The 118,332-nt window shown below is 49.5% G+C and overlaps 3 protein-coding genes across 3 annotated transcripts in view; all 3 read left to right on the top strand.

Moving 5' to 3' along the window:
* Positions 1 to 12,225: 12,225 nt before the first annotated feature.
* LOC144952870 (ceramide glucosyltransferase-like) lies at positions 12,226 to 59,794 on the top strand. Its single transcript, XM_078883343.1, has 9 exons — positions 12,226 to 12,416; positions 39,873 to 40,026; positions 41,857 to 41,959; positions 43,628 to 43,729; positions 46,648 to 46,760; positions 48,388 to 48,566; positions 49,675 to 49,761; positions 56,439 to 56,628; positions 57,630 to 59,794. Exons 1-9 carry the CDS (start codon positions 12,289 to 12,291, stop codon positions 57,798 to 57,800), a joined length of 1,227 nt encoding a protein of 408 aa, XP_078739469.1. The 5' UTR covers positions 12,226 to 12,288; the 3' UTR covers positions 57,801 to 59,794.
* A 13,479-nt stretch (positions 59,795 to 73,273) lies between these two features.
* On the top strand, positions 73,274 to 98,720 carry LOC144953013 (thioredoxin domain-containing protein 12-like). Its single transcript, XM_078883523.1, has 7 exons — positions 73,274 to 73,418; positions 78,707 to 78,767; positions 81,108 to 81,160; positions 85,359 to 85,432; positions 86,576 to 86,645; positions 89,688 to 89,771; positions 94,459 to 98,720. The coding sequence occupies exons 1-7, from the start codon at positions 73,328 to 73,330 to the stop codon at positions 94,524 to 94,526; spliced, it is 501 nt and encodes a 166-aa protein (XP_078739649.1). The 5' UTR covers positions 73,274 to 73,327; the 3' UTR covers positions 94,527 to 98,720.
* Positions 98,721 to 114,505: 15,785 nt separating this feature from the next.
* LOC144948358 (ras-related protein Rab-3B-like) overlaps positions 114,506 to 118,332 on the top strand; it is a 47,208-nt gene continuing 43,381 nt past the window's right edge. Inside the window, exon 1 of the mRNA XM_078877789.1 lies at positions 114,506 to 114,575. The gene's annotated coding sequence lies outside the window, so the exon portion shown is untranslated. The remainder of the gene's footprint in view (positions 114,576 to 118,332) is intronic.

Genomic DNA, 118,332 nt, shown 5'->3' with positions numbered 1-118,332 from the left:
ACTATAACAAAGCCGTATCAAGTCAACTATTTTTTTTTGCGGAAAAATACAAATTGTTAGGAGTTGTTGTTAATGTCTGACCGTAGATACAAATTGTGTGTTTCTTTTAAACACATCAGGTTAATGATTATATTTATTGGCAACTTTTGCCTGGCGAAGACAGACTTTACAAACGAGTTGAATGACAATAAGTAAGTGGTAGATTTAAAGGTTTTTTCGTGACTGCCGGGATTCATATTCTTGGTTCTTTCGGTAAAGTCACGTAGAAGGGAAATAAGAAAATAAGAAAAATATAAAACAATAAAAATTCTCACGACGTTTCGACTGCAACACAAGCAATCATCATCACCTGATGATCATCACCTGATGATGATTGCTTGTGTTGTGTGTCTCTCTCTCATCATCACGGTGGCTAGGAGATGTTAACTACCTCGCCTGGTATACAGGAGGCAGAGGTGGGACAAAGTCATTGTTATGCAAGTCACAAGTAAGTCTCAAGTCTTTGCTCTCGAGTCCCGAGTCAAGTCGAGTCAAAGATGAGGCAAGTCCAAGTCGAGTCTGAAGTCATCAAAATCATGACTCGAGTCTGACTCGAGTCCAAGTCGCATGACTCGAGTCCACACCTCTGACAGGAGGTCGTGGGTTCGATCCCGACCCTGACGCCTGCTGCTGCTGTATATTTGGAGTTTGCGTGTCTCTCTCATCATCATCACGGTGGCTAGGAGATGTTAACTACCTCGCCTGGTGTGCAGGAGGTCCTGGGTTTGATCCCGACCCTGACGCCTGTTACTAACCTCAACGTTTTATTATGATGATGAAAGACACACAAACTCCAAATATACAGCAGCAGGCGTCAGGGTCGGGATCAAACCCAGGACCTCCTGCATACCAGGCGAGGTAGTCAACATCTCGCAAGTGTGATGATGATGATGAGAGACACACAAACTCCAAATATACAGCAGCAGGCGTCAGGGTCGGGATCAAACCCAGGACCTCCTGCATACCAGGCGAGGTAGTTAACATCTCCTAGCCACCGTGGCGCCTGTATATTTGAATTCATCCACGTTCTCTCTCTCTTTATCTCTCCCGTTCATGTTTTCGTTCTCTTACGAATGCAATTTAAAGATACAAAAACAGATAGCTACATTCTTTGACAATGACGATATCATTCCATTAAAACAAACACAAAGATCCCCCGTATAGCCTTCAACAGGCTGTAGGGGCAAGTGCTGTTAGCGAGCAGCACCTATGAAGGCCGGCACGGCACACGATGGGGTCAGTAACCACCACGCCTGGCCGCCTTTGTCTCCCCAGTGGCGACGTTTTACACACCGCACCAGGTACTCATTTGACGGCTGAGCCGATCTAGGGGAGAGGCCCAGGACCGGTTCAGATAATCGTCACCGGTGTTGGCCGTGAGCGGGAATCGAACCCGTGTCGCCGGGTTCGTAGCGCAGCGCGCTAACCGCTGCGCCACCGCTCCCCACATTCTTTGACAATGACGACATCATTCCACTAAAACAAAGACAAAGATCCTCCGGATAGCCTTCGACAGACTGTAGGGGCAAGTGCTGTTAGCGAGTAGCACTGTGGCACACGAGGGGGTGGGTGGGGTGGTCAACAACCACCACGCCCGGCCGCCTTTGTCTCCCTACAGTGGCGATGCTGACTCCGCACCGCACCAGGCAACTCATTTGAGGCTGAGTCGACCTAGGCCCAGCGCTAACCGCTACGCCACCGCTCCCCGCATTCTTTGACAATGACGTCAGCATTACACTAAAAAAACAACACGAAGATTCCCCGCATCGCCCTGAACACCTCCAACCCCCCCCCCACTCCTTCGGATTAATTTGCCCCTTAAACTGCAAAGGGTGCCGTCCATAAATGACGTCACGCGATTTTGGACGAGTTTTGACCCCCCCCCCCTTCGTCACACGGCGTCACAAAAAGTCAGACCCCCTCCCCCCTCAAATATGACGTCACAAAGCTCTGCCCCCCCTCCCCCCCCAAAAAAAAACATGCTTCAAATCGCTTTCAACTATTGTCATTGTAGTGCGTATTTAATGTGGCGCTGCACTCTGATGTTGTAGGAGGAAACATTTATTACAAAGTCTATTTAATTAAGTAGAACGTGTTGTCTGTAGTTATTTAAAGTTGCGCATCTTGATGTGACGTCACATTTCTCAAACCCCACCCCCTCTCGTCACACATCGTCACAAATGTCTGACCCCCCCCCCACCCCAGGTGCGTGACGTCATTTATGGACGGCCCCAAGCTAGTGATTTCCCCTCTCTCCCCCTTCAGAATCAGACTCTTTCATTATCATCATCACGTTTTAATTTTGCGTCCCGATTAGGGGGCCGTCCATAAATGACGTCACGCACCTATGGGAGGGGGGGGGGGTCAGACATTTGTGACGATGTGTGACGAGGGGGGGGGGGAGGGAGGGGGTCAAAAATCGTCCAAAATCGCGTGACGTCATTTATGGACGCCCCCCTTATCTGACGAGACAACGCGAGAACGATTTGCCAGCCCCTTGGCTTTCATAGCCGACGGTTAACAACCCGGGATCTTGTGTTCATTTATCGCGGAGAATCCGATAATCTGTGAAGCTCTTCATGTCCAGTTCACCAGCATTAAGTCAAGCGCTCCTGATGATGATGATCATCATCATTATCATTGCTACCGTCGCTACGATATCACAGTCCTACGGTACAGTGTGAAACAAAACAGCAACGCGACACCCTTGAACACGAAACATCAGAGGACACGCGGTCAGATCCGGACCAGCAATTGCCTCTCCACCACTTATCTCTTCTGTGATCTCAATCCCTTCAGCCTGGCTGTTGTGTGATGCGGGTGGTGGTCGCGGTGGTGGCGGTGGTGGTGGTGGTGGTGCTCAACCCTGCCAAGGTCAAACGGAACAAAACCAAGGTCAAACGGAACACCACCAAGGTCAAACAGAACACCGCCGAGGTCAAACAGAACACCGCCGAGGTCAAACGGAACACCGCCGAGGTCAAACGGAACAAAACCAAGGTCAAACGGAACACTGCCAAGGTCAAACGGAACCCCGCCGAGGTCAAACGGAACACCACCAAGGTGAAACGGAACACCACCAAGGTCAAACGAACACCGCCGAGGTGAAACGGAAGCCCGACAAGGTCAAACGGAACACCACCAAGGTCAAACGAACACCGCCGAGGTGAAACGGAAGCCCGCCAAGGTCAAACGGAACACCACCAAGGTCAAACGAACCCTGCCAAGGTCAAACGGAACACCACCGAGGTCAAAAGGAACACCGCCGAGGTCAAACGGAACACCACCGAGGTCAAACGGAACACCGCCGAGGTCAAACGGAACACCGCCGAGGTCAAACGGAACACCACCAAGGTGAAACGGAACACCACCGAGGTCAAACGGAACACCACCAAGGTGAAACGGAACACCACCAAGGTCAAACGAACACCGCCGAGGTGAAACGGAAGCCCGACAAGGTCAAACGGAACACCACCAAGGTCAAACGAACATCGCCGAGGTGAAACGGAAGCCCGCCAAGGTCAAACGGAACACCACCAAGGTCAATCGAACCCTGCCAAGGTCAAACGGAACACCACCGAGGTCAAAAGGAACACCGCCGAGGTCAAACGGAACACCACTGAGGTCAAACGGAACACCGCCGAGGTCAAACGGAACACCGCCGAGGTCAAACGGAACACCACCAAGGTGAAACGGAACACCACCGAGGTCAAACGGAACACCACCGAGGTCAAACGGAACACCGCCGAGGTCAAACGGAACACCGCCGAGGTCAAACGGATCACCACCGAGGTCAAACGGAACACCGCCGAGGTCAAACGGAACACCGCCGAGGTCAAACGGAACACCGCCAAGGTCAAACGAAACCCTGGCAAGGTCAAACGGAACACCGCCAAGGTCAAACGGAACACCACCAAGGTCAAATGGAACACCGCCAAGGTCAAACGGAACACCGCCAAGGTCAAACGGAACACCACCAAGGTCAAACGAACCCCAACAAGGTCAAATGGAACCCCCCCAAGGTCAAACGGAACAAAACCAAGGTCAAACGGAACCCCGCCAAGGTCAAACAGAACACCACCGAGGTCAAACGGAACACCGCCAAGGTCAAACGGAACCCCGCCAAGGTCAAACGGAACACCACCAAGGTGAAACTGAACACCACCAAGGTCAAACGGAACACCACCAAGGTCAACCAGAACACCACCGAGGTCAAATGGAACCCCGCCAAGGTCAAACAGAACACCACCAAGGTCAAACGGAACCCCGCCGAGGTCAAACGGAACACCGCCAAGGTCAAAAGGAACACCACCAAGGTCAAACGGAACCCCCCCAAGGTCAAACGGAACAAAACCAAGGTCAAACGGAACCCCGCCAAGGTCAAACAGAACACTACCGAGGTCAAACGGAACACCACCAAGGTCAAACGAACACCGCCAAGGTCAAACAGAACCCCGGCAAGGTCAAACAGAACACCGCCGAGGTCAAACGGAACCCCGCCAAGGTCAAACGGAACACCACCAAGGTCAAACAACACCGCCAAGGTCAAACGGAATACCGCCGAGGCCTCGCCAAGGTCAAACGAAACACCGCCAAGGTCAAACGCAACACCGCCAAGGTCAAACGGAACACCGCCAAGGTCAAACGCAACACCGCCAAGGTCAAACGGAACACCGCCAAGGTCAAACGGAACACCGCCAAGGTCAAACAGAACACCGCCATGGCCGATGTCAAGATCTCCCGGTCATCCGAGCAGCAGCAGCAGCAGAAGTAGCAGCGGTGGTGACGGCTTTTGGCTCCCCATCGGACAAAGACTGCGATTGGACCCCCCAGGTTTTAGATGGGGGGGGGGGGGGCTGCTACAGCGGGCCGTCTGGAACGCTCTCTTCCTGACGACATCAGGGAGCCACTGGGTGCTGTGCACTGTTACATCCACACTGAGCGTTCGTTTCTTTAGAAGAGAGAGTGTGTATGTGTGCGTGTGTGTGTATGTGTGTGGTCGTATAGCGAGTAGGGGGCCGTCCATAAATGACGTCACGCACCTGGGGGGGGGGAGGAGTCAGGCATTTGTGACGATGTGTGACGAGGGGGGGGGGGTTTGAGAAATGTGACGTCACATCATAATGGGCAACTTTAAATAAATATAGAATTGATATAACAACACTTCTACAAAATCAGAGTGCAGCGCCACATTAAATACGCACTACAATGACAATAGTTTAAAGCGATTTGAAGTATGTTTTATATTTTTTTTGGGGGGGGGGGCAGAGCTTGGTGACGTCATATTTTTTTTTGGGGGGGGGTCTGACTTTTTGTGACGCCGTGTGATGAAGGGGGGGGTCAAAAATCGTCCAAAATCGCGTGACGTCATTTATGGACGGTCCCAAGCGCGCTGCGCTACGAACCCGGCGACCCGAGTTCGATTCCCCCTCACGGTCAACACCACCGGTGACGATCATCTGAACCGGTCCCGGGCCTCCCCTAGGTCGACTCAGTCTCAAATGAGTACCTGGTGCGGTGTGTAGTAAACATCGCCACTGGGGGAGACAAAGGCGGTCGGGCGTGGTGCTGGCCACCCACCCCCTCGTGTGCCGTGCCGGCCTTTATAGGTTCTTCTCGCTAACAGCACTTGCCCCGACAGTCTGTGAAGGCTACACGGGGGAGGGGGATCTTTGTCTCTGTGTCCTGTTAGCTTGAATCTAAATCGTCTTATGGTTTCGATTTAAAGTTTTCGTGACTGCAGGGATTCATCTTCTTGGTTCTTTCCGTAAAGTCACGTAGAAGGAAAATAATAAAATAATACAAATAAAACATAATAATTCTCACGACGTTTCGGCAACAACGCAAGCAGCCGTCCTCAGGTGGAGAGCAGGTCTGTCGAGAAGACATTCAGACTCTACGTGACTCTGTCACGTGGGGCTTTGTAAGGGAGCCAAACCGTGTTGATCGTAGAAAAGACAGCGACGAATTGAACGCAACTCTTTAAAACAATAAAACAAAACCCACTGTTCTAAAGAAATCAGTTTCCAATCGTCTACCCCTCTGGTGTTTGGGGCGTTCTCTTTGCGCGGCCGAACTCCGGTGAGTTTCTTGCGCGGCGTTGCGTAACCGGCGCAAAGATAACAACACTACGTAACGCGATTTTTTAAAATCCTTTATATTAAGTTCGCTTGCTTGCTTAGGACCGTGCAAATCTTTCGGTCGTTTTTTAACCCACTTCCCGTGATCCAATCGAGCTGACATTTTTGCACACAGACTCGTTGTGCGTGACAATTAATGTTCGTGAAATTTTTTTTCAAAAATTTTACACTGTTTAGGAAAAACAAATTAAATATTTAATTACCAATTGCTTAATACTGGCAGACAATCATCTGACCCATAGGTGGCAGCCATCTCAAGCCAGAGGACGAGAAGACTCTAGCCGCCACGCATATAAAGGATTTATAGTGAAAAACTTTGTTTTTACGGGTTTACTTGTTTAAATCCTTTATATTAAGTTCGCTTGCTTGCTTAGGACCGTGCAAATCTTTCGGTCGTTTTTTAACCCACTTCCCGTGATCCAATCGAGCTGACATTTTGCACACAGACTCGTTGTGCGTGACAATTAATGTTCGTGAAAAATTTTTTCAAAAATTTTACACTTTTTAGGACAAAAATATTATATTTAATTACCAATTGCTTAATGGTGCAATGCAATCATCTGACACATAGGTGGCAGCCATCTCAAGCCAGAGGACGAGAGGACTCTAGCCGCCACGCATATAAATGATTTATAGTGAAAAACGTTGTTTTTACGGGTTATACTTGTTTGTTCCCTGGGTAGTAAGCGTTAATTGCTCATTTGCTTATGCCTCGAAAGTATAGAAAATGGGACTCATTTGAGCCTGAGTCTACCTACGCGTGGCCCAGGACCGGTTCACCGCTAACCCAAGTACCCCCCGCCCCGCCCTTCCCCAGGGAGTCTGCGATGGCACAACATCCTCTTGCTGTCAGGGAACATTTCAACACAGCCGTCAAGCACACATACCATAACACTCGGCCGTAATTAATATATTTAAACATGCTAAAAATGTCCCCCCCCGCAATATATTGTTATTAAAAAATCATTGCTATGCTGTGTAAATAAAAACAACAATTTGCTCAACCTTGGCCACGATATCTGGACTTGCATTTCATATAAATCAACGCGTACATTTCTGTTTATATGATTGTGGTTATGGTTGTACTTTATCAATCCCTAATCTCTGCCATCACATACAATGAAACAATAAATGGTAAAAAAGAAAGTTAAAACAGGGCAATGTAATACAAAACACTATTCTACATTATTGTAAAAAAATAAATAAAAAGCCCATCCCATGCGTTAGTGAATTTTTAAATATTTTATGCAGGAAATTCGTTTTCAAATTTTGATTTTTTTTTTCTGGGGGGACGGACGGACCCCCAGACCCCCTGGAAAATGTGGTACCCCCCCCAATGTTGACTCCATGGCTACGGCTTTGCCATGCCATGCACAACAACTTCCCGAGGCTGAATCGCTGTAGGGTTTGCTCGCAGTGACGAATTGAAGAGCCCATTCACAAATACGGAGTGGGGGGGTGGGTGGGGCAGGTTGTCATCGTCACAGGAGCGACTGACTCAACGCCACGCCACTCCGGACGCAAATAATCTCCGGCTCATCGGTTGCTATCAACATCAGCCGAACACTGATACCCGTAGGCACACGCAGAGACACATAGAGTCACACACAGAACCATAGACTCACATAGAGACCCATAGACTCACAAAGAGACCCATAGAGTCACACAGAGAACCATAGACTCACATAGAGACCCATAGACTCACAGAGACCCATAGAGTCACATACAGAACCATCGACTCACATAGAGACCCATAGACTCACAGAGACCCATAGAGTCACACAGAGAACCATAGACTCACATAGAGACCCATAGACTCACACGGAGATCTAGAGAGTCACACACAGAACCGTAGACTCACGCAGAGACCCATAGACTCACAACGAGACCCACAGAGTCACACAGAGACCCATAGAGTCACATACAGAACCATAGACTCACACTGATACCCATAGACTCGCATGGAGATCTATCGAGTCACACACAGAACCATAGACTCACATAAAGACACATAGAGTCACAAAGAGACCCATAGAGTCACACAGAGAACCATAGACTCACATAGAGACCCATAGACTCGAATGGAGATCTAGAGTCACACACAGAACCGTAGACTCACATAGAGACCCATAGACTCACAAAGAGACCCATAGAGTCACACAGAGAACCATAGACTCACATAGAGACCCAAAGACTCACGCAGATACCCATAGAGTCACACAGAGAACCATAGACTCACATGGAGATCTAGAGAGTCACACACAGAACCGTAGACTCACGCAGAGACACATAGAGTCACACAAAGAACCATAGACTCACACAGAGACCCATAGACTCACACAGAGAGACATAGATTCACAAAGAGACCCATAGACTCACACAGAGAGATAAAGACTCACATAGAGACCCATAGACTCACACAGAGAGACATAGACTCCCAAAGAGACCCATAGACTCACACAGAGAGATAAAGACTCACATAGAGACCCATAGACTCACACAGAGAGACATAGACTCACAAAGAGACCCATAGACTCAATACAGAGAGACATAGACTCACACAGAGACCCATAGACTCACACAGAGAGACATAGACTCACAAAGAGACCCATAGACTCACACAGAGAGACATAGACTCACATAGAGACCCATAGACTCACACAGAGAGACATAGACTCACGTAGAGACCAATAGACTCACAAAGAGACCCATAGACTCAATACAGAGAGACATAGACTCACACAGAGACCCATAGACTCACACAGAGAGACATAGACTCACAAAGAGACCCATAGACTCAATACAGAGAGACATAGACTCACACAGAGACCCATAGACTCAATACAGAGAGACATATACTCACACAGAGACCTAAAGACTCGCATGGAGAGACATAGACTCACATAGAGACCCATAGACTCACACAGAGACTCATAGACTCACATAGAGACCCATAGACTCGCATGGAGATCTAGAGAGTCACAGAGACCCATAGACTCACACAGAGAGACATAGACTCCCACAGAGACCCATAGACTCACACAGAGAGACATAGACTCACACAGAGACCCATAGACTCACACAGAGACCCATAGACTCACACAGAGACCCATATAGTCACACAGAAAACCATAGACTCACAAAGAGACCCATAGACTCACACAGAGAGACATAGACTCACGTAGAGACCAATAGACTCACAAAGAGACCCATAGACTCACATAGAGACCCATAGACTCGCATGGAGATCTAGAGAGTCACACAGAGACCCATAGACTCACACAGAGAGACATAGACTCCCACAGAGACCCATAGACTCACACAGAGAGACATAGACTCACACAGAGACCCATAGACTCACACAGAGACCCATAGACTCACACAGAGACCCATAGACTCACATAGAGACCCATAGACTCACACAGAGACCCATAGACTCACACAGAGACCCATAGACTCACATAGAGACCCATAGACTCGCAATACAGCTGCTAAGATAAATAAAATAGTTTAGTTTAGTTCATGAAAAGAGCTACTTAGATCAGTGGGCCCTAACCGGTAAAAGAAAAAAAAGTAAATAAAATTTTAAAATTACGACGTTTCGATCACAACACACGATCGCTTGTGTTGTGATTTTATTTACTTTTATTTTCTTTAATATGTTTCTATCTACGCGAATTTACCGAAAGAACCAAGAAGATGAATCCCTGCAGTCACGAAAGAAGCTTTAAATCGAAACAATAAAAAAAGAGTTGAATATTTTGAGCATCATAAATCACGCGGTGAAGCGATGACGTCTCCGACAGCCAATCAGATCATTCCCCGTCGTTGCATCACGATGGGGGGGGGGGGGGTGCGAGGGTGGGGGTGATGAGAGTGTGGGGGGTCAGAGGGTGGGGGCTGTGATGAGAGGAGGGTGAGAGGGTGGGGGTGATGAGAGGGTGAGGGGGGTGAGAGTGTGGGGAGGGGGGTGAGAGGGTGGGGGCTGTGATGAGAGGGGGGTGAAGAGGGTGGGTGGGGGGTGGGTGGGTGAAGAGGGTGGATGGGTGGGGGTGAGCAAAGAGGGTGGGGGGGGTGAGCAAAGAGGGTGGGGGGGGGGATAGGTGAAGAGGGTGGGGGGGGGGGTGAAGAGGGTGGGGAGGATAGGTGAAGAGGGTGGGGGGAATAGGTGAAGAGGGTGGGGGGGGGGCAAAGAGGGTGGGGGAGGATAGGTGAAGAGGGTGGGGGTGGGTGAAGAGGGTGGGGGGGGGCAAAGAGGGTGGGGGGATAGGTGAAGAGGGTGGGGGGGGGGCAAAGAGGGTGGGGGGGGGGATAGGTGAAGAGGGTGGGGGGGGGCAAAGAGGGTGGGGGGGATAGGTGAAAAGGGTGGGGGGGGGGCAAAGAGGGTGGGGGGAGATAGGTGAAGAGGGTGGGGGGGGCAAAGAGGGTGGGGGGGGAATAGGTGAAGAGGGTGGGGGGGGGGCAAAGAGGGTGGGGGGATAGGTGAAAAGGGTGGGGGGGGGCAAAGAGGGTGGGGGGAGATAGGTGAAGAGGGTGGGGGGAGTGGGCAAAGAGGGTGGGGGGGGGATAGGTGAAGAGGGTGGGGGGGGGATAGGTGAAGAGGGTGGGTGGGGGGGGGGCAAAGAGGGTGGGGGGGGGGATAGGTGAAGAGGGTGGGGGGGGTGGGCAAAGAGGGTGGGGGGGGGATAGGTGAAGAGGGTGGGGGGGGGGTGGGCAAAGAGGGTGGGGGGGGGATAGGTGAAGAGGGTGGGGGGGGGATAGGTGAAGAGGGTGGGTGGGGGGGGGGCAAAGAGGGTGGGGGGGGGATAGGTGAAGAAGGTGGGTGGGGGGGGGGCAAAGAGGGTGGGGGGGGGATAGGTGAAGAGGGTGGGGGGGGGTGGGCAAAGAGGGTGGGGGGGGGATAGGTGAAGAGGGTGGGGGGGGTGAGCAAAGAGGGTGGGGGGGGGGATAGGTGAAGAGGGTGGGGGGGGGGGTGAAGAGGGTGGGGAGGATAGGTGAAGAGGGTGGGGGGAATAGGTGAAGAGGGTGGGGGGGGGCAAAGAGGGTGGGGGAGGATAGGTGAAGAGGGTGGGGGGGGGCAAAGAGGGTGGGGGGGGGGATAGGTGAAGAGGGTGGGGGGGGGCAAAGAGGGTGGGGGGGATAGGTGAAAAGGGTGGGGGGGGGGCAAAGAGGGTGGGGGGAGATAGGTGAAGAGGGTGGGGGGGGCAAAGAGGGTGGGGGGGGAATAGGTGAAGAGGGTGGGGGGGGGGCAAAGAGGGTGGGGGGGATAGGTGAAAAGGGTGGGGGGGGCAAAGAGGGTGGGGGGAGATAGGTGAAGAGGGTGGGGGGAGTGGGCAAAGAGGGTGGGGGGGGGGATAGGTGAAGAGGGTGGGGGGGGGATAGGTGAAGAGGGTGGGTGGGGGGGGGGGCAAAGAGGGTGGGGGGGGGGATAGGTGAAGAGGGTGGGGGGGGGGTGGGCAAAGAGGGTGGGGGGGGGGGGCAAAGAGGGTGGGGTGGGCAAAGAGGGTGGGGGGGGCATAGGTGAAGAGGGTGGATGGGTGGATAGGTGAGCGAAGAGAGGGTGGGGGGTAAAGAGTGTGGGGTTGGTGGTGGGTGGGTGGGGGGTGAAGAGGGTGGGGGGAGATAGGTGAAGAGGGTGGGGGGAGTGGGCAAAGAGGGTGGGGGGGGGATAGGTGAAGAGGGTGGGGGGGGGATAGGTGAAGAGGGTGGGTGGGGGGGGGGGCAAAGAGGGTGGGGGGGGGATAGGTGAAGAGGGTGGGGGGGGGTGGGCAAAGAGGGTGGGGGGGGGGCAAAGAGGGTGGGGTGGGCAAAGAGGGTGGGGGGGGGCATAGGTGAAGAGGGTGGATGGGTGGATAGGTGAGCGAAGAGAGGGTGGGGGGTAAAGAGTGTGGGGTTGGTGGTGGGTGGGTTGGTGGTGGGTGGGTGGGTGGGGGGTGAAGAGGGTGGGGCGGGCGAAGGGGGTGGGGGGTGAAGGGGGCGAGGGGGGAGGGTGGGGGGCGAGTGACGTCACGCGGCAGTGACTTATCAAAGTGTGGGCGACCTTTATAGAGGAGGAGGAGGTGGTGGTGGTTGTTGTTGCTGCTGCTGTAACTTGGCGCTTCCCGGACAGATGCACGCAGCGACGATGACGATGACCACCGTGCACATGGCAGCCCTCGTCAGGGCGGCCTTCATCGCCTTCGGAGGCGTACTCTTCACGGCGCTGTGGTTCATGCATCTCGTCTCCATAGGGTACCTGTAAGTAGTACGGCGTGCTTGACGACTCAGTGTGGCGGTGGTTGGTGGTTGGTGGTGGTGGTGGTAGTTGTGGTGGTGGTGGTAGTTGTGGTGGTGGTGGTGGTGTTGTTGGTGGTGGTGGTGGTGGTTGGTGATGGTGGTTGGTGGTTGGTGGTGGTGGTGGTAGTTGTGGTGGTGGTGGTGGTAGTTGTGGTGGTGGTGGTGTTGTTGGTGGTGTTGTTGGTGGTGGTGGTGGTGTTGTTGGTGGTGGTGATGGTGGTGATGGTGGTGTTGTTGGTGGTGGTGTTGTTGGTGGTGTTGTTGGTGGTGGTGATGGTGGTGGTGATGGTGGTGGTGTTGTTGGTGGTGGTGGTGATGGTGGTGGTGATGGTGGTGGTGTTGTTGGTGGTGGTGGTGTTGTTGTTGGTGGTGGTGGTGTTGGTGGTGGTGTTGTTGGTGGTGGTGTTGTTGGTGGTGTTGTTGGTGGTGGTGTTGTTGGTGGTGGTGTTGGTGTTGTTGGTGGTGATGGTGGTGGTGGTGGTGATGGTGGTGATGGTGATAGTGGTGGTGTTGTTGGTGGTGTTGTTGGTGGTGGTGGTGTTGTTGGTGGTGGTGTTGTTGGTGGTGGTTGTGGTGTTGTTGGTTGTGGTGTTGGTGGTGGTGATAGTGGTGGTGGTGATGGTGGTGGTGGTGGTGATGGTGGTTGTGGTGTTTTAAACTCGCTGCAAGGAGAGGAAGTGGAGACGACTTCCTAGAGCTCGCGGAGAAACGCCGCGAGAGTGGGGGGGGGTAGCAACAGCGGGCGACCATTAGCTGTGTCTGTGTGTGTCTCTGTGTGTGTGTCTCTCTGTGTCTCTCGGTGTGTGTGTGTCTCTGTGTGTCTGTGTGTCTGTGTGTGTGTCTCTGTGTGTCTGTGTGTGTGTCTCTCTGTGTCTCTGTGTGTGTGTGTCTCTGTGTGTCTCTGTGTGTGTCTGTGTGTGTCTCTCTGTGTGTGTCTCTGCGTGTCTCTCTGTGTGTGTCTGTGTCTCTGTGTCTCTGCGTGTCTCTCTGTGTGTGTGTCTCTCTGTGTGTGTGTCTCTGCGTGTCTCTCTGCGTGTATCTCTGCGTGTGTCTCTGTGTGTGTCTCTGTGTGTGTGTCTGCGTGTCTCTGTGTGTGTGTCTGCGTGTCTCGGTGTGTGTGTCTGTGTGTGTGTGTCTCTGTGTGTCTGCGTGTCTCTGTGTCTCTCTCTGTGTCTCTCTGTGTGTGTCTCTGTGTGTGTCTCTCTGTGTGTCTCTGTGTGTCTGCGTGTCTCTCTGCGTGTCTCTGCGTGTCTCTGTGTGTGTGTCTGTGTGTCTCTGTGCGTGTCTCTGTGCGTGTCTCTCTGTGTGTCTCTCTGCGTGTGTCTCTGTGTGTCTCTCTGCGTGTCTCTCTGCGTGTCTCTCTGCGTGTCTCTGCGTGTCTCTGTGTGTGTGTGTCTCTGTGTGTCTCTGTGCGTGTCTCTCTGTGTGTCTCTCTGTGCGTGTCTCTCTGTGTGTCTCTCTGCGTGTGTCTCTGTGTGTCTCTCTGCGTGTCTCTGTGTGTCTGTGTGTGTGTGTGTCTCTGTGTGTCTCTGTGTGTGTCTCTGTGTGTCTCTGTGCGTGTCTCTGTGTGTGTCTCTCTGCGTGTGTCTCTGTGTGTGTCTCTCTGCGTGTGTCTCTGTGTGTCTCTCTGCGTGTCTGCGTGTCTCTGTGTGTCTGCGTGTCTCTCTGTTTGTCTCTGTGTGTCTCTGTGTGTCTCTCTGTGTGTCTCTCTGTTTGTCTCTGTGCGTGTCTCTGTGTGTGTCTCTCTGTGTGTCTCTCTGTCTCTGTGTGTGTCTCTCTGTGTGTCTCTCTGCGTGTCTCTGTCTCTGTGCGTGTCTCTGTGTCTATGTGTGCGTGTCTCTCTGTGTGTCTCTGTGTGTGTCTCTCTGTGTGTCAGCGTGGCGGCGAGCGGTGGCGTGGTGCTTGGCGCTCTGCGCGTGGGCCACCCCTATGTCGACTCGGCCTTAAAACGGCCACGATTACTGCACAATGGGTCCACCTCGCACACGAGCCTTGTGCAAGGTGTTTGCTGAGAGACACAATAAGCATTTGTTGAGAGATAATATAAGTTCACGCGTACGGTTGCCATTGCGAAGTGGACCACCACCCCCCCCACTCCCCGTTGATGTTTCGTGAACGGCGTTGATCATCCGTCCACATCATCGCCTTCGAGATGGTGAACACGTTGAGAATGATAATTTTTATACTGGTAGGAACGAAGTGAACCAGCCTACAATAGATTATATCGTCCGTCCGTCCGATGTCCGATTAGGTGTAGCAAGATCGCCCCCTACTGCAAACACTTGGCAGGACCCTACAAAAACCTTTAGACTCAGTGAGGCTTTCCTGGCTAAACAAGTGTAACATTCCCTTATAATTCCCTGAGATAGTTTTTAATTAAAACATTTAAATTCAAAATTCACTCACAGCGGCCTAAAGCCTACAGCTAGGCCTAAAGCCTAGAACTAGGCCTCAAACTCTCCCTTCGTATCGTACCCCCGCGTGTGTGAAAGGGAGTTAATGTTTCACAATGTTACATTCCCTGATGTTTTTAAATAGAAACATTTAAATTTTAAGCTTTTACATGAATAATTAAAACATTTAAATTAAAAAGTAACTCACAGCGGCCTAAAGCCTACAGCTAGGCCTAAAGCCTAGAACTAGGCCTCAAACTCTCCCTTCGTATCGTACCCCCGCGTGTGTGAAAGGGAGTTAATGTTTCACAATGTTACATTCCCTGATGTTTTTAAATAGAAACATTTAAATTTTAAGCTTTTACATGAATAATTGAAACATTTAAATTAAAAAGTAACTCACAGCGGCCTAAAGCCTACAGCTAGGCCTAAAGCCTAGAACTAGGCCTCAAACTCTCCCTTCGTATCGTACCCCCGCCATTTCATTTTATTATAGCCATTCATTTGTTCGTTCCTACCAGCCCACCCCGCAGGGACCTGTTTCGAGAAAAATCCGATGAACTATGAAGCTCACCCTCCCACCCCTCCCCTCCTCCACACAGTTCCTGGTATTCCCGTACAGGGAAATTGAGTTTGCAGGGCCGCACGGCGTACAGCCGATCCAATGCGGTGTTTCTTTCTCCCTTGTGATGGGAACTTTGTCGGATGAACGTTGAGATGTGTAAGAGGCCACGGGGGGTGACCAGCAAAGATCTGAATTGGTCTGTAATAATTTCAAATTAAAGCTTCTTTCGTGACTGCAGGGATTCATCTTCTTGGTTCTTTCGGTAAAGTCACGTAGAAGGGAAATAATAAAATAATAAAAATTTAACATAATAATTCAATTCTCACGACGTTTCGGCCACAACGCAAGCAGCCGTCCTCAGGTGGAGAACAGGTCTGTCGAGAAGACAGTGTCTGAATGACACAGACCTGTTCTCCACCTGAGGACGGCTGCTTGCGTTGTGGCCGAAACGTCGTGACAATTATTTTATTATGTTTTATTTTTATTATCTGTCGAGAAGACAGTCTGAATGACAGACCTGTTCTCCACCTGAGGGCGAAACGTCGTGAGAATTGTATTTTATTATGTTTGATTTTTATTATTTTATTATGTCCCTTCTACGTGACTTTACCGAAAGAACCAAGAAGATGGTCTGTAATAAGTTAGAGGCACTGTGAAGGGGTTGACATAGATGCAACCGGTCCTTTAGGTCGACTCAGCCTTAAATGAGTCTTGCCCGGTGCCTGTGCGTGAAACATCGTCGCGAAGAGACGCTTTCACGAGAAGTCGTTGAAGGCTACAATGAGGATCTTTCTAATTCTGGGCATCTCCTAGGGGCCTAGTGGCTGCCAATGCTTTCATGGCTTTATTTTGGTGATTTCGAAAAGTTTTTTGGTTTGACCATGTTTGTTTGTTGTAGTACAGAGTTAGACTGATGGCCTTAATCTAAGTTGTCTTGTGGTTGTTGTTATTGTTTGACTTGCATCCCACTGGGATTTTTGCACACAGCGTTGGTGTGAAACGGTGCTTTTTCTGCAAGGTTTTGCCGTCTTTTCTTGGATTTTCTGTTTGCGCTCAGTCACATAGTCACTTGAAGATGTTTCATGTTTTTGTTTTTTTGTTTGTTGCGGTTGCACCCGATTCAAGAGCCGAATGGCTCACAGGGCTACACCGAATCAATGAACTTTGAACTTGAGCGAGACAAAGACGGCCGGCCTTCACGGGTGCTGCTCCTTCACAGCACTTGCCCCAACAGTTCGTGAAGGCTATACGGGGGGTCTTTGCTTTTGGTGCCAAGCGGGAGTTTCGCTGGTGTACAACTCTTTGGGGAAGTCGGTGGCGACCGGACAACCTCATCATGAGGCAGAGGTCGCAACCGGATACCCGTACCCTACCCGATACCCGTACCCTACGCGATACCCGGCTACCCGTACCCGGCCGGGTACGGGTACCCGTTTGCGACCCTGGTGCGGCCGGGTACGGGTATCGGGTAGACCGTGTGAGTCACTGGTGAGTCACCGTTTGTCACTCATTTCCCAACGTCTTGTCTCTTCTCACAATTCAAGTTCCTAGAATCAACCCACCCGCGCCTGCAACATGGCTTCATCCCAAAGAGGTCGCAATCAGGTACCCGTACCCGGCCGGGTACGTGTAGGGTACGGGTACGGCCGGGTACGGGTACGGGTACCTGTTTGCGACCCTGGTGCGGCCGGGTACGGGTACGGGTAAGGAATCAAAACCCGTTTGCGACCTCTGCTTAAGAGCACCCAGCAAATCGCTGGCTCGGGCGGCGGCCCGTGTACTCGTGGAAATGTGATCCTCCTCTTAAGCTTTGAATTGTCGCCTAGCGACCGGTGATCCCTTCTGTTTGGACTGTGGCGGTTGCCAGGGGAGACTGTGGCGGTCGGTGGTGGTGGTGGGGGGGCAGCAGGTGACGATGGCCGCCGTTCACCTGATACCTCCCGGGGAGCTTCGCGATCGCCCGGCCTCGGCTTTTCGCGCCAATCTCGGTGACCCCTTTCCTTCCCCACCCGTCCCGCGACCCCCGGCTGTGTGCGGTGCGAACGACGAAGTTTCACCATAGACCATTGCCGTACGTCATCGTCATCGTCAGCCGGTGATTGTTACCACCAATGCCGCCGCAGCCACAATCATCGTCGTTAATGTCGTCGTCGTTGCCCGTCGCATCTGAAAGCGACGATCCTGAAAACGTGGAGGGGAAAGACCGGAGGACCCGGAGAAAAATCCACACGGCCACGAGGAGAGAGAGAGAGAGAGACACGCAAACTCCGTGTACCAGGCGAGGTAGTTGACGACTTTCTGGGTCTCGCCATCAGAGTCGGGGCCTTCCAAAGAAATTCCAAATATTCAGCAGCAGCAGCAGGCGTCAGGATCGGTATCGAACCCACAACCTCCTGTGTTCTAGATTTGAAGCTTTCGTGACTGCAAGGATTCATACTCTTTGGTTTTTTCGGTAAAGTCACGTCGGTAAAAAATTAAAATAAAATAAATGAAAACAACTAAATTAAATCACGACGTTTCGGGCGCAAGACAAGCGGAGCGAAAGCGCATTTCTTGGACGCACTTAAGCGGTTGAACCTCCTGTAGACCGGGCGAGGTAGTCAACGTCTCAAAAAGTTACAGCGACAAACGATACACAAAGAGATGGGAATGCAAAGCACAGGAAAGGTGAGAATGTATCTAAAAACAAAAAAAATAAACAAAGCATAGATAAATACAAATTGCATAAGTGTGTACGTACATTCCTGCAGATTTTTAGAACACTAAATGCCAGCCTGGGCAATGCAGCAAAACAACAACAGCAACAACAGCAACTGTGCCAGACCACACCAAGACAACGCCACGAAGCAGGTCCCTCCAATAAAATGGCACGTTAATATTTCGATTTAAAGCTTTCGTGACTGCAGGGATTCATCTTGTTGGTTCTTTCGGTAAAGTCACGTAGAATGGAAAATAATAAAATAATAAAAATAAAACATAATACAATACAATTCTCATGACGTTTCGGCCACAACGCAAGCAGCCGTCTTCAGGTGGAGAACAGGTCTGTCGAGAAGGCAGAGTCTGACAGACCTGTTCTCCACCTGAAGACGGCTGCTTGCGTATGTGGCCGAAACGTCGTGAGAATTATTTTATTATGTTTTATTTTTATTATTTTATTATTTTCCTTCTACATGACTTTACCGAAAAAACCAAGAAGACGTTAATATTTGGCGAGTCTCAGAGTTACAAATCTCATTTGCCAATGTGGCTTTGCCGTGTCCAGCACCGCCAATCGTTTCGCTGCAGGATGTCCATTGCGACGTGGGGCGTTGTTGGTGGCACGGTTCGTCTGCTGGTGCTAGTGGGGGTAAAAAACACAAAACACAAACCACACAAACTCCCTAGAAAACGAGACTCCCTGAACCCGCGTATGGGCCGGCGTCGGCACGGCCTGCGTTCTCGGCTCGGGCGTGCCGCTGGAAGAGCGGCTTCGCCAAGACGCACCTCCCGACTTGCCGCGTGCAGTGTGTGAAAGAGAAGTTCAGCGAACGTGACACACACGGTGACCCCGGTGACCCCGGTGTGTCACGCTCACGGTTCGCAGTGGCGAATGGCAGAGGTCGCAAACGGGTTTTGATTCTTTACCCGTACCCGTACCCGGCCGCACAAGGGTCGCAAATGGGTACCCGTACCCGTACCCGGCCGGGTACAGGTAGCCGTATCCTACCCGTACCCGTACCCTACCTGAAATGAGTGACAAACGGTGACTCACCAGTGACTCACGGTCTACCCGTACCCGTACCCGGCCGCACCAGGGTCGCAAACGGGTACCCGTACCCGGCCGGGTACGGGTACGGCCGTCTGGAACGCTCTCCCGCTCCGATGTTGGGAAGCCACCGGAGCTTTGTGCTTTTAAATCATCGTCTAAATTAAAAACTCGCTCCTTTCGAACCGCTTCTTGGGTTTAGTTTCTTGTCCTTGCGCCGCGCCTCCGAGTAGCACGGTTGGCTTCGTACGGTGCGAAATAAGTTCGGCGTACGTGCGTGCGCTCAATGTAGGGCAGCGCTTTCCGACCCGCTCTGCCATGTGGGAGCGGCGGTTGTCGCGTGATGTTTTTTCGCGTTGTCCGTTCCCGCGCCTCCTCTCGTGAGCGTGGCTGTCAACGTCTGGTGGCGAAGGAGGTTAGGCGCGCGTGCGCACGCAGAATGTGGATGGACTCGAGCCTCGGACGACTCTTGAGAAGGGGGAGAAAGATTTGGCCACCGCGCAGGATAAGAGAGGGTTTGTTGACGAGGAAAGATGGGGCCGGAGGAAGAGCCATAGGCGCGGGCGACCAGGCGGAATTGGAAAGTGGCCTTCCAGAGAGCGAGGGCAAGCGGAGGAGAAGCGGCCTGCTGATGAGACGCTGAAATGTCGAAGCCGGTCCTACGTCTCCCCACGACAACGGATGGAGGGTGACATCTAGTAGTGATGTGTGGACAAGGAGGCTATGGCAGTGGTTCTTTCTTCACCTCGGGGGGGTGGTGGGGGGGTGCGAGACACGGCCAGATTTCACTTCTTTCAAAGGTTAATCGCCGAAAACACAAATCGAGTGAGTGACGACGACCGCTTTGTTTTCGTCAAACCCTCCGCACTCGTTAACTTTGCGAACAAAAAAAACAATGTTTAACGGCCGAGAGAGCGAGGCTGCGGTAAAGGTTAAGCAACTACTGGGCCTAGAGAGAGAGGGTTAAACATTACCCGGAGGGAGGTCTCGTTAACGAGACAGACAATTTCGTTATTCGGTTTCTAGCCGTCGCCTTCGCTGCCAAGCTTCAGCGGGCTCCAGTGGCGCCTGAGGGCTTAATGAATGCAAGGTTTTAATGCCTTGGCCTGCGGAGCGTGGAGAATAACGCGGCATTACGCAAGCGTGAATGCGCTCACTCCCCCCCCCCCCCTCCTTTTCGGCGGCGGATGAAATTGAGCCACAAGGAGCGTGGCTCGGGCAGCCTCTTGCCATGGGAGCAGAGGTCGCAACCGGGTACCCGATACCCGTACCCTACCCGATACTCGGCTACCCGTACCCGTTTGCGACCCTGGTGCGGCCGGGTACGGGTAGGCGTGAGTCACTGGTGAGTAACCGTTTGTCACTCATTTCCCAACGTCTTGTCTCTTCTCACAATTCAAGTTCCTAGAATCAACCCACCCGCGCCTGCAACATGGCTTCATCCCAGAGGTCACAATCAGGTACCCGATACCCGTACCCTACCCGTACCCGGCCGGGTACGGGTAGGATACGGGTAGGGTACGGGTACGGGTACCCGTTTGCGACCCTGGTGCGGCCGGGTACGGGTACGGGTAGGGAATCAAATCCCGTTTGCGACCTCTGCATGGGCGCGTGGAATTTCTGACCCCCCCCGTTTGGTTCGCAGCCACGAGAGCGATGGGGAGAACGACGGCACGTGGAGCAATGAACACTTTTTTTTCAAACGACTTTTTTTCCTGTCGTGTAAAGCCTGGCGAACGCAAATGATGGCTCAACGAAGAATTATAGCAGTGGCCAAATACTGTAAACGGCGTGACGTTGGTTGCAAATAAAATAAAATGAAGTAAAATAGTTCGATTTATCTTGTTGGTTCTTTCGGTAAAGTCGCGTAGAAGGGAAATGATAAAATAATAAAAAATAAAACATTATAAAATACAATTCTCACGACGTTACGGCCACAACGCAAGCAGCCGTCCTCAGGTGAAGAACAGGTCTGTCGGAAAGACAGCGTCTGAATGTCTTTCCGACAGACCTGTTCTCCACCTGAGGACGGCTGCTTGCGTTGTGGCCGAAACGTCGTGAGAATTGTATTTTATTACGTTTTATATTTCTTATTTTATTATTTCCCTTCTACGCGACTTTTCCGAAAGACCCAAGAAGATGAATCCCTGCAGTCACGAAAGCTTTAAATCGAAATGTAGTTCGATTTAGTCCACGGGTATTCATGCATCCCGATGCATTCAGAGTATTTGGCTGCTGTGATTTTCCCCCCTCCTCCTCTGATCTCTGCACCTGATGGGTTAACGGTGATGAAGTCATCCGGCTCGATTTAAAACCAGAAGCAAGTGGATTGCTTCACTATTCTGCCAAATCGCCGCGATGATGCTGGTTGTAATTATCAGCGAAACGTCATGGGACTCAAATTGTAAATGTTGTGGATTTACTCTCCAACATACGGGTGGGCTGAAGAAGTACACTACACTATACACTACACTATACACTACACTATACACTACACTATACACTACACTCTACACTACACTATACACTACACACTACACTATACACTACTATACACTACACTGTACACTAACTACACTATGCACTACACTATGCACTACACTATACACTACACTATACACTAACTACACTATACACTACACTATACACTACACTATGCACTACACTATGCACTACACTATGCACTAACTACACTATACACTACACTATACACTAACTACACTATACACTACACTATGCACTACACTATGCACTACACTATGCACTACACTATACACTACACTATACACTAACTACACTATACACTACACTATACACTAACTACACTATACACTACACTATACACTAACTACACTATACACTACACTATACACTACACTATATACTAACTACACTATGCACTACACTATACACTACACTATATACTAACTACACTATGCACTACACTAAACACTACACTAAACACTACACTACACACTACTATACACTACACTATGCACTACACTATGCACTACACTATACACTACACTATACACTACACTATATACTAACTACACTAAACACTACACTACACACTACACTACACACTACTATACACTACACTATGCACTACACTATGCACTACACTATACACTACACTATACACTACACTATACACTATACTATACACTACACTACACACTACACTAGTAAACACTACACTAGTAAACACTACACTATACACTAACTACACTATGCAATACACTATACACTACACTACACACTACACTATACACTACACTCTACACTACACTATATACTACACTATACACTACACCACTACACACTACACTCTACACTACACTACACACTACACTACACTACTATACACTACACTATATACTACACTATACACGACACTAAACACTACACTACACTACTATACACTACACTACTATACACTACACTACTATACACTACACTATACACTACACTATACACTACACTAAACACTACACTACTATACACTACACTACACTACTAAACACTACACTACTATACACTACACTACTATACACTACACTATACACTACACTACACTACTACACACTACACTACTAAACACTACACTACTAAACACTACACTACTAAACACTACACTACTAAACACTACACCACTAAACACTACTAAACACTACACTAGTAACTAATTGTCGCGTTGTTTACGCGACGAAGCTTCCTGGCCGTGCCGGCTGGTTGGAGGGTTTCGACACATTTATACTCGCGCGATCTTCGGCGTTCATTCGGTTTCATCTTCATCTTTTTCCTTTTTGCCGCCGGTTAAAACCCGCCGCGCGTTTCGCCCCCCGCCGGATCTGGCCTCCGCCTTGGAGACCAGATCGGCGCAAACCAACGAACGAACGACAAGAAAGCCAACTTCTTGGTTCTTTCGGTAAAGTCACGTAGAAGGGAAGTAATAAAATAATAAAAATAAAACATAATAAAATAACACTACGCTATACACTACATGTTTTTATTTTTTATTATTTTATTACTTCCCTTCTACGTGATGACTTTACCGAAAGAACCAAGAAGATGAATCCCTGCAGTCATGAAAGCTTTAAATCGGAGCTTAGATTAGTTTACTTTTATATTGGATATATTTTAAAAGTGATTAGTTTATCTTCTTGGTTCTTTCGGTAAAAATAATAAAACATAATAAAATAATCCAATTCTCACAATAGTGAGAATTGTAATTTTTTTATGATGTTTTATTTTTATTATTTTATTACTTCCCTTCTACGTGACTTTACCGAAGAACCAAGAAGATGAATCCCTGCAGTCGCGAAAGCTTTACATCGAAAAGAAAGCCAACGTGATGCGCACCGATCGGGGGGGGGGGGGAGGAAACGGAGCGAGCGGTCAAGGGTCGTCTTGGCGACACGTTCGGCCGCATCGGGGACGCTGCTCCCGGACGCGGCGTCTTATTATTTAATGCGAAAGAGAGAAAGAGAGAGAGACGCCGTCTGAACACTTAGAGATCCGTTGGATCGTATAAATACCCGCGGCCGACTCGCGTAGAAACCACACAGACTCACAAAGAGACCCTTAAAAAATAACAAAAAACCCGCGTCCGCGTGACCGAGCCGTTGGGGAAACGTGACCACCGTGGACCCGTATCGAGAGATGCACGTTTCCTACTCGAACGAACGTTTCCGTTCCGTGCGCACGATGCGCGGCGCACGCATTGCGTGGAGGGCCGTACGTAGGCGGTGAAAGGACAACAAACTTAACACGAAAAGCATCTAAATTTCGATTTAAAGCTTTCGTGACTGCAGGGATTCATCTTCTTGGTTCTTTCGGTAAAAGAATGTGCATATATGCACATTCTTTTGTTAAGGCGCTCTTCTTCCACCTCCAACCCAGCTTATATATAAGCTCCAAGCTTGGCAGTGTCTCATTCTTCACCTGAAGACGGCTGCTTGCGTTGTAGCCGAAACGTCGTGAGAATTATTTTATTATGTTTTATTTTTATTATTTTATTACTTCCCTTCTACGTGACTTTACCGAAAGAACCAAGAAGACGAAAAGCAGCTCTCGCGAGAAATGAGTTCGTCAAGCTCGATGATTTAAAAGTGCCGTGTCTCCCGGTGGCTTCCACGTATCGGAAGGGAAGAACGTTCCAGACGGGCCGCAGAAGCGCATCTGAAAGCGCCGCGATGCAATGACCGTCTTTGTTTGATGGTAGCGATAGGGGGCGGTGTGTGTGTATCGACTGCAAACGTGGTATACTTATGTCATACTGGTGACAATACTATATTCTATCATTAAAAATAAAAAATATAAATTTTTCAACATAATTTTTTACATGTTATATTTCGGCTTGGGTCTAATTGTCCACGCTCAACTGACATTGGCTGTAAATCACCAACAGTCCCTTACGTTATGGCAAGCTTCGGGGCCACTTCCTGGAGTCGTGGAGTTCTGCCTTACTAGTAGGGTACATTTCATTAAAGCGTGTTTTTAAAAAAGTTTTAAAAAATATTCATTATTTTATGGGTGCCTCAGTGCATAGATGTTAACTACCTCGCCCGGTATACAGGAGGTCGTGGGTTCGATCCCGACGCCTGCTGCTGTATATTTGGAGTTTGCGTGTCTCTCTCTTATCATCATCATCACGGTGGCTAGGAGATGTTAACTACCTCGCCCGGTATACAGGAGGTCGTGGGTTCGATCCCGACGCCTGCTGCTGTAGATTTGGAGTTTGCGTGTCTCTCTCCCCATGGTTGCGTGGATTTTTCTCCAGGGCCCCCCCCGATTATTCCCTCATTTAGAAACTCGTGTTCAGAGTGTTTGGCTACTGCTCTAAATCTCCACGTGACCGGACCAGACGGACAGATCGGACGGACCGACAGACGGTCAACTCTTTATTATTCACGTAATTTTTTTGGTTTGTTTTACCACGTGCTGGGCCCGCCGATCTAAGTAGCTCTTTTTCAGAATCGACCTGGCCGACAACGAATGACGGCTGAACGAAAGCGGCTCTCATCGTCGCCACGTGGACGGTTTTCCCCGGCAGCGGCCAAACACTCTGAACGCGCGACCTCGATTTGTAAAAAGTGCTCGCGCGATGATAATATGACGCGTTACCGAGGTGACGTGTGCACCGGTAAAGGCTGAAGTCTGATTTTGTTTTGCATCATCTTCACGCTGGCAGACAAAGTGGTCCCACAGATGCAACTGGTCAACCCGAGATAATTTTGCCATTTTGCATCGCTTTTGCGCCCTTCCGCCTTTTGGCGTTTCTCGGGGAGAGGGGGCGGGGGGGGCGGTGAGATAAGGCCATCGTGGAGATTGTAGGCCATTCGGTACCAGGGACAATGCGTGCGTTATCAACGCGTGTTTATTTGCATGTTTTTCCACAAACATGATGTCCTTGACAATGAGTGGGGTGCCGCCGTCACGAGGCATTATCTCTATCGCCTGGTCTGCAGGAGGTCGTGGGTTCGATCCCGACCCTGACGATGCCTGCTGTTGTATATTTGGAGTTTGTGTGCGTGTCTCTCTCTCATCATCATCACAGTTGCGAGATGTTAACTACCTCGCCTGGTCTGCAGGAGGTCGTGGGTTCGATCCCGACCCTGACGATGCCTGCTGTTGTATATTTGGAGTTTGTGTGCGTGTCTCTCTCTCATCATCATCACAGTTGCGAGATGTTAACTACCTCGCCTGGTCTGCAGGAGGTCGTGGGTTCGATCCCGACCCTGACGATGCCTGCTGTTGTATATTTGGAGTTTGTGTGCGTGTCTCTCTCTCATCATCATCACAGTTGCGAGATGTTAACTACCTCGCCTGGTCTGCAGGAGGTCGTGGGTTCGATCCCGACCCTGATGATGCCTTTTGTATATATGGAGTTTGCGTGTCTCTCCCTCTCATCATGATCACGGTGGCTAGGAGATGTTAACTACCTCGCTTGGTGTGCAGGAGGTCGTGGGTTCGATCTCGACCCTGACGATGCCTGCTGTATATTTGGAGTTTGCGTGTCTCTCTCTCTCCCCATGCTCAAGTGGATTTTTCTCCGCATCCTCCGGTTTTTCCCCTCCCCATTTTAGAATCGACGTCGCGCGTTTTAGATACATTTCCAAGCGGCGATAAGCCGCTTCGTTGAGCTATCGTTCGTGATGACCGGGTCGCTCCTGAAAAAATAGCCGTACAGCTCCGTGCGGTCTTCCCCGGTAAAATAAAAAAAAAAGAGCGATCGCTTCCAATGGTCAAAGCGCGTAAATTTTACGTGTTTTTTTTATATCCCACGAGCAGCTCATGGGGACATCCTCGACTTGGCGTCGGGAACATCTTCACGCGCGCGCCCGCCGTGATGTTGCCGAAAGGGTCGAAGTCCCGTTGGTCTTTCGTTATCCGAAATGAGAGGGAGGTGAGCGGCGACTGCGTGCCTGCCACGTGGGTTCATTTAAGTGCCGGAGCGCACGCGGGTCCCCGCGGGATGTCAGGTGACGCGCGTTAGCGTGTGGGCGTCAGCTGATCGACTCGTGTGCCTCTCGGAGGTCGAGGGTTCGGAAACTCGCGATAGCGCAGGGAAAACTCTTTTGAGCGGCGAATCTTGTCTCGAGGTCAGAGGTCGCAATCGGGTACGGTGATTTTTTTCCGCAATATTTTGCTGTCTTTTCTTGGATTTTCTGTTTGCACTCGGTCACATATTCACTTTAAGATGTTTTTTGTTTGTTCATGTTTTTGTTTGTTGTGGTTGCACCCGATTCAAGAGCCGGATGGCTCACAGGGCTATACCTAATAAATTAACTTGAACTTGAACCCTACCCGATACCCGGCTACCCGTACCCGTTTGCGACCCAGGCACGGCCGGGTACGGGTAGCCGGGTAGACCGTGAGTCACTGGTGAGTAACCGTTTGTCACTTATTTCTCAACGTCTTGTCTCTTCTCACAATTCAAGTTCCTAGAATCAACCCACCCACGCCTGCAACATGGCTTCATCCCAGAGGTCGCAATCGGGTACTCGTACCCGTACCCTACCCGATACCCGGCCGGGTATGGGTAGCTAGCCGGGTATCGGGTAGGGTACGGGTACCCGTTTGCGACCCTGGTGCGGCCGGGTACGGGTACGGGTAAGCGTTTCGAGCGTTTGGATGATAAGGTCCAGATTTCCATGTGGTGACGATGATGATGATGAGCCCACTTGGTTGAGTTATCGTTTGTGATCGCCTGGTCGCTTCTGAAGAAGAGCTCTACGTAGCTCGGTGGGACTTGCCGGGGAAAATAAAAAATAGTTTAGTTTTGTTTCATCTCCCACTGCATCGCCATTGCATCCCCACGTGTATCTCCTACTGCATCTCCCACTGAATCTCCCACTTAATCTCCCACTTAATATTCACTTAATCTCCCACTTAATCTCCCACTGCATCTCCCACTGAATATTCACTTAATCTCCCACTGCATCTACACTGAATATTCACTTAATCTCCCACTGCATCTCCCACTGAATATTCACTGCATCTCCACTGAACATTCACTGAGTCTCCCACTGCATCTCCCACTTAATCTCCCACTGCATCTCCCACTGAATATTCACTTAATCTCCCACTGCATCTCCCACTGAATGTTCACTTAATCTCCCACTGCATCTCCCACTGAATATTCACTTAATCTCCCACTGCATCTCCCACTGAATATTCACTTAATCTCCCACTGCATCTCCCACTGAATATTCACTTAATCTCCCACTGAATATCCCACTGAACACTCGCTTAATCTCCCACTGCATCTCCACTGCATCTCCCACTGAATATTCATTGCATCTCCCACTGAATATTCACTGCATCTCCCACTGAATATCCCACTGAACACTCACTTAATCTCCTACTGCATCTCCACTGCATCTCCCACTGAATATTCACTGCATCTCCCACTGAATATTCACTGCATCTCCCACTGAATATCCCACTGAACACTCACTTAATCTCCCACTGCATCTCCACTGCATCTCCCACTGAATATTCACTGCATCTCCCACTGAATATTCACTGCATCTCCCACTGAATATCCCACTGAACACTCACTTAATCTCCCACTGCATCTCCACTGCATCTCCCACTGAATATTCACTGCATCTCCCACTGAATATTCACTGCATCTACGCTGCATCCCCCACTAAACACGTCAGATTTTTTTTTCGTCACCCACAATTCTTCCGGACTATGTTGATCGTCGGTGGTGTGGTGGTGGTGTAGGGGAGCGGTAGTGTAGCGGGTAGCGCTACGCTGCGCTACGAACCCGTCGACCCGGGCCCGATTCCCGCTCACGGCCAACACCAAGTGACGATTATCTGAACCGGTCCCGGGCCCTCCTCTAGGTCGGCTCGGCCTCAAATGAGTATCCTGGTGCGGTGTCGCCACTGGGGGAGACAAAGGCGGCCGGGCGTGGCGCTGTCCACCCACCCCCTCGTGTGCCGTTCCGGCCTTCACAGGTGCCGCTCGCTAACAGCACTTGCCCCTACAGTCTGCTAAGGCTACACGAGGGGGGGGGATCTTCGCCTTTGGTGGGATGGTGGCATGCAAATATGTACACGGGGGCAGGGCGTAACGATTCAGTCAATGTTCAACTTGACGCGAATGTTTAATCCTAAACGGAACGATTCGCCATACATCTTGCGTCGGTCTGGCGCGCATTCTGTTCTAGTTCCGTCAACTCCCGTTCCCACCCCCGGAGTGAGATGGGGCGATCGCTCAATGCGGCCCTCTCCCCGACTCCGTTTTTTGTTGACAGGCGATTTCGTTTTTCGACGTCGGCTTCACTTTACCCGGCGAAGTAAAATAGTTGAACTTTAGTCCGTGGCTCTGTATGGATGATCTCTGTGCTGCGATCCATTGCCACGCGATAAGCCACTTCGTTCGGCCATTATTACTTGTGATGGCGAGGTCACTGCTGAGCCATAGAGACAGCCTCGTGGGCTTTACCCGCGGAAATAAAATCGCGTTAATTTCGTCTGTTGGTGTTTGGGGGGGCCGTCCATAAATGACGTCACGCGATTTTGGACGATTTTTGACATCCCTCCCCTCCTCCCCTCGTCACACGGCGTCACAAAAAGTCAGACCCCCCCCCCCCCCCAAAACCATATTTACATTTTGTAACTCGAAAACGACCTGTATATAAACGAGCCCGGTTCGTTCCTAGTACAGCAGCAACGCCGTACTTTTAGTTTTTTTGAATCCTTTATATTAAGTTCACTTGCTTGCTTGCTTGCGCGCTTACGACCGTGCAAATCTTTCAGTCGTTTTTTAACCCACTTCCCGTGATCCAATCGAGCTGACATTTTGCACACAGACTCGTTGTGCGTGACAATTTATTTTCCTGAAATTTTTTTTCCATAACTTTACACTTAGGTAAAAAATAAATTATATTTAATTACCAATTGCTTAATGGTGGCAGACAATCATCTGACCCAAGCCAGAGGACGAGAGGACTCTAGCCGCCACGCACATAAAGGATTTATAGTGAAAAACTTTGTTTTTACGGGTTAATTTTTTGTCGGTAAAGTCACGTAGGTAAAAAAAATCAAATCAATTAAAATGAAAACCACTAATTTAAATCACGACGTTTCTGAAGCAACACAAGCCTCCGTCTTCAGGTGGAGCTGTTTAGAGACACATGATTATATAGCGTAAGAGGGCGGAGGGTGGAGGAGCCAAGGAGTTGTGGGGCGTGGGATTAGCTGATTAATAGTTAAGATAAGGGTAAGTGTACTCTTTAGTTCTTTCGGTAAAGTCACGTAGGTAAAAAATGAAATTAATAAAAATAAAACAATAAAAATCACGACGTTTCGGAGGCAACACGAGTCTCCGTCATCAGGTGGGACCGTCACAGCCAGATTTGCTGCATCAAGTGAGGCAGGGATTCAAGATGTAAGTTCTTAAATGCAAGTTGAGGGGGGAGGAGAGGGCGGGGGGGGAGCTCATCAGAATGTGGTAGCCAATGAATGGAACGTATCGGGAGGGGGAGGGGGGCGGGTCAAAAGAAGGCACGAAGCGGTACACGAGAGTCGGCGACGTGGACGTGTTTGTGCGCAAGTAACTATTGTTGCACACGCCAACGTATTGGACGGAGAGTCACGAAAACTTCAAATCTAGAGATAAGGGTAAGTGTAAGAGACGCGCGAGGTAGCCTGGGTGTGTCGGAGAGCAAAGCCGCAACATTTACACTCCGAGTACGGCGTTTCGCCACTAATTGCAACCGGCATCATCAGGCGATCCGTCATCGCATCTACCCCCTCTCCACTTAAGCAGTGAAACGGGTGGATTGCTCCACAAATCTGCCGGCTGAGTGTCACGCGCGGCGCGGCATTGTGGGAGCGGCATTGTAGGAGCGGCATCGTAGGAGCGGCATCGTAGGAGCGGCATCGTAGGAGCGGCATCGTAGGAGCGGCTTCGTAGGAGCGGCTTCGTCGGAGCGGCTTCGTAGGAGCGGCTTCGTAGGAGCGGCTTCGTAGGAGCGGCTTCGTAGGAGCGGCTTCGTCGGAGCGGCTTCGTAGGAGCGGCTTCGTAGGAGCGGCTTCGTAGGAGCGGCTTCGTAGGAGCGGCTTCGTAGGAGCGGCTTCGTAGGAGCGGCTTCGTAGGAGCGGCTTCGTAGGAGCGGCTTCGTAGGAGCGGCTTCGTAGGAGCGGCTTCGTAGGAGCGGCTTCGTAGGAGCGGCTTCGTAGGAGCGGCTTCGTAGGAGCGGCTTCGTAGGAGCGGCTTCGTAGGAGCGGCTTCGTAGGAGCGGCTTCGTAGGAGCGGCTTCGTAGGAGCGGCTTCGTAGGAGCGGCTTCGTAGGAGCGGCTTCGTAGGAGCGGCTTCGTAGGAGCGGCTTCGTAGGAGCGGCTTCGTAGGAGCGGCTTCGTAGGAGCGGCTTCGTCGGAGCGGCTTCGTAGGAGCGGCTTCGTAGGAGCGGCTTCGTCGGAGCGGCTTCGTAGGAGCGGCTTCGTAGGAGCGGCTTCGTAGGAGCGGCTTCGTAGGAGCGGCATCGTAGGAGCGGCATCGTAGGAGCGACGTGCAAGTCGCACGTGGAGATCGTGACGGTGCGGTGTAGTGGTGCATCGTCCAATCCACTCCCCCTCCCCTCCCCTTCCGCCAAACCGAAGCCGACCATCTCTTTTGCGCAATCCAAACCATTTGCTGCCATTCTATCGATGTCGGCGTATTAAATGGGCATAATAGAGGCGGGCGGGCAGGCGGGCGGGTGGCGTTTGAGGGTTGGATCGCGTGATTATGCGTCGTTAAAATCCGACGCACGGCCAATCGGCAATGGTTGCGTCAACGCAACGCCGGCCAATTCGTTAACCGGTTTGTCACCGAGCGGTTGCGTGTTGGGAGAGTGAGCCCACAACAACAACGACGACGACGACGACAGTTCGAGTGACGCGCGTGACGTCCTGCCGGTATTTTACACCCGCCCCAGGATTGTGGATGATATTGGGGCGCGAAAGCCTCACTCCGTGTTGAGCCGACTCCACGGGCCTCCGCCCTGCTGATGAGGCTCGTTCAATTACACGCGGAGTTTGTTCGTCTGCTTGCTCCGTGTTAACGGAACAACGGCACCAACGCAACCGTACGCCAGATTCGTGGAGAGACGCTCCCGTTTCGTCACGTAAAAACCTGTATTTTGGACGATATCGGTTCGCGAAAGCCGACCGCGTTAAACTCGCATCAACCACCGTCACGCAATCTCCGGTCATCCTCGCAGCGACGGCCTTCGGACAAAGACGGTGGCCATCGCATCGCCGCGCGGCGCTTTCAGATGCGCTTCTGCGGCCATCCGGCAGAGTTCTTCCTCCCGACGTCGGGAAGCCGCTGGGAGGCTACGAACTTTTCAACCGTCGAGGATGAAAATGTTTCTGTCGAGAACGGCTTTTTGCGTTTAGTTTATCGTCATTACCCCCCCACCCACCCACCCCCCATCCGCCCGCCGCACCTCCGTCTAGCACGGTCGGCTAAGTACACGCGACTAAACTGGTGGAACGTATCCGACGCGACCACGGCACAAATGGCTGAATTTGAGTCCGATCCGCGCACGGGGGGGGGGGGGGGACACATTATTTTCTGGTACCCGCTGGCTCGCGAGCGAGCCGGGGAGCCCGGGTGAGAGCTGCCCGTCACGGAGACACCCACCTGCTCTCATCGTCAGCACCTGAGCGTGACCGGTCTTGAGCAACTCAACTGGCTGAGCTGCATTTTTAAGAGCCGTTTACCCCCGCCCGCCCTCCCGCCACCACCACTACCACCACCACTACCACCACCACTACCACCACCACTACCACCACCACTACCACCACCACCACTACCACCACCACCACTACCACCACCACCACTACCACCACCACTACCATCACCACTAACATCACCACTACCACCACCACCACTACCACCACCCACACCACCACTACCACCACCACCACTACCACCACCACCACTACCACCACCACCACTACCACCACCACTACCATCACCACTAACATCACCACTACCACCACCACCACTACCACCACCCACACCACCACTACCACCACTACCACCACTACCACCACCACCACCACTACCACCACCACTACTACTACCACTACCACCACCACTACCACCACCACTACCACCACCACTACCACCACCACCACGCGCTCACTGCCCCCAGAACCACCCACCCGACCCCTCATGCTCAAAGACAAAGATACCCCCCCTATAGTCTTGGCAGGCTAATAGGGTTTTTCCCCTTTTTTCTGGCAACAAAACTGACACCTTTTGAAAGGAATCATGCTTACATTAACCACAATACCTGCAGTCAAATGCAAACAAAAAACAATACTCTGATAACTTATGCATTGTCTTTGAAACTGATTGGTCCACAAAAAAGCTCTCCACCCTGTTCTCGGGGTTTTCTCCAATCACTTGAGGGGGTTGGGGGTGGGGGCCTTCGTGGTTTCTCTCTCTCTTCTCTCTTCCCGCTGGGAGAAACCTTTCGCGACGACGACGACGACTTTGTCCTCTTTGTCGGCGAAACGAGGAGGGGGGGCGGCCGTGGGAGGGAGGCCTTTCGAGCGCGGTGGTTCTCAAAAAAGTGGTCCCCCACGTGCTATATATTTATTTATTTATTTCCCCGGGGGGGGGGAGCCATCGAACGAAGGCTTGGCCACCGCACCGCGCTGATCGGACGCGCCCCCCGCGGGGTCTTCTGGAACGCGCTCTCCTCCTTCGCCACGTCGCGCGTCCGCTGGGGTGGTTTTGTAGCGATGGGAGGAGGGAACGAAACCGGAGAACCGTGGAGGACGACAACAACAAACAACAACAAAAACCACGAGCAGAACAATTGGGAAGGGAACGTGCAGGACCCATAGCGGCGGCATCTACAACAAACCTCGTTGGCACGTGTCGCGAAGGCTGCTGCAACATCCCGACCCCCATGTCCATCCAGCGCTTTGCCGAGCTGCAATCGGCTTCTGGAAGACGATTGCAGCTCACGACACACAAAGTGCACAAACCATCGTCACGCGAACTCCGCTCATCACAGCAGCAGCAGCAGCAGCTTTTGGCTAAGCCATCGAGCAAACACGGTGGTCTTCATCACCAGACGGTCGTCTTCATCGTCGCGCGCTTTCAGATTCACTTCCGCGGCCGTCTGGAACCCACCTGCGCTGTGCACTTTTCGATCGTCCCGATTTGAAAGCTCGTTTCTTCTTGAGCGCTTTTTGTGTTTGGTTTGTTGTTCTTCCTCCGGCATCTCAGCACCGTCTCATCCAGGTACGTTGCACAAATAAGTTAAACTTATTTGCGCGCACTGCCCATAGGCGAACACTGGCCATAGACTCGACGCTGCACCTCTGATTAGCGTGGTTTGCTGGAAGCGCGCGGTGCAAACGATGAAGTTCAACGTACGAACATAGATACGAGTGGTCCGTGGGGCTGATCCGAGTTCGGGTTGAGCCCGAAATGACGACAGTGTTTCATGCCTGTTCTTTCGCACGTGATATTTACGATATTTAAACTACCCCGGATGAAACTACCATGAATGCCCCCTAACCCCACCCCACCCCCCTTCACCTCCGAAACAAAACAAAGAAACGTAAAGCCGCGTCACTTTTAGTTGAATGTGACGTGAATCATTTTGTATTTCGAGAGCGAGAGAGAGAGAAGCGATCGCGTTTCGTCACCGTGGGTGGCGGCGAGTGGTGGGGGGGGATCTTGGGTTGGTCCCAGAGGTCGCAAACGGGTTTTGATTCCTTACCCGTACCCGGCCGCACCAGGGTCGCAAACGGGTACCCGTACCCGGCCGTACCCGTACCCTACCCGTACCCTTGTATAAAGGTGTCAGTTTTGTACCAGTTGAAAGGGTAAAAACCTATTGCTCTCGCAAGTGGTTTTTGCTTCGCTGGCCGTGTTGAATCGTTCGGGGCGCGGCGGCGGTGAGATGTTATCTCCCTGGCCCGGTATGCAGGGAGGTCGTGGGTCCGATCCCGACGACGCCTGCTGCTGTATATTTGGCGTCTGCGGTGTCTCTCTCTCTCGTCATCACAGTTGCGAGATGTTAACTCCCTGGCCTGGCATGCAGGAGGGTCGTGGGTCCGATCCCGACGACGCCTGCTGCTGTATATTTGGAGTCTGCGGTGTCTCTCTCTCTCTCATGATCATCACAGTTGCGAGATGTTATCTCCCTGGCCTGGCATGCAGGAGGGTCGTGGGTCCGATCCCGACGACGCCTGCTGCTGTATATTCGAAGTCTGCGGTGTCTCTCTCATGATCATCACAATTGCGAGATGTTAACTACCTCGCCTGGTATGCAGGAGGGTCGTGGGTCCGATCCCGACGACGCATGCTGCTGTATATTTGGAGTCTGCGGTGTCTCTCTCTCTCTCTCTCATGATCATCACAGTTGCGAGATGTTAACTACCTCGCCCGGCATGCAGGAGGGTCGTGGGTCCGATCCCGACGACGCCTGCTGTTGTATATTTGGAGTCTGCGGTGTCTCTCTCTCTCTCTCATGATCATCACAGTTGCGAGATGTTAACTACCTCGCCCGGTATGCAGGAAGCCGTTTGTGACGTAGTGTGACGAGGGGGGGGGGGGGTCAAAAATCGTCCAAAATCGCGTGACGTCATTTATGGACGGCCCGGTGTGTACCACCGGACCCCGAATCTCTGGCACGATGTCCGTGATGCGGTCATCTTTAGTCTGCGGTGATGGTCGGCGATGCGGCAATCGACTCGTCTCCACGATCTGCGCACAATGCACTCTTCAGAGTTGATTTATTCGAGAGCGGATTTTTTTTTCAAGCTAATGTTTGGCGTCTCTACATCACGGAGTGTGTATTCTGAGGGTTTTTTTTGGTAAAGTCACGTAGGTAAAAAAATTTAAACTAATAAAAGTGACGTTCTTCACCTGAGGACGGCTGCTTGCGTTGTGGCCGAAACGTCGTGAGAATTATTTTATTATGTTTCATTTTTATTATTTTATTACTTCCCTTCTACGTGACTTTACCGAAAGAACCAAGGAGATGAATCCCTGCAGTCACGAAAGCTCTAAATCGAAAAATAATAAAAGTGACTTTACCGAAAAAAAACCAAGAATATGAATCCTTGCAGTCACGAAAGCTTCAAATCTGGAGTCGCGGAGTGTGGCACCGATTTCGGATTGATCGGTGCCCCAGTTGTGCTGGGTTAGGTAACACCCCTGGGAAAAAAATGTTGCGTTGTGGCCGAAACGTCGTGAGAATTATTTTATTATGTTTTATTTTTATTATTTTATTACTTCCCTTCTACGTGACTTTACCGAAAGAACCAAGAAGATAAAACAATATTGTCTCATAAATAAAACATTTAATTGCCTCGCCCATTTTTGTACGATTTAGTACCCCGGGGAACCGCCATGAGGATGAAATATCCAACAGCAGGCGTCGTCAGGGTCGGGGATCGAACCCACGGACCTCCCGTGTACCAGGGGAGGTAGTTAACATCTCCTAGCCACCGTGCTGTTAATGTTGTGCAGCAAAGGGGTTGGTTGGTGGGGGGTCAATTAATTTTTCTACGGGGAGTGGTGGCGCGCCGGTCGGCTAGCTCGGCGACCCCGCGTCCGGTTACCGCCCCGCGACCACCTCCCCCTAGGTCGACTCAGCCTTAAACAACGAGTACCCAGTGCGAGGGGGGGGGGTCGGCTGTGTGCGAGCATCGGCCGTGACCTTCTTCGTATCACTTTGACCCCGGCGGGCCTGTGAATGTCTCCACTGGGTTTATTTTTGTCTTCGCTCACGTTGACGAGATTAGTTATTTGAACTTAACCCACTTCGATTTAAAGCTTTCGTGACTGCAGGGATTCATCCTCTAAAAATAAAACATAATAAAATAAGAATTATTTTATTATGTTTTATATTTTTAGTATTTTATTATTTCCCTTCTACGTGACTTTACCGAAAGAACCAAGAAGATTAACCCACTTCATCACGCGCTGCTTTGGCGTGTGTGGTGGTGTGTGTGTGTGGGGGCGAATCGTAGCTCAGATAGAAGTGTTGGGTTGGGGGGAGGGAGTCGATTTATATAAATTAGTATTTATTTCCGCGACTCGCTCACTCGTTTCTTTATTTCACACTCTTATCGGGGTTGTTGTTTTTTTTGCACGTGTTTTTTTTTTTGCATTGTCACTTGCTGAGCTTCACACAGCTCTTTGGATTCCTCCGGGATGAGCACGGATGGCTACGCACGGCGCGAAAGAAGTTGGCCGTACAGGTGTACGTACTTTTTCGATTTAAAGCTTTCGTGACTGCAGCGATTCAGACGCTGTCTTCCCGACAGACCTGTTCTTCACCTGAGGACGGCTGCTTGCGTTGTGGCCGAAACGTCGTGAGAATTGTATTTTATAATGTTTTATTTTTATTATTTTATTATTTCCCTTCTACGTGACTTTACCGAAAGAACCAAGAAGGCGTTTGTACGTTTCCGTTCCCCGTTCCGCTGTAATGTGTTTCAGAAGCGACCTGGCCACACATGAAAGCTCAACGAAGTGGCTTATCGCGTGGAGCGAGAAGTGGCTTTTCGTGACGCCTGCTGCTGCTGTGTATTTGGAGTTTGCGGTGTCTCCCGCTCTCTCTCTCTCTCCCCGTGGTCGCGTGGATTTTTCTCCGGGTCTCCCCCTCCGCATTTAAAATCGACATCCACGCGTTTCCAGATTATTTGGCTGCTGCCGCCGCCATTAATGTCCACGCGACGGAAAAGCCGCTTCCGTTGAGCGATCGTTTGTGATCGCGAAGGTCGCTTCTTAATAGGTCGGTTGGGGCCTTGCCTGTTAAAGTGAAAAAAAAAAAATGGGAAAAAAAAACCGGTTTCATTGGTTTGTAAATTTAAACCACCACTCCCCATGGGGCGGCAGTGGGAACACCCCCCCACCACCCCCCCGCATACAAATCGTGGTGCTCGTAACCCTCGATTCTGCCTCGACAACAAAAGCATCGGGACAAAGACTCAACCGACGAATCTCAACAGGTCCCCGCACGCCCCGTGTCCTCACTCGGGGGGTGGAAGGTGCGGCACAGACAACGCTCTCAATCGTTAATTGTTCCCACCGCCCCCCCCCCGCCACCCCCTCTGCCCCCCCCCCCCACCACAGCTTAGGACCTGTCGGTGAGGTTTCAGGTCACACGATGTTAACGACCTCGCCTGGTACACAGGAGGTCGTGGGTTCCGATTCCCGACCCTAACGACGCCTGCTGCTGTATATTTGGAGTTTGCGTGTCTTTCTCATCATCGTCATCATGATGGCTAGGAGATGTTAACGACCTCGCCTGGTATACAGGAGGTCGTGGGTTTGATCCCGACTCTAACGATGTCTGCTGTATATTTGGAGTTTGCGTGTCTCTTTCATCATCATCATCATCATGATGGCTAGGAGACGTTAACTACCTCACCTGGTATACAGGAGGGCGTGGGTTTGATCCCGACCCTAACGATGCCTGCTGCTGTATATTTGGAGTTTGCGTGTCTCTCTTTCATCATCATCACGGTGGCTAGGAGATGTTAACTACCTCGCCTGGTATACAGGAGGTCGTGGGTTCCGATTCCCGACCCTGACGATGCCTGCTGCTGTATATCTGGAGTTTGTGTGTCTCTCTCATCATCATCGTCATCACGGTGGCTAGGAGCCATTAACTACCTCGCCTGGTGCGCAGGAGGTCGTGGGTTCCGATTCCCGACCCTGACGATGCCCGCCGCTGTATGTTTGGAGTGTGCGTGTCTCTCTTATCATCGTCATCACGGTGGCTAGGAGCCATTAACTACCTCGCCTGGTGTGCAGGAGGTCGTGGGTTCCGATTCCCGACCCTGACGACGCCTGCCGCTGTATGTTTGGAGTTTGCGGTGTTTCTCTTCGACCGCGTCGTGGTCGCGCGGATTTTTCTCCTGTGCCTCCCGCCGTTTTGTCCCTCCACATTTCGAAACGACGTCACGCCTCTACGGAGGAACGCGGCGACGGTAAAGCCGCCTTACTGAGCTATAATTTGGTCGCGTGTGATAAAAAACAAACATCTACGTAGCTCAGTTGGGGGGGGCCTTGCACGGTAAAATGAAATAATTGTTTTTATTAGTTTTAGTTCCATCCTGGTCAGCGCAGGCGATGAGGAGCGTGGGTGAAGGGTGCGGTGCGCGAGTGTTTTCCGGTCGGTCAACCAGCGGCGCGTGGGGTCTGTCCCGTCAACTCTTCCTGGCCAGTGCACCTAGCCTGGCACAAGCACCGTGGTTGGTGTCACCGCCACTTAGTGGCGAATGTTGTTGTTGTTGTTGGTGTTGTTGGTGCAATGTGTGTGTGGGTGGGAGTCGGGGATTGTGTGAATTAATCCCACGTCGATGGCACCGACTACTTTTATTCTTGGGTTTTTTCGGTGAAGTCGCGTAGGTAAAAAAATTTAAATTTAAATTAATAAAAGTAAAATAAAATAAAAATCACGACGTTTCGGAGGCCAACACAAGCTCCCGAAACGTCGTGATTTTTATTTTATTTTTATTTTACTTTTATTAATTAAAATTTTTTACCTACGTGACTTTACCGAAAAAACCCAAAAATTAAAATTAATAAAAGTAAAATAAAAATAAAATAAAAATCACGACGTTTTGGAGGCTTGTGTTGCCTCCGAAACGTCGTGATTTTTATTTTATTTTTATTTTATTAATTTTAATTTTTTACCTACGTGACTTTACCGAACAAAACCCAAGAATATGAATCCTTGCAGTCACGAAAGCTTCAAAATCTAGAACGACTACTTCTATTTACTTTTCATTTCAACGGCAAAAGCCCACCGGGCTGTTATAGAGCTTTTTATTTCAGAAAGCGACCTGGCCAAAAGTGATGGCTCAACAAAGTGGCTCATCGTCACGTGGACATTTATAGCAGTTGCCAAATACTCTAAACGCGTGACGTTGATGCGTCGTGATAATTATTATGTTTTATTTTTATTATTTTTTTATTTCCATTCTACGTGACTTTACCGAAAGAACCAAGAAGATAGTTTGACCATACTTCACCGCTCTGGTCACCGCCGGTTGACCGTGTACATCCGTCGACATCTTTGTCCCCCGTTGTCCCAGGCGCGCGCGTACGTTCGTCCATCCGCGTGTTTGTCCGCGCGTCCGCGCGTCACCGCCCCCCCCCCCCCCCGTCCTCACGTGTCTCTCCACCCGTCTGTTTCTGCGCGCGGCGTGCAGCTGGTTCTGGTTGAGGCGCCGCACCTCCGCCGAGGCTGCGCCCGCGCACGGCAAGCCGCCGCTTGTCGGAGTCTCGCTGCTCAAGCCGCTGTGCGACGTCGACCCCAACCTGGAGGACAACCTGGAGACGTTCTTTGAGGTCGACTACCCGGAGGTTCGAACGCCGTGTTCTGCCTCCCCCCGCCAAGCTCGCCCCCCTCGGCTCTTCCACCCCCACCTGTCGACCGGAGCTCTGACCGCTCACTCACTCGCTCGCTCGCTTACTTGCTCTTCACTCGCACGCTCAACCGCTCGCTCGCTCCTCACTCACCCACTAGTTCGCCCGCTTGTCATTCGCCCACTCGCTCACCCACTTTTCAGTCACTCACCCAATCGCTCGCTCGCTCACCCCCTCACTCGCTCGCCCACCGCTCGCTCACCCGCCCACTCGCTTGCCTGTCATATCACCCATCCACTCACTCACTCACTCCCCCACTCGCTCACCCGCTCGCTCGCTCCTCACTCACCCACTAGTTCGCCCGCTTCTCACTCGCCCACTCGCTCACCCACTCCTCAGTCACTCAGCCACCCACTCCTCACTCACTCCCCCTCTCGCTCGCTCGCCCACTCGCACGCTCGCTCGCTTACCCGCTCGCTCAAACGCTTGCTCCTCACTCGCCCTCTCCTCGCTCACCCACTCGCTCGCTCCTCACTCACCCAGTAGTTCGCCCGCTTCTCACTCGCCCACTCGCTCACCCACTCCTCAGTCACTCAGCCACCCACTCCTCGCTCACTCCCCCACTCGCCCGCTCGCTCACCCGCTCGCTCACCCGCTCACTCACTTGCCTGTCCACTCGCCCATCCACTCGCTCGCTCACTCACTCCTCGCTCACTCCCCCACTCCTCGCTCACTCCCCCACTCGCTTGCTCGCCCACCCGCTCGCTCACCCGCCCACTCACTTGCCTGTCCACTCTCCCATCCACTCACTCACTCGCTCACTCCCCCATTTCGCTCGCTTGCCCACTCGCACGCTCAACCACTCGCTCGCTCGCTCACTCGCTCGCTCCTCACTCACCCACTAGTTCGCCCGCTTCTCACTCGCCCACTCGCTCACCCACTCCTCAGTCACTCAGCCACCCACTCCTCGCTCACTCCCCCACTCGCTCGCTCGCCCACCCACTCACTCACTTGCCTGTCCACTCGCCCATCCACTCACTCACTCGCTCACTCCCCCACTAACTCACTCCCCCACTCGCTCGCTCGCCCACCCGCTCACCCACCCGCTCGCTCACCCGCTCGCTCACCCGCCCACTCACTTGCCTGTCCACTCGCCCATCCACTCACTCACTCGCTCACTCACTCACTCCCCCGCTCGCTCGCTCGCCCACCCCGCTCGCTCACCTGCTCGCTCACCCGCTCGCTCACCCGCTCGCTCACCCGCTCGCCCACCCGCTCGCCCACCCGCTCGCCCACCCGCTCGCCCACCCCGCTCGCTCACCCGCTCGCTCACCCGCTCGCTCACCCGCTCGCTCACCCGCTCGCTCACCCGCCCACTCACTTGCCTGTCCACTCGCCCACTCACTCACTCACTCACTCCCCCACTCGCTCGCTCGCCCACCCGCTCGCTCGCCCACCCGCTCGCTCACCCGCCCACTCACTTGCCTGTCCACTCGCCCATCCACTCACTCACTCGCTCATTGCCCCACTCGCTCGCTCGGCCACCTGCTCGCCCACCCGCTCACTCACCCGCTCACTCACTCGCCTATCCACTCGCTCACTTCGCTCGCTCGCTGACTCACTCACCCACTTACTCAACTTACTCATCCACACAACCACTCGCCCAACCACTCAACCCACCCACGCACCCACCCACCCACCTACCCAACCAAACCCATCCCCGACCTTCTCAGTTTCCACGTCGGCCTTCATCGGCGCTGCTCGCTAACAGCACTTGCCCCAACAGTCTGCTGAGGCTAAACGGGCGGCCTTTGTCTTTGTGTGCAGTATGAGATTTTGCTCTGCGTTCAAGACTCGGACGACCCGGCCATTGACGTCTGCAAAAAGCTCATCAACAAATACCCCCACGTTGACGCTCGCCTCTTCATAGGTACGTGCGTGCGTGTTGTGTGTGTGTGTGTGTGCGCGTGTGTGTGTACGTGTGTGTGTGTGTGTGTTCTGGGGCTCTGGACGGGTGCGAGGGGCTGGTAACCCCTCCACCTTCAATTAACCACCACTAAACTACGAATTGGGGGAATTTCCATTTGGTACAGATATAATGGGGGCTGATCGACGCCCGGGTGCGATCAAGGGATGGCTCCCTATTGGTCAACCACGTTATGTATGCCGATGATTTGGTAATAGCTGCTCATTCAGAAGAGGAGTTGGAGACGCTGCTGCTGAGACTGGAGCATGCCACTAAGAGGTGGGGCCTTACCATCAGCCCCACCAAAACTAAGCACCTGCCTGGGTATTTTGTACCATCGGACACTCCACCCCCACAACTCCCAATTGGTGATGGGGCAGTTGTGGAGAGAGTGGAGAGTTTCCCATACCTGGGCAGTGTGCTTATGACCGGCTCCAGTTTATCAGCAGAGGTCTCACTCCGAATCAGTCGAGCGGCAATATCTTTTCATCGGTTGCGTAACGCTGTGTGGAAGCTACCTGGTCTGTCGCTCCGCACGAAGCTTCAGGTCTTCTCGGCCACGGTCATTCCCTCCCTTCTCTACGCTTGCGAAACGTGGACCCCCCTAGTGGAGCATCTTCGCCGGTTGGAAACATTTAGGCTGGCCTGCCTACGATCCATCCTGGGTTTAACCAGGCTGGATTGTGTGAGGAGCTCACAAGTCCTTGAAAGATCTGGGCAAAGTCCCATCAGTGAGCTCCTCCGGCAGGCAAGGCTGCGTTGGCTGGGTCATGTAGCCCGCATGCCCAGCCACCGCATGCCTAAACAGCTTTTGTTCGGCCGGATCGAGGGGGCTAAACGGGCGCGGCACGGGCTAGAGAAGAGATGGAGTGATGTGGTACAGGAGGATGTGGAGCTGAGTGGACTTGCCGATGACTGGTACCAGCGGTGTCAAGATCGGCCTCAGTGGAGGAGGCTCGTGAAGGACGCTACTGGGCAGTTGGAGGCAGTCGCCCTCCAGCAACAACGGAGGGCGGAGGAGCAACGCTCACAACAACGAGCGGAGCGCCGGGTGGCTAAAGCACAGCAAGTTGGTACAGTAGGGGGCACAGGTGGTGCATCAGCCAGTCATCTCGGTCATCTCGGTCAGTCGACCCGTGGCTCGCTCACGGCACAACGCCGGTGACGATTATCTGAACCGGTCCTGGGCCTCTCCTAGGTTGACTCAAATGAGTACCTGGTGTAGCTGTGTAAACATCACCACCGGGGAGACAAAGGCGGCCGGGCGTGGTGTTGGCCACCCACCCCCTTCACAGGTGATGCTCGCTAACAGCACTTGCCCCTACAGTCTGTTACATGCTACGCGGGGGATCTTTGTCTTTGTTTTTGGAGCGGGTTCGATTCCCGCTCACGGCACAACACCGGTGACGATCATCTGAACCGGTCCTGGGCGTCCCCTAGGTCGACTCGGCCTCGAATGAGTGCCCGGTGCCGCGCGTAGTAACCGTCGCCCGCCAATGGCGGCGTGCGTCACGTTGCCGGCCTGCACGGCTGCTACGTCCGCTGCGAAACAGCGCTTGCCCCCCCCCCCCCCCCAAACGGTCTGCTAAAGGCTATGATGACCGGGGGGACCCTCTGTGTTTGCGCCCTCAGGGGGAAAGAAGGTCGGCATCAACCCCAAGATCAACAACCTGATGCCGGCGTACGAGGCAGCGCGGTACGACCTCGTGTGGATCTGCGACAGCGGCATCAGAGGTGACCCCCGACACCCCCCCCCCCCCGCGTTGCGTCGATCGCCGTCATCGTCGTCGCCGTCGTCGTCGTCGTCGTCGTCGTCATCATCGTCGCCATCGTCATCGTCGTCGTCATCATCGTCGCCATCGTCGTCATCGTCATCGTCGGCCATCGACCACGAGTAGGAGGCATTCGGGGGCGGTTGCCTCCGAATGTCCGCTAGCGGGAATTCACGAGCCCCCACAGAGGCCGACCTTGACACCGCTGGTACCGGTCATCGGCAAGTCCGCTCAGCTCCACGTCGTCCTCAAGGCGGAGATCCCTCCGCCTTGAGGAGAGCTTTGGAGCACGGTTCTGTTAGCGAGCACCTATTAAGGCTGGCACTGCACACGACGGGGTGTGTGGCCAACACCACGCACGGCCGCCTTTGCCTCACCACTACTGAACATTTTACAGGACCAGTGATAGGTTTTTACCCTTTCAACTGGTACAAACACTGACACCTTTATACAAGGCATCATGTTTGCAATAACCACAACACAAGCAGTCAAAATGCAAACAAAAAGAAACAACTCTGATGATGATAATGATATGCACTGTCCTTGAAGTTGATTGGTCCACACCCGAGATAGCTTTTCTTAGAGCCTAGCGTTGGACAGCTTTTCTTAGAGACTAGATGTCCAACGCCTTTGGGCGTCATCTGGTCCAACACCAGTGGAGACTAGGTTCTAAGAAAAACTGTCTCGGGTGTGGACCAATCGACTTCAAGGACAGTGCATATCATTATCATCATCATCATTAGAGTTGTTTCTTTTTGTTTGCATTTTGACTGCCTGTGTTGTGGTTATTGCAAACATGATGCCTTGTATAGAGGTGTCAGTTTTTGTACCAGTTGAAAGGGTAAAAACCTATCACTATATTTCGCCACTGGTAAATGAGGTCTCATAGTGTAAATGTTTACAGGACCAGTTCATATCATCATCACTAGTGTTGGCCATGAGCAGGAATCGAACTCGGGTCGCCAGGTTCGTAGCGCAGCGCACGAACCGCTTCGCCCATCTCTACCCGCACATGCACAACAACATCAGCCGCCATTCGCCACTAAGTGGCGGTGACATCACCAACGGCGCTTGTGCCAGGCTAGGTGCACTCCGAGGCCAAGTGAAGTGTCAAAGGCTCCGCTGACAGGAGGTCACGGGACAGACCCAGGTGCCTTGGGTCGACTGACTGAGACGACTGGCCGATGCACCAGCTGTGCCCCCTACCGTGCCAACTTTCCGCGTTTTAACCGCCTGGCGCTCCGCTCGTTGTTGTGAGCGTCGCTCCTCTGCCCTCCGTTGTTGTTGGAGGGCGACCGCCTCCAACAGCCCAGTAGCGTCCTTCACGAGCCTCCTCCACAGAAGCCGACCTTGACACCGCTGGTACCGTCGGCAAAATCAACGCGCAGGCACACGCACGCGCGCTGCAACAACAACGAAAATTACAGCCGCCGTTAGCCACTAAGCGGCGGCGACCTGACCCCAGGTCACGCACGGACACGCGCGCTCGGCCTCTCGAACAAACGCAGGTGACCCAGACTACCCCGGCCCCTTTTACTGCGGCGTTTATTGCCGAGCCGGTTTCGCGGCAAACAAACACGGAGCCGGGGGGGGGACCTTGGTCGCGGCGTTATTATCTTCGGTGTTGGCGCTCACCTTTGGCACAAGCGCCCACCCCCCTCTTTCCCCTCCACTACGAGCTGCTATAAATATCTCCACGGTTAAAGCTTTCGTGGCTGCAGGAATTCATATTTCTTGGTTCTTTCGGTGAAGTCACGTGGATGGGTACAAAGAAAATCACAAAATAATAAAAAACAATTCTCACGACGAAAATCACAAAGTAACCAAAAAACTACGGCGTTTCGATCGCAACGCAGAGATGGGTCGATGTTGATGACACATCGCCCGGTGAAGCTGGTTGTCATTTACTGGCGAAACATCGTGCTCCGATTGTAAATGTTGTGGCTTGGCTCTCCAACGCACAACCTGTGCGCTGCTGTGCTCGTGACGAATTGCCGCGTTCGTGATGACGATCGCCTGTGTTGCGATCGAAACGTCGTCGTTTTTTTTTTATTTTCTCATTTTCTCGTTTTCTTTCAACCTATCTACGTGACTTTACCGAAAGACCCAAAGAAATATTTCCACGGTGCCGTCCGTAATTCCGAGACCGCAATTTCTTTTTCGCCAGGAGTCAATTTGGCTCTGCCTCGTGTGAAGTTGATGGTCACGGGCACGGAAGCGCGTGCCAACACCCAGTGACGATCATCTGATCCGGTCCTGGGCCTCCCCTAGGTCGACTCAGCCTCAAATTAGTACGTGGGCGTGGCGGTGCTGGCCGCCCACCCCCTCGTGTGCCACGGTGCCGGGCCCTTCCTAGGTGCTGCTACTCGCTAACAGCGCTCGCCCCAACAGTCTGTCACAGGCTACACGGGGGATCTTTGTCTTTGTGTGTGACCTGGGGCCTCCTCTAGGTCGACTCGGCCTCAAATGAGTACCCGGTGCGGTGTGTAAACATCGCCACTGGGGGAGACAAAGGCGGTCGGGCGTGGTGCTGGCCGCCCACCCCCTCGTGTGCCACAGTGCCGGTAGCCTTCATAGGTGCTGCTCGCTAACAGCACTTGTTAAGGCTACACGGGGGATCTTTGTCTTTGTGTGTGACCTGGGCCGCCTCCTCTAGGTCGACTCGGCCTCAAATGAGTACCCGGTGTGGCGTGCGGTAAACACCAGCACTCGACAAACGCGGCGCCGCGCTTTACCACCCACCCACCCACCTCGCGTGTGCCACAGTGCCGGGCCCTTCCTGGGTGCCGATGCACGCTCGCGGGCACTCGCCCCAACAGACTGCCGAGGCTGTGCGGCGTGGGGGGGCACCTTTATCTTTGCCTTTGTCGTCTCCCGCAGTGGATGAGAAGTCGCTGCAGCGCATGGCCGCGCTCATGACGGAGCGCGTGGGGCTCGTGCACGGACTGCCGTACGTCGCGGACCGACGCGGATTCTCTGCCACGCTGGAGCAGGTGACCCTCACCCCTCCCCCCGGCCCCCCCCCCCTCCCCTGACCCGCCCCTCCCCCGACCCCCCCACTTGCCCCGCCCCTCCCCCCCCTATAGCTCAGTGGACCATACCTGGTGGAATAAAATAGTTGAATGTATTTTTCGATTGAAAGCTTTCGTGGACTGCAGGGATTCATCTTCTCGGTTCTGTCGGTAAAGTCACGTAGAAGGGAAGTAATAAAATAATAAAAATAAAACATAATAAAATAATATGGTAGAATAATATAATAATATAATATAAAATAATATATTATTATTTGATTATGTTTTATTTTTATTATTTTATTACTTCCCTTCTACGTGACTTTACCGAAAGAACCAAGAAGATACTTGAATGTAGTCTCGGGGGCATCTCTGTGCGTTCATCTCTATGAACTAACTAGTCTGAAGTATTATTGTAACCCAGGTAAGGCCCCATTGAGCAGTGTAGCTCTTTGCCAGGAGGCGACACAAATGATAACCCCCAACGGAAGTGGCTTATCACGTGGACATTCATAGCAGCGGCCAAATGCTCTGAACGCGTGGACGTCGATTCTAAATGTGGAGGGGAAAAACCGGAGGACCCGGAGAAAAATCCACGCGGCCACGGGTAGAGAGAGACACCGCAAACTTCAAATATACAGCAGCAGACATCATCAGGGTCGGGATCGAACGCACGACCTCCTGCGTGTGCCAGGCGAGGTAGCGAACATCTCCTAGCCACCGTGATGATGATGTGAGAGAGAGAGAGAGACACGCAAACTCCAAATATACAGCAGCAGGCGTCAGGGTCGGGATCGAACGCACGACCTCCTGCGCACCAGGCGAGGTAGTTAACATCTCCTAGCAACCACGGCGCCCCATTAGTCGACGTAGCTTAGTCCAGTAAAGTTCTTCACACATTTTCAGAGGGAGCTGGTCCACTTCCGCCGATAAGACATCACCGGTACGCGAGGGTCGCCACACATTCGCAACCATTGTGGGTTTGACAGCACGGCAGAGGTCGCAACCGGGTACCCGATACCCGTACCCTACCCGATACCCGGCTACCCGTACCCGGCCGGGTACGGGGGGTAGCCGTTTGCGACCCTGGTGCGGCCGGGTACGGGTACGGGTAGGCCGTGAGTCACTGGTGAGTCACCGTTTGTCACTCATTTCCCAACGTCTTGTCTCTTCTCACAATTCAAGTTCCTAGAATCAACCCACCCGCGCCTGCAACGTGGCTTCATCCCAGAGGTCGCAATCGGCTACCCGATACCTGGCCGGGTACGTGTAGCCGGGTATCGGGTAGGGTACGGGTATCGGGTACGGGTACCCGTTTGCGACCCTGGTGCGGCCGGGTACGGGTAAGGAATCAAAACCCGTTTGCGACCTCTGCAGCACGACAACAACGACGACGATGATGATGACGGGGGGGTGGGGGGTATTTTCACATTTGTGTATTGTCGGGGGTGGGGGGAGTTGGGGGGGGGGGGGGGTAGGAAAACACGTCAGTGGGCCGCACTAAAAAGGCCACCAGGGGCCTTGCGTTGAAGAAGGACGCTGCTTGAGTCCCTCTCTCTGTGTGTGTGCGTGCGCTCCTGTGTGTGCGTGCGCTCCCGTGCTCCCGCAGGTCTACTTTGGCACGGCGCACGCGCGCTCCTACGTGGCGGCGCACGCCGTGGGCGTGAAGTGCGTGACGGGGATGTCGTGCTTGCTGCGCCGCGCCGTGCTCCAGCAGGCCGGGGGCCTCGCCGCTTTCTCGCCGTACCTCGCCGAGGACTACTTCATCGCCGACGCCGTCGCCAGGACGTGAGCCGCGGGGGGGTGGGGGGGGGTCGTGGTGGTGGGGTCGCGGGGTCGTCGCGGGGTCGTCACGGGGTCGCGGGGTCGTCGCCTGGTTGCGAACGGTTGACGCGGGTTCTTTACGGGGTCTTCATGGGGTCATGGCGGGGTCGGGGTTACGGGGTCAGGGTTACGGGGTCAGGGTTATCTTGTCAGGGTTGCGGGGTCGGGGTTGGGGTCGGGGTTACGCGGTCGGGGTTACGGGGTCGGGGTTACGGGGTCGGGGTTACGGGGCCGGCGTTACGGGGCCGGGGTTACGGGGTCGGGGTTACGGGGTCGGGGTTACGGGGTCGGGGTCAGGGTTACGGGGTCGGGGTTACGGGGTCAGGGTTACGTGATCAGGGAGCAGGTCGTGCCGGGTTTGGTTCCCGGGAAGCGTCGCCGGGTCCGAGGTTTTCCTCCCAGCCGGGCCCCTCTCTACGTCGGCACGGAGCGTCGACTGGGCGGTGGCGGCGGCGGTGTGTGATTGCGACGATCGCGTGCCTGCGTGTCTGTGTGTTTGCGTGGGTGCGTGTCCGCGTGTCTGCGTGTCTGCGTGTCTGCGTGCGTGCGTGCGTGTCTGCGTGCGTGTGAGCGTGCGTGCGTGCGTGTCTGTGTGCGTGTGAGCGTGTGTGCGTGCGTGTCCGCGTGTCTGTGTGCGAGCGTGCGTGCGTGTGAGCGTGCGTGCGTGCGTGCGTGCGTATCTGCGTGCGTGTGTGCGTGTGAGCGTGTGTGCGTGTGAGCGTGTCTGCGTGTCTGTGTGTTTGCGTGCGTGCGTGTCTGCGTGTGAGTGTGTCTGCGTGTGTGCGTGTGAGCGTGTGTGCGTGTGAGCGTGTCTGCGTGCGTGCGTGTGAGCGTGCGTGCGTGTCTGCGTGTCTGTGTGTTTGCGTGTGTGCGTGTCTGCGTGCGTGCGTGTGAGCGTACGTGCGTGTCTGTGTGTTTGCGTGCGTGCGTGTCTGCGTGTGAGTGTGTCTGCGTGTCTGCGTGCGTGCGTGAGTGTGAGCGTGCGTGCGTGCGTGCGTGCGTGCGAGCGCCATGTGATGGTTGCGCTGCGTGACCGCGTGCCCGTTGTGACTTGGCGCCAATTCCACCGCAGGGGCTGGAAGTTCGCCATGGCGCACGACGTGGCTCTGCAGAACGCGGGCACCCACTCCATCGCGCTCTTCCAGTCCCGCATGATCCGGTAACGCCTCACCCCAATCCGGCAAACACCCGCCCAGCGCGGCACCAACACCCTGGCTCTCTGACACTCGCCCGGCGTGACGATGGTTCATGCTTGGAGAGAGCGGTCACGGGGACAACCCCCCCCCCCCCAAGGGAGGTTCCCATGTGACGCTGTTGACAATTGGGGGGGGGGGGGACGACGAAATATTTAGTGTTTTTTTTCTGTTTAATAGAAATCTATATTTTTCGATTTAAAGCTTCTTTCGTGAGTGCAGGGATTCATCTTGTTGGTTCTTTCGGTAAAGTCACGTAGAAGGGAAATAATAAAATAATAAACATATAACTTTATAAAATAATTCTCACGACGTTTCGGCCACAACGCAAGCAGCCGTCCTCAGGTGAAGAACATTTCATTCAGACGCTGTTTTTCCGACAGAAATGTTCTTCACCTGAGGACGGCTGCTTGCGTTGTGGCCGAAACGTCGTGAGAATTATATTAAGTTTATTTTGTATTATTTTATTACTTCCCTTCTACGCGACTTTACCGAAAGAACCAAGAAGATGAATCCCTGCAGTCACGAAAGCTTTAAATCGAAATTTACAAGGGCTAGAGGTACGAACCCTCGCGTATCTACGGATGTAACTTCTTTCGCTACATTTCGATTTAAAGCTTTCGTGACTGCAGGGATTCATCTTCTTGGTTCTTTCGGTAAAGTCACTTAGAAGGGAAATAATAAAATAAAATAAATAAAACTTTATAAAATCATTCTCACGACGTTTCGGCTACAACGCAAGCAGCCGTCTTCAGGTGAAGAATGAGACACTGCCAAGCTTGGAGCTTATATATAAGCTGGGTTGGAGGTGGAAGAAAAGCTCCAAGCTTGGCAGTGTCTCATTCTTCACCTGAAGACGGCTGCTTGCGTTGTAGCCGAAACGTCGTGAGAATTATTTCATTATGTTTTATTTTTATTATTTTATTACTTCCCTTCTACGTGACTTTACCGAAAGAACCAAGAAGATTCTTTCAATACGTCATACGTAGCCGACCTTGCCGGTCGCCAAAAAAGCAGTTCCAAAGAAATTCGTTTTCAATTTGGATTCAAAAGCGCGTCGATCCAACGGCTTCCTGACATCGGAAGAAAGGGGCGTTCCAGACGGCCACGGGAGCGCATCTGAAAGTTGCGCGCGGTGCGGTGACCACCGTGACCGGTTTAGATTTTTCTTGCCGCTGATGTTGGCCCGTGTCCCAGGAATCAAACTCGAGGTTTCCGAGGTTGATGGGACGGTGCGTGAGTGTGCACCGCACGTAGCGAGACCGCGCTGATTGGTGGAGGTGCGATTCGCGCATGCACCACGGCACCTTAGCGCCATGTAGTTTTTTTTTTACACACATATATTTGTTTTTTTTATCACTCCCACAAAGCTACGAGGTGTCATTTATTTTTAGAGAAATGCATTGTGTTCCAGAGACTTGGGGGGGGAGCGGAGGAGGCAGGCTGCGGTTTGAGGGGGGTGACATCATTAGGCCGGGGCGAGAGAATGGAATTCCTCGCTCTAATTCGACCTGCCAGGCTTGTGAATATGGGATGGGCTCTATTGATGGCAGATGACAAGAGGGGACCTCCCCTCTCCCCCACCCCTGCCCCCCGCCCTGCACGCACGAGGGTGGTGGGTAGCGTGTCCCTGCGGTATTCCAGCGGGGAAACCGGTTGCGTGTGCGTCTGTGTTTTTAATTAACTGCGTGACGTACATCGCCGCGCCCCATGGGAAAATTAATAACATCGACGCGCAGACTGCACGCGCATGCTCGCAGGTCATCGATACGTCACACGCCGTCACGCGTGTCATCAAAACGCACACAGCCCACACACGCGTGTCATCAAAACCCACACAGCCCACACACGCGTGTCACCAAAACCCACACAGCCCACACACGCGTGTCACCAAAATCCACACAGCCCACACACGCGTGTCACCAAAACCCACACAGCACACACACGCGTGTCATCAAAACGCACACAGCACACACACGCGTGTCACCAAAACCCACACAGCACACACACGCGTGTCATCAAAACGCACACAGCACACACACGCGTGTCACCAAAACGCACACAGCACACACACGCGTGTCACCAAAACGCACGCGCGTGTTCGCGTGGGGCGTGTGACGGTGAGCGCACTGCGCTGTGAACCCGGCGACCCGAGTTCGATTCCAACGTCGGTGACGAACGTTTGAACCGGTTCCTGGGCTTCCCCTAGGTCGACTCGGCCCCAAATGAGTACCTGGGCAGCGCATCGCGCGGCGCTTTGAGGCCGCGTTTCCGCGGCCGTCTGGAACGCTCTCTTCCCCCCGGTGTTTGGAAGCCCACCGGAGCTGTGCAACGTTTCAATCATCATCTGGATTGGCAAACTCATTCGCTTAGAACGGCATTTTGCGTTCAGTTTGTTGAGCTTCACCCCCCGGCACCTCCAATTAAACGCGGTCGGCTACGTAAGGTGCGAAAGAAGTTCCACGTGCACGCAGTAGTAAGTGTTGTGTAGCAGTGAGTGTAGTAGTGAGTGTAGTATAATTGTGAGTGTATAGTAGCAAGTAGTGTGTAGTAGTAATGAGTAGTATAGGAGTGTAGTAGCAAGTAGTGTCTCGTAATGAATGTGTAGTGGTGAGTGTAGTATAATAGTGAGTGTTTAGTAGCAAGTAGTGTGTAGCAGTAATGAGTAGTATAGGAGTGTAGTAGCAAGTCGTGTATTGTAATGAATGGGTAGTAGTGTGTGTAGTGGTGAGTGTAGTACAATAGTGAGTGTATAGTAGTGTAGGGGTGTTAGAGAGAGAGCCCGTTATGCATGGCAGCTTAGGGCAAACAAACACAGTGGGCGGGGCTACGTGAGTGCACGGGGAGGTGCTCTCTACGACGTCCGCGCCAGGCACCCCGGGGGGGCCCCACCCCTCAGCGGGGGGTTGGGTATAAAAGGGGATGTAGCGGAGGGCTTGGGGTTCTTGTGAAGCTAACCAGTGAAGACTGAAGACGTCTTAGCTAGAGCCCTGGACTCCCCTGGTTCGCCGTCCTTATCAGGGCCGAACAGGACCGAGCCAGCGGCGTGGTCCCGAGATCCAGAGCCGGTGCTCCTGTCAGCGCTGGTCTGGGACTCAGGGTACCGGGCCCGACTTACCAGTGTCGGGCCAGATAGCCTCCCCTAGCCCGTTAGAGGAGGACTAGGAGGCAGGCTAGGAAGTAGCTAGCGCGTGTATCCCCAGCTAGCCGGGTGAGGGGGCCGACACCCCCTCTAGAGTTGTATGCCACAACCGTGCTGTGTGAATAAACCCGTGTGCCTCCAACTCCGGCGTCCAAGAGTCGTGAACTCTACTACAGTAGCAAGTAGTCTATTATAATGAATGGGTAGTAGTGTGTGTAGTAGTGTGTGTAGTATAATAGTGAGTGTTTAGTAGCAAGTAGTGTATTATAATGAATGGGTAGTAGTGAGTGTAGTATAATAGTGAGTGTATAGTAGCAAGTAGTGTATTATAATGAATGTGTAGTAGTGAGTGTAGTATAATAGTAAGTGTTTAGTAGCAAGTAGTGTATTATAATGAATGGGTAGTAGTGAGTGTAGTATAATAGTGAGTGTTTAGTAGCAAGTAGTTTGTAGTAGTAATGAGTAGTATAGGAGTGTAGTAGCAAGTCGTGTTTCGTAATGAATGTGTAGTAGTGAGTGTAGTATAATAGTGAGTGTATAGTAGCAAGTAGTTTGTAGTAGCAATGAGTAGTATAGGAGTGTAGTAGCAAGTCGTGTATTATAATGAATGGGTAGTAGTGTGTGTAGTAGTGAGTGTAGTATAATAGTGAGTGTTTAGTAGCAAGTAGTGTGTAGTAGTAATGAGTAGTATAGGAGTGTAGTACAAGTCGTGTTTCATAATGAATGGAGAGTGGTGAGTGTAGTAGTGAGTGTATAGTAGCAAGTAGTTTGTAGTAGCAATGAGTAGTATAGGAGTGTAGTAGCAAGTCGTGTATTGTAATGAATGGGTAGTAGTGTGTGTAGTAGTGAGTGTAGTATAATAGTGAGTGCTTAGTAGCAAGTAGTGTGTAGTAGTAATGAGTAGTATAGGAGTGTAGTAGCAAGTAGTGTATTATAATGAATGGGTAGTAGTGTGTGTAGTGGTGTGTGTAGTGGTGAGTGTGGGGAGCGGTGGTGTAGCGGTTAGCGCTACGCTGCGCTACGAACCCGGCGACCCGGGTTCAATTCCCGCTCACGGCCGGTGACAATTATCTGAACCGGTCTTGGGCCTCCCCTAGGTCGACTCAGCCTCAAATGAGTACCTGGTGCGGTGTGTCATAAACATCGCCACTGGGGAGACAAAGGCGGCCGGGCGCGGTGTTGGCCAATCACCCCCTCGTGTGCCGTTCCGGCCTTCATAGGTGATGCTCGCTAACAGCACTTGCCCCAACGGCCTGTCAAGGCTACACTAGGGGATCTTTGTCTTTGTAGCCGTGAGTAGTGTTTAGTAGATTGAAAACTCATTTCTTTGCAACTGCTTTTTCGCACGTCCGATTGAGCGCGGTCAAACGGGAGGGTTTTCATTTCCCCCTTCACCAACCCGGGCTGAACGGGGCGGTGAAGTTTGGTCATTAAACCCCTACCCCGAGACGGACGCCATGCAAACGAGACGGTGGGGGGGGGGCAGTGAGTAACACCTCCAGATGGCCAGATTCATATTTAAATAAACGTTTTTTTTGGGGGGGAGATCGCGTTATTTATAAATGTGTCGTAACCCTCCACCACCCGACACGGCCAATCGGTGAAAAAGTGTCACGTTGACAAAAGACAAAATAGTTCACTGCTTTAGCTGAAGTACTACTCTAAAGTACTACTTTAGCTGAAGTGGTGAACTGCTGCCCCCCGCCGCCAAAAAAACCGTTTATTATGAATAATATTTGTCGCGAAAGTGCCACGTGTCAATATTTAAATATCAAGGACGGTTTCTCTATTGAACGAGAAAGTTGATTACCTTGTTGCAAAAAGCCACAACAACACAAAGTTGACCCCTCAGAGGTCAACATTCTGACAAATAGAAAGTTTTATATTTCTATACAATTCATGGACGGTTGTATACAGAAATAAATGTGTGGTTATTTATACGCAACTATGTATTAATATGTAAACTACGTTCATAACAAGTATAACCCGTAAAAACAAAGTTTTTCACTATAAATCCTTTATATGCGTGGCGGCGAGTCCTCTCGTCCTCTGGCTTGAGATGGCTGCCACCTATGGGTCAGATGATTGCATTGCACCATTATGCAATTGGTAATTAAATATAATATTTTTGTCCTAAAAAGTGTAAAATTTTGGAGAGAGGGGGGGCAGCAGCAGCAGCAAAATACTCAGCGATTTTCGAAGCGCACAAACAATAGAGAAAAATTAACACGTAAAAACAAAGTTTTTCACTATAAATCCTTTATATGCGTGGCATCGGTTTTAATTTATTATTCATTTCTGTTTTTCTTGAGTAAGACTTTCATTTGTCACATTGGTATTTTAAATTAAATATGAATTTTTTTTTTCCTAAAAAGTGTAACATTTTGGGAAACATTTTCCACGAACATTAATTGTCACGCACAACGAGTCTGTGTGCAAAATGTCAGCTCGATTGGATCACGGGAAGTGGGTTAAAAAACGATCGAAAGATTTGCACGGTCCTAAGCAAGCAAGCGAACTTAATATAAAGGATTTAAAAAAAACATTGATATAAGTTGAAATAAATATTAATATATCAATAGGCTTATTTTTATAATAACTCTCCGTAGTTATATCTTTATATATATACAATATATTACGTTAAAAAAAATATTTTCATAACTACATATTCCTGATTTTTCGATTTAAAGCTTTCGTGACTGCAGGGATTCATCTTCTTGGTTCTTTCGGTAAAGTCACGTAGAAAGGAAGTAATAAAATAATAAAAATAAAACATAATAAAATACAATTCTCAAGACGTTTCGGCCACAACGCAAGCAGCCGTCCTCAGGTGAAGAACATGTCTGTCGGGAAGACAGAGTCACGTAGAATTATTTTATTATGTTTTATTTTTATTATTTTATTACTTCCCTTCTACGTGACTTTACCGAAAGAACCAAGAAGATATATATTCACGTGTAAACTACGTTTATAAAATAACATTGATATAAGTTGAAATAAATATTAATAGGTTTATTTTTATAACTATACGTAGTTATATCTTTATATATACAATATATTACATAAAAAATAAATATTTTCACAACTACATATTCGTGGTTCTTTCGGTAAAGTCGCGTAGATAGAAAATAAAAATAAAAATAAAAATTTGAAGATGAATCCCTGCAGTCACGAAAGCTTTAAATCGAAAAATCAGGAATATTTAGTTATGAAAATATTTTTTTTTAATGTAATATATTGTATATATAAAGATATAACTACGTATAGTTATAAATAGAAGCCTATTAAAATGTATTTCAACTTATATCAATGTTATTTTATAAACGTAGTTTACACGTGAATATGTATCTTCTTGGTTCTTTCGGTAAAGTCGCGTAGATAGAAAATTAAAATGAAAAAAAATTTTTTGAAAAAATTTCTAACTGCGTGTGGTGCCAAAGACGTTCAACACACACGCACACGGTGTGACGCGTGGTCTCGCGTGCGTGCTTGCGCGTTCAGGTGGGCCCGCCTGCGTTTCCACATGCTGCCGCAGACGGTTCTGCTGGAGCCCGTGTCCGAGTGCATCTTGGCCGGCATGATCACCAGCGCCGCGGCGAACCTGGCGCTCGGCATGCCCGTACCCGTCTTCCTGGCGGCACACGGCCTCGCCTGGATGCTGCTCGACTACTTGCGCCTGCGGCTCATCCAGGTGCCGCCCCTCCTCCCCTCCCCCCCGACACCCTCCCCCCACCCCGACACACCCAGCCCCCAGCCCCCCCCCGACACACCCAGCCCCCCCCCGCAACGAATATCCCACGCAGGCGGCGGGGGCAGCAGGGGTGGCGGCAGCTTGGGCAGCAGCGGCGCGTTGCCGGGCAACGTCGTGCGTTGCCAAGCAACGTCACACGTTCCCAGGCACACCGTCGTGCGTTGCCAGGCAACGTCGCGCGTTGCCGGGCACGCTGTCGTGCGTTGCCAGGCAATGTCGCACGTTCCCAGGTACACCGTCGTATGTTGCCAGGGAACGTCGCGCGTTGCCGGGCACACCGTCGTGCGTTGCCAGGCAACGGCGCACGTTCCCAGGTACACCGTCGTGTGTTGCCAGGCAACGGCGCACGTTGCCAGGCACACCGTCACGCGTTTCTCCCGTCGCACCACACGCTCACGACTGCACGCACGTAAGTAGAACTTAAATCTCGACTTAAAGCTTTCGTGACTGCAGGAATTCATATTCTTTGGGTCTTTTGGTAAAGTCACGTGGATGGGTCGCAACGCAATCGGTCGTCATCAGCCTGATGACGTCTTTCGGTAAAAGTCGCTTAGATCGGTTCAAAGAAAATGACAAAAAAAACGACGACGTTTCGATCGCAAAGCAAGCGGTCGTTTCGATCGCAAAGCAAGCGGTCGTCATCAGGCTGATGACGACCGCTTGCTTTGCGATCGAAACGTCGTCGGTTTTTTAGTCATTTTCTTTGAACCCACCTACGCGACTTTTACCGAAAGACGTCCGCTTGCCTTGCGATCGAAACGTCGTCGTTTTATTATCATTTTTGTCATTTTCTTTGAACCGATCTACGCGACTTTTACCGAAAGACCCAGAGGAGACACGCGAGCGGAACTTGCTTCGCGCGCCGCACGTAGCCGCCCCACGCTAACCGGTCGGTCTGTCGGGGGTGTGTGTGTGCCGTCGTTCCCTTCGGCGCGTTGCAGGGCGGGCCGCTGCCCTTCTCCAAGGTGGACTTCACCCTCGCCTGGTTCATCCGCGAGTCCATGACGGTCTTCATCTTCGTGTCGGCGCTCTGCGCGTCCACCATCGGCTGGCGCAACGTGCGCTACCGCATCCGCTGCGGCGGCAAGGCCGAGGAGCTGCCGCCCATGTGATGATGGCCGGTGGGGTTCGGGTTGGGTTGGGGGGGGGGGGCCGGGCCAGGAGGGATCGAGTTCAGGGTCCATCACCTCTTGAGCGGGGACACGTCACAGGATGTGACGGTGGCGGTGACGATGCAGTAGAAGATGACTTCGAGACACGCGGAGGAGAGCGGAGGGGCGTTGACCCGCGGGCTGGGTGCGACGGCTGCTGCTGCTGCCGCCGCCGCCGTTATACACGGACAGGGACTCTCGCACAGTGAGAGCGGTGGTGGTGGGGCGGGGGAGTTAGGGGTTCGTGGAATGACGAACGGGCCCTGGGGGGGGTCGTCGTTTTCCCCCGCGGGAGAGAATTCACGCGGAGTTTGGCGCGGGTCGGGGAAGATCCCTCGCCCCCCCCCCCACCTCCATCATCCCGACCCCTTCACGAGCCCTCACCCTCCTCCCGCCCGAGCCGTGGGGTCAACGAGCGCGTTGCGAGCAGGGCTTGCGTACGTGCGTTTGGCTTCTTTCGCGCCGTGCGTAGCCAGCCGTACTGGTCGGGAGGGGGGCTTAACGTTTTCGCCGCCCCCTCACCCACCCACACTCACCCACCCGCCCGGCGCACCGCGATCCACCGTACCACCGCTCGCTGTCTTTGCATTTGCGTCTGGAGAACTACGCCCGTCTCAAGAAAACGACGACAGTGTTCTTTGTTGTTGTTGTTGTTATTGTTGTTGTCAAGGCTCTCCGCCTTCTTTTGTAAAAAAACTAAAAAAATTCTATTCCACAAATCTAGGAGTTATGAAAAGGGGGGCCGATGCCTGAAACGTCAGCCTACGCTACATATACACACACACGCGCGCGCGTACAAGCACGTCTCGGTTACAAGGCGTTGTTCATGACGGCATTGTCGGACGTTCTTCTCCGCTTGGAGGGATGGATTTTATTTCCCGCGTGGACCGCGGACCGCGGGATTGTGTCCGAGCGTGTCCTGCTGTGCCCTCACGGTCAACCCTGACAGGAGAGTTGCGTTAGGGTGAGCGTCGTTCTGGTGAAAACGAGACAGAGAGGTTTTCTATCGATATATTTATATTTTTGCGATGTATTTTTTTTCCGCGAGTTTTTTTTGTTTTGTTTCGTTTAAAGCAAAGTGCCGTTTTTTTTCTTTCGTACTTTGAAAAACACTGCGACACGCACACACCACCAACAGTCGCGCACAACTGTGAACCGGCGAGGACGGACACGACCTCGCCAGTAGAACTCATCGCCTTGTTTTTTTCGCCGTCGCTCGGAAAATACCCCGTCGCGTTCAGTTTTTGCGGCGATCGGTCGATCGCGAACTGTGGGGGGGGTTCTTGGTGAGGAACCGTGGGACGTGTCCCTAAGACTCTTCGAGAATATTTATGGAAGGTTAAAGAGGGCGGCGGTGGCGGCGGTGGCGGCGATGATGGCGGTGGTGGCGGCGGCGGCGGGTCAATGAAGATGTCTCGTCTGATGACCCTCTCTCTCTCTCTCTCGCTGTTCGCCGCCGTGTCCTGCCACGGTGCCTAGCGAACGCGAACGCACTAATGGGGGTTCGTTAACCCTTGCACTGAACTTCTCTCACAATCCAGCACCACTAGCGGCTAGATTTGAAGCTTTCGTGACTGCAAGGATTCATATTCTTGGTTCTTTCGGTAAAGTCACGTAGAAGGGAAGTAATAAAATACTAAAAATATCAAACAATGAAAATTCTCACGACGTTTCGACTGCAACACAAGCAATCGTCATCAGGTGTGAAATCCACGGCAAGAAAAATTTAAAAATGTTGTTTTTTCAAATTTACAAATATAAAACAATAAAATTCTCACGACGTTTCGACTGCAACACAAGCAATCATCATCAGGTGTGAAATCCACGGCAAGAACATTTTAAAAATGTTGTTTTTTCAAATTTACAAATATAAAACAATAAAATTCTCACGACGTTTCGACTGCAACACAAGCAATCATCATCAGGTGTGAAATCCACGGCAAGAACATTTTAAAAATGTTGTTTTTTCAAATTTACAAATATAAAACAATTAAATTCTCACGACGTTTCGACTGCAACACAAGCAATCATCATCAGGTGTGAAATCCACAGCAAAAAAATTTGAAAAGCCACTTTTTAAAAATTTTCTTGCCGTGGATTTCACACCTGATGACGATTGCTTGCGTTGCAGTCGAAACGTCGTGAGACTTTTCATTGTTTCATATTTATATCATTTTATCATTTCCCTTCTACGTGACTTTACCGAAAGAACCAAGCACACAAACAGTAATCGTCGGTTGTTCACGATGTCCCTTCATTTCATTTCTAAGAGAGTAACCAAATGTGGCTCTATTCTCCTTTCGCAGTGGAGAGGTCGGGACGGGTAGCGGTGAAGCTTTAATGAGCTTCCCTCTCTCCCCCCCCGTCCCTCCCTCCCTCCCTCGCCTGTTTGAGATTCCCACAAAAGCCCTTTGTGCTATCATCATCATGTCGGGTAAAAATTTTGTAAAAAAAAAAAAATTGCCGTTTTTTTCTTTTCCATTTTTGCTCGTGGTGTTGTAAATTGAACTCGTAATTTTTTGTGTTTTTTTTTAACGTAAGAAATATATAGATATCGCTTTCAAACTTGAACAAAAATCTACGTTTTTGTGCCCAATACGTGACGGAGAAGAAGAGGAGGAAAAAGAAAGACGAAAATGCGTCCCCCCAATTTGATCGGCGGTGAAAATTTAAACTCCCCGCACTTTGCGCGACCTCAGCGGGTCGCGGTTCTACAAACTCCTGCGCGGTGCAATGCCACAACCCAGCAAATATGCGACGTTGGCATTTGGTGAAGAAAACCCATCGGGTTGGGAGGGGTGGGGGGTGGCAGCGTTCCGCATTTGCCGGAAATAATGTGCACAGGAACAAACTTCGCACATGTCCGACCCGCTGGGCACTTGATGTACGTTTAGCTAACGAGCTAACAATGTGTTTAAAGGTCACACGCATGTGAACATGCATGTATGGAAATTACAAAGATCCCCCGTGTAGCCTTAACAGACTTTTTGGCGCAAGTGCTGTTAGCGAGCGCCTATGAAGGCCGGCACGGCACACGAGGGGGTGGGTGGCCAGCACCACGCCCGGCCGCCTTTGTATCTTTAGCGGCGATGTTTACACATCGCACCAGGTACTCGTTGAGGCTGAGTCGACCTATGGGAGGCCCGGGAACGGTTCAGATAATCGTCACCGGTGGTGTTGGCCGTGAGCGGGAATCGAACTCGGGTCGCCGGGTTCGTATCGCAGGGTACCGTTAACCACTCCAAACTCATTCCATGTAAATTTCAGTTTTCCCATCGCGCAAACACAAACGCACGTTACTGGATATATATTTACAAAGCGTGAACTACGGTGCTTTACACGTGTGGGTTGGGGTTGGGGTTGGGGGGATTGTTTCACCGGTGCTCTAGACATGAAGACTGTGATTCTAGATTTGAAGCTTTCGTGACTGCAAGGATTCATATTCTTAGGTTTTTTTCGGTAAAGTCACGTAGGTAAAAGAATTTTAATTAATAAAAGTCAAATAAAATAAAAATCACGACGTTTCGGAGGCAACACAAGCTTCCGTCTTCAGGTGGAACCGTCACAGCACGATTGCTGTATCAAGTGAGAGAAATTCCAAGAAAACAGTCCTTGTGTATATATATACTGGTATCACTTGATACAGCTATCGTGCTGTGACGGTTCCACCTGAAGACGGAAGCTTGTGTTGCCTCCGAAACGTCGTGATTTTTATTTTATGTTTATTTTACTTTTATTAATTTTAATTTTTCACCTACGTGACTTTACCGAAAAAACCTAAGAACGTGAAGACTGTGCTACTTTGAAATACTGCACTGGATGTGGGCGATTCGTTCGTCGGTGGCGGATAGGGTGGCGTGCGTACGTGTGCGTGCGTGCCACTAATTCGCAGCGCTCCCTCCGTATTCATCTAGATCTGAAGTTTTCGTGACTTGCAGGGATTCATACTCTTTGGTTCTTTCGGTAAAGTCACGTATAAAGAGAAAATAATAAATTAAATACTAGCATACGACGTTTCGATTGCAACACAAGCAATCATCATCAGGTATAAATAAAATAGAAACACAAATCTAGTAATACTTAGAAATGTAATGTAATACAACAGAGAGTCGGATAACATAACAGGCAACACCCTACCTGGTTGATTACGTTCTTCCTGAGAATGCTACATTTGAGAGCGAGAGATAAAACACAGAACCAGAGACATATAGACAGACATATAAGCAGACAGATATCACACAGTCACATATGTAGAAAATATAAAATAAATTAAATCTCGACGTTTTGGGCGCAACACAAGCGTCCGTCATCAGGGTGGGACAACCACAGCAAGAAACATTTTTTATTTTTACACTTCAGCAATTGTTTTATTTCCCCCACGGGCAACTCTGTCACGCAAGAAGTGACATTTATCTACGATGTAGCGTGGGATAATCGCTTTCTCTTATTGTGAATTGTGTCATTCCGATGCTTGGTGCGTGACGAACCCTCTGCTTTATTGCCTCTTTTTACAATTTATGACGATGAAATTTGGATCTTTTTCATGATCGTCGTCAGCCAGGGCCCATTGAAGGCTTTCCCTCGCTGTCTCTATTCCTCAATCGCAATCGATCGATCGGTTCAAGATGAATAACGCGCCATATTCGGCAACAACGAAAAACATCCGTCTTCTTGGTTCTTTCGGTAAAGTCACGTAGAAGGGAAGTAATAAAATAATACAAATAAAACATAATAAAATAATTCTCACGACGTTTCGGCCACAACGCAAGCAGCCGGTCCTCAGGTGAAACCAGGTCTGTCGAGGTTTCACCTGAGGACGGCTGCTTGGGTTGTGGCCGAAACGTCGTGAGAATTACTTTACCGAAAGAACCAAGAAGATGAATCCCTGCAGTCACGAAAGCTTTAAATCGAAAGAAAAACATCCGATTATCACGGCTGATCGGCAGACTTTGCCAGACCAGCACTGGTGCTGCAGATTCCTCACGGTTCCAATGCTGCTGCTGTGATCCATCTCCTATTTAAACTATTTAAACTTTTTCTTTCATCAGCTAAGCTATGTAGCGCTTTTTTTCTAAAGCGACCTGGCCACAGATGATAGCCACCAACGGAAGTGGCTTATCACGTGGACATTTGCAGCAGCAGCAGCCAAATCTTCTCTAAACGCGTGATGTTGATTCTAAACGTGGAGGGAAAAGCCAGAGGACCCGGAGAAAAATTCACGTGACCACGGGGAGAGAGAGAGAGACACCACAAACTGCAAATATACAGCAGCAGGCGTCAGGGTCGGGATTGAACCCACGACCTCCTGTACACCAGGCGAGGTAGTTAACACTTTCCTGCAGAGGGAGCTGGTAGGAACGTTGGGTTGCTCGGTCAATGGCCAGGGTCAACGGCGGCGTGGTGTATTCCGCAAATATGCCCGACTGTGAGGGCGGGCACAAGCCGGCAGGAGTAGGTTAAACGTTGAGTTTTATAAGGGCACCACGGGGTGACCAGCCCCACCCCCCACCCAGCCCCACCCAGCCCCTCCCCACCCAGCCCCTCCCCACCCTCCCCTCCCAACCCAGCCCCACCCTCCCCACCCAGCCCCTCCCCACCCTCCCCTCTGTACGACGGATACAATAATCCCCTGTGGGCTGGTGTAACCAAGAGGTTCCTACCAGTAACATGTCACCACTGTCGCATCCCACTTGAGCCTCCCTTGTTGCCCATGAGAATTGGGCTTCGTAACCAAGTGGTGCGTGGCTTGGATCGGTGGTGCAGTGGTTGGCAAGACACTGAAGTCGTTTGAGTGAATCTCGGGGTAAGATGCTGAAACCCGCGGGGTTGTCGATGAATCTCGCGCCGGTGGTCATTGTGACCGCGTTAAACACATTCCATTGCTTTACTGTGTTTGTGACGACTCTAATTTTTATACATATTATGCCTGTAATTAAAGCACTTTTGGAGTAATTTGTAAGAATGTGCGTGCGTCATTCATTTCCGCTTTTTTTTTAATTCTAGCCTAGCCTAAGATGGCAATATGGTTTAGGAGCAAAATTCCGAAACAGGAGGATCTCTCCACACCTCTGGCTGTCGCCTGGTGAGGCTGGTTAATTAATTACCGGCGAAACGTCTTGTAAATGTTGTGGGTTTCCTCTCCAACACACAACCGGTGTCCTGAACTAGTAACGAATTGGCACCTTCTGTTTACGTAACAAACCTTACTCATTGGCTGCGTCGGGCGTGGCGGCGTGTTTAACGACACATTTCTATTTACGCGATCTAACCAAAAAAAAAACCTCTATCGTGGCCAATGTCAAGGTCTGCCAGCCAGGACGAGAGGGCTTCAGGAGAGAGAGTTCGTTCGTGTAGTTTTGCTGTTACCCATCCGTTGACGGAGCGCAGACGAACGGTGGCTTGCCATCGCCTCCACGGGCGAAATGGATGTCATGAAGATGAAGAAACGTACTCTTTGTTTTTTTCGGTAAAGTCGCGTAGGTAAAAAAATAAAATAAATGAAAACAACTCAATTAAATCACGACGTTTCGGGCGCAACACAAGCGTCCTTCTTCAGGTGGGCACAACTTAGAGAAAGCACAGAACACTGCAGTGAGCAGGCCACACGTAGCAAGACCACGTGGTCACTAAGGCCACACAAAGCAAGACCACGTGGTTCTCAGGTCAAAGCAAGACCACGTGGTTCTCAGGTCAAAGCAAGACCACGTGGTTCTCAGGTCACACGTAGCAAGACCACGTGGCCACGAAGGCCACACAAAGCAAGACCACGTGGTTTTCAGATCAAATCAAAACCACGTGGTTCTCAGGTCAAAGCAAGACCACGTGGTTCTTAGGTCAAAGCAAGACCACGTGGTTCTCTGGTAAAATCAAAACCACGTGGTTCTGGCCACACAATCAAAGACAACGTGGTTTTCAGATCAAATTAAAACCACGTGGTTCTCAGGCCACACGAGGCAAGGCCACGTGGTTACTCAGGTCACACAATGCAAGACCACGTGGTCACTCAGGTCAAAGCAAGACCACGTGGTTTTCAGGCCAAAGCAAGGACGCTTGTGTTGCGCCCGAAACGGCGTGATTTAATTGAGTTGCTTTAATTTATTTCATTCGATTTTTTCACCTACGTGACTTTACCGAAGAAAAAACCAAAGAGTATGAATCCTTGCAGTCACGAAAGCTTCAAATTTAGAATGAAGAAACAAATCCAAATCGACCGTATTTACTAATTGCGCCATTTGCCACCGTGCCGTGAAATGTAGCGGCCACTGTGGACGATTGTTCAACTTTTCGATGTAAAGCTTTCGTGACTGCAGGGATTCATCTTCTTGGTTCTTTCGGTAAAGTCACGTAGAAGGGAAATAATTGAATTCCCTTCTACGTGACTTTACCGAAAGAATCAAGAAGATTCTTCAACGGTTCCCTCCACGAGTGGATGTCGGTCCGTTCGACTCCCCGTCCCCCCTCCCCTTTCTCGTGAGTTCTACAAGACGACCAAAAGAGCGGCTGCCTATCCGGGCCAATCCAAATCTGCCCATACACTCTAGATTTGAAGCTTTCGTGACTGCAAGGATTCATATTCTTGGGTTTTTTCGGTAAAGTCACGTAGGTAAAAAAATTAAAATTAATAAAAGTAAAATGAAATAAAAAATAAAATAAAAATCACGACGTTTCGGAGGCAACACAAGCTTCCGTCTTCAGGTGGAACCGTCACAGCCACGATAGCTGTATCAAGTGAGAGAAATTCCAAGAAAACGGTCCTTGTATATATACTGGTTGAGGGTGGGAGGAGCCAAGGTAGGCCCCCTTTTTAAATCCTTTATATTAAGATCGCTTGCTTGCTTGCTTGCGTGCTTGCTTGCTTGCTTACGACCGTGCAAATCTTTCTGTCGTTTTTTAACCCACTTCCCGTGATCCAATCGAGCTGCCATTTTCCACACAGACTCGTTTAGGTAAAAAAAAATTAGATTTAATTACCAATTGCTTAATGGTGGCAGGCAATCATCTGACCCATAGGTGGCAGCCATCTCAAGCCAGAGGACGAGAGGACTCTAGCCGCCACGCATATAAAGGATTTATAGTGAAAAACTTTGTTTTTACGGGTTAATTTTTATGCTATCGGCAAACCCCATTTTCATTGATTTTACCCGAAATTAACTCTGTCACTTATGATTGCAAGTTGTTGCAAGTCAGTGACTGCTTTAGTGTTAAAAGATGGTGCTGTACTTTTAGGATAGTGTGTTTATAATATCATTTTATGTAGATATCCAGATTTATTTAATATTTCTCTTCTGCAGTTTTGATTGAAAATGCAATATTTGATATCTCAACAACCTGGTGTGATAGACAAAAAACTGATGCCAGATTTGGAATCAGCACCCCCAAAATGACCTCAAACCGTTGGAATACCTTATGCCAGAAAAAGTGTGTTGACCAGTGTAATAAAGGTTTTTTGGGTCAGATCGCGTTATTTATAAATGTGTCGTAACCCTCCACCACCCGACACGGCCAAACAGTAAAACAATGTGTCACGTCTTTCTAAGTACAAAATAATTCACTTCTTTAGCCCACCGGTGTGTTGAAGAGAGAATCAACAGCATTTAAAAAAATGTGAGTAGTACGACGTTTCGCTGGTGATTACAATCAGCTTCATCAGCTTTTCTCTTCAACACGCCGGTGGGCTAAATAAGTGAATTATTTTGTTCTTTGAAAAACGTGACACTTTTTTACTGTTTGGCCGTATCGGGTGGTGGAGGGTTACGACACATTTATAAATAACGCGATCTGACCCAAAAACCTTTATTACACTGGTCAACACACTATTTCTGGCATAAGGTATTCCAACGGTTTTAAGGTAATTTTGGGGTGCTGATTCCAAATCTGGCATCAGTTTTTGTCTATCACATCAGGTTTTTGAGATATCAAATATTGCATTTTCAATAAAAACCGCAGAAGAAAAATATTAAATAAATGTGGATATCTACATAAAATGATATTATAAACACACTATCCTAAAAATACAGCACCATATTTTAACACTAAAGCAGTCACTGACTCGCAACAACTTGCAATCATAAGTGACAGAGTTAATTTCGGGTAAAATCAATGAAAATGGGGTATGCCGATAGCATACAAAATGAGATGTGATAGAGCAAATCTGAGATCATATTTGGAATCGGCACCCTGAAATTAGTCTAAAACAGCTGCAAAAGTCCAGGCCAGAATTTTTTTTTCTTTTTGTTGACCAGTGTATTGAATAACTGAGCGGTGGTATGAGTCTGCGTCCTCTGTGCTGTGTTCTACTGCCTCCTGCCGGCGTGTTCGCCCATCGTCCGTTTTCAATGTTGATGGCACTGAAGCATCAATCTTAATTTTGGAGCTTTCGTGACTGCAGGAATTATTCTTTGGTTCTTTCGGTAAAGTCACGTATGAAGATAAAATAATAAATTAAATAATAGCATACTACGACGTTTCGATTGCAACACAAGCAATCATCATCAGGTATAAATGAAATAGCGACATAGAATCTAACCAGAAAACTATAGACAGACATATAAGCAGACAGATATCACCAAGATACACAGAGAGAGAGAGTAACACAGGTACAGAGAGGGAGATCGTCTCTGTGGGGTGGCCTTAAATAGACAGAGGGGGGCGGAGGCAGAGAGAGGGAGGGGTTAGAGAAAAAATTTACATGTCAATGAGTACGAAGAGACGCAGGCTTGAACATTAGGAGATAGGGAGAAAGAACACACCGTCCCCCCTGTGTCTATTTAAGGCCACCCCACAGAGACGACCTCCCTCTCTGTACCTGTGTTACTCTCTCTCTGTGTATCTTGGTGATATCTGTCTGCTTATATGTCTGTCTATAGTTTTCTGGTTAAATTTTTTTGTTGCTATTTCATTTATACCTGACGATGATTGCCTGTGTTGCAATCGAAACGTCGTAATATGCTATTATTTAATTTATTATTTTATCTTTCGATTTAAAGCTTTCGTGACTGCAGGGATTCATCTTCTTGGTTCTTTCGGTAAAGTCACGTAGAAGGGAAGTAATAAAATAATAAAAACAAAACATAATATATTATATTTTTTTATATTATATTATTTTGTTATGTTTTGTTTTTATTATTTTATTTTATCTGTATACGTGACTTTACTGAAGCAGCAGTTTCGCCGGGCGCTGGTGGGTAGAGCGGGCTGTGATTGCTCCACGTTGCTGCCCGCAATCCAGAGCAATGTGGAGGCAAGCAGCGAGGGTGGTTGATGGATCACCGCACACGGACGTTGCTGTGAAACTCGCATGAGCGTCGAGAATGTGGTCGTAACCCCGAGATATGCCAGGAGAAGGCAGCACGACAAGATGCGTGGCCTCCACGTGTTCCATCTGTGTGGGATCGAGTGTTTCCCCCTCGCACGCGTGGGTTTTTTTTTTTACCGCGTGCTCCGGTTTCCTCCCACATGTCAATACTCATCAATTGACCGACGACAAATTGATATATATATAGAGGACCGCAGAGCTTTTGGCAATTGTTGGCACCTGCTAATCTAAACTCTTTTTTTCACCAGGTAAGTTCAAGTTCAAGTTCATTTATTAGGTATAGCCCTGGGAGCCATTCGGATCTTGAATCGGGTGCAACCGCAACAAACAAAAAACTAAAACATGAACAAGAAAACATCTAAAAGTGAATATGTGACTGAGTGCAAGCAAAAAATCCAAGAAAAGACAGAAAAATATTGCAGAAAAAAAACACCGTACACCAACGCTGTGTGCAAAAATCCCAGCGGGATGCAAGTCAAACAACCAACAACAACCACAAGACGACTTAGATTAAGGCCATCAGTCTAACTCTGTACTACAACAAACAAACATGGCTACACCAATACACTTTTCGAAATCACCAAAATAAAGCCATGAAAGCAATGAAACAGTGATCATAGGAATTGTGATGGAATTTTCACAATAAATGGCATAAACAACATGTACTACCAAAACCCTGCAGCCATAGCTGGCTGCATGAGTCACTCCACAACAGCAGGAGCATCAATCGGAGTATTATAATTTTAAGGCTCACAGAGCGACGTATCTCTTTTTAAATCCTTCATATTAATTTCGCTTGCTTGCTTACGACCGTGCAAATCTTTCGGTCGTTTTTTAACCCACTTCCCGTGATCCAATCGAGCTGACATTTTGCACACAGACTCGTTGTGCGTGACAATGTATTTTCGTGAAAAAATGTTTTGCTGATTCCAAATCTGGCATCAGTTTTTGTCTATCACATCAGGTTTTTGAGATATCAAATATTGCATTTTCAATAAAAACCGCAGAAGAAAAATATTAAATAAATGTGGATATCTACATAAAATGATATTATAAACACACTATCCTAAAAATACAGCACCATATTTTAACACTAAAGCAGTCACTGACTCGCAACAACTTGCAATCATAAGTGACAGAGTTAATTTCGGGTAAAATCAATGAAAATGGGGTATGCCGATAGCATAAAAAATGAGATGTGATAGAGCAAATCTGAGATCATATTTGGAATCGGCACCCTGAAATTAGTCTAAAACAGCTGCAAAAGTCCAGGCCAGAATTTTTTTTTCTTTTTGTTGACCAGTGTATTGAATAACTGAGCGGTGGTATGAGTCTGCGTCCTCTGTGCTGTGTTCTACTGCCTCCTGCCGGCGTGTTCGCCCATCGTCCGTTTTCAATGTTGATGGCACTGAAGCATCAATCTTAATTTTGGAGCTTTCGTGACTGCAGGAATTATTCTTTGGTTCTTTCGGTAAAGTCACGTATGAAGATAAAATAATAAATTAAATAATAGCATACTACGACGTTTCGATTGCAACACAAGCAATCATCATCAGGTATAAATGAAATAGCGACATAGAATCTAACCAGAAAACTATAGACAGACATATAAGCAGACAGATATCACCAAGATACACAGGGAGAGAGAGTAACACAGGTACAGAGAGGGAGATCGTCTCTGTGGGGTGGCCTTAAATAGACAGAGGGGGGCGGAGGCAGAGAGAGGGAGGGGTTAGAGAAAAAATTTACATGTCAATGAGTACGAAGAGACGCAGGCTTGAACATTAGGAGATAGGGAGAAAGAACACACCGTCCCCCCTGTGTCTATTTAAGGCCACCCCACAGAGACGACCTCCCTCTCTGTACCTGTGTTACTCTCTCTCTGTGTATCTTGGTGATATCTGTCTGCTTATATGTCTGTCTATAGTTTTCTGGTTAAATTTTTTTGTTGCTATTTCATTTATACCTGACGATGATTGCCTGTGTTGCAATCGAAACGTCGTAATATGCTATTATTTAATTTATTATTTTATCTTTCGATTTAAAGCTTTCGTGACTGCAGGGATTCATCTTCTTGGTTCTTTCGGTAAAGTCACGTAGAAGGGAAGTAATAAAATAATAAAAACAAAACATAATATATTATATTTTTTTATATTATATTATTTTGTTATGTTTTGTTTTTATTATTTTATTTTATCTGTATACGTGACTTTACTGAAGCAGCAGTTTCGCCGGGCGCTGGTGGGTAGAGCGGGCTGTGATTGCTCCACGTTGCTGCCCGCAATCCAGAGCAATGTGGAGGCAAGCAGCGAGGGTGGTTGATGGATCACCGCACACGGACGTTGCTGTGAAACTCGCATGAGCGTCGAGAATGTGGTCGTAACCCCGAGATATGCCAGGAGAAGGCAGCACGACAAGATGCGTGGCCTCCACGTGTTCCATCTGTGTGGGATCGAGTGTTTCCCCCTCGCACGCGTGGGTTTTTTTTTTTACCGCGTGCTCCGGTTTCCTCCCACATGTCAATACTCATCAATTGACCGACGACAAATTGATATATATATAGAGGACCGCAGAGCTTTTGGCAATTGTTGGCACCTGCTAATCTAAACTCTTTTTTTCACCAGGTAAGTTCAAGTTCAAGTTCATTTATTAGGTATAGCCCTGGGAGCCATTCGGATCTTGAATCGGGTGCAACCGCAACAAACAAAAAACTAAAACATGAACAAGAAAACATCTAAAAGTGAATATGTGACTGAGTGCAAGCAAAAAATCCAAGAAAAGACAGAAAAATATTGCAGAAAAAAAACACCGTACACCAACGCTGTGTGCAAAAATCCCAGCGGGATGCAAGTCAAACAACCAACAACAACCACAAGACGACTTAGATTAAGGCCATCAGTCTAACTCTGTACTACAACAAACAAACATGGCTACACCAATACACTTTTCGAAATCACCAAAATAAAGCCATGAAAGCAATGAAACAGTGATCATAGGAATTGTGATGGAATTTTCACAATAAATGGCATAAACAACATGTACTACCAAAACCCTGCAGCCATAGCTGGCTGCATGAGTCACTCCACAACAGCAGGAGCATCAATCGGAGTATTATAATTTTAAGGCTCACAGAGCGACGTATCTCTTTTTAAATCCTTCATATTAATTTCGCTTGCTTGCTTACGACCGTGCAAATCTTTCGGTCGTTTTTTAACCCACTTCCCGTGATCCAATCGAGCTGACATTTTGCACACAGACTCGTTGTGCGTGACAATGTATTTTCGTGAAAAAATGTTTTGCAAAATTTTACACCTTTTAGGAATTTTTTTTTATATTTAATTACCAATTGCTTAATGGTGGCAGACAATCATCTGACCCATAGGTGGCAGTCATCTCAAGCCAGAGGACGAGAGGACTCTAGCCGCCCGTTTCAAAGACCAATGTGGGCGGGGTTGTGGCCCATTGAACACGCATATAAAGGATTTATAGTGAAAAACTTTGTTTTTATGGGTTAATTTTTAAGAAGCGACCTGGCCTTGCAAATGATGGCTCAACGAAGTGGAGCTTATCACCACGTAGAAACGCACAGCAGAACAAGTATAACCCGTAAAAATAAAGTTTTTCACTCTAAATCTTTTATATGCGTGGCGGCTAGAGTCCTCTCGTCCTCTGGCTTGAGATGGCTGCCACCTATGGGTCAGATGATTGCATTGCACCATTAAGCAATTGGTAATTAAATATAATTTTTGTCCTAAAAAGTGTAAAATTTTGAAAAAAACATTTTCACGAACATTAATTGTCACGCACAACGAGTCTGTGTGCAAAATGTCAGCTCGATTGGATCACGGGAAGTGGGTTAAAAAACGACCGAAAGATTTGCACGGTCCTAAGCAAGCAAGCGAACTTAATATAAAGTATTTAAACAAGTAAACCCGTAAAAACAAAGTTTTTCACTATAAATCCTTTTTATGCGTGGCGGCTAGAGTCCTCTCGTCCTCTGGCTTGAGATGGCTGCCACCTATGGGTCAGATGATTGCATTGCACCATTAAGCAATTGGTAATTAAATATAATATTTTTGTCCTAACAAGTGTAACATTTTGGAAAAAAAATGTTCACGAACATTAATTGTCACGCACAACGAGTCTGTGTGGAAAATGTCAGCTCGATTGAAAGATATGCACGGTCGTAAGCAAGCAAGCGAACTTAATATAAAGGATTTAAAAATAACTCTAAACGCGTGATGTTGATTCTAAATGTGGAGGAGAAAACCGGAGGACCCGGAGAAAAAATCCGCGTGACCGCGCAGGAGAGAAAGAGACACCGCAAACTCCAACTATACAGCAGCAGGCATCGTCAGGATCGGGATCGAACCTACGACCTCCTGCACCCAGGCGAGGTAGTTAACATTTCCTCGCCACCATCGGATGACTGCTGCTGCTGCCTTCTGGCTCGTCTATGGCTAACACGATTGTTTTTTGGTTTCATGTATTATGGCTTTCGCTACCGATATTATCCATAAGTGTTTTTTTTTTTGTTAGGTCGCGTAAATATGAATGTGTCATTAAACCTGCCACCACCCGACAACCAGTGAATAAGGTTTTTTCTCCAACGCACCGGTGTGCTGAACTAGTAACGAATATATAATGTAGTGTATCATGTAGTGTATAGTGTAGTGTATAGTGTAGTGTATAATGTAGTGTATAGTGTAGTGTATAGTGTAGTGTATAGTGTAGTATATAATGTAGTGTATAGTGTAGTGTATAATGTAGTGTAGTGTATAATGTAGTGTATAATGTAGTGTACAATGTAGTGTAGTGTATAATGTAGTGTATAATGTAGTGTACAATGTAGTGTATAATGTAGTGTGTAGTGTACAATGTAGTGTATAATGTAGTGTTTAATGTAATGTTTAATGTAGTGTTTAATGTGGTGTATAATGTAGTGTATAATGTAGTGTATAGTGTATAATGTAGCGTATAATGTAGTGTAGTGATATAAGCGAGTTGACAGTTTTTGCCTTCTATGCAAAATTCGGTGGGGACGAAAACTGCGAAGCGACCAATGGGATCGCGGCATTTCGCGCCCTTAAAACGCCGCCTCCGCCCATTGCTCGGACAAAGTTTTTTTTCTCACCGAAGGAACGTTTCGAAACGCGCCTCGTAAACAATAAAGATGCTGCTGATGCTGCTGCTTGTGTTGCCGACGATGTTGCTTCTCCCGTGGGGATCTGCGACCGATGCGCAGGAAGGGAACCGTGGCCGCGGTGAGTGAGAGGTTTAAAAACCACGAAGCCGGGTGGGGGGGGGGTGTTGGGGCGGGTTGGTGTTGGGGGGATTGGAGAGCCGAAGCCGGCAGCGCGGCTAGGAAAGTCGTAAGGCTCCGTGACAAGGCCTACCCGGTGTCTCGTTGAAATTTTATTTGTCTTCTAAGTCAATGGGAACCTTTGGTCAAACCAGAAAATAAAGTTGATTGCTTCGGAGATAATAGAGAGACGGCCGAACGTTAAACATCGAAAAAGGAGCAGATTTCAGCTCGTTGAATGCGAAAAAAAAAACTTAATATTAAAGTTACGGCTAAAGGTTTTTTCCCCGTGTGCCATGCATACGTTTTACGGCTCTTAACTTCCCACACGTGCGCCTGCAACGCGTTTAACATTGTCGCATCGATCCGTGTAATTATTCTTCGATTTTCTGAGGTTTTATTTTAACCCGGGCGTAAGGCCTCATCGAGCTACCGAGTTTAAATCTCATTTTTACTGCAGCGCAAATGATCGGGCTCAAGGAAGTTTGCTTTTATTATCATCATGTGGAAATGTATAGCAGTTAGACAAATACATCTTAAAACGCGTGATGTTGATTGTAAATTTGAGAGACCTCCTGTATACCAGGCGAGGTAGTCAACATCTCGCAACTGTGATGATGATGATAATGAGAGAGAGACACTGCAAACTCCAAATATACAGCAGCAGGCATCGTCATGGATCGAGATCGAACCCACGACACCTCCTGTATACCTGGCGAGGTAGTTAACATCTCGCAACTGTGATGATGATGAGAGAGAAACACGCAAACTCCAAATCTACAGCAGCAGGCATCGTCAGGGTCGTGATCGAACCCACGACCTCCTGCATACCAGGCGAGGTAGTCAACATCTCCTAGTTACCATGATGATGATGGTGATGAGAGAAACACCACCAACTCTAAATATACAGCAGCAGGCGTCGTCAGGGGTCGGGATCGAACCCACGACCTCCTGCATACCAGGCGAGGTAGTCAACATCTCGCAACTGTGGTTGCGTGCACCCCCTGGTAAAGAAACGACGGCCCCAGAGGGAGCTCTATAGAGAGAGCCCCTCGGGAGAGATCGATAGGCAATGCGTGTTCGTTGGAAAGATGCAGGCACACCTCGCTTAACGAGCGAGAAGCGTTCCGCAACAGTGGTGAGTGCCATAGGTGGCTAGGAGATGTTAACTACCTCGCCTGGTATGCAGGAGGTCGTGGGTTCGATCCTGACCCTGACGATGCCTGCTGCTGTATATTTGGAGTTTGCGTGTCTCTCTCTCATCATCATCACGGTGGCTAGGAGATGTTAACTACCTCGCCTGGTATACAGGAGGTCGTGGGTTCGATCCCGACATGGGTTTTTCTCCGGATCCTCCTGGTTTTCCCTCCACATTTCGATTCATCATCATGCGTTTAGAATATTTGACTGCTATACATTTCCACGTGATAAGCCACTTCATTGAGCTGTCACTTGTTGCGTTTGAAAAAGAGCTATAGAGCTCAATGGGCTTTAGCTGGTAAAATAACAAAAATAGTTTTTATAGTTGCTCAGCAAATGGAAAAACTTGTTTTTCCATGAACAAAAAACAGCTTTTTTTTTAATACGTGAGAAATACAAATTATAATTTCAAAATAAAGTTATAAAACATCGAATGTAAAGACTTGCCGCACGCGAAGGACCGCAGTGCATGTATGTGTAGTGTCCTCCTTCCTCCCGGCGTGTGTGTGTGCGCGTGTGGTGTGCGGCGCACACACTCAGTCGGAGGCGAGGCAGTTGCAGGAGGCACCGACTCTCTCTTTATTTATCCCGTTCACACCACCAACTCCGGCCTCCTCTCTCTCGACCACGCTGCCGTACAGCCCGGCCCAGACACGACCCCCCTGTCCGCGTTGCACTGACGGCGTCGACCGAGACGGTCAACTACTGTCTGGCCGCGCAATGATCGGGCGAAGGCGGCAGCGACGACGAGACGAGGCCACTCCCAGAACCGACAGCCCGGAGCTCTCGACTCTCCGCTGCTTTTAGTCTCCTCGGCGGCGGCCTGGATCCGCCCTAGCCGCGCCTCCCTTCTCGAACCCACCAGAGGGTTCCAGGGGCCTCCCTAATGGGGTCTTCCGTGACCATTGCCCCAGTTCCTCTGCCTTGCCGGCACACCCGTGTGTGTATATTCTCGATGGCGTGTGCGCTAACTGTTCACCGCAGTTTCCGCTGCTGGACAGCAGTCGGCGCTGTGCCACTGCACATGTGTATGTGTGTACTGCGTGTTGAACTTCTTTCGCACCGTACATGGCCAAGCGTGCTAATCGGAGGTGCGTGAGAAGGACAACAACAGTCATTCGCATTTATATGGTAGAGTTTTCTCCGGTAATCGTGCATGCCTTCCCCCGTGTATTTATTTTACAGAACCTCTGTTAATCCACTGCTGGATGAAAGCCTCCCCCACACCACACTTGATTGTCACTTGACCGTCACTTGACCATACTTCACCTCGCTGGGCAGTGCGGGTTGGTGAAGGTGAGGAAGCATTGCGGTGCAGCGCAATGGTGTGGTCTTTGCTGCACAGCCGGTCTGCTCACCGCCTGTCCCCACGGTGGCCTGTGACACCGGCTTTGTGCGTATCGTGGCGTGTCCAGGCACAACCGCCTTGCATGGCTTCTGAGAACTGACCATCGTATCAGGGGCATTCTAAGCTGATGGATTTTTAGTTTTATATTTAAAAAAAACAATCGCTTGCACGTGGGATGAGGTCAGCGATTTGGAAACGTACGTGGACTTAGAAGCCCCATCACCATCCCAGTGATGTGGCTTTGGTCTTGTGTGGAAAGCCCAAGCATGATCACGCGCGCATCTTTTAAAGTATTCTTAGGTTTTTTTCGGTAAAGTCACGTAGGTAAAAAATTAAAATTAATAAAAGTAAAATAAAATACAAATCACGACGTTTCGGAGGCAACACAAGCTTCCGTCTTCAGGTGGAACCGTCACAGCCACGACAGCTGTATCAAGTAAATGAGAGATTGCAAGAGATACCACTCCGTATATATAATGGTTGGAGAGGGGGGAAGGGCCAAGTACGGCACACTTTTTATTGCAATCTCTCATTTACTTGATACAGCTGTCGTGGCTGTGACGGTTCCACCTGAAGACGGAAGCTTGTGTTGCCTCCGAAACGTCGTGATTTTTATTTTATTTTACTTTTATTAATTTTAATTTTTTACCTACGTGACTTTACCGAAAAAACCTAAGAATTTGAATCCTTGCAGTCACGAAAGCTTCAAATCTAGAATATTTTAAAGTGTCGGATTTGTATGTTCACTAAATCGTGGCTCCGGCACTCTTTGTAAAAAGGTTCTTAAATAGGAAAAATGCTGATTTTTTTTTACTTCTTGTATGCCAAGATGGAAAACTCATTTGTTTAGAACTGCTTTTTGTGTTTAATTTGTTGTGTCCTCGTCCCCGAACCTTTAGATCGGCATGGTTGGCAGATACGGTGCGAAAGAAGTTCAAAATACATAGAGTAGTGAGTGTAGTAGTGAATGTAGTATAGTAGTGCGTAGTAGTGAGTGTAGTTGTAGTGGATGTAGTGTAATAGTGAGTGTAGTTGTGAATGTGTAGTAGTGAGTGTAGTTGTAGTGTAGTAGTGAATGTGTAGTAGTGAATGTAGTATAGTATTGCGTAGTAGTGAGTGTAGTTGTAGTGTAGTAGTGGATGTAGTGTAATAGTGAGTGTAGTTGTAGTGTAGTAGTGAGTGTAGTTGTAGTGTAGTAGTGGATGTGTAGTGTAGTAGTGAGTGTAGTGTAGTAGTGAGTGGAGTTGTGGTGTAGTAGTGAGTGGTGTAGTGTAGTAGTGAGTGTAGTTGTAGTGTAGTAGTGTAGTGTAGTAGTGGATGTAGTGTAATAGTGAATGTGTAGTTGTAGTATAGTAGTGAGTGTTGTTGTAGTGTAGTAGTGAGTGTAGTAGTGGATGTAGTAGTGAGTGTGGTGTAGTAATGAATGTGGTGTAGTAATGAATGTGTAGTGTAGTTGTAGTGTAGTAGTGAGTGTGGTGTAGTAGTGAATGTGTAGTAGTGAGTGTAGTGGTAGTGAGTGTGTAGTGGTGAGTGTCTAGTAGATTGAAAACTTGTTCCTTTTAGAGCTGTCCTTTTCGCCGCACCTCCCGATCACCACGGTTGGCTACGTAGGGCGCGAAATAAGTTGAACGTACGCACAAAGTTGGCAGCTATGATGTGCAAAAGAATGCCGGTTGTACACGTGGCTTCTCGGTCAACCTGTTTTGACACGACACAGAAAGTGAGTCGGTGTTCTCCAACAGATCTGTCGGTTCAGAAGGGTTGGGACTCGGAGCCGGGTGAGCCAGACCAATGCACCTTGGTAATTCCTTAGGCTCCGTTGTTAATGTTTGAGACACATCCAAGCCAAACTAAAGCGTACCTCTTCTTGGTTCTTTCGGTAAAGTCACAATTAAACATATTATGTTTTATTTTTATTATTTTATTACTTCCCTTCTACGTGACTTTACCGAAAGAACCAAGAAGATGAATCCTTGCAGTCACGAAAGCTTTAAATCGAAATTTAAAGCGTACCTGTCAATACGGGCAACATTTTTTTTCGTCTATTTGTTTGTGTTTCTCCCTTGCGATGGGACATTGGTAGCATGGACGTTGAGATTCATAAGGGCACGGGGTGACCAGCTCGGTCTTAATTGGTCTGTAAAAAGTTATACTAAAGCCTCCTTAGGAATCATTAGGCTGAGTTGTTAATAATGCCAGACTGACACCGTTGTTTAATGTTCGAGGTTCAGGGAGCCAGACTAAGGCGTCTTTAGGATTTATTGATAATTTACAAGGTCCAGAGAGCCAAGCTAAGGGCACCTTTAGGATTCACTGTTAATGTACAAGGTAGATATTGACCTAAGAAAACCTATTACTGTAAACGAATACGTAAATATGCTATTAAACACGTGAAAATCATCTCACCGCTTTATCTCCCGTGCATAACGAGTGAACACTCTGTTCATTATTAATGCCTTGACCATCGGAATCGCGACAAGGCCCCTTAAGGATTCTTAGCATCCTACATTGTCAAACTTTCAATCGGAAAGACCGTGGCACAGTTGGGCATCTTAAGGATTCAGAGTTTTATTTTCGTTTTCTGAGGCTCAAGAGAGGCAGATGAAGGCACCCCTAAGTGTCACCCCTCCTCCCCCCCCCTCCCGGCTCACGTGATGGACCCACGTGCTGACGTTGACGCTGATGTGGCTGTGTCGCCGCAGGATTTGGGGAGCACATCAACTGGCGGCCGTACGATGACGCACTCAAGGAGGCGAAGGCCAGGTGAAGCGCACGAACACACGAGGGTGCTCCCGTGTGCACCGTCACGCGTGTGCAGGTCCCAGCGGGACATGCATGCATAGCATGTATGTCCCACGGTTGGGTGCGTAAGAAGTTCAACATACCATTGGAACCTCATTTGCCAGTAAAAAATATGATAATTGTTTTCTTACCCTTTTATCTGGAAACAAAACTGACACCTTTTTTTTACAAGGAGTCATGTTTGCATAGACCACAATACCTGCGGTCGGAATGCAAACAAAACACATAACTCTGATAATGTATGCACTGTCCTTGAAGTTGAGGTCATATTTTTTCTTCTGGCAAATGAGGTTCCAATGGTGTAAATTCTTACCCCGAGCTCTCATACTCTGGATGGTGCATTGTCCTTGAGTTGTGCGCCTTTTGGCGTCATCTGGTCCCACACCATGTGAGACTAGGCTCTAAGGAAAGCTGTCTCGGGTGTGGACCAATCAACTTCAAGGACAGTGCATACATTATCAGAGTTGTGTTTTTTGTTTGCATTACGACCGCAGGTATTGTGGTCTATGCAAACATGACTCCTTGTAAAAAAAGGTGTCAGTTTTGTTGCCAGATAGAAGGGTAAAAAACCAATTATCAAGTTCAACATAGATGCATACATAGCACTGTTGGCAACGTACGGTACGAAAAAAGTTCAACATACGTAGAGGCTGTATTTACACTCGCATAGGAACCTGTAACTTACATTCTCATGCAGCTCAGCACATGCATATAATTAATACATGAATGATTAGCTATATGAATATGAAGAAAACCTATTACCGTAAACGAATACGTAAATATGTTATGAAACAAGTGAAAATTATCTGATCACTTTATCTCTCTCTCTTAATTATTAATGCCTGGCTATCGGAATCGCAAAAAGGCCCCTTAAGGATTCTTAGTATCCTACATTGACAAACGTTTATGGTAATAGGCTGTATGAATAGCTAATCGATGAATGAATAGCTACAAGAATAATTTTTTCCTTCCCCTGCACCTCCGTTTAGCATGGTTGACTACGTACGGTGTGAAAGAAGTTCAACATTTACACACACTCGGTCCAATTACTATTAAAACATTTTTACTGGAAAGTCCTCTATTGGGTTTTTACATCAAGAAACCGGAGCACCCGGAGAAAAACCCACACACTATCCCATCAGAGTGAAACGGATGATATTCACCACACTTGCTACAACGCTGAGCACATGCGTATCACACCGACCATTCGTGATTTACTTCCGCTGGCTAGCGATAAGACGAAGGGTTGATTTACAAGCTGTGTGCCCTTTCGTGTACAAGTGTCTACACCAATCTGTTCCACTCGATCTGATGGACACGTGGGGTGTGTGTGCTAGTACATCCACTCACCCACCCACCCACTCATCCAGTCATCCACCCACTCAGCCACCCACCCACTCAGCCACCCACTCACCCACCCACCCACTTATCCAGTCATCCACCCACTCATCCAGTCATCCACCCACTCAGCCACCCACCCACTCAGCCACCCACTCACCCACCCACTTATCCAGTCATCCACCCACTCATCCACCTATCCAGTCATCCACCCACCCACTGAGCCACCTACTCACTCACCCCTTTACCCACCCACTCATCCAGTCATCCACCCACCCACCCACTCATCCAGTCATCCACCCACCCACTCAGCCACCCATCCACTCAGCCACTCACCCACTCAGCCACCCACCCACTCAGCCACCCACTCACCCACCCACTCACCCACCCACCCACTCACCCACCCACTCACCCACCCACTCAGCCACCCACTCACCCACCCACTCAGCCACCCACCCACTCAGCCACCCACCCACTCAGCCACCCACCCACTCACCCACCCACTCACCTACCCACCCACTCACCTACTCGGCGGTCTATCTGCGTGGAACTCTTCCCCGCTGCATTATGTTTGAGACTCTTTACAGACGGACATTTGACCGGTTCAGTGTAGACCTTTAAACCAGTTCAGTAGAAAATGCACGACAGAGCAGTTTAATGGAGCTTACGATGTACGAAAAGTGCACACTTGCGACCACCTAGGTGATAAGAGTTGTGCATTTCAACATTCACTTACTTCGATACCCAACTGGAAGGATGTTTTGCAACATTCGTGTGATCCAGCAACCCTCGCCTCCGCAGCGACGGCTTAAAGGCCGCGTGCATAGCCACCACCGCCTGGCATATCGCTCGAAGAGACACCACCATCAAGCAGTCGAAGGGGACAGGAGAATGATGATGTACAATGTCCCGTATGCAACAGTGTAACATGCGCCCCCCCCACCCACCCCTTCTCTCTGACAGCGGACTGCCCATAATGCTCATCGTGCACAAGTCCTGGTGTGGTGCGTGCAAAGGTAACCGCCCGCACGCCTCGCCATTCACCGACATTGGGGCGCCGGGGTGGCTATGAGATGTATACTCCGTCGCCTGGTATACAGGAGGTCGTGGGTTTGATCCCGATGCCTGCTGCTGTATATTTGGAGTTTGTGTGTTCTTTCTCATCATCATCATCATCACGGTGGATAGGAGATGTTAACTACCTCGCCTGGTGTACAGGAGGTCGTGGGTTCGATCCCGACCCCGACGATGCCTGCTGTATATTTGGAATTTGCGTGTCTCTTTCTCATCATCATCACGGTGGCTTGGAGATGTTAACTACCTCGCCTGGTATACAGGAGGTCGTGGGTTTGATCCCGACCCCCGACGCCTGCTGCTGTGTATTTGGAGTTTGCGTGTCTCTCTCTCTCTCTCATCATCATCACGGTGGCTAGGAGATGTTAACTACCTCGCTTGGTATACAGGAGGTCGTGGGTTTGATCCCGACCCCTGACGCCTGCTGCTGTGTATTTGGAGTTTGCGTGTTTCTTTTTCATCATCATCACGGTGGCTAGGAGATGTTAACTACCTCGCCTGGTATACAGGAGGTCGTGGGTTTGATCCCGACCCCTGACGCCTGCTGCTGTGTATTTGCAGTTTGCGTGTCTCTCTTTCTCTCATCATCATCACGGTGGCTAGGATATGTTTACTACCTCGCCTGGTGTGCAGGAGGTCGTGGGTTCCATCTCGACCCTGACGCCTGCTGTATATGTGGAGTTTGCGTCTCTCCATCATCATCATCACGGTGGCTAGGAGATGTCAACTACCTAGCCTGGTATACAGGAGGTCGTGGGTTTGATCCCGACCCCCGACGCCTGCTGCTGTATATTTGGAGTTTGCGTGTCTCTCATCATCATCATGATGGTGGCTAGGAGATGTTAACTACCTCGCCTGGTGTGCAGGAGGTCGTGGGTTCCATCTCGACCCTGACGCCTGCTGTATATGTGGAGTTTGCGTCTCTCTCCATCATCATCATCATCATCACGGTGGCTAGGAGATGTCAACTACCTCGCCTGGTGTGCAGGAGGTCGTGGGTTCGATCCCGACCCTGACGATGCCTGCTGCTGTATATTTGGAGTTTGCGTGTCTCTCTCATCATCATCATCATAACGGTGGCTAGGAGATGTTTACTACCTCGCCCTGGTGTGCAGGAGGTCGCGGGTTCCATCCCGACCCCGACGCCTGCTGCTGTATATTTGGAGTTTGCGTGTCTCTCCCTCCCCCCCGTGGTCGCGTGGATTTTTCTCCGAGTCCTCCGGTTTTCCCCTCCACGTTTAGAAACGCGCGTTCGGAGAGTATTTGGCTGCGATAGATTTCCACATGACGATAATCCCACTTCGTTGAGCTATCATTTGTGATAGCCTGGTCGCGTCTGAAAAAGAGCTCAGTCAGGCCCTTACATGGTGAAGCAAAACTTGTTTTAGGTTTATAGACTCAGGCACGTGAGGAGGGACCACAGACAAACAACAAGGCAGCCACGCGACGAGCCGGCGCCAACAGTTTGCCCAAGTTCTGCATTCCTCTACGTATTTCTCTCTTTGATAGAGAGAGAATGCTGTGCGCTTCAGCGGCTGACATTATTTACGCGCGTGCCGTCTTGATTGTTAGCTGCCCCTCCTTAACTCTCTCTGCCCCACGTGGCCGTCAAACCTCCGTGGGTAATCCTATTGCAGGCACTCCTCTACTTACGAACGGGTTAGGTTCCAGAGGTGTTTGTTCGTAAGGGGCCGTCCATAAATGACGTCACGCACCTAGGGGGGTGGGGGCGGGGTCAGACATTTGTGACGATGTGTGACGAGGGGGGGTTTGAGAAATGTGACGTCACATCAAAATGCTGCAACTTTTAATAAATATAGACAACACGTTCTACTTAATTAAATAGACGTTTTAATAGATGTTTTCTCCTACAACATCAGAGTGCAGCGCCACATTAAATACACACTACAATGACAATAGTTTAAAGCGATTTTAAGCACGGTTTATTTTCAAAATGTAAATATGGTTTTGGGGGGGCGGTGGGGGGGTGCAGCGATAACTTTCAACGGCGGTGGCGGTCCAGGCAGAAACGCAACTGTGGGCGGCTTTGGGTCGTATCTCTGACGGTTCGTGGGTGGAGGAGCCTCCTGTGCTTTGAGAAGCAGTAAAACCAGATCGGGGACCTCCTTAGGGTTTTGCATAGGGAAGCGATCATTTGGGTTTGTATAGCCCAGGCAATCGGCAAAACCTTCACGGGACTGCCTCATGGCGTTTATTTATCAAGGGACACCCGCCACATTCTACGTATTCTTGAAATATTGATGGGTTTTTTAAAATCCTTTATATTAAGTTCGCTTGCTTACGCGCTTACGACCATGCAAATCTTTCGGTCGTTTTTTAACCCACTTCGCGTGATCAAATCGAGCTGACATTTTTGCACACAGACTCGTTGTGCGTGACAATTTATTTTCGTGAAAAAAAAATTCCAAAATGTTACACTTTTTAGGTAAAAAAAAATTATATTTAATTACCAATTGCTTAATGGTGGCAGGTAATCATCTGACCCATAGGTGGCAGCCATCTCAAGCCAGAGGACGAGAGGACTCTAGCCGCCACGCATATAAAGGATTTATAGTGAAAAACTTTGTTTTTTTACGGGTTAATTTTTTTGTTACCGAATTCGAACAAAAAAAAATGGCCCCCCTCTTTGTTATGTTGGTTTCCGACCGCTGGTATCGCCTCATTTGCATCTGGTTTGCATTATCCGCCGATTTGTTTTCGCCGGGCCTATTTCCACCCCCTCTCTCACCACCCCTCCCACCAGAGAAGGCTCGTGGTGACCTGTCCTGTATTCCTGCATGCCTGAAAGCTGTTGCTTGTGTGGTTTTTGTTTTTACTGTGCCGTGAGTCACAATGGCAATTAAAAATTAGTTTAGTCGACGTACAGACGAAGGTCACGCGCGCGCACAAATACAAAGATCCCCCGTGTAGCCTAAACAGACTGTAGGGGCAAGTGCTGTTATAGCGAGCACCTATGAAGGCCGACACGGCACACGAGGGGTGGGTGGCCAGCACCACGCCCGGCCGCCTTTGTCTCCCCAGTGGCGATGTTTACTACACACCGTACCAGGTACTCATTTGAGGCTGAGTCGACCTAGGGGAGGCCCAGGACCGGTTCAGATAATCGTCACTGATGGTGTTGGCCGTGAGCGGGAATCGAACCCGCTGTGATTTCTGCTCAAGCCTCTAGCACCGGTGACGATTGTCTGAAACTCCACCACCCCTGTGATCCAGCTGATAATGTCGATGGTGGTGATTATTACGACGGTGATTATGACGATGCCAATGATGAGAGCAATTCCAAAAATGATGATGCCATTGATGATGAGGATTATTGTGATGCCGTTGGAGATAAATGTCGTTGATGATAATGATGATGATAATTACGACGATGTCTGTCTGTGGTGCCGATGATAACACTGGTCAAAAAAAAAAAGCATTTTTTTCTGGCTTGGACTTTTGCAGCTGTTTTAGACTAATTTCAGGGTGCCGATTCCAAATCTGATCTCAGATTTGCTCTATCACATCTCATTTTATGCTATCGGCATACCCCATTTTCATTGATTTTACCCGAAATTAACTCTGTCACTTATGATTGCAAGTTGTTGCGAGTCAGTGACTGCTTTAGTGTTAAAATATGGTGCTGTATTTTTAGAATAGTGTGTTTATAATATCATTTTATGTAGATATCCACATTTATTTAATATTTTTCTTCCGCAGTTTTTATTGAAAATGCAATATTTGATATCTCAAAAACCTGATGTGATCGACAAAAACTGATGCCAGATTTGGAATCGGCACCCCAAAATTACCTTATAACCGTTGGAATACCTTATGCCAGAAAAAGTGTGTTGACCAGTGTAATTAATGATGATGAAGATAATGGCAACGAATATATTTAATGCTGGAAGTGCCAATTATTTAGAACTCCTTTTTGCGTTTAGTTTGTTGCCCTTCCCCCGCACCTCCGATGGGCACGGTCGGCTACGCGCGGTACGAAAGAAGTTCAACGTATCTACAATTCGGCCTGACGATGATGATCTGCGATGATTTTGCCGGTGTTATTGACGACGACGTCAATCACGACAGCGATGATGATGATGACGACGACGACGATGCCACCACCTCTGCTGTGTGCAGCTCTGAAGCCGAAGTTTGCGCTGTCGAAAGAGATCGCCGAGCTGAGCCACAACTTTGTGATGGTGAACGTGGAGGTGAGTCGCTGGGTGGCTGGGACCAGCGCTGTGTCAATGATAACCCTCGGGGAGAGATAAAATCAACCCGTAAAAACAAAGTTTTTCACTATAAATCCTTTATATGCATGGCATCGGTTTTATTTTATTATTCATTTCTGTTTTTCTTGAGTAAGAGTTTCATTTTTATCACATTGGTATTTTAAATTAAATATGAGAAAAAATGTTTCCTAAAAAGTGGAAAATTTTTGAAAAAAATTTTCACGAAAATTAATTGTCACGCACAACGAGTCTGTGTGCAAAATGTCAGCTCGATTGGATCACGGGAAGTGGGTTAAAAAACGACCGAAAGATTTGCACGGTCGTAAGCGCGCAAGCAAGAAAGCAAGTGAACTTAATATAAAGAATTTAAAAACGAGTACCACTTTGTGCGCGTCGCTCCTCCGCCCTCCACCGTTGGAGGGCGACTGCGTCCAACCGACCCAGTAGCGCCCATCACGAGCCTCCTCCACAGAGGCCGATCTTGACACCGACAAAAGCCACAACAGCCGTCATTCGCCACTTAGTGGCGGTGACGTCACCGCGGCGAATGTGCACTTTAAGGCCACGTGGCAGGAGGTCACGGGACAAATCTAGGTGCCACGTGTTGACCGACTGAGACGACTGGCAGATGCACCAGTTGTGCATTGTAGCCGCCCGGCGCTCCGCTCGTTGTTGTGAGCATCGCTCCTCTGCCCTCCATTGTTGCTGGAGGGCAAAGACGAGGGACAAAGATGCCCCGTATAGCTGAACAGAATGTTGGGGCAAGTGCTGTTGGCGATCGGCACCTATGCAGGCCGGCACGGCACATAACGACTAACAACAGCAACAACAAGAACCACCATTCACCACGAAGTGGCGCTGATGTCACCACGGTGCTTGTGCCAGGCCATGTGCACTTTAAGGCCACGTGAAGTGTGGAACGCCGGCTGGCAGGAGGTCACGGGACAGACCCTGGTGCCATGTGTTGACCGACTGAGATGAGTGGCCGATGCACCACCTGTGCCCCCCTCCTACTACGCCAACTTGCTGTGCTCTGGCCGCTCCGCTCGTTGACTGACGCTGCTGCTTTGCTGCCCCATCCCCGCGACCCACCCGCCCACCCGCCGTGTGTCGTCCGTGCAGGATGAGGACGAACCGGAGGCACCGGAGTTCAGTCCGGACGGCGGCTACATCCCCCGAATCCTCTTCCTCGGTGAGATGTCGGCCCGTCACCACCCCCCACCCCCCCTCTTCCCCCAGCCACCCGCACCCACTGCTCGTGTTGAAGCTGACGATGATTGGGGGCGGGGGTGTCGGGAGAAGAAAATAAGTTGATAACCCACAACAACAACCGCCACTAACAAGCGCGTTAAACAAGGGACACTCGCCGTGCAGATACGCGCTGAGCTTTAACACGGGTAGGAACAACAGGTTCCACACTGCCCACCAGGGATTATTTGTCTGTCTGTCTGTCTCGTGCGTGTCCGGAATTCCGCCCACCCATGCACCTCCCCACCGAACACCGAGCAACGCCGCGATTGGTTGACGATGTCGGGGAGGGTGGGGGGGGGAAGGGTAAACATGCCCACTCATCCAACTGCCCCCCCCCCCGTCAAACCAAGTTGCTACCTGCCAGAGGTCGCAAACGTGTTTTGATTCCTTACCCGTACCTGGCCGCACCAGGGTCGCAAACAGGTACCCGTACCCGATACCCGGCTACCCGTACCCGACCGGATACCTGGTGCGGCCGGGTACGGGTAGACCGTGAGTCACTGGTGAGTAACCGTTTATCACTCATTTCCCAACGTCTTGTCTCTTCTCACAATTCAAGTTCCTAGAATCAACCCACCCGCGCTTGCAACGTGGCTTCATCCCAGAGGTCGCAACCGGGTACCCGATACCCGTACCCTACCCGATACCCGGCCGGGTACGGGTAGCCGGGTATCGGGTCGGGTACGGGTACACGATTGCGGCCGGATACGGGTACGGCTAAAGAATCAAAACCCGTTTGCGACCTCTGCTTGCATCCCTTTGCTTCTTAATCTAAAACAAAATAATGTAAATAAATACATCGGTTTGATAACACAAAGCGGTTGTCACTTACGTGCCCGTGCTTGATCTGTATTTTCGATTATTTACCTTCTGAATAAATGTGGCCATGCCTCGCACCCCCAGAAAGGGCATCTCGGACCCCCAGGGGGGTGTGTGTGTGTGTGTGTCCCCGGGTTAAGAACCACTGGTCTAAGCCAACAGTTGGAATTCGCAAACCGAGCATTTGGCCACATTTAAGCGCGGAGGCACATTTTTTCACGTCACTCACATCCGTTGCGCGTGCGACTGGGCCTGAGACCGTGACACGGCTGCACTTGACGCGCCGGTTCAATCGCAAGCTCGCTCCCGTCGCTCACGAACTATTTCCATCGCTCTCTTACGTAAACTGCTGAATCTCGTAAACTAAACTACTGCCGTCGCCCGCTGTGGACTGCTCCATCACCCCTTCTTGGTTCTTTCGGTAAAGTCACGTAGAAGGGAAGTAATAAAATAATGAAAATAAAACGTAATAAAATACAATTCTCACGACGTTTCGGCCACAACGCAAGCAGCCGACCTCAGGTGAAGAACAGGTCATTCAGACGCTGTCTCCCCGACAGACCTGGTCTTCACCTGAGGACGGCTGCTTGCGTTGTGGCCGAAATGTCGTGAGAATAATTTTATTATGTTTTATTAATATTTTATTATTTCCATTCTACGTGACTTTACCGAAAGAACTGAGAAGATGAATCCCTGCAGTCACGAAAGCTTTGAATCGAAATATGCTCCATCAGCCGTCAACAAATTGTTACGTTTAGTTTGCCGGCTTTCCCCCGCACCTCCGATTAGTACGGTCGGCTAAGAACTTCACATACGTGCATGACAACTACTAACTCTTTATATTCTTGGTTCTTTCGGTAGAGTCACGTAGAAGGGAAATAATAAAATAATAATGATCTCGTCAAGGAGCAATAAAGTATCACGTGACCTCCAAATCATCACAGCGGCTTTTGGCGAGCCGAAAGAACCGAGAATATGAATCCCTGCAGTCATCGAAAGCTTTAAATCGAAATACTAACTTTTTATTCCTATTTATATTTGACCAGGTAAGGCCCACTTACTTGGTAAAATATGAATACGGCCACAAATGATAGGCCAACAAAAAGTGGCTTATAGCGTGGAAATTTATATCAGCAGCCAGTTGCTCTGAATGCATGTTGACTCTTAAATGTGGGGAGAAAAACCGGAAGACCAAGAGAAAAACCCATGCGATCAAGGGTCGGAAGGGAACCCACGACCTCCTGCATACCAGGCGAGGTAGTCAACGTCTAGCCACCGTGGTGATGATGATGATGATGAGAAAGAGACACGCAGACTCCAAATATACAGCAGCAGGCGTCAGGGTCGGGATCGAACCCACGACCTCCTGTATACCAGGCGAGGTAGTTAACATCTCATAGCCACCGTGGTGATGATGAGAGAGAGAGACACGCAGATGCCAAATATACAGCAACAGGCATCGTCAGGGTCGGGATCGAACCCACGACCTCCTGTACACCAGGCGAGGTAGTTAACATCTCCTAGCCACCATGATGATGATGAGAGAGAGAGACACGCAGACCGCAAATATACAGCAGCAGGCATCGTCAGGGTCGGGATCGAACCCACGACCTCCTGCATACCAGGCGAGGTAGTTAACATCTCCTAGCCACCGTGGTGATGATGAGAGAGAGAGACACGCAGACGCCAAATATACAGCAGCAGGCATCGTTAGGGTCGGAGTAGAACCCACGACCTCCTGCATACCGGGCGAGGTAGTTAACGTCTCCTAGCCACCGTGATGATGATGAGAGAGAGAGACACGCAGACGCCAAATATGCAACAGGCATCGTCAGGGTCGGAAGAGAACCCACGACCTCCTGTATACCGGGCGAGGTAGTTAACATCTCCTAGCCACCGTGATGATGATGAGAGAGAGAGACACGCAGACGCCAAATATGCAACAGGCATCGTCAGGGTCGGAAGAGAACCCACGACCTCCTGCATACCAGGCGAGGTAGTTAACATCTCACCGCGGCACCGTCCAAAGCTCCGGGTTCCACAGCATCCCACGCCTCGTGGCTGCCGTGTGGCCGATCAGGCTGAGCGTCTCTCTCTGTGTCTCTCTGTGTCTCTCTGTGTCTCTCTGTGCCTGCGTGCGTGCGTTGTCTTGGTGCCCTCGCAGACATGGACGGGAAGGTGCACCCGGAGATTATTAACGAAGACGGCAACCCCAAGTACAAGTACTTCTACAGCTCGCCCAGCCAGGGTGAGCGGGCGTCGTGCACGCGGCGGCTGTGAATTGGCCTTGCTGCGACCCACACACACACACACGTACACACACACACTAACTAACCCCTACACATACACACACACACGCGCTAACTAACTCCTACACATACATACATACATACTAACACACACACACACTAACCCCTACACATACACACACACACTAACCCCCTACACGTACACACACACACACTAACCCCTACACGTACACACACACACACTAATCCCTGCACGTACACACACACACACGTACACACACATACACACACTAACCCCTACACGTACACTCACACTAACCCCGACACACACACACACACACTAACCCCTACACACACACTAACCCCTACACATACACACACACACACTAACCCCTACACATACACACACACACTAACCCCTACACACACACACTAACCCCTACACACATACACACACACACTAACCCCTACACACATACACACACACACTAACCCCTACACACACACTAACCCCTACACGTACACACACACACACTAACTAACCCCTACACATACATACATACTAACACACACACACACTAACCCCTACACATACATACACACACGCTAACTAACCCCTACACATACATACATACTAACACACACACACACTAACCCCTACACATACACACACACGCGCTAACTAACCCCTACACATACATACATACTAACACACACACACACTAACCCCTACACATACATACACACGCGCTAACTAACTCCTACACATACATACATACATACTAACACACACACACACTAACCCCTACACATACACACACACACTAACCCCCTACACATACACACACACACTAACCCCCTACACATACACACACACACACACTAACTAACCCCTACACATACATACATACATACTAACACACACACACACACACACTAACCCCCTACACATACACACACACACACGCTAACTAACCCCTACACATACATACATACTAACACACACACACTAACCCCTACACATACACACACACACACTAACTAACCCCTACACATACATACATACTAACACACACACAAACTAACCCCTACACATACACACACACACGCTAACTAACCCCTACACATACATACATACTAACACACACACACACACACTAACCCCTACACATACACACACACACTAACCCCTACACATACACACACACACTAACTAACCCCTACACATACATACATACTAACACACACACACACTAACCCCTACACATACACACACACACGCTAACTAACCCCTACACATACATACATACTAACACACACACACACTAACCCCTACACATACACACACACACACTAACTAACCCCTACACATACACACACACTAACTAACCCCTACACATACATACATACTAACACACACACACACTAACCCCTACACATACACACACACACACTAACTAACCCCTACACATACATACATACTAACACACACACACACTAACCCCTACACATACACACACACACGCTAACTAACCCCTACACATACATACATACATACCAGAGGTGGGACAAAGTCATTGTTATGCAAGTCCAAGTCGAGTCGCAAGTCATCAAATTCATGACTCGAGTCTGACTCGAGTCCAAGTCACATGACTCGAGTCCACACCTCTGATACATACTAACACACACACACACACTAACCCCTACACATACACACACACACTAACTAACCCCTACACATACACACACACGCGCTAACTAACTCCTACACATACATACATACTAACACACACACACACTAACCCCTACACATACACACACACACTAACCCCCTACACATACACACACACACTAACCCCCTACACATACACACACACACACACACTAACCCCTACACATACACACACACACACTAACCCCTACACATACACACACACACTAACCCCCTACACATACACACACACACTAACCCCCTACACACACACACACACTAACCCCTACACGTACACACACACACTAACACATATACACACACACACTAACCCCTACACATACACACACACTAAACCCTACACACACACACCAACCCCTACACACACACACTAACCCCTACACATACACACACATTAACCCCTACACACACACTAACCCCTACACATACACACACACACTAACCCCTACACATACACACACACACACTAACCCCGACACACACACACACACACTAACCCCGACACACACACACTAACCCCGACACACACACACACACACTAACCCCGACACACACACACACACACTAACCCCGACACACACACACACACTAACCCCGACACACACACACACACTTACCCCGACACACACACATACACTAACCCCTACACATACACACACACTAACCCCGACACACACAAACTAACCCCTACACATACACACACACACTAACCCCTACACACACACACACTAACCCCTACACACACACACCAACCCCTACACACACACACTAACCCCTACACATACACACACATTAACCCCTTACACACACACTAACCCCTACACATACACACACACTAACCCCTACACATACACACACACACACTAACCCCTACACATACACACACACACTAACCCACACACACACACACACTAACCCCTACACGTACACATACGTACACACACTAACCCCGACACACACACACACACTAACCCCTAAACACACACACTAACCCCTACACATACACACACACTAACCCCTAAACACACACACTAACCCCTACACATACACACACACTAACCCCTAAACACACACACTAACCCCTACACATACACACACACACAAACCCCTACACATACACACACATTAACCCCTACACACACACTAACCCCTAAACACACACACACTAACCCCTACACATACACACACACACACTAACCCCTACACATACACACACACACACTAACCCCTACACATACACACACACACTAACCCACACACACACACACACTAACCCCTACACGTACACATACGTACACACACTAACCCCGACACACACACACACACTAACCCCTACACATACACACACACTAACCCCTAAACACACACACTAACCCCTACACATACACACACACACAAACCCCTACACATACACACACATTAACCCCTACACACACACTAACCCCTAAACACACACACACTAACCCCTACACATACACACACACACACTAACCCCTACACATACACACACACACACTAACCCACACACACACACACACTAACCCCTACACGTACACATACGTACACACACTAACCCCGACACACACACACACACTAACCCCTACACATACACACACACTAACCCCTAAACACACACACTAACCCCTACACATACACACACACACACACTAACCCCTACACATACACACACGTACACACACTAACCCCGACACACACACACACACTAACCCCGACACACACACACACACACTAACCCCTACACATAAACACACACACACACTAACCCCGACACACACACACACACACACTAACACATACACACACACACTAACCCCGACACACACACACACACTAACACATACACACACACACTAACCCCTACACACACACACTAACCCCGACACACACACTAACCCCTACACATACACACACACACTAACACATACACACACACACTAACCCCTACACATACACACACACACTAACCTCTACACATACACACTAACCCCTACACATACACACACACACACACTAACCCCTACACATACACACACACACACACTAACCCCTACACATACACACACACACACACACTAACCCCTACACATACATACACACACACAAACACACTAACCCCTACACATACATACACACACACAAACACACTAACCCCTACACATACACACACGTACATAAAGATCCACCACCACCCACCCCCTAGTATAGTCTTAGCAGACTGGTGTTGGGGGCAGTGAGCGGGAATCGAACTGGGGTCGCCGGGTTCGTAGCGGAGGCGCGATAATCGCCACACTACCGCTCCCACACAAAGACAAAGATCCACCGTGTAGCCCAAACAGACTGTCGGGGCAAGTGCCGTTAACAAGTAGCACCGATGAAGGCCGGCACGGCACGGTGGCACACGAGGGGGTGGGTGGCCAGCACCCACGCCCGACTGCCTGTCTCCCCAGTGGCGATGTTTACACATCGCACCAGGTACTCATTTCAGGCTTAGTCGACCTAGGGGAGGCCCAGGACCGGTTCAGATAATCTTCACTGGTGTTGGCCGTGAGCGCGGGAATCGAACCTGTGTCGCCGGGTTCATAGCGCAAGCGCGCTAACCGCTACACCACCGCTCCCCCAACACGCACACAAAGATCCCCCGTATAGCCTTAACAGACTGTAGGGGCAAGTGCTATTAGCGAGTACCTATGATGGCCGGCACGGCACACGAGGGGGTGGGTGGCCAGCACCACGCTCGACCGCCTTTGTCTCCCCAGTGGCGATGTTTACACCACCGCTCCCCCAACACGCACACACGCACACGCGCACACACACACGCACACACGCACACACACGCACACACGCACACGGACCCATAACCCCGCTCTCTCACACACTCGCCCTCGCACACTCCAAGTGACGTCTCGCCTGGCTCCCTCCCTCCCCGCCCCCAGTGCTGGCGTCCATGACAGAGGCCGAGAAGAAGCTCACGGGCGACGTGAAGGGGCGCGACGAGCTCTGACACCAACGCCGCCGAGAGGGGGGGGGCTGAGCCTGCACGCACGCGTACACACACGTACACACACGCACGCACGTTCACATATATACACGTAGAAACACATATATACACATAGATACACATATATACACGTATATATACACACACACGTACGCACGCGTGCACACGCATACACACGCGTGCACACGCGTACGCGTTCACATATATACACATATATACACATACACACGCGTACACCTTAACATATAAACACATACACACGCGTACACACTCACACACGCGTACACACGCGTACACACACGTACACCTTCACATATAAACGCGTACACCTTCACACATAAACACACACACGCGTACACCTTCACATATAAACGCATACACACGCGTACACACGTACACACGCGTACGTGTTCACATTTAAACTGATGCACGGATGCACACTCGTACACGTACACATCCACATATAAAGCCACACACACATATACATATAAACCCATACACACGCACAAATACAAAGATCCCCCGTGTAGCCTTAACAGACTGTTGGGGCAAGTGCTGTTAGCGAACACCTCGGAAAGCCGGAACGGCACACGAGGGGGTGAGTGGCCAGCACCACGCCCGACCGCCTTTGGTCTCCCTATTGGCGATGTTTACACCGTGCACCAGGTACTCATTTGAGGCCGAGTTGACCTAGGGGAGGCCCCGGTTCAGATAATCGTCACCGGTGTTGGCCGCTAGCGGGAATCAAACTCGGGTCGCCGAGTGCATAGCGCAGCGCGTTAACCGCTACACTCCAACGTACACACACACACGCGCACACACGCACACACACGTGCACACACGCGCACATACGCGCACACACACGCACACACACGCACTAGGCATGTAACGATTCATCCCCGCGCCCCCCCCTTCCCCCCCCCCAAAATTTCGACGAATCATCACCATGCAAACTCTTGATCAGATCCCAGATTCTAATCGATATTTCGCTTCGGTCTCGATTCTCACCGTCTTTCATTTGTATCGTTTGTCCCCTCTCTCTCTCGTCCGTGCGCCCACCGTGGGATGTGACCCCCCCCCTCCCCTCCCCGTGGCAAATCCGCCACCACGGCAGTTTGTTTGGCCATACTTCACCGCGCCGGTGAACGGAGACGGGCGCTTCCCCGCCCACCACCCTCCAGAGGTCGCAAACGGGTTTTGATTCCTTACCCGTACCCGGCCGCACCAGGGTCGCAATCGGGTACCCGTACCCTACCCGATACCCGGCTACCCGTACCCGGCTGGGTATCGGGTACCCGATTGCGACCTCTGGGATGAAGCCATGTTGCAGGCGCGGGTGGGTTGATTCTAGGAACTTGAATTGTGAGAAGAGACAAGACGTTGGGAAATGAGTGACAAACGGTGACTCACCAGTGACTCACGGCCTACCCGTACCCGGCCGCACCAGGGTCGCAAACCGGTACCCGTACCCGGCCGGGTATCGGGTAGGGTACGGGTAGTATCGGGTACCCGGTTGCGACCTCTGCCACCCGCCCATTCCCGGCCGTGAAATTCACGGTGCGTGGATATTGGCACCTCCGATTGGCGGTGCGACGGAGGTTGGGGGTCGAACGTGCGGAGAGCATTTCCCCCTGTGGCTTGCACCCATTACGCCGTCAAATCATCTGCGCGATGTCGTTTAAGATCAAACGTAAAAAATACGTATTTACGTAACGTGTTTTTTAGAAAAGATTTTTACGATCAAACTTAAATAACGTGCGTATTTCAATGTAAAACAAATTGTATATTTTACGTTTAAATGTATACTCGATCTTAGATTGCGTGCAGTGGCGAGCGCACAGCGCTACTATCCCAACCGTATAGTTAATTATATATTTATATATCGATATCCTTATATAAATATATATATTTACAGAAAAAATATAACAAATAAGTTTTCTATATAATTACTTAGCTATAAACGTGAGCTATTTTGTATCCATGAATGGCTGCATTGTTACATGCCTAATCACACACGCACACACACACGCACACACGCGTAGACCTATAACAAAGACAAAGCAGCCTGCCAACTGCCATACGGACTGCTGGGGCAAGTGCAGATTAGCGAGCGGCTTTTGTTGAGGCTCTGCACAATGGCCAGCCACACAACAATAAGCTGCCTATGCCGCTCTTACCGGCTACTCGTTCATTCGGGGCAGCTTTGGGGAACTTTGGTGAGCGTTCAAAATGATCACCGGCGTTGTTATCCACGTACGGGAATCATAACCGAGGGCTATGGGATCGTAACGTCGTGCACCACACCACCGCTCCCCACGTGATGTACAGCGAGGGAAAAAAATTAACCCGTAAAAACAAAGTTTTTCACTACAAATCCTTTATATGCGTGTTCAATCGGCCACAACCCAGCCCACATTGGTCTTTGAAACGGGCGGCTAGAGTCCTCTCGTCCTCTGGCTTGAGATGGCTGCCACCCTATGGGTCAGATGATTGCCTGCCACCTTTAAGCAATTGGTAATTAAATATAATTTTTTTTACCTAAAAAGTGTAAAATTTTGGGAAAAATTTTTTCGCGAAAAGAAATTGTCACGCACAACGAGTCTGTGCAAAATGTCAGCTCGATTGGATCACGGGAAGTGGGTTAAAAAACGACCGAAAGATTTGCACGGTTGTAAGCGCGCAAGCAAGCAAACAAGCAAGTGAACTTAATATAAAGGATTTAAAAAGTATTTGATCCTCTGCTGATTTTGTACGTTTGCCCACTGACAAAGAAATGATGAGTCTATAATTTTAATGGTAGGTTTATTTGAACGGTGAGAGACAGAATAACAGCAAAAAAATCCATATAAACGCATGTCAAAAATGTTATAAATTGATTTGCATTTTAATGAGGGAAATAAGTATTTGACCCCCTCTGCAAAACATGACTTAGTACTTGGTGGCAAAACCCTTGTTGGCAATCACAGAGGTCAGACGTTTCTTGTAGTTGGACACCAGGTTTGCACACATCTCAGGAGGGATTTTGTCCCACTCCTCTTTGCAGATCTTCTCCAAGTCATAAAGGTTTCGAGGCTGACGTTTGGCAACTCGAACCTTCAGCTCCCTCCACAGATTTTCTATGGGATTAAGGTCTGGAGACTGGCTAGGCCACTCCAGGACCTTAATGTGCCTCTTCTTGAGCCACTCCTTTGTTGCCTTGGCCGTGTGTTTTGGGTCATTGTCATGCTGGAATACCCATCCACGACCCATTTTCAATGCCCTGGCTGAGGGAAGGATGTTCTCACCCAAGATTTGACGGTACATGGCCCCGTCCATCGTCCCTTTGATTGCGGTGAAGTTGTCCTGTCCCCTTAGCAGAAAAACACCCCCAAAGCATAATTTTTCCACCTCCATGTTTGACGGTGGGGATGGTGTTCTTGGGGTCAGAGGCAGCATTCCTCCTCCAAACACGGCGAGTTGAGTTGATGCCAAAGAGCTCCATTTTGGTCTCATCTGACCAAAACACTTTCACCCAGTTGTCCTCTAAATCATTCAGATGTTCATTGGCAAACTTCAGACGGGCATGTATATGTGCTTTCTTGAGCAGGGGGACCTTGCGTGCGCTGCAGGATTTCAGTCCTTCACGGCGTAGTGTGTTACCAACTGTTTTCTTGGTGACTATGGTCCCAGCTGCCTTGAGACCATTGACAAGATCCTCCCGTGTAGTTCTGGGCTGATTCCTCACCGTTCTCATGATCATTGCAACTCCACGAGGTGAGATCTTGTATGGAGCCCCAGGCCGAGGGAGATTGACAGTTCTTTTGTGTTTCTTCCATTTGCGAATAATCGCACCAACTGTTGTCACCTAATCGCCAAGCTGCTCCAGCCTTGTGTAGGTCTACAATCTTGTCCCTGACATCCTTGGAGAGCTCTTTGGTCTTGGCCATGGTGGAGAGTTTGGAATCTGATTGATTGCTTCTGTGAACAGGTGTCTTTAATACAGGTAACAAGCTGGGATTAGGAGCACGCCCTTTACGAGTGTGCTCCTAATCTCAGCTCTTTACCTGTATAAAAGACACCTGGGAGCCAGAAATATTTCTGATTGAGAGGGGGTCAAATACTTATTTCCCTCATTAAAATGCAAATCAATTTATAACATTTTCGACATGCGTTTTTCTGGATTTTTGTTGTTATTCTGTCTCTCAATGTTCAAATAAACCTACCATTAAAATTATAGACTCATCATTTCTTTGTCAGTGGGCAAACGTACAAAATCAGCAGGGGATCAAATACTTTTTTCCCTCGCTGTGCATCTACAGAACGTGAAGAACCAGTGGCATCTACTTCTGCGGAACGTGAAGAACCAGTGGCATCTACATCTGCAGAACGTGAAAAACCAGTGGCATCTACATCTACAGAACGTGAAGAACCAGTGGCATATACATCTGCAGAACATGAAGAACCAGTGGCATCTACATCTGCAGAACGTGAAGAACCAGTGGCATCTACTTCTGCGGAACGTGAAGAACCAGTGGCATCTACATCTACGGAACGTGAAGAACCAGTGGCATCTGCAGAATGTGAAGAACCAGTGGCATCTACATCTGCAGAACATGAAGAACCAGTGGCATCTACATCTGCAGAACGTGAAGAACCAGTGGCATCTACATCTGCAGAACGTGAAGAACCAGTGGCATATACATCTGCAGAACGTGGAGAACCAGTGGCATCTACATCTGCAGAACGTGAAGAACCAGTGGCATCTACTTCTGCAGAACGTGAAGAACCAGTGGCATCTACTTCTGCGGAACGTGAAGAACCAGTGGCATCTACATCTACAGAACGTGAAGAACCAGTGGCATCTGCAGAATGTGAAGAACCAGTGGCATCTACATCTGCAGAACATGAAGAACCAGTGGCATCTACATCTGCAGAACGTGAAGAACCAGTGGCATCTACATCTGCAGAACGTGAAGAACCAGTGGCATATACATCTGCAGAACGTGGAGAACCAGTGGCATCTACATCTGCAGAACGTGAAGAACCAGTGGCACCTACATCTGCAGAACGTGAAGAACCAGTGGCATATACATCTGCAGAACGTGGAGAACCAGTGGCATCTACATCTGCAGAACGTGAAGAACCAGTGGCATCTACATCTGCAGAACGTGAAGAACCAGTGTCCTCTACATCTACAGGAGATTATACAACTTTTAAAAACATTCCCCGTGTTTAGTGTAAATGCCGTACAACGTGTTTGAAATCGACGTCTGGAACTTAACTCTTTCATAAGTAAAGGAGTCTTTGTGTATATCCAGGAGATCAATGCCAGAGTCAAGGTCTGCCAGCCACTTGAGGACTTCAGGAGAGAGAGAGAGAGAGTTCGTGTAGATTTGGCAATTATCCCCCCCTCTGTCGAGGGAGTTCCAACCACATTGGGTTCACCGTCCAGTCGATAGTTTGGGTTTCACGGCCACAATTGCAGTGCTCTTGACACTCGCCCTGCCCGAATGGAACCAATCCAACCAGAGACCAGCCCTAACCACGCCCTCCCTAGCACTAACCACGCCCTCCCTAGCACTAACCACGCCCTCCCTAGCACTAACCACGCCCTCCCTAGCACTAACCACGCCCTCCCTAGCACTAACCACGCCCTCCCTAGCACTAACCACGCCCTCCCTAGCACTAACCACGCCCTCCCTAGCACTAACCACGCCCTCCCTAGCACTAACCACGCCCTCCCTAGCACTAACCACGCCCTCCCTAGCACTAACCACGCCCTCCCTAGCACTAACCACGCCCTCCCTAGCACTAACCACGCCCTCCCTAGCACTAACCACGCCCTCCCTAGCACTAACCACGCCCTCCCTAGCACTAACCACGACCTCCCTAGCACTAACCACGACCTCCCTAGCACTAACCACGCCCTCCCTAGCACTAACCACGCCCTCCCTAGCACTAACCACGCCCTCCCTAGCACTAACCACGCCCTCCCTAGCACTAACCACGACCTCCCTAGCACTAACCACGCCCTCCCTAGCACTAACCACGCCCTCCCTAGCACTAACCACGCCCTCCCTAGCACTAACCACGCCCTCCCTAGCACTAACCACGCCCTCCCTGGCACTAACCACGCCCTCCCTGGCACTAACCACGCCCTCCCTGGCACTAACCACGCCCTCCCTGGCACTAACCACGCCCTCCCTGGCACTAACCACGCCCTCCCTGGCACTAACCACGCCCTCCCTGGCACTAACCACGCCCTCCCTGGCACTAACCACGCCCTCCCTGGCACTGACCACGCCCTCCCTGGCACTGACCACGCCCTCCCTGGCACTGACCACGCCCTCCCTAGCACTGACCACGCCCTCCCTAGCACTGACCACGCCCTCCCTAGCACTGACCACGCCCTCCCTAGCACTGACCACGCCCTCCCTTGCACTGACCACGCCCTCCCTAGCACTGACCACGCCCTCCCTAGCACTGACCACGCCCTCCCTAGCACTGACCACGCCCTCCCTAGCACTAACCACGCCCTCCCTAGCACTAACCACGCCCTCCCTAGCACTAACCACGCCCTCCCTAGCACTAACCACGCCCTCCCTAGCACTAACCACGCCCTCCCTAGCACTAACCACGCCCTCCCTAGCACTAACCACGCCCTCCCTAGCACTAACCACGCCCTCCCTAGCACTAACCACGCCCTCCCTAGCACCAACCACGCCCTCCCTAGCACCAACCACGCCCTCCCTAGCACTAACCACGCCCTCCCTAGCACTAACCACGCCCTCCCTAGCACTAACCACGCCCTCCCTAGCACAAACCACGCCCTCCCTAGCACTAACCACGCCCTCCCTAGCACTAACCACGCCCTCCCTAGCACTAACCACGCCCTCCCTAGCACTAACCACGCCCTCCCTAGCACTAACCACGCCCTCCCTAGCACTAACCACGCCCTCCCCAGCACTAACCACGCCCTCCCCAGCACTAACCACGCCCTCCCCAGCACTAACCACGCCCTCCCTAGCACTAACCACGCCCTCCCTAGCACTAACCACGCCCTCCCTAGCACTAACCACGCCCTCCCCAGCACTAACCACGCCCTCCCCAGCACTAACCACGCCCTCCCCAGCACTAACCACGCCCTCCCTAGCACTAACCACGCCCTCCCTAGCACTAACCACACCCTCCCTAGCACTAACCACGCCCTCCCTAGCACTAACCACGCCCTCCCTAGCACTAACCACACCCTCCCTAGCACTAACCACGCCCTCCCTAGCACTAACCACGCCCTCCCTAGCACTAACCACGCCCTCCCTAGCACTAACCACTCCCTCCCTAGCACTAACCACACCCTCCCTAGCACTAACCACGCCCTCCCTAGCACTAACCACACCCTCCTTAGCACTAACCACGCCCTCCCTAGCACTAACCACACCCTCCCTAGCACTAACCACACCCTCCCTAGCTCTAACCACGCCCTCCCTAGCACTAACCACGCCCTCCCTAGCACTAACCACACCCTCCCTAGCTCTAACCACGCCCTCCCTAGCACTAACCACGCCCTCCCTAGCACTAACCACACCCTCCCTAGCACTAACCACGCCCCACCCAGCCCCTCCCTACCCTCCCCACCCAGCCCCTCCCCACCCAGCCCTACCCCTCCCACCCCCCACCCAGCCCCACCCTGCCCACCCCCACCCAGCCCTACCCCTCCCACCCCCCACCCAGCCCCACTCAGCCCCTCCCCACCCTCCCCTCTCCACCCAGCCCCACCCCTCCCCTTTTTGGATGCACGACGGATGGACGGACACAATAATCCCCTGTGGGCTGGTGGAACCAGGTGGTTCCTACCAGTATAAGGTGATTCTTGATCACGACACTCTGCACTTGCCCCAAAGAGTCGTTGCGTGTCGCTGGCTTTCCACGTGTGGATCTCATGTTGTCGTCTTTGCCTCGGCCTGGCTCGACGAGCCGGCTGCCTGCAGGCGAGGCGGGCGAGTAAGGGGGGCGAGATGGCCCCCCCCCCACCTCTCTCTCTCCGGATTCCTGACATCGGCGCTTGGCACGACCGCTTGATTGAAAGTTCACAAAGGGGGACTTTTTTTTTTCTCCTGGCCACGTCGGCAACTTGACCACGAGTCGCGTCGGCACGATGGCACCTCCATCACCACCACGCCCTCGCCTGTCCGTCTGGCGAGATGTCGACTACCTCGCCTGGTGTACAGGAGGTCGAGGGTTCGATCCCGACCCTGAAGACTGCTGTATATTTGGAGTTTGCGTGTCTCTCTCTCAGCATCATCACGGTGGCTAGGAGATGTTAACTACCTCGCCTGGTGTACAGGAGGTCGTGGGTTCGATCCCGACCCTGACGCCTGCTGCTGCTGTATATTTGGAGTCTGCGTGGCTTTCTATCATCATCACGGTGGCTTGGAGATGTTAACTATCTCGCCTGGTGTACAGGAAGTCGTGGGATCGGTCCCGACCCTGACGATGCCTGCTGCTGTATATTTGGAGTTTGCGTGTCTCTCTCTCTCTCCTCGTGGTCGCGTGTATATTTCTCCAGTTCCTCCGGTTTTTCCCCTCCACATTTCGAATCAACATCCACGCGTTTAGAGTTGTGTAGCTACTGCTATACCTTTTTACGTGATGATGATGATGAGCCCACTTCGTTGAGCTATCATTTGTGATAGCCAGGTTCGCTTTTTGAAAAAGAGCTCTTTAACCTCAGTCGGCCTCACCTGGTAAAAATAAAAAGTTGAGTTTAGTTTTATATATATTGTTAATGAAGACATAGCCACACAAAGGGAAACGCACTGGCGTACTGCATGTACATCATCAGGGCAGGTAGGCGCATGGAGAGGTAACTGACATCTCCTCACCACCGTGATGATGATGAGAGAGAGACACGCAAACTCCAAATATACAGCAGCAGGCATCGGTCAGGGTCGGGATCGAACTTCACGACCTCCTGTACACCAGGCGAGGTAGTCAACATCTCCTAGCCACCGTGATGATGATGAGAGAGAGACACACAAACTCCAAATATACAGCAGGTGTCAGGGTCGAGATGGAACCCACGACCTCCTGTATACCAGGCGAGGTAGTTAACATCTCCTAGCCACCGCGAGGCCTGTTTAACAATAGAGCCTGTCACAGACCTGTTCACGGCTACCAACACCAGTGCCGATTATCTGAACCGGTCTTGGGACTCCACCCTAGGTCAACTCAGCCTCAAATGAGTACCCGGTGCGGTGTGTGGTAAGCATCGCCACCGGGGGAGACAAAGGCGGCTGGGCGTAGTGCTGGCCCATCCATCTCCCTCCTCACGGCACTTGCCTCCAGAAGTCTTGTTAAAGGGCTATACGGGGGATCTTTGTCTCTGTCCCTGCCTCTCCGTGGACACAATTGCCTCTCCAACCCCGTCTGGTCTGGATACAAAAGCTCCCTTCCTTGTTAATCCACACCGGTAGGATGGGAGGGGTAGCTTAATTAGGACTTAGATGAGATCAAAATAAGTCATGTTTAAAAATAGTTTTTTTTTTTAAACCACGCTTTAATTAAATGTACCGTACTGGTAATGGAAAAAACTCTAAGAAGTGGCCCCGAAACTTGCCATAACGTAAGGGGGCCGTGGTGATTTACAGCCAACGTCAGTTGAGCGTGGACAATTAGACCCGAGCCGAAACATAAGATATGAAAAAATATTGTTGAAAAATATATATTTTGTTTTTTTATGATAGAATATAGTGTTGTCATCAGTATGACATCAGCATACCAAGTTTGCAGTCGATACGACATTGGGAAGTGGGTTAAAATTGAGTTACAAGATTTGATGATACGACAACGACAGACAGAGTGAGTTAAATGAAAGCGTGTAAATAAAAAAAAATAGAAATTTACCAGGCCCCGTGCCCACCACATATCAACAGAGGAATTTAGCATATTTATGGAAAATGCAGATATGGGATTAGCCACTACTTGTGGAATGTGTAGGTGGTGGGGGGGGTCCACAAGTAGTGACTAATCCCATATCTGCATTTGCCATAAATATGCTAAATTCCTCTGTTGATATGTAAATCCCTTTGTCAAGGCGCCCTTCCTCCTCTAACCCAGCTTAAATATACGCTGCCAAGCTTGGCGGTGTTCATTCGGACGCTGTCTTTCCGACAGCCCTGTTCTTCACCTGAGGACGGCTGCTTGCGTTGTGGCCGAAACGTCGTGAGAATTTAATCTTATTATGTTTTATTTTTATTATTTTATTATTTCCCTTTTACGTGACTTTACCGAAAGAACCAAGAAGATGAATTGTATTTCATTATGTTTTATTTTTATTATTTTATTATTTCCCCTCTACGTGACTTTACCGAAAGAACCAAGAAGATGAATTTGATTTCATTGTTTTATTTTTATTATTTTATTATTTCCCTTCTACGCGACTCTACCGAAAGAACCAAGAAGATGAATTTGATTTCATTATGTTTTATTTTTATTATTTTATTATTTCCCTTCTACGCGACTTTACCGAAAGAACCACGAATATCTTTCGGTAAAGTCACGTGGGTAGAAAATTAAAACAAATCACCGACAGAAACAAAGACGACAGTTCTGAAGACACGAATTGAGAACACGCACCTATTATGTTCGGTGGTCACCCATCCAAAGCCCCATCAAAGTCCACACCCGCTTAGCTTCCAGTGAATTTTGCCATCGGCCACACGCACGCTCTGCCTGTGCGGACTGTTGGGGCAAGTGCTGTTAGGGGCAACACCACACCCGGCCACCTTTGTCTCCCCCAGTGGCGATGTTTACTACACACCGCACCGAGTACTCATTTGAGACCGAGTCGACCTAGGGGAGGCCCGGGACCGGTTCTGATAATCGGCGCAGGGTGTTGGCTGTGAGCGGGAATCGAACCCGGGTCAACCGGGTTTCTATCCCAGCGCGCTAATCACTGCGCCACCGCTCCCCAGGGAGTATCCCACCACCGCCCCATTCACCAACCAACCCGTACTGGCCGGCGTGGTGAAGTATGGTTAAAAAAGTTAAAATAAAAACCGTCAACGCACACGAACTGCGTGGCTTAGGGACACGCTCTCATACAGCAGTGGATTTTATTTTTTGTTAAAGGGGCTATCTTTGCACGCGTACCAACCAACGTAACATTCCTTCGCTTTCACGTCTCAAACGAAACCTGCCCGGCAGGTTTTAAACATTCCAGCGATGCTGTCAGCAGCGATGGTTCAGACACGTTTTCCTAATTCAGCAGTACGAGCTTTAAAAAAAGAAGAAACCCACACAACCGCACCCACAACTCAGCTTCACCTTGATTAGGAATTGTCACTTTTTTTCTGGAGCCGTACATAATCGTTGTCACCTAACCATCATCTGTTGTGCCCTTGCCTCGATTTGCACAACAGAGATTATCCATCCCCCCCCACTACTTAGAAACTATTAAAAAGTAAACTATTGTTTTATTTTACCGGGTAAGGGGCCGTCCATAAATGACGTCACGCACCTGGGGGGTGGGTGGGGGGTCAGACATTTGTGACGATGTGTGACGAGGGGGGGGGGGGAGAAATGTGACGTCGTCACATCAAAATGCGCAACTTTAGATAAATATAGACAACACGTTCTACTTAATTAAATACTTTTAATTAATACATGTTTTCTCCTACAACATCAGAGTGCACATTAAATACGCACTACAATGACACAATAGTTTAAAGCGATTTGAAGCATGTTTTATTTTTTGGGGGGGGAGCTTTGTGACGTCATTTGAGGGGGGGTGGGGTCTGACTTTTTGTGACGCCGTGTGACGATGGGGGGGGAGGGTCAAAAATCGTCCAAAATCGCGTGACGTCATTTATGGACGGCCCTTTAAGACCGACCGAGCGACATAGCTGGCCACAAATGAAAGCTCATCAGAGTCGAAATGTACAACAGGAGCCAAAAGCACAAAAGGCGTGGATGTCAATTCTAAATGTGGAGGGAGGAAAAACCGGAGAAACCGGAGAAAAATCCACGCGACCACGGGGAGAGAGAGAGAGACACGCAAACTCCAAATATACAGCAGCAGCAGGCGTCAGGGGTTGGGATCGAACCCACGACCTCCTGTACACCAGGCGAGGTAGTCAACATCTCGTCATTGTGATGATGATGAGAGAGAGACACCGCAAACTCAAGATATACAGCAGCAGGCATCGTCAGGGTCGGGATCGAACCCACGACCTCCTGTATACCTGGCGAGGTAGTTAACATCTCGTCATTGTGATGATGATGATGAGAGAGAGAAACACCGCAAACTCCAAATATAAAGCAGCAGGCATCGTCAGGGTCAGGATCGAACCCACGACCTCCTGCAAACCGGGCGAGGTCGTTAACATCTCACCACCGTGGCTCTCCTTAAGCAGGGAGAGCCCCCCCCCCCCTCTTAGGACATTAAGCCAGACACGCTACCAAACCCACCAACCAAACTCATTTCACAAGCTTTCTATTAACTCACTCTGTCTGTTGTTGTCGAATCCTCAAATCTTGTAACTCAATTTTAACCCACTTCCCAATGTGCTATCGACTGCAAAACTTGGTAAACTTACGTCATACTGATGACAATACCATATTCTATCATAAAAAATATTTTTTCATATTATTTTTTAGATGTTATGTTTCGGCTTGGGTCTAATTGTCCACGCTCAACTGACGTTGGCTGTAGTTGGCCACGGTCCCTTACGTTACGGAAGGTTCGGGGCCACTTTCTGGAGTCGTGAAGTTCTGCCATTACGAGTACATTTCATACTGGTAGGAAACACCTGGTTCCACCAGCCCACAGGGGATTATTGTGTCCGTCCGTCCGTCGTGCATCCAAAAATGTGAGGGGTGGGGCTGGGTGGGGAGGGGAGGATGGGGGAGGGGCTGGGTGGGGAGGGTGGGGAGGGGCTGGGTGGGGAGGGGAGGGTGGGGAGGGGCTGGGTGGGGAGGGGTGGGGCTGGGTGGGGAGGGGCTGGTCACCCCGTGGTGCCCTTATAAAACTCAACGTTTAACCTACTCACGCCGGCTTGTGCCCGCCCTCACAGTCGGCCGTATTTGCGGAATACACCACACCGCCGTTGACCCTGGCCATTGACCGAGCAACCCAACGTTCCTACCAGCTCCCTCCGCAGGAATGTGTTAAAAGCGTGTTTACAATTTTTTATTATTATTAATATTACTTATTTTTCATTATGGGGCCTTTTTGGCCAGTGTCAGAGCATGTTTTGTTTGCATGTGCACCACAAGTACTGAGCGTAGCTACTGCGGTAACTTCATTCCTTGCAAAAGAGGTCATCTATTTGTCGTTTGAACATCTTAGCACGACTCCTGTTTCATTGGCAGCAAAGGATAAAAAATAAACTATTCTTGTTTTTCGATTTAAAGCTTTTGTGACTGCAAGAATTCATCTTCTTGGTTCTTTCGGTAAAGTCACGTAGAAGGGAAATAATAAAATAATACAATATTTATTCTTATTTTTATTATTTTAAGTAATAAAATGATAAAAATATTATTATTATTATTATAAAATAATGAAAATATTTTGTTTTATTTTAAGTAATAAAATAATAAAAATATAATTATTATTTTTATTATTTTATTATTTCCCTTCTACGTGACTTTACCGAAAGAACCAAGAAGATATTCTTGTTTTTTCCCCTACTCATTTATTTCATTGCCAACCGTTCCATCATTTTTGGCTCCACCGATCCGGGATGGATTTTTGATGTTCGTATTCATCCAAGAGAGCGCACACACACCGCTACTAAAGCCCCACACACCGCTACTAAGCCCCACACACCGCTACTAAACCCCACACAATGCTAAGTCGTATGGTCTCTGTCTTTTTTTTCATCACGAGACACCTGCTTTGGCTTTTACATTTAAGCGGCTTTCAGACAATTAATGTTGGGGGCCGTCCATAAATGACGTCACGCACCTAAGGGGGGGTGGGGGGGGGAGACATTTGTGACGATGTGTGACGATGGGGGAGGGGGGAGTTTGAGAAATGTGACGTCACATCAAAATGCGCAACTTTAAATAAAAATAGACAACACGTTCTACTTGATTAAATAGACGTTTTAATAAATGTTTTCTCCTACAACATCAGAATGCAGCGCCACATTAAATACGCACTACAATGACAATAGTTTAAAGGGATTTGAAGCATGTTTTATTTTTAAAATGGAAATATGTTTTTTTGGGGGGGGGGGGGGGGGTGGCAGAGCTTTGTGACGTCATATTTGGGGTCTGACTTTTTGTGACGCTGTGTGACTGAGGGGGGGGTCAAAAATCGTACAAAATTGCGTGACGTCATTTATGGACGGCCCCCTTGAGTGTTGCATCACGCGCGCGACAGCATGGGTCTCTGTGTGAGTCTATGGATCTCTGTGTGAGTCTACGGGTCTCTGTGTGAGTCTATGGATCTCTGTGTGAGTCTACGGGTCTCTGTGTGAGTCTATGGGTCTCTGTGTGAGTCTATGGGTCTCTGTGTGAGTCTATGGATCTCTGTGTGAGTCTACGGGTCTCTGTGTGAGTCTATGGATCTCTGTGTGAGTCTACGGGTCTCTGTGTGAGTCTATGGGTCTCTGTGTGAGTCTATGGGTCTCTGTGTGAGTCTATGGATCTCTGTGTGAGTCTGTGGGTCTCTGTGTGAGTCTATGGATCTCTGTGTGAGTCTATGGATCTCTGTGTGAGTCTATGGGTCTCTGTGTGAGTCTATGGGTCTCTGTGTGAGTCTATGGGTCTCTGTGTGAGTCTAAAACAATTATTATAATTTGCTACTGGCAAAGGAGGTTCCAATGGTGTGAAGTCTTATTTATGTTTGTATTTTATTAAAGGGGGGTCACGGTATGCAGGAGGCTCGTGGGTTCGACCCCGACCCTGACGCCTGTTGTATATTTGGAGTTTAATACTGGTAGGAACCTCTGGTTACACCAGCCCACAGGGGATTATTGTGTCTGTCCGTCGTGCAGGGAGGGACTGGGTGGGGAGGGAGGGGCAGGGTGGGGAGGGGCTGGGTGGGGAGGGTGGGGAGGGGCTGGGTGGGGAGGGGCTGGGTGGGGAGGGTGGGGCTGGGTGGGTGGTGGGAGGGGTGGGGCTGGGTGGGGAGGGGCTGGTCACCCCGTGGCGCCCTTATAAAACTCAACGTTTAACCTACTCACGCCGGCTTGTGCTCGCCCTCACAGTCGGGCATATTTGCGGAATACACCACGCCGCCATTGACCCTGGCCATTGACCGAGCAACCCAACGTTCCTACCAGCTCCCTCCGCAGGAATGTGTTTTTCTTGGTTCACTCTGGAGCCATCATAAGCGGCTACTTTTGGAGGCTTGCCCCCCACACTTCTCTCTCCGCCTGATGAAGGCCACTCGTGTTGCGATCGAAACGTCGTGGATTTTTTTTGCTTTTTATTTTTTTATTTTTTTTTCTATTTACGTGACTTTATCGAAAGAACCAAGAAAATGAATTCCTGCAGATACGAAAGTTCTAAGTCAAAATTTATGTGGAGTTTGCGCGTTCTCTCTCTCTCGCCGTGGCCGCGTGGATTTTTTTTATCCAGGTCTTTAATTTCCCCCACATCCCACCCCACATGTATAAACACGCGTTTGGATGATATATTTTGCTGCGATAAATCTCCACCTGATGTGCCAGTTTGTTGAGCTATCATTTGTGGTCAGGTCGCTTGTAAAAAAAAATAAGTTAGTTCCTGAGTGCGCTTTGCCTGGGTAGGATGGGGATGATGTTCTTAGGTTTTTTCGGTAAAGTCACGTAGGTAAAATTAAAAAATAATAATAGAAATAATAGAAATAATAATAGAAATAAAATAATAAATCACGACGTTTCGGAGGCAACACAAGCTTCCTTCATCAGGTGTAAAAAAGGCACGGCAAAATAACTAAGCTTCAAGTCTAGAAATATATTTGTTTGTTGTTTGGGTGATGTGTTTACCTTTCTTTTGTGCTTTGCACGACTGCCGTGTCGTTTCTCTTCTTGGTTCTTTCGGTAAAGTCACGTAGAAGGGAAATAATAAAATAATAAAAATAAAACATAATAAAATACAATTCTCACGACGTTTCGGCCACAACGCAAGCAGCCGTCCTCAGGTGAAACCAGGTCTGTCGAGGCGACAGCGTCTGAATGAAACAGCACACGTGCTTGGAGCATATATATAAGCTGGGTTGGAAGGGGGGGTAAGAGGGCGCCTTGACAAAATAATTTGCATATCAAGATAAATTTAGCATATTTATGGGAAATGCAGGTATGTGATTAGTACTAATTGTGTCCGTGCATTATGCAGGATTAGCAGCATCCAAGGGAGGGGATATGGGAAATGCAGGTATGTGATTAGTGCTACTTTGCCCGTGCATGATGCAGGATTAGCAGCATCACAGGGAGGGGATAGGGGTAGCATTAATAAAGGAAAGAAGTGTTAATAGTATGTAGCTGCAGTAACTAAAACCACCACGTAAACAACTAAAGCATAAACTACATAGTATCATCATTATACTAAATATACTCTACAATAAGCTGAGTTACTAACAGTAAGTAATACATTACAAATTGACAGCCCGGTTTATAGGGAATGCCTCATTTTGTTCACCGAAGAAATTCACTTCCTACTTTCAACGTTTTATTTCTGCCGAAGCAGGCAATTGCTACGGCACTCATCTCCATTGGTGGCTCTGGGAGCCAGCGATGGGAATTCCACATTCTTATGACGGGGACCGGTCAAACGATCATCATCATCATCAATGATCAATCCGCTGTTGGATAAATGCGTCAGAAGCCTCAGTAATTTTGCTGGAGCCTCAGTAATTTTACTAATTTTACTGAAAATTCTGAAACCTCAGTAATTTAGCTGGAGCCTCAGTAATTTTACTAATTTTACTGAAAATTCAGAAGCCTCAGTAATTTTGCTGGAGCAGTCAACACATGATGACGGTTGCTTGTGTTGCTTCCGAAACGTCGTGATTTAATGTATTTGTTTTATTTTTCTACCTACGTGACTTTCCCGAAAAAAACAAAGAGTATGGATCCTTGCAGTCACGAAAACTTCAAATCTAGAATCACGTAGATAGGTTTTTGTTATTTTCTTTGAACCCATCTACGTGACTTTACCGAAAGAACCAAAGAATAAGAAAACCACAGTTGACTTCCCACAAAGTGGTACTAATTTTATGGACCCCCTCCCCCCCGTAGAGTGATGATTAGGGGGTCAATAGGCGCCTCTCCACATTACCATGGCGGTGGCCAGTTCATCCAAAGAACAACTGTTGATTTCGATTTAAAGCTTTCGTGACTGCAGGGATTCATCTTCTTGGTTCTGTCGGTAAACTCACAGACCTGGTCTTCACATGAGGACGGCTGCTTGCGTTGTGGTGCCGAAACGTCGTGAGAATTCTTTTATTATGTTTTATTTTTATTCTTTTATTACTTCCCTTCTACGTGACTTTACCGAAAGAACCAAGAAGATGAACCACTGTTGATTTTCCACAAAAGTGGTAACTCGTTAATGACGGTGTTGAGTCGGACCAATATTGTTTTGCCCCGAGGGCTTTGTGGAAGACACTGCCCCAATTGAAATCAGTCAATCTCCACCTTCAAATCTCAATTAAAAACCCATCTCTACTCTCCCACCTTGTTGTATTTTCTGTCACTCCGAGGCTCTTTGATGCTGCTCTTATGTTTAATACATATGCCATTGTTATTTTCATGTTCTAGTTGTTTAGTTTTAGGATGTCTAACATACCTGGCAAGCCATAGGGGTGTTTACCCCTCGTATTCTTGTCCTGGGAAATTGAGTTTTCAGGTCCATACAGCATAGGGCCGTTATCAATACGGGCAAAATAGTCGTATCTATTCGTTTGTGTTTCTCCCTCCTGGCGATGGGACTTTGTAGGATGAACTTTGAGATTTGTAAGAGGCACGGGGAGATCAATAAAGTCTCAATTGATCAGTAATAAGGTAGGGCACTAATAAGGGGTTCACAGGTATTTAGTAGTGTATAGTGTAGTGTATAGGATGAACGTTGAGATGTGTAAGAGGCACGGGGTGATCAATAAAGTCTGAGTTGATCAGTAATAAGGTAGGGCATTGATAAGGGATTCACAGGTATTTAGTAGTGTATAGTGTAGTGTATAGTGTAGTGTGTAGTAGTGTATAGTGTAGTGTATAGTGTAGTATATAGGATGAACGTTGGGATTTGTAAGAGGCACGGGGTGATCAATAAAGTCTCAATTGATCAGTAATAAGGGAAGGCATTGATAAGGTGTTCACATGTATTTAGTAGTGTATAGTGTAGTGTATAGTGTAGTGTATAGGATAAACGTTGAGATTTGTAAGAGGCACGGGGAGATCAATAAAGTCTGAGTTGATCAGTAATAAGGGAGGGCATTGATAAGGGATTCACAGGTATTTAGTAGTGTATAGTGTAGTGTGTAGTAGTGTATAATGTAGTGTATAGTGTAGTGTAGTGTATAGTGTAGTGTACAGTGTAGTGTATAGGATGAACGTTTAGATTCGTAAGGGACACGGAGTGATCAATAAGGTCTGAGTTGATCAGTAATAAGGTAGGGCACTGATAAGGGGTTCACATGTATAGTGTAGTGTATAGTGTAGTGTATAGTGTAGTGTATAGGATGAACGTTGAGATTTGTAAGAGGCACGGGGTGATCAATAAAGTCTGAGTTGATCAGTAATAAGGTAGGCAGCACTGATAAGGTGTTCACATGTATTTAGTAGTGTATAGTGTAGTGTAGTGTGTAGTAGTGTATAGTGTAGTGTATAGTGTAGTGTATAGTGTAGTATATAGTGTAGTGTATAGTGTAGTATATAGAATGAACGTTGACACTTGTAAGAGGCACGGGGTGATCAATAAAGTCTCAATTGATCAGTAATAAGGGAAGGCATTGATAAGGTGTTCACATGTATTTAGTAGTGTATAGTGTAGTGGATAGTGTAGTGTGTAGTAGTGTATAGTGTAGTGTATAGTGTAGTGTATAGTGTAGTGTATAGGATGAACGTTTAGATTTGTAAGAGGCACGGGGTGATCAACAAAGTCTGAATTGATCAGTAATAAGGGAGGGCATTGATAAAGGATTGACATGTATGGCTTTAACATTAAATATTTTTAGTTTTACTGTTCAGCGCTTTGAGCGTGGGAAAATCGCTATGTAAATAAAATGCATCATCATCATCATTATTAATTTTTGTCCCTGGACTCAGCAAGGGGTGGGCAATCTCCACGTTCCTATGGCGGGGACCGGTTCGTCCACGGATTCTCGTTGTATTGACCGCAATGGATGCTTTTGCTTCCTTTCTTCACATGCACGGAAGACGTTCTGCAAAGCAGTGGGCAGACAAAGGCGACGAGAACGACCACAAAAAATGGATCAACTCCTTCAAAAGCCAACTCATTCAATGACCTCATTCCATCAGCCCCTGGCATTAAAAAAAAGAAACTCAAGAATCCCGCGCGATTAAGGAATCGATTCGAGAATCGAGGCGTACGATTCGCCGCCCCTCCTCACCCCCCCCCCACCAACAACCGTCAAATCCAACGCAACGTGAATCGATACTTAACGACACTAACGGAATCGGTATCGAAAATACCCCCCACGTGCCCCCCCCCAATCCTTGTCAACGTCATCACCGGCTTGAGGTGGGGGGAGGAGCTGAGGGGGGGGTGACGTCACCCAACAAGACCCCCCCCTCCCCCCCCACCGTGTGTCAACGGTCACGCCCCATCGCCAGCTCGACCAATCGGACGTCGCGTACCATCGCCGACCCGCACTGCGGAACTCTCCCATTGGCTCCGTGCGACCGCCCCCACCCCCCCACCGCCACGGAGAGACGCGCGCTGCGATTGGTGCGACAGCGCGCGCTCGGCTCGAGGGGGGGCGTGGCGATGAAGTGGGTGACGCCCCTTCGGGCGAGGTAAGCCCCGCCCCTCGTCCTCATCGCCCCGCCCACCCTCACAAATCCTTTGGCTTAAATCAAGGCAGCAGCTGTTTAATGCATTGAGGGATTTAAAGCATCGGGAAAGGTAAGAGCCGCTACGTGGATATTATTATTTGTTGTTGTTGTTGTTATTGTGTTATTTTTATTAAAATATGCGGCGTGTAACACACACACACAGGCGCGTGTCAAAGAGCTGCAGTGAAATAGACCGATTTTTGAATGGTATTTCAAACGTAAGGCTTTTCAATTGACACCAATTGAATGTCCGTGTGTCTGTGTGTGTGTCTGTCTTTGGGGAGCGGTGGTGTAGCGGTTAGCGCGCTGCGCTATGAACCTGGCGACCCGGGTTCGATTCCCGCTCACGGCCAACACCAGTGATGATTATCTGAACCGGTCCTGGGCCCTCCCCTAGGTCGACTCAGCCTGAAATGGGGTACCTGGTGCGGTGTGTAAACATCGCCACTAGGGGAGACAAAGGCGGTCGGGCGTGGTGCTGGCCACCCACCCCCATCGTGTACCGTTCCGGCCTTCATAGGTGCTCGCTAACAGCACTTGCCCCTACAGTCTGTTAAGGCTATACGGGGGATCTTTGTCTCTTTTGTCTGTCTTTGTACGTATGGAATTGCGTGCGTGCGGTGTGTTCGTGATAACCGCATTGCCATCGAACACGACATCGTTACAATGGCCCCCCTGTTGCATTAAGCCGTGCTCGGTCACGCAAATGATGAAAATTCGGTATCACAATTTCCATCATTTGTGCGACGTCCCATAACGATTCTCCCACCACCCCCCCTTTCTCTCCACGCCTTTCGCGAAAGCCAAACCCTTTGAGCCAGACTGGTGAAGTATGGTCATAATAACAAACCACCCCCCCCCTCCCACCACCTCCGTCCGTACGCGAACCCACCCACCCACCCACCCCCCCCTTAATCCAGCAGTGAATCGATCATGACCGATGGGGGATTCGCACGAATGTGGCACGGTGGTTGAGTGATCAGCTCTTGCGCTACGAACCCGGCGACCCGATTTCGATTTCCCCCCCCACCTCCCCCTCTCACGGCCACCAACACCACCGGTGACGATTATCACCGAACAGGTCCTGGGCCGCCTCCTCCCCTAGGTCGACTCGGCCTCAAATTCGTGTGGAGTAAACATCGCCACTGGGGAGGGGAGACAAAGGCGGTCGGGCGTGGTTGCTGGCCACCCAATTCCCCCCGACGTTCATAGGTGCTCGCTAAACAGCACTTGCCCCAAGCGGTGTGAAAGGCTACACGGGGGATCTGCGTCTTTGTTGTGGTTGTTGTTGTACCCCATTGATAGAATTATCCAGTGCAGAATTTATCGCCGTGTACATTGTATACTGCGATGGTAATACACAGTGCTAACGACGGCTGTAACGACGCAGAGACGATTTCGATTTAAAGCTTTCGTGACTGCAGGGATTCATCTTCTTGGTTCTTTCGGTAAAGTCACGTAGAAGGGAAATAATAAAATAATTAAAATAAAACATAATAAAATAATTCTCACGACGTTTCGGCCACAACGCAAGCAGCCGTCCTCAGGTGAAGACCAGGTCTGTCATTCAGACGCTGTCTCCCCGACAGACCTGTTCTTCACCTGAGGACGGCTGCTTGCGTTGTGGCCGAAACGTCGTGAGAATTATTTTATTATGTTTTATTTTTTTCATTTTATTATTTCCCTTCTACGTGACTTTACCGAAAGAACCAAGAAGACGCAGAGACGCATTGTGTAGGGAAAAAATAATATATAGAGATCTAAAAAAACAATCGTATGGGATCATATCAATCAACATGGGACCTTTTTTGTTGTTGTCAATGATCAAAGTATGGAAGAAAAAAAAATCTATATTGAAACCACCTCTACGGGGGAGGGTTTTCCACACATCTGTTAGGGTTCTAGATTTGAAGCTTTCGTGACTGCAAGGATTCATATTCTTAGGTTTTTTTCGGTAAAGTCACGTAGGTAAAAAAATAAAATTAATAAAAGTAAAATAAAAATAAAAAGTAATAAAAGTAAAATAAAAATAAAATAATATTATAGAATAAAATCATCTGTTAATAATGTTAATAATATTAATAATAAAACATCTGTTAGGGCTTTTAACAGACTACGTAGGACACAAGAAGGCTCACATGATCGAGTCTCTCACCTTTACCATCCGTGACTTTAGCGAAAGAACCAAAAGGTATGGAAACAAAGGACCATCTTATTTGACAGACAACTATTACAGGTTACTGATAGACAGCCAGTTTTGTTTTACCAGGTTTAGCTTTCTTTCGGTAAAGTCACGTAGGTAAAACATCAAAATTAATAAAAAATAAAATAAAAAATCACGACGTTTCGGAGGCAACACAAGTCTCCGTCATCAGGTGGGACCGTCACAGCCGGATTAGCTGCATCAAGTGAGGCAATGATTCAAGATGTAATCCCTTAAAAGCAAGTTGAGGGGGGGAGGAGAGGGGGGGGGAGCTCATTGGAATGTGGTGAGCCCCCCCCTCTCCTCCCCCCTCAACTTACATCTTGAATCATTGCCTCACTTGATGCAGCTAATCCGGCTGTGACGGTCCCACCTGATGACGGAGACTTGTGTTGCCTCCGAAACGTCGTGATTTTTTATTTTATTTTTATTAATTTTGATGTTTTACCTACGTGACTTTACCGAAAAAACCTAAGAATATGATTCCTTGCAGTCACGAAAGCTTCAAATCTAGAATTAGCTTTCTTTTTTCACACTTTTGTTATGTAGGCCAGGCGTAGTCACAAACCGAACCTCTCCATAATAAAGGCTCAGTCTTTTGTTATGTAGCCTATTACCATCTACATGGCAGAGGCTCGGTCTCATTTACAGCATTTGTTATGTAGGCTATGCGTAGTCACAAACCGCACCTCTCCATAACAAAGGCTCAGTCATTTGTTATGCAGTCTATTCTTAGTCTTAAGCCTCACCTCACCATATTAATAAAAAGTGTGCCGTCCCTGGCCCTTCCCCCCTCAACCATTATATATACGGAGTGGTATCTCTTGTAATCTCTCATTTACTTGAAACAGCTGTCGTGGCTGTGACGGTTCCACCTGAAGACGGAAGCTCGTGTTGCCTCCGAAACGTCGTGATTTTTTTTTTAATTTTACTTTCATTAATTTTAATTTTATTTTTTTACCTACGTGACTTTACCGAAAAAACCTAAGAATATGAATCCTTGCAGTCACGAAAGCTTCAAATCTAGAACAAAGAACAATCGGTGTTTTACCCTTCGCTGGCAATCGCACAGGAGGTGGTTACGATTTTCAAACACCAAATAGAAACATTTCTCAAGGGATGATGCATTAACCACACACACTGCTTGTGTTGAACAAGCAAACAGAACATGCTCTCTGATAATTTTATATGGCTTTGTCTTTGAAACTGCTTTCTATTTGCGTTTGAACATCTTCACACACACACACACGCACCTGTTTTATTGCCAGCAAAGGGTAAAAAACAATTCTTATTTATACTCTTTGGTTTTATCGGTAAAGTCACGTAGGTAAAACAATCTAAAATAAATGAAAACAACTCAATTAAATCACGACGTTTCGGAGGCAACATAAGCTTCCTTTATCAGGTGTAAAAAAAGGGCACAGCAAAATAATCACAAATAACACTCGCTAATGTTATTTTTCCGTGCCCTTTTCTTACACCTGATGAAGGAGGCTTGTGTTGCGACCGAAACGTCGTGATTTAATTGAGTTGTTTTCTTTTGGATTTAAAGCTTTCGTGACTGCAGGGATTCATCTTCTTGGTTCTTTCTGTAAAGTCACGTAGAAGGGAAGTGATAAAATAA

This window comes from Lampetra fluviatilis, chromosome 3 (genome assembly GCF_964198595.1).
Source record: "Lampetra fluviatilis chromosome 3, kcLamFluv1.1, whole genome shotgun sequence".
NCBI classification, from domain to species: Eukaryota; Metazoa; Chordata; class Hyperoartia; order Petromyzontiformes; family Petromyzontidae; genus Lampetra; species Lampetra fluviatilis.
Note: the sequence above shows the minus strand (reverse complement) of the source record. Positions and strands in the feature narration are given on the sequence as shown.

Bases quoted from the DNA above. Each gene is read 5' to 3' on its own strand.
- LOC144952870 (XM_078883343.1), top strand. From the start codon at position 12,289: ATGCACGCAGCGACGATGACGATGACCACCGTGCACATGGCAGCCCTC. The intron at 40,027-41,856 runs GTTCGAACGCCG...CTTTGTGTGCAG, and splicing joins TTGAGGTCGACTACCCGGAG to TATGAGATTTTGCTCTGCGT. The intron at 43,730-46,647 runs GTGACCCCCGAC...CGTCTCCCGCAG, and splicing joins CTGCGACAGCGGCATCAGAG to TGGATGAGAAGTCGCTGCAG.
- LOC144953013 (XM_078883523.1), top strand. From the start codon at position 73,328: ATGCTGCTGATGCTGCTGCTTGTGTTGCCGACGATGTTGCTTCTCCCG. The intron at 73,419-78,706 runs GTGAGTGAGAGG...GTGTCGCCGCAG, and splicing joins GGAAGGGAACCGTGGCCGCG to GATTTGGGGAGCACATCAAC. The intron at 85,433-86,575 runs GTGAGTCGCTGG...TCGTCCGTGCAG, and splicing joins TTGTGATGGTGAACGTGGAG to GATGAGGACGAACCGGAGGC.